This window comes from Homarus americanus, unplaced genomic scaffold, assembly GCF_018991925.1.
Source record: "Homarus americanus isolate GMGI-L3 unplaced genomic scaffold, GMGI_Hamer_2.0 scaffold32335, whole genome shotgun sequence".
Lineage (NCBI taxonomy): Eukaryota > Metazoa > Arthropoda > Malacostraca > Decapoda > Nephropidae > Homarus > Homarus americanus.
In genome coordinates this window covers 139,695-283,873 of record NW_024734028.1, presented here as the reverse complement: position 1 = coordinate 283,873, position 144,179 = coordinate 139,695, and the positions used below count along the sequence as shown (strand labels likewise).

Sequence of the window (144,179 nt, the reverse complement as noted above, 5' to 3'; positions counted from 1 at the left end):
GTGTGTAGTCTTAGGTGTGTGGTCTCAGGTATGTAGTCTCAGGTGTGTAGTCTTAGGTGTGTGGTCTCAGGTATGTAGTCTCAGGTATGTAGTCTTAGGTGTGTAGTCTGAGGTGTGTAGTTTTAGGTGTGTAGTCTGAGGTGTGTAGTTTTAGGTGTGTAGTCTGAGGTGTGTAGTTTTAGGTGTGTAGTCTGAGGTGTGTAGTTTTAGGTGTGTAGTTTTCATGGATGTAATCTCAGGTGTGTCGTCTCAAGTGTTTAATCTCAGGTGTATAGTCTCAGGTGCATAGCCTCAGGTATAGCTTAGGTGTGTAGCTTCAGGTGTGTAGCTTCAGGTGTAGAATACGACCAGTGAGCCTGTACCGTCCTACACCTAATAGTCAACACGATTTAGTCCTCCCAACAAGAATTAATTAAGCTTTACCTTGACTCACAGGTACTGACTCCTACATACCGAGGTTGTGTTCAGTCTTCACAACATCCGCCTCTCCTTACCTGTCTGCTGGACGAGCTTTGCACTTGAGGGGTTTACGGGTATATTCCTCAGGCCTTTGGTATTCATTTCTTGGTTGTTTGGTTTAATACCTGTGTTGGTGGCCACTCAGAGGACCTTAGATTAGTCACTGTCTCTTGGAGGGATATTGTGAGGGGTGAGGGGATGGGAGAGGTGAGGGGATGGTAGCTGTGAGGGGAGAGGGGAGGGAAGGGAAAGATACTGTTAGAGGAGAGGGGAGGGAAGGGGAGGGAAAGGTAACTGTGAGGGGAATAATACATACATACATACATACATACATACATACATACATACACACATACATACATACATACATACATTGTAAACGCCTTAGTTAAGGACGTTCAGGTGACGGGCAAGTCGAAGGGAATGATTGAAACCCGCCTTTTGACGCATTCAATATTTATTGATGTGGTCAAAACCTGCAGACAACAAGGCGTTCATTAGTAGTACATGGTGATCTATCTGATACATAATTAGTTAGTCTCACACAATTTATCTTAATTATAATTGATTATTGAGCATAATGACATGATACAAAGTTCATAACTCTATTAATCTTAGCTACACTTCATTCCGCGTTGTCTTATTGCTCCAGATAAGGCAGGAACGAATGGGCATAATTAGTCCACAATATTTCAGTACTGAGGGGTATGTCATCACTTTGGCTGTACTTACAAGTGCGGGTCAATGCGAACCAGTATGGTGCTCCAAGGGAAGGTAGTTCTGTGTAAATTGTTCCAGTACAAAACTCAGCCAGGATTGGGAGTTGTTGTTCACCACTGCTAGCAGAGTGTTGATCCTCACAGCATCACTTGAGGGGGCAGTGTCCTAGAGTCCAGGTGGCCACGCCGCCTTTTAAACCATACATTAGCAGAGTCATGATCTCTTCTCCGTAAACACCGCCCACCCCTTAATCTTTGTTCGGATAAGGCAGCAAAAACGTCAGCACTGACACTAGTGTTGACGCCAGCGGTGATAACACTCCCGGCGATGCCAGTACTTACGCCAGTGGCGATGACACTCCCGGTGACAAACACCGCCCCCCCCCCCAAGCTGCCATCTGTCGCGGTAACAGGTCGCGTGGTGGGGGGGCATCACCGAGAGGGCGATCTGTGTCATGAGATCCATGACACCTCTCAGCGCTCACGTACACTAAACATCGCCACATCTGGTGTGGTAACAAGCCGCGTGTGGGGTGGGGGAGGCTCGTGGTTGCTAACACCAATGATAAAAGCCAGAGGCGATAACATACATACATACATACATACATACATACATACATACATACATACATACATACATTAACATACAACATATAAAAAGCGTCCATGCAGTAAATATACAAAATTAAGCGTTATTAACATTGAATATTTACATTACAGAAGCCAAACTGTCAGTGTGATCATTATGCCTGAGTCAGTGAGTTATTTTAACACTCGGTCACACTAGCACTTGGCCAGGATAATTGACTTGGCCACCTCGTTGCTTGACTTGGCCACCTCGTTCGTCTGACTTGGCCACCTCGTTCGTCTGACTTGGCCACCTCGTTTGCTTGCCTTGGCCACCTCGTTCGTCTGACTTGGCCACCTCGTTCGTGTGACTTGGCCACCTCGTTTGCTTGCCTTGGCCACCTCGTTCGTCTGACTTGGCCACCTCATTCGTCTGATTTGGCCACCTTGTTCACTTTTTCATGAGGCAATAAATCCATTATCGTTTTAAACACATCAGTGACCCACATCTATTAACTTTACGTACATACATACACATATACATACATACACCTTTATTCTTTATGTTTACTGGTGAAAACCAAAGCCAAGGCCAAAGCCACAGTACGAACAAGCTCTGCGACTATAGCTGGATTATAATAATGGTGTATCGTCGTGTCTCAATCCCTTCGCTCGAGTCTTTCTGTAGACGGCGTTGGAGGCGGAGTTTGTTTACATCTTAAAGAGCGTTCGTGTAAGCGGATTCTCAAACCGAGCGGACAATCTATAATCACTTTAAGAACATAGACATTGGAGAGTCAGTCTAAAGGTGAATTAAAATTTTACAGAATCTATCTATCTATCTGTCTAGATGTTTTGGAATCTTCGCAGAAATGACCTGAAAAATAATTAAAAATAAGAATATCGGGGAGGAGAATTAAAAGAAAGAGGAGGAGAAAGCGGAAGAAGAGGAGAAGGAGGAAGAAGAAGAGGAGGAGGAGGAGGAGGAAGAAGAAGAAGAGGATGAGGAGGATGAGGAAGAAGAGGTATAGAGGGGGCTATAGGATAATGGGTAAAGGTGGAGGAGGATGGAATAGAGGATGAAAACGGGGTGTGTGTGTGTAATAATAATAATAATAATAATAATAATTAACGGTTTATTGAAAAAGTTCTGCAGCCCGAAGGCTGAAAATATACATTGGACATAAATGACTTAATACATACATTGGTGGTTTAACAAAAGCCTTCATTAGAGAAAGGTAAAGGAACATACAGTGAACATATAGATTATTGTAGGTGTTGAACAGTAAACTCGTAGTGTAGTAACTCCCTCACAGATGGTGTTAGGAGGCCTCACGTGGTGTAGTAATTTCACAGATGGTATGAGGGCCTCACGTGGTGTAGTAATTCCCTCACAGATGGTGTTATGAGGGGCCTCACGTGGTGTAGTAATTCCCTCACAGATGATGGTGTTATGAGGGGCCTCACGTGGTGTAGTAATTCCCTCACAGATGGTGTTATGAGGGGCCTCACGTGGTGTAGTAATTCCCTCACAGATGGTGTTATGAGGGGCCTCACGTGGTGTAGTAATTCCCTCACAGATGGTGTTATGAGGGGCCTCACGTGGTGTAGTAACTCCTTCACATATGGTGTTATGAGGGGCCTCACGTGGTGTAGTAATTCCCTCACAGATGGTGTTATATGAGTGAGGTGTGGTTCCAGGCCTTCCTATCGTAGACGGATTAACACATCGCTGGTTGTTGGGTCTCACGGGCCGTTATCACTGGGTACCTGGGACCTCACTGTGTGAAGGTTAACTTGGGTACAACTGTTACTGTTGAGTTGTTCTCACTGACTTAAGCACTGTTCACCACTGTTCACCTCTGTTTAACACTGGTTCCATTCCTTTCCTAAATGAAATAGTAACTTCTGGCGAGAACTTGTTGATATTCCGGTGGGGAGGAGGGTTCAGGGGAGGAGGTTGGTATGGGCCAACTTAACAGTTGACCTGGCTGCTCCGAGAGGAGCGCCAGGTACGTCTTGACCCTTCGGTGGTCAAGGATGTAGTGTGTGTGTGTGTGTGTGTGTGTGTGTGTGTAATAATAGCAGTAAATGTATGTAATAGTGATAATTGCTGGGGTGGTCAAGGGTAATTACTAAGAACGATTGTTAAGGTGATAATTAGAACTGGCAATTAAGATGACTACTATACCAACACCCACAAGAGAGGTCGAGAGGTCGAGAGGTCTGTGTCACATGACCTAACGAGGCCAAGCGTAAACTCAGCACTGCTTCTGTGCTTCGTCTGCCACAGGATATGAGGAGGCGTTCGAGGGTAAATATTCCATAGTGGCCAGTCATGAACCTTCATACTGATTATTATAGAGGGAGATAGAACCCAAAGGAAATCAGAATAACTCACAGAAGAAGAAGAAGAAGAAGAAGAAGTGGTGGTGGTTATGAGGGCAGATGAGAGAGAAGGATAGATACCATATAGAATGTCGTCACCAGGCCAATGGGTAGGGGGGGAGGGAGGTGGAAAGACACGTGGACTAAGCCTGGCCAGGTAGCATGGGCAAGGTCAAGTAATTAGCATAGAGATAAGGTTTGACTGATTCACTGTCAGGAGTTGAGGAGGTTCTGTACATAACTCCTGCCAGCGTAGCAACTAACACACACACACACACACACGCACACACACACACACACACATATCTATTGGTGGCTATTTCTACTAGTTTTAATAATAATAATAATAATAATAATTATTATTATTATAATTATTATTATTATTATTATTATTATTATTATTGAGTGGTCTTCTTCTTCTTCTTCTTCTTCTTCTTCTTCTTCTTCTTCTTCTTCTTCTTCTTCTTCTTCTTCTTCTCCTTCTCCTTCTCCTTCTCCTTCCTCCTCCTCCTCCTCCTCCTCCTCCTCCTCCTCCTCCTCTTCTTCTTCTTCTTCTTCTTTCTTCTTCTTCTTCTTCTTCTTCTTCTTCTTCTTCTTCTTCTTCTCTTCTTCTTCTTCTTCTTCTTCTTCTTCTTCTTCTTCTTCTTCTTCTTCTTCTTCTTCTTCTTCTTCTTCTTCTTCTTCTTCTTCTTCTTCTTCTTCTTCTTATTATTATTATTATTATTATTATTATTATTATTATTATTATTATTATTATTATTACGTATACGACCTTATAACAGCGAGATAATTATTTAGACGCGTCACACCAGCTGCTTCTGTCATCTGTACATACTAGAGAGTGTTTGTGGGTCACTCAGGAAGCAGTGATGATGATGATGACACTACAGTATTATTATTATTATTATTATTATTATTATTATTATTATTATTATTATTATTATTATTATTATTATTATTATTATTATTATTATTATTATTATTATTATTACTAATCCTTGCACTGGTTTCCTGGTGGAGAGGAGGCGGTGAGGGGAAGAATCTTAGGGGAAGGCGGAGGAGAGGGGGAGGAGGAGGTAAGGGGAAGGAGGAGGTAAGGGGAAGGAGGAGGTGAGGGGAAGTAGGAGGTAAGGGTAAGGAGGAGGCGAGGGAAAGAAGGATCTGAGGGGAAGGAGGAGGTGAGGGGAAGGAGGAGGCGAGGGAAAGAAGGATCTGAGGGGAAGGAGGAGGTGAGGAAAGGGTCTATGTGTTGTGTTGACTCCCAGGCAGCTGCAGCAGTACACGGCGCCAGGGACACGTCTTTACTCCATGGTGGCAGACGGTGTGTGTGTGTGTGTGTGTGTGTGTGTGTGTAGATGAGCAGTTGAGTGTGTGTGCATGAGTATGTATCTGTATATAAGTGTGTGTGTGTGTGTGTGTGTGTGTGTGTGTGTGTGTGTGTGTGTGTGTGTGTGTGTGTGTGTGTGCCTATTAAAGCCAAACTTAGGTGATGCACCACCTTTGGGCAGCTTCCAGGATGGCGAGCTACCAGAGAGAGGTCTTCCTCGTACTTAACTTCCCCCCCTCCCCCCCCTCCCCCCTCAATTTGTTTCTTCTTACGTAAACAAGAGGGAGGGGGGAGGGAGGGGGTTGGCGTGGATCCCAGTAGGTCAAGAAATGGGCAGAAGAGTGAAGTGGAAGAGGGGAGGGGTGGGATAAGTGGGTCCTGTTTCTGAGAAGTGGTCACTGAGATCTACTTAGTGGTGGTGGTGGTGGTGGTGGTACAGTAATAGCGATGGTGATAGCAGTAATGATGATGATGATGATGATGATGATGATGAATAGGGTAGTGGTAGTGGTAATAAGCCTCTCGGTAGTTGGTAGTTCGTTCAAGGTCAATACCGTAAATGGACTATTTAACATGATTCAAAACCCAATAGCGCTCTCTCTCTCTCTCTCTCTCTCTCTCTCTCGGCTGTACCTTTTCACACAGCCACACAACCATTCACAGATACAGACACGACAAAGACAGATACAGACACGACATACAGACAGAGGCACCAGCAGAAGAGATCACCGCTGCCTGATTTAACCAGCTGGCCACCCCGACTTTGGAGACACCCGCTGGCCACCCCGACCTTGGAGACACCCGCTGGCCACCCCGACCTTGGAGACACCCGCTGGCCACCCCGACCTTGGAGACACCTGCTGACCTTGGAGACACACCCTGACCTTTGAGACACACCCTGACCTTGGAGACACCCACACCCCTGACTTTGGGAGACACCAGCACCCTGACTTGGAGACACCCGCTGGCCACTGACTTTGGAGACACCTGGCCACCCCGACTGACTTTGGAGACACCCGCTGGCCACCCCTGACCTTGGAGACACTACTGGCCACCCCTGACTTTGGAGACACCAGCTGGCCACCCCTGACCTTGAGACACCTGCTGGCCACCCCGACCTTGGAGACACCCGCTGGCCACCCCGACCTTGGAGACACCCGCTGGCCACCCTGACCTTGGAGACACCAGCTGGCCACCCCGACCTTGGAGACCGGTCATCAGGGTCTCCATGGATCACACCAGCCTAAAGGGACAGTCACCTGAAGATTAGACCCCTCAAGCTTATTAATTTCACCTTAAGATTAACCCTAAAACGTTTACTTCTCCTAACCTAACTTAACCTACCTTAATATGATGTAAACTAACCTAACCTAACCTAACTTAACCTAACCTAACCTTACCCCTCCAGATCACATTAGGGTGGTTAATCTTCAGGTGAAATAAGCTTGGAGGGGCTAATCTTCAGGTGATCCATTTTAAGTTGTCACTAAAATGTCACTCGTCCATGGGAGAGTATAAACATGGCGTCGGAATCATACATTGACTCTACTGTACGAACATGATCTCTCTCTCTCTCTCTCTCTCTTGCCCCTCCATCTCTCCATCCTTCTCTCTACTTCTCACCCTCCTTACTCTCTCTCACCCCTCCTCTCTCTCTCTCTCTCTCTCTCTCTCTCGCCATCCTTCTCTCTACTTTCCCCCCAAGTTCTCCTCCCTGCTACTCACTCGAGCTCTGGGACACAACGCAAATCGATAATTCTGCGCCTCTCTCTCTCTCTCTCTCTCTCTCTCTCTCTTTCTCGTTAGGTCTTAAGTTAAATTCACCCCTTAACTCGAGATGTGAAGGTGTATTTAACTGGGTTTTTTCCCCTTAACATACGATACAATGATGCATTCTGAGACTTTTTATTTTTTATTTTTGTTTTAGGGGGATTAGACCCACCCGGGCACAGGTCACTGACCCACATCAGCGCCTGGGGGGCGAAAATATTATAATAATAATAATAATAATAATAATAATAATAATAATAATAATAATAATAATAATAATAATAATAATAATAATAATAATAATAATAATAATAATAATAATAATAATAATAATAATAATAATAACTATTATTATTATTAAAATAATTCATAAAAATTAATAACAAAATACTGTACTAAAAATAATAATAATAACCATAAATAAATACAAAACGAAAAAATCAATCAAGAATGAGAAACGATATACTGTACATTATGTATGTTGTGTTGTCGAAGTAAGAGAAACAAGTGAGACCCTGTAGTTGTGTGTAAATGAGGCAGAAAGTCAGAACAGCAACCTGGGACTTGGTCACAATTTTTGTGATGCCATATAGCAGCAGGGTCTACCATTAGGCAACACATTATGTTTCCAATATCTTCCCAGGCGGTAGTACCTCCCTGTTTAGTAGCTGTCTACTACCTACTACCTATTCTGAGACTTAAGGGAGAATTTAACTCCCTCCCTTAACATACATACGGAGAAGTGTTTTCCAAGAACTCCTAAGATAATTGTAACCCCTTTAACTGGAGGCATAATGATGCATGTAACCTTCTCACTAATCTGGGATAAAGATGGCGTCAATAATGCACTGTGACTGTAATGGAGTAAGATGGATCCTTTGATGTAGTTAGGTTAGGTTAGGTTAGGTTAGGTTAGATTAGATTAGATTAGGTAAAGTTAGGTTTGGTTTGGTTAGGTTAGGTGAAATGATGACTAGTCTATAGGAAATATATCGTAAGAGAACATTTATCTTCTAACCTATCATGTTAATTTTATTTAATATAGGTTTAACAGGTGTAAAACTTGTATCATTCCTGTGTTTGATGATGATATAACTTAGTGACTCAATTAATGGACTCACATTCAACTGACTCAACAGACTGACTCACATTCATCTGACCCATTAAACTGACTCACATTCAGCTGACCCAACAAACTGACTCACATTCTACTGACTCAACGAACAGACTCACAATTTTCTGTCACAATAAGCTGACTCACATTCTACTGACTCACTACTACTACTTTGTTGTCACTCGGAATCGAGTATGACGATCATCCAGCTATGATATAATGATACGAGTTATGAGGGATGTCACCTTCGTTGGTGGGTTTTGAGGTGACTAAAGAGGCCGATACGGGACCGGCAGAGTTGTTTACAGATGTTGCACATGTGGAGGGCTACATCGAGTGCGGGAGGGGGTGGTGCCAGCGTCTTTTCGGCGTTGGCGCTTGTCTGCCTCGGTTTGCAGTCGGGCTAACTCGAAAGTATTGACACCTCGTGTGGTGCTCTTCCAAGCGTTACAGTGTGGAGTAATCAGCTCCCAGGTGAGGGGGTCGATTTGGCACTTTTTCAGGTGTCTTAAGACTATCCTTATACCTTTTCAGTTACCCGCCGGCGTTACGTTTACTATTCGTTATGTGACTGTAAAGTAGCTGCTTTGGCAGTCTACCTTAGTCCATGAGGGAAACATGGTCAGTCCAGCATAGTTGTTCATGGATAATGGTAGCCTAGGTGCTCCTACAGTTGGTATCAGCAAGGATGCTGCATTTGTTTTCTTGTCCTTCCAGGGAACTCGGAGGATGGAACATAGACTAAGTTGGTGAAAGTTTTCAAGTGCCTTGAGGTGCCTCCTGTATGTAACCCATGTTTTGCTGCCATATAGCAGGGTGGCAAGGGCAACTGCTCGATTTACGTGTAACTTTGTAGATAATTTCAGCTCCCTACAGCTGAAAACACGGTTTCGGAGTCTGCCAAAGGCTTGAGATGCACGTGTGATCCGATGCTGAATCTCTTCATCGATGTCCGCAGTGGTGGACAGGTGGGAGCCAAGATACCGCAAGTGGGTAACATTAGAGAGGGTAGTGCCGTTAAGATGGATGGATGGTGGAGGTGTGTCTGAACCAGGGGCAGGTTGAAAGAGAATCTTAGTCTTACGTACATTCACCTCAAGGCTGAAGTGTGCATACGCTTCTGCGTAGGTGTTCAGGATTTCCTGTAGGTTGCGTTCAGTGTGAGCAACAAGAGTGAGGTCGTCTGCATACTGAAGTTCAGTAATGGAAGCTGCCAACACCTTTGTTCTTGCCTGGAGTCGTCTTATGTTGAAAAGTCCCCCCATCGATGCTCACCCCGCCGGCTAAATTGACACTGACACGAGTAAGGAAGGCAACCAAGAAAATGGAAAAGAGAGTTGGTGCCAGTACACACCCTTGTTTAACCCCCGTTTGGATGGGGAAGAACTCTGACTGGGTGTTATTGTGCAGGACACTGCCGTTCATGCCATCGTGGAGTTGCCTCACAATGGCGATGAATTTTGGTGGGCAGCCAAAACGGCTGAGGGTCCACCAGAGGGCTTCCCTGTTGACCGAGTCGAAGGCCTTGGTTAGGTCTATGAAAGCCATGTACAGGTCACGACGCTGTTCTCTGAACTTTTCCTGTATCTTGCAGGCAGCAAAGATCATGTGTGTGGTCTAAAGCCACATTGAGATACTGACTCAACAAACTGACACACATACAGCTGACTCAACAGACTGACTAATACTCATAACATCGCCTGGAATTCATAACACGTCAGCATAAACACTTACAAGCCATAAAAGTCAATCCCAACACGACCAGCTGTGACCTCCACCTTACAAGCTCTGGTATGTCTTCATCTGTGAGGAAAGATCTGTGAGGGGTGACGTCATCTTCACACCTGTACCCCCTTTACGTAACATAGAAATAGTTGCCACCAAACCAATTCCTATCAGTGTATATTTTGCTTCCATTACTATAGCAAGATAAATTTATATTAGTTGGGGGTTAATAATGGTTAAATAGACAGGTAGAAGGTATTATTAAGGACGACGATGATAATTTCTTTACAACTCCACCTGGAGATTTAGTCACAGGTGAGGTAGTGATAATTACAAGTGTAGTGGGATGAAATGCGCAGGGCTTCCATTTACAACAAAGTCTGCATAGTAGGCAACTTTAACCTTGGCCAAATAGATTGGACTGACCTTACCGGTAACTCAGTATCAGAGGATTTCCTCGAAACGATCCAGGACTGTTTCCTAAGTCAACATATAACCGAACCCACCCGGGGTAATAATATACTCGATTTAGTTCTGTCGAACAGAGAAAACCTCATTAGCAATGTCGAGGTAGGGAACGAACTTGCAAACAGCGATCACAAAGAAATTAGATTCCAGCTAGATTTTCAGGGCAGACGTAAGGAAAATTCCATAAAAGTCCCAGATTTCCGAAGGGCAAACTTTGACAGTTTAAAGAGGTAGCTGAGGGAGGGGGTGTCGCGCTTGGGGGTGAGCTACATGACCTCACATGAGGTGACCTCACTCAATGTACCCACAGAGGGCACCTCACCATACCAGGAGACCTGACGGTTGAGACTGACCTGATAACGAGATCTGAGATTGCCCAGTTCCACCACAATTTAAATAATGAGTTACTTAATGCACAAAGGCAGAACATACCAAACAAAAAACTGAGATCAGACAACAATGACCCTAAATGGATTAATAATTATTTAAAGAACATTATTGGCCAAAGGAAGGCTATAGGTAGAAGGATAAATCGTGGCGAAATTTATCTCCGGGATTATTATAAGGTATTGGCGAGTAGGGTTAAAACCGAGGTAAGGAAAGCCAAGAGGAATAATGAGGTAAGGATAGCAAGGGAGGCGAAAACAAACCCCAAAGGATTCTACCAAATGTATCAAACTAAAACACGAGAAAAGATTGGACCAATACGGTCAGATACCGGCGAGCTCACTGATAACGACGGAGAAATGAGCAATAATCTGAATAAATATTTTTCAACAGTTTTCACCACCGAAAATTTAAACATGATACCCGAGGCACCGACTCTATTCAGAGATAGTGAAGAAAACAAATTAAGCGAGATAGTAGTGACTAGTAACAATCTTAGTAAGCAAATAGACAAACTAAAGCCTAATAAGTCACCTGGTCCCGATGAGAAATTTGCCAGAGTATTAAAGGAATGTAAGGAAGAGCTTAGTATGCCATTAGCAAAGTTGTTTAACATGTCATTAAAAACAGGTGTAGTACCAGAATCCTGGAGGATAGCGAATGTAATACAGATTTTCAAGAAGGGGGATAGATTACTATCCTCTAACTACCGTCCAATCAGTCTAACATCAATAGTAGGCAAATTACTGGAAGCAATAATTTCAAACTCTATTCGAAATCCCGTGGAGAAGCACCAATTGATCAATGATTCCCAGCATGGTTTCACAAGCGGGCGTTCATGTCTAACTAATCTATTAACATTCTTTCCATCAGTTTTCGAAACGGTGGACAAGGGGCACAATTATGATGTGGTATATCTCGACTTTAGCAAAACCTTCGACAGAGTCACCCACGAAAGACTAATTAGAAAGGTAGAAGCACATGGCATCAAAGGTAATATCCTTAAATGGATTAGGGCGTGGTTACAGGACAGGAAACAGCGAGTGAGCATTAACGGCACTAAATCCCAAGGCTCAGTACTCGGACCATTATTATTTATGATATACATAAACGAGATAGACATCGGCATTGACAGCAACATAAGTAAATTTGCTGATGACACTAAAATATTACGTGTTATTAAATCTGAAGAGGACTCGGCAAAACTACAGGAAGATCTAAACAAATTTTTCGAATGGTCTGAAAAATGGCAGATGAAATTCAACGTGGTCATATGTAAAGTACTCAGTATAGGAGATGTAAACAGGGAAACCAGTTACCAGATGAACAACGATGCCATTGTGGAAATCCGACTGTGAGAGAGATTTAGGAGTAATGATAAGTAGGAACCTTAAGCCAAGTAAACAATGTGTTTTTGCTCGTAACAAGGCTAATAAAGTACTTGGGTTCATACAAAGGAGTGTTAGTTACAAGACTAGCGAGGTCATCCTAAAACTGTATCTTGCGCTTGTGAGACCTCACCTGGGATTACGCAATTCAGTTCTGGTCACAGTATTACAGAATGGATATAGAATCCTTGGAAAGAATTCAGAGGAGAATGACAAGACTAATCCCGGGCATTAGGAACCTTGAGTACAGAGACAGGTTAAAGCATCTTAATTTGCACTCCCTCGAGAGACGTAGAGCAAAGGGCGACTTGATAGAGGTGTATAAATGGAAGTCAGGGCTAAACAAAGGGGACATTACAAAGGTACTCAAACTATCCAACCAGGAGCGAACTCGTAACAATGGTTTTAAATTTGAAAAAAATTAGATTTGGGGGCGAAATAGGTAAACATTGGTTTGGAAACAGAGTAGTGGATGAATGGAACAAGTTACCAAACATCATCATTAACTCGAATACGCTGGATAGCTTCAAACATAGGTTGGATGCTTATATGAGCAATAGGGGTTGGGTGTAAACGGGACTGCCCAGTATGGGCCAATAGGCCCGCTGCAGTTTCCTCCATTCCTGTGTTCTTGTGTAGAAAATGAGGGAGTACAATAGGTACAGAGCCACATTTTCCACGTTTGTTTTTGTTAAGGGACTCTGTAAACACAAACATCAAGGGGCCCAGGATAAGACTGTTTACCTATTAGTCTGTCTCCCTCTGTGACCAAAAGGTACTCTCTCTCTCTCTCTCTCACCAGTTATGTGACATTTATCCTTGACCTTTGACCTCAGAAGACCTCATTACCATGGACTCTCACACCACACCTGGTTCCCGTGTTGACAATTGATGCTATAGATATATTGTCTGATGTGTTCTTGTTTATATACATTATACATTATTATCATTATCGGTGGTGGTGGTGGTGGAGATGGTGAAATAAAGATGATGATGATGATGATGATGATACACTATCCTGTTCTACTCCTTCCTCCCTTCCCACATTTCCTCTTCTATCCTCACTTCATCCTCCTCTCCCTCCCCCCTTTGGCACTCTTTCACTCTTCCTCCTATCTTCTTTCCCCTTTTACCCAACCCTCTCTTCCCCCCTCCCTCCCGCTGTACCCCCCTTTCCCCTCCCCCTTTTCCCTCTCCCCCTCCTTTCTCCATATTCAAAAAGGGAGACAGAGCATCAGCGTCAAATTGCAGGCCGATCAGTTTGACGTCAGTAGTGGGGAAATTTCTTGAATCAATTATAGCAGATAGCGTCCGATCGCACTTAGAGAAAAGCAAATTAATCTACGACTCTCAACATGGGTTTACAAAGGGAAAACCTTGTCTAACAAATCTGCTGACGTTTTTTAGGAAAGTCTTCGAGGTAGTAGATAATGACGAAAATTACGATGTTATTTACTTAGGCTTTAGCAAAGCATTTGACAGAGTACCGCATCAGAGGCTTCTGAGAAAAGTTAAGGCTCATGGTATCGAGGGGAAAGTTTTAAATTGGATAAAATCATGGCTCACCGATAGAACGCAGAGGGTCAGGGTAGATGGTGTTAAATCTGAGTGGGGGCGTGTAACCAGTGGGGTTCCCCAGGGGTCAGTACTAGGCTCACTCTTGTTCATAATCTACATAAACGATCTAGATACGGGGATCAGCAGTGCCATAGGCAAGTTTGCGGATGACACCAAAATAGGGCGGCAGATTAATTCAGGGCAGGATGCAAATGCACTACAAGAGGATTTAAATAAACTGCAGGGGTGGTCAGAAACATGGCAAATGAAATTCAACACTAGCAAGTGCAGCGTACTTAATATTGGAAGAACAAATACTGTCAATGGATACAGCCTTAACAACATCAACCAAGAGAAGTCGACTTGTGAAAGAGACTTAGGGGTACGTGTAAGCCCGGACCTACGGCCTAGAAAACACTGCGTTAATGTTCGAAATAAGGCAAACAGAGTATTAGGTTTTATATCTAGAAGTGTAAGTAATAAGAGTGCAGAGGTCTTACTGCAAATATATCTTGCGCTAGTCATGCCGCACCTCGATTATGCAGTTCAGTTCTGGTGCCCTTATTATAGAATGGATATCAATTCACTGGAGTCGGTGCAGCGAAGAATGACGAAAATGATTCCGGGACTTAGAAACCTACCATACCAAGATAGGTTAAAGAAACTAAACTTGCATTCCCTAGAAAGACGAAGAGTGCGGGGAGATATGATAGAAGTATTTAAGTGGGAGAAAGGAATCAATAAAGGGAATGTAGATAAAGTTCTTATAATATCCGAGCAGGATAGGACTCGTAGCAACGGATTTAAGTTGGATAAGTTTAGGTTTAGGAGGGAGATAGGAAGGAATTGGTTCACAAATAGGGTGGTGGACGAGTGGAACAAGCTTAGCAACTTTGTAGTAAGTACTGGAACGCTGGAAAGTTTTAAAAGGAGGCTGGATAGATTCATGGATGACAGGAGCTGCCATGCACAGGCCAACCGGCCTATTGCAGACTCTTATTTTCTTATGTTCTTATGTTCCCGTGGCGCCACAACACTGACACAATCACCCCAACAACAAACCCCCAGCCCCCCCTGGACCACGTGTCATTGTTTACCAACACAACAGAGACCTAAGACTATTCGTTACTTCCTAAACTACAACACAACACAACACAACACAACACAACACAGGGACATGTTCTGATAGTTTGAAGTCGTTATATTTATGCTCTTTAATAATCAGGTGTTATTACTTACTGTACCTGGATCACCTTAGCTTAATTCACCTGATAGTTAAATACCCTAACCTAACCAGAACCTGACTCCTTAAATTTTGAAACGCGCGCGTGTGTGTATGTGTGTATCGATGTTATTTCAAATAGTAGTACTAGTAATGGTGGTAGTAGTGGCGATCCTGCTTTGACATAAGGATTTTCGATCCCATGGCCGCATGTCACCGTAACCTATAGCTCTCGACGCTGCACACAGGAGGCACGAGAATGACAAGATCAGGGTATATGGGGAGAGAATTCTGAATGTTGATCAGGGCAGCTTCACTCCTCTGGTGTTCACAACTTCTGGTGGGATGGGACCAAGTGCAAGATGCTTCAATACCAGATTCGCGGAGGTGTTATCTGAACGGAAGCAGCAGCGCAGAAGTTACGTTACAGCCTGGTTGAGATGTCGACTGTCCTTCTCTCTGCTTAGGTCTGCATTGCTCTGCCTCAGGGGAACGAGAGCATCGGCTCCAAAGCCGACAACAGTCGAAGATATTGACTATAAGGCAACAGTCACTGAATGCCGCATAGATCTGCGGCTCAACTATCTCAACACAGCCAGGGTAGCTACTTATGTATTAGGACAGTTAATTTTAAGGTAATAAAATGGCGGCGAAGGTGTGGCTATTGGGGGAGGCTGGAGGCCACGTTGAAAAAAAAGAGATAAATAAAGTAGTAGTAGTTGTAGTAGTAGTAGTTGCGATAATTACCACCTGAATTAATACATCACCCATTAGTATATTAAATCACCTCATAAAGCTTCGTACACCTGCATGAGCTCACCTGTTAATCACTCTTTATTAATTACTCCCTGGTTGTTTCACATATTGTCGTAGAAGTTATTTGATAGAGGTGAGTCACATAGAGGATGATTGATTAGGTCTTACGGATGTCTGGGATCTTAACTACAGTGTCAAATGGATTTAGAAGTTAGTGGTTCAATTTGGCGAGAACTGGTGTGTGTGTGTGTGTGTGTGTGTGTGTGTGTGTTGGTCATGATTAGTAAGAGACTTCATGGTGCTTCTTAATTTACCTCCTGCTGTGCCTCCTGCTGTGCCTCCTGCTGTGTCTCCTGCTGTACTTCGTCATCCCTCACCACCTAGATATTCTTGGCGCCAAGGTCAAGCTTAGAGAGATATATATACAGTGGATAAAACTGTCTTGTGCATACTGATATTATCCTCTCTCTCTCTCTCTCTCTCTCGTGTGTGTGTGTGTGTGTACGTGTGTATTTATACAGTATGTGCGGGCGTGTGTGTACCAAGATATTTCCCTCCCCCAAGGACACCCAAGAACCAGATGGAGGGTCAACAGTGCCAAGAGTGCCAAAATGACCCTTACCCCCTTTAAGACTGTGACGACCAACCCCTCCTCCCCCCTCCCTGGCGCCAAGGACCCCCCAATATCCCTCTTCCTGGCACACAACATGAAACCTATGACCACATCCCTTTTCCTTCCTCCTCCTCCTTCCTCCATCCTCCACACTCTTCCCCAACCCCTTTCTACCCTCCTTCCCCCACAACATACCCTCAACCCCCCTCTCCCTCATCCATCTTCTATATCTCTAAGTCAAAGTTTTAATGTAAATATTTAGATTAACTTTTCATTGAAATATTCTAAGTTATGTTATCTGGTTAAGCACAGGTTAAGGTATGTAGTACAGGCTCTCTCTCTCTCTCTCAAGTAAGATTGCTCATTATGACAACCACATTTGCACAGACGTAACAACCCACAGTACACACTAATAGCTGACTCATTTAACTGTCTCTGTGCCAAGGTCAAGGGGGAGGGAGAAGAGGGGAGGGTGAGGGGGAAGAGGGGAGGGTGAGGGGAAGGGGAGGGTGAGGGGGAAGGGGAGGTGAGGGTAAGAGGGCGGTGAGGGGAAAGGGGAGGGTGAGGGGGAAGGGGGGAGGGTGAGGGGGAAGGGGAGGGTGGGGAAGGGGGAGGTGAGGGGAAGAGGGAGGGTGAGGGGAAGGGGAGGGTGAGGGGGAAGGGGGAGGGTGAGGGGGAAGAGGGGAGGATGAGGGAGCGTGTGAAGTGAGGTGAGGGAGAATGGGGGAAGGGAGGGATAAGGGAGGAGGGAGGGAGGGAGCAGGAGGGAAGGGAGGGAGGGTAGGGAGGGTAGGGAGGGAGGGAGGGAGCAGGAAGCGGAAGAGGAGGTAAGGAGAGTAGGAGGAAGAGAAGGGAGAGAGAGCAGTGAGGGAAAGGAGAGTGAGTGGTGAGGTGAAGAAGTGAGGGGAAGGAAGAGAGGAAAGGGGTGAGGAGAGAGGAGTAGAGGCAGAGAGAGAGAGAAAGTGTGTGTGTGTGTGTGTGTGTGTATACTCTGAATATACTGTGAATACACACCTGTTGTTTATCTACACTGATAACACGTATATAACACTGATGGATATATTAACAATGCCTCCCACCCTACCCCCTACCACACGTCTCACCTTGATAAACAACATTGACAGGTGTGTTTATATAATCCTATCTTAATGATGTGTCACACCTGGCTCTAATAAGACACAGGTGAGAATAAAGTAATAGGTTCTCCTGTTCATTGTTCATTAAGGAATATATTACAGGTAGACCATGATGTGTTGTGACCGTCTGTGTGTGCTCAGGTGTTGGTGCCTCACGTGATGTATTATACAGGTGGTTAATTGATTGGTTTAAGGTGCATGAAAGTGTTCAAGCCTACCTGTGTGCCCGGAAGACATTCGTGCTGAGGCGTAGTAAGGTCTTGGATGTTTTTTATGGCATCGTCAGTGACAAGGTTCGTGACTCATAAGATTACACACACACACACACACACACACAGGTGGAAGCACGTGGATGACTGCACTGTGGGGGTTTCAGTGGACAACACCGCACCAGACTACTCATTGATCCAAGGCACCCTGGACAGGCTACAGGCATGGACTACGGAGAACAAGGTCACCATCAACCACACCAAAACCGTAGTCATGCACATCAATACCGCCACCACTCCAGTGCAAGCCCCAGCAGTCACAGCGGGTGCCCATCCCCTCCAGCTGGTGCAGTCTGCCAAACTCCTGGGTGTACCTATAGACAACAAACTTGACTGGAAGGCCCATGTAAATAACAAAGTCAAGGCAGCCTCGTACCGTCTCTACATGCTACGAAGACTTAGGTCACTTGGGACACCCACGCCAGAGCTGAGGACCATCAACAACGCCTTTATTCTCCCCAAACTAACGTATGCGTCACCAGCCTGGTCGTCTTCTCTCAACTCCACCCAACAACGTCAGCTAGAGAAGGTACAGAAAAGGCCCTGCAGAATCATGCTCGGCGCAGAATACTCCGGCTACACCAACGCTCTCTCCAACCTGGAAATGCCATCCCTCAGTGACCTCCACCACCAAGCACTGGAAAGGTTTGGCAGTGGACTACTGCACCACCCTCGTAATCGCCACCTCCTGCCACCTGCAGCCCCCCACCCAACTCCCGCAGTCCGCCACTACAACAAAATTCAGCCCATAAGAGCCCGCACCGATAGATATAAGAACAGCACAATCCCATCTATAGTTAAAATAATAAACAACTCCTGATTTATGTACTGTACAGCCCTGTAAATGTATTCAATGCATATTATATCATTATGTCTAAATCAAATGTAAGTCTGTATATTTTCAGCCACCGGCTGCAACTCTATTAATAAACCGTTTATTATTATTATTATTATTATTATTACACACACACACACACACACATACACAGGTCTCACAGGTTCCTCACTTTCAGGTCAACAGCTTTCTATTACCTTATCATCGTCAGTCAGACAATTCGTCCTCAGTAACCTTGTCAGCCTCCCCCTACCTTCGTCAGTCTTCCCCTCCCCTTCGTCCCCCTCTACCTCCCCTTCGTCAGCCTCCACCTCCCCTTCGTCAACCTCTACCTCCCTTTCGTCAGCTGTCTCTGAAGTGACCGAGACTGACAGTTGGCGACTTGAATTGACCGTATGTGAGTGTGTGTGTGTGTAATAATAATAATAATAATAATTAACGGTTTATTGAAAGAGCATGGCAGCCGGAAGGCTGAAACTATACAGTTACATAATTGGGGAATGGGTTTCTTGATTTACAAATAATATACAAGTAACATAAGTGATACAAATATGATATATAATAACTAGATGGGGAGAAGCTCAAACTACAGGGCATTTCAACATAGTGACAGTGCAAAAAGTAAAATAATAATAATAATAATAATAATAATAATAATAATAATAATAATAATAATAATAATAATAATAATAAATAAAATAATAATATAATAATAATAATAATAATAATAATAATAATAATAATAATAATCATAATAATAATAATAATAATAATACGTAATAATAAATATAATAATAATATAATAATAATAATAATATAATGTATTAATAAAAATAATAATAATAATAATAATAATAATAATAATAATAATAATAATAATAATAATAATAATAATAATAATAATAATAATAATAATAATAATAATAATAATAATAATAATAATAATAATAATAATAATAGTAATAATAATGATGATAATTCACTACAGGTATCCACAAAATAGAAGAATTCAACGTAAAAACCGTAATTAATGTGGCTTCTTAATACCCAGGTAAGAACAGGTAATTAACACCTATTCTTGGCACACGGGTTAATGGTTGTGTTGTAGCAGGTGTGTGAAAGAGGAGTTATGTAAGGGTGAGTCAGTGTTTGTGTTATTATTATTATTATTCACTTACCTCTTATAGTGAGCCATATTACTTCAGATTTTATTATAAGAGCCTAAGAAAATAAGGAGTCTACAATAGGCTGGTTGGCCTGTGCATGGCAGCTCCTGTCGAGAGTTACAACCACTCTCTATCGCCCATTAATCTATTTAGCCTCCTTTTAAAACTTTCTAGTGTCCCAGAATTTACTACAAGGTTGCTAAGCTTGTTCCACTCGTCTACCACCCTATCTGTGAACCAGTTTCTTCCTATCTCCCTCCTAAACCTAAACTTATCCAACTTAAATCCGTTGCAACGAGTCCTATCCTGCTCGGATATTATAAGAACTTTATCTATATCGCCTTTCTTGATTCCTTTCACCCACTTAAATACTTCTATCATATCTCCCCGCACTCTTCGTCTTTCTAGGGAATGCAAGTTTAGTTTCTTTAATCTATCTTGATACGGAAGGTTTCTAAGTCCCGGAATCATTTTCGTCATTCTTTAGGGTAAACCTGATTTCTCTGTGATCACTGTTTCCTAGTTCTTCCCCTATTGTAATATCTCTGATAATATTTTCTTTATTTGTTAATACTAGGTTTAATATATTGTCATCTCTAGTAGGTTCTGTAATTAGTTGTCTTAAAAAAAATTCCTGTACTGCATCTAGGAAGTCTTCAGATTCATAGTCACCTACAATGTTGTCCCAGTCAATATTTCTGAAGTTGAAATCCCTAATAATGCACAGGTTGTTGTATCTTGCTGCCTGTTCTTTCTTTCTCTCTTTCTTTCTTTCTTTATTTCTTTCTTTCTTTCTTTCTTCATTTCTTTCTTTCCAAGCATTACAGACTTGCGACACCCCTCGGCTTATCTTATCGTTCAGAACCTTGACGTGCATTATACAATTACCATCAAAATTCTCTGTCCAACTTGGCAATATCTGGCAACAACTTGAGGACCATGCACGTGATTGGCGACTGAACGATGCTTTTCATTATAAATTATTTCCCCATAACGACATAAAAAATACCCCAAAAAATAAGAAACAATTCAGAGTAAATATAATGTTGAAATTCCTAATCCTCTCTACAATCATAATCCTTAAGTAGATATTACCAGATATTACCCAAATTGTTTAGGAAATTTGCCAAATGTCTAGGGATGTTTATCCTCCATTATACCGTAATATAATTATCATTACATTCACTTAAGGTTGTTGTTTTATTATTATTTTGATGTGTAAATTTAGTGGGTTAAAGTTCACACACACACACACACACACACACACACACACACACACACACACACACAGCCCTGTAAATGTATTGAACGTATATTATTATGTCTAAATCACATGTAAGTTTGTATATTTTCAGCCACCGGCTGCAACTCAATTAATAAACCGTTTATTATAGTTACTATTATTACAAATAAGAAAATTTTTCAAACCATCCATCAACACCGTGAGAGGTACAGGTTGAGAGGTACAGGTGAGAGGTACAGGTTGAGAGGTACAGGTGAGAGGTCAGGTTGAGAGGTACAGGTGAGAGGTATTGGTGTAAGTGGGAGGTGCGACACACGCTCACCTGTATTGGCAGGTAGAAAGCCCTAATTACAATATAATGCTTCATAAGTGTTAATATGAGCACACCTATCTGTCACTGTGAGAGAGAGGGAGGGAGAGAAAGGTGAGGTACTTGAGTGGTAAGGTACATGAGTGGTGAGGTACATGAGTAGTGAGGTACATGAGTGGTGAGGTACATGAGTGGTGAGGTACATGAGTGGTGAGGTACATGAGTGGTGAGGTGTTTGAGTGGTGAGGTACCGTACTTGAGTGGTGAGGTCCTTAAGTGGTGAGGTGTTTCAGTGGTGAGTTACATGAGTGGTGACCGACTGGTGAGGTACTTGAATGCTGAAGTACTTGAGTGGTGAGGTACATGGGTGGTGAAATACATGAGTGGTGAGGTGCTTCAGTGGTGAGGTACTGTACTTGAGTGGTGAGGTACCGTACTTGAGTGGTGAAGTGCTTGATGGTGAAGTGCTTGAGTGGTGATGCCCACGACGTGACAGCGAATTGCCATTTATTATTAACCTGATATTCTACGTTGGATAAAATTCTCTGTCGCATCCTTCACTCTTATATTTTCTGATCTAACCTAACCTAACCTAACCTAACCTAACCTAACCTAACCTAACCTAACCAACCTAACCTAACCTAACCTAACCTAACCTAACCTAACCTAACCTAATGACACCACTTTCTCACCCCACACCACCTCACCCACACAGTCGTCCAAAACTACCAACCCCATACCCCTCCCCCCCATCTCCAGGACCTCCCAACCCCCCATCCTAAGCCCAAGGATCCCCCCCCCCTCCGAAAAAAATATGGAGTACAAGGACCTCACAAGACCTAGTAAAAACAATATCCTGCAGGAAGACAAGGACTTTTTCCATGCAGCCTTGTTTATATCCTTTCTTCAGATCTGGGTCAATATTATCATCACTCAGGCTCCTGCGGGCGATTACAGATAACACAATGACGAGGACAACGGCGTAGGATCCCTGAAGAAGGATCATCTGAGGGAGGGAGGGAGGGAGGGAGAGACACGTCCGTCGAGGATGATGGTCGTCCCTTTTACCAAATCCTAACAATCCAGCCACTTAAATTCATCCTTTGGTTCTTTGTGTCACTTTAACCACCAGATGACGCGAGTACGGTTCTCTCATCACCTTCCATTGTGGAGTCTTCCCGAATTTGGCAACGTGAGATCACCAGCTCATCACGAGGGGCTTTCAGAGCTGGTCGAGGGGGAAGGGAGGAGGGAGGAGGGGCGATTTAGGTCAGTTTGGCCTCACGTGTACAGAGAGTAATGTTATTTATTTTGTTGGGACTTTAGTTGGTGTTAGGAGTTACATGCATAGACGCATATCTGGGCCATGGTGGAACGTGTGTGTGTGTGTGTGTGTGTGCCTTCGGGCTGCAAACTTTTTCAATACACCGTTTATTATTATTATTATTATTATTATTATTATTACACACACACATGCGCGCGATACTGCCTACCGGGAGGGAGAACTGTGCCCTTAATCACGCCCTCATCCCTTATACAACGTTGAGAGCGACAGGAGCACCTCCCACTCCATCTAGGAATCATCCTCAACAGTCATCCTAATTCTGTTGGTTGTAGCACTTGTGAGTACGTTACCCCCCCTACTATTATAATGTTCTTAGATCTTCCTTTTTCACACCTCAGTGACCCTGAGTTTTTACTGTTCCTTAATCAGTATCAATGTCCCCACAATAATGATGCTAGTGTCATTCCCTTAGATGTGCTAGATCGTATGTGTTACACCCCCTTTACCCATGGTGTCGACACAATACTCCCTCATATCGATCCTGATGCCTTTCTACAAAACTCACTGGGTTACACCAACCCCAACTGTAACTATTACTTTCCTGACTCCCCCGAGTTTAGTTCTAGTCTTCTACTACCTCATTCCTTCTCCTTGATTAGTCATAACATCAGCAGTATTCCTCTTCATCTAGATACCTTTTTAGATCAGTGTTTATCTTCTATTGCCCACAAATTTGATGTACTTGGATTCTGTGAGACCAAACTCACTAACGATATTGACCATTTGTATAACATTCCTAATTCTAATAGACACTGCGTCAACACGTCACGACACAGTGGTGGTGTCGCCCTATATGTTGATATCAAGTATAAGACTTCTGTAAGAGATGATTTAAAGGTTCAGGAGGAGTTAATGGAGAGTGTTTTCATTGAATTACGTAACGACACACGAAATATCCTAGTAGGGATAATCTACAGAAGACCCCACACTAATGTAAGGAATTTTCTTGATAAATTTTCGGAGCTTATCTCTATCATAAGTTCAGAGAGGAAAGACTGCTACATCACAGGAGATTTCAACCTTGATCTATTAAAATCAGAAACCGACACCTCAATATTAGACCTTCTTGCTACCTGTCATTCTAAACTCTTCTTCAACACTATAACCAAACCCACTAGAGTAACTGCGACCTCTGCCACTGTGATAGATCATATCTGGACTAGCAACACTCCTAACAACCTAGCAAGTGGAATTATTTATAACAATATCTCAGATCACTTCCCAGTTTTTGCTATGCATAAAACAGCCACAAGACCTGAAAGGTCTAGTAGAGTCTCAGTACAATACAGAGACTACTGCGCCGACAACTTGCTCCTTTTTTAAAACAACCTAATGAATGCTAACTGGGATCTTGTCTATGCCTCCAACAACCCTAACGTGAACAATTGTAGCTTCTCTAGCTAAATATAATGTTTCAATCAATCAATGTTTCAATCAAGGTGTGGATAAGCCCTGAAGATGGTCTCAGAGGCCTCGAGTTCAATTCGTGGACTCAAAATGTCTGGTTGTGGCACTAGTGAATAGGTCAACCCAGCTTTAACCTCAACCACCCGAGACCTGTGCCATGGCCCCCATCCCCCTCTTACCACCTCTACAACCCCCCGTCCCCCCCGCCTCCAAAACCACCCCTCCCCCATCCACCCACTCCCACCACCACTCCCACACCACCCACTCCCCACCACCCTCCCCACCTCCCCCACACACCCACTGTCCCACCACCCACTCCCCAACACCCTACTCCCCTAACACACCCCTCCCCACCCTACTCCCCCACCTCCCCTCCCCACCCTCTCCCCTCCACACCCCTCCCCACCCTCCCCACCACCACCCACCCCCCCACCACCCCTCCCCCACACACCCCTCCCCACACCACCTACTCCCCACCTCCCTCCCCTACCCTACTCCCCAGCACCCTCCCCACACCACCTACTCGCCACACCTCCCACTCCCCTACCTACTCCCCCCAACACCCACTCCCCACACCACCTACTCCCCACACCTCCCACTCCCCCACCACCTACTCAAGGAGTTAGAATTAACAACTGGGCATCCACTCTACAAACTGAATTAGTTGCCATACTCACAGCTATTAAATTCATTGAAACCACTGTTACTGACAGTCTCATCATCACTGACTCTCTATCCTCACTACTTGCCCTTGGCACCCTCGACTCAGGGTGTCATGCTCTTGTCTCTGAAGCCAGACACAAATATGCGTGCCTTGTTGACCGGGGTGTCAAGGTCAAACTGTTGTGGATCCCCTCTCACATAGGCCTCATAAAACATGACAGAGTTGATGCCCTCGCCAAACTTGCGTCTAACAAAGACACCGTTGAATACAATTTGGGTCTGTCAAAAAGAACCCTTAAAACTGTAATTAGGAAAGAACTTATTGATGAGTTTGACGCAAGTAGACAAGTGCAAACAGGCACTAGTCGATCCATAGGTTACCATGATGAGATGTATCAAGTGAAACATGTATATGGAGCAAGTAACAAGATCACTAGATTACAAGATGTTGTAACCGCTAGATTAAGGTTAGGATATAAGTACCTTTGGCAGTATGTTCCTCAAGCAGATGTAAACAAAACTAAATGTAAAGTGTGTGGCCACACACTTGAACACTACGTCCTCGACTGTGTGAAGATAGAACCTTTTAGGGACAGGTCCAAGCACACTGTGTGTGAAATGGCACAACACTTCATCTCTAATGGCAAGATAGCCGACATATTAAGATTGTATCCACTTTTTTGCACTTAGTAACTATATCAATTCTCATGTACAGAACCAAATACGCAATGTGCTTGAATACCTCCCACGTAAATGTGAATAACAAAGTGTGAGGCCAGACATACTGCCTCACACGCCTGTTCTCACGCATTTGTGAATAAGTTACCCTTTATGTATAGAACTAAACAAATAATGTAAATGAAATAAAGTGTAACATTCAGTGCCATAATATCCTGACAACGGGGTTAATTATTATGACCCTTTGTAAACCCTACTCTGTAATCCTTTGGCGCTACCGCTCACAGGATGAGTGTGGGGTGCACAATAAAGTAGCCGCTGCAAGCGGCAAAATAAAAAATCAATCCCCCAACACACCCACTCCCCACACCACCCACTCCCCAACCACCCATTCCCCACCATCTTCCCATGCTGTTAATTTCTATATTTTGCCTAAATTGAAGATTCGTGTCACTCTATTACCGACAACAATGACACCATGAGGGCATCCCACAGTCAACTTCCTCCCTCCCTCTACCCCTCCCTCCCTCTCTCCCTCCTTCCCTCACGGTCATACCTACCACTCCTTACCCATCATACTTCACCGATCTCCCTATCTTTCCCTATATCCTTCACCAGTACACCCCTTTGCGAAGTTCTCCCTTTTTCTTCTCTTCATTTCTTCTCCCTTGTTCCCTCCCTGCCTATGACACCTTTTACACCAACAAAGGCAACCTCTCCCTCCCTCCCTTCCCTCCACCTTCTCCTTCTTCCTCTCCTCACATCCTTCCCTCCTTCCCCTCTATACCCTCCGTCACTCTGTCAGGATTCAAACCCTTTTTTGACTCTCACTATTGCTGCCTAGGTTCAGATCCCCGAGACACACGTGAGGAGGGTGTTATCCAGTGACCTTAACCAAACATCTTATATTTTTGCGGGTTAATTGTGTTTCCTCCTGTACTAACACTGGACAATGAAGGTCATAACAAAGTAACAGATAATTAGACCAACCGCCTGAACAACTATAGTAAGCTGATAAGTGGTGGAAATGATACATTATTACAAAAAACAATTTAATTATCAACGCCATGACTGTACAATATATGTCCCAATCCTTCATACCCGATGCTCTTTTGTTCGTCTACTGGTGTGACTCGATTTTTTTTTTTTTTTTATTGGGCACTCCCCTACATCCTTGTGTAAGGTGAAGCGCAGAAGCGTTTACAGGGCCCAACAGGGAAGCATGCTAAGTTCATGCTTGCCTTTATGTCTCATGAGTTAAGGGCGTAGAAGCCTGAAGAGTCAAGGGCGTAGAAACCTGAAGAGTCAATGGTTAATGTCATCAAGTTATTGGAAGCTCCAACAACTTGTCCCTGAAAACGAATTCGCAACTTTCGATTTACACCAGGTACCTACTTCACTGCTAGGTAAACAGGGACTAATGGGGGCTAGGAATTATGTCCAAACAACTTCCACCGGCCCGGGAATCGAACCCGTGACATCTCGCTTGCGAAGGCAAGAGCGGTACCACTCTACCACCAGCACCCCCTGTGACTCGATTAATTAAAAGTGATTGTTAGTCTCTGCTTCTCTATAACCGATGCTCTTTTGTTTGTTTGCCATAATTTGGTGAGAGTGAAGTGGTTATTGATGGTCATTGCTGAATTTTGGTGTAACTGTTATTGTTGTTGTTATTCTTAAAATTTATTGTAGTAGTAGCAGTAGTAATAGTACCTGACACTAGACGTCACTGGTCACCGATAAGGGATGTCATCTCACAGAGTCGACTTTAGAAGTGAAGTCTGTGTGCTCTCTCTCTCTCTCTCTCTCTCTCTCTCTCTCTCTCTCTCTCTCTCTCTCTCTCTCTCTCGTCTCTCCCTTACAATATATAAATTCTTACACACACACACACACAATACTATTTTGTTGTCACTCGGAATCGATTACGACGATCATCCATCTATGATACAATGATATGAGTTATTAGAGATGTCACCTTCATTGGTGAGTTTTGAGGTGACTAAAGAGGCCGATACGGAACCGGCAGAGTTGTTCAAAGATGTTGCACATGTGGAGGGCCACATCTTTCCTGCGTTGGTGCTTGGCTGCCTCGGTTTGCAGTCGAGTTAACTTGAAAGTATTGACTCGTTCTCGTTTGGTGCCCCTCCAAGAGTTACGATGTAGAGTAATCGACTCCCAGGTGAGGGGGTCGATTTGGCACTTTTCCAGGTTTGTCTTAAGACTATCCTTATACCTTTTCAGTTGCCCGCCGGCGTTACGCTTACCATTCGTTATGTGACTGTAAAGTCGCTGCTTCGGCAGTCTACTGTCGTCCATGCGGGTAACGTGGCCAGTCCAGCGTAGTTGTTCATATATAATGGTAGCCTCAATGCTCCTACAGTTGGTGTCAGCGTACTCGGAGGATGGAATGCAGATTACGTTGGTGAAAGTTTTCAAGCGCCTTGAAGTGCCTCCTGTATGTAACTCATGTCTCGCTGCTATATAGCAGGGTGGGGAGGGCCACTGCTCGATATATGTGTAACTTTTTCGATAATTTCAGCTCCCTACAGCTGAAGACACGGTTTCGGAGTCTTCCTGTAGTTTTGCTGAGTCCTCGTTAGATTTAATAACACGCCCTATTTTAGTGTCATCAGCAAATTTGCTTATGTTGTTGTCTATGCCGATATCTATGTCGTTTATGTATATAATAAATAATAATGGTCCAAGTACTGAGCCTTGGGGAACTCCACTTGCGACGTTGCTCCAATGGGACTTAGTGCTGTTAATGCTCACTCGCTGTTTCCTGTCCTGTAACCACGCCCTAATCCATTTAAGGATGTTACCTTTGATGCCATGAGCTTCTACCTTTCTAATTAGTCTTTCGTGGGGGACTCTGTCGAAGGCTTTGCTAAAGTCGAGATATACCACATCATAATTGTGCCCCTCGTCCACCTATTCGAAAACTGATGAAAAGAATGTTAATAGATTAGTTAGACATGAACGTCCGCTTGTGAAGCCATGCTGAGAATCATTGATCAATCGGTGCTTCTCCAGGTGATTTCGAATAGAGTTTGAAATGATTGCTTCCAGTAATTTGCCTACTATTGATGTTAGACTGATTGGGCGATAGTTAGAGGATAGTGATCTATCCCCCTTCTTGAAAATCGGTATTACATTCGCTATCCTCCAGGATTCTGGTACTACACCTGTTTTTAAGGATATGTTAAACAACTTTGCTAAGGGCATACTAAGCTCTTCCTTACATTCCTTTAATACTCTGGCAAATATCTCATCGGGACCAGGTGATTTATTAGGCTTTAGTTTGTCTATTTGCTTACTAACATCGTTACTAGTCACTACTATCTCGCTTAATTTGTTTTCTTCGCCTCCTTTTAAAACTTTCCAGCGTCCCAGAACTTACTACAAAGTTGCTAAACTTGTTTCACTCGTCTGCCACCCTATTTGTGAACCAGTTTCTTCCTATCTCCCTCCTAAACCTAAACTTATCCAACATAAATCCGTTGCTACGAATCCTATCCTGCTCGGATATTATAAGAACTTTATCTACTGTATATCTCTTTTAGTGATTCCTTTCACCCACTTAAATACTTCTATCATATCTCCCCGCACTCTTCGTCTTTCTAGGGAATGCAAGTTTAGTTTCTTTAACCTATCTTGATATGGAAGGTTTCTAAGTATCAGAATCATTTTCGTCATTCTTCGCTGCACCGACTCTAGTGAATTGATATCCATTCTATAATAAGGGCAGCAGACAGCGTAATCGAGGTGCGGCCTGACTAGCGCAAGATATAGTTGTAAATAAGTATATTGTAGTGTATATTATGTATTTTAATTATTTCAGGTGTTTGATGGAGTGTATTTGGTGACTGTAAACTGTGTAAGTGATGTATATTGTTTGGTGTATGTTGGAGTGTATATACCGGAGTGTATATGATATGGTATTTTAATAGATGATGGAATGTGTATGACGGAATAGTATTATACATATTGGTAGTTTACATACTTTAGGAGTGTGTATATAATGTATATGTTTGGTGTTTTTGTGTCTAGAGGCCAAGTGTCGTGTATATTTCAGTGTATACAGAAAAAAATGTAGAAAGTGCATAGCGGTGTGTATAATCAAATGAATGTTAGAATGTGTATAGTAATGTGTTAAAATGTATATAGTAGCTTATATTGAGCAAATTTATACTTTCTTGTGTGTGTCTGTGTGTGTGTGTGTGTGTGTGTGTGTGTGTGTGTGTGTGTGTGTGTGTGTGTGTGTGTGTGTGTATGCCTGGACTGGTGTATAAGACATATTAGGTAATGTGTGTACTCTATGTTTGGGGAACTTTGTCACTGTCATACGATATTGTGAAGTCAATAAGTCGGTATTAGGCGACGTGTACAGTACAGTAACACCTCTATTTAGCGGACTATATGGAGAGGAAAGTCCATTATTGTATCGTGGGTCCGTTATATGTGAAAACCTCCATCTAGTGGATTATATGGAAAGAAAAGTTCGTTATATGGAGGTTTTTCTGTACGTTGATGAATATTAATGAGGGTTATTAACGTAAGGTAAGTTATTGTGTCTACCTGTATATCAACCCCTCCCTTCCTCCCTCTCAGATTATTTCACCTGAAGATTAAGCACTTGAATGTTACCTTGAGGGGTTAGGTAAGGTTAGGTTAGGTTAGGTGTAATGTGCGCGCGCGTGTGTGTGTGTGTGTGTGCGTATAACGAGTATTTTTTTCATATGAAGTCTTGATACATACTCCCTTAGCATCTGTGATTGGCAGTAACTCTGACAATTGGCCAATCAAAATAAACAAACTATTAAGCTCCGGATCAATTAAAAAAATACATTTACATAATTTGTTCAAAACCTATAATAAGTTGTTCCATTGTACCGCATAAAAAGAGCATGTTATTGTGTTTATTCTGGGCACAGTCACTCCCTCAGGTCCACTCCCTCAGGTCCTCTCCCTCAGGTCCTCTCCCTCAGGTCCTCTCCCTCAGGTCCTCTCTCTCAGGTCCTCTCTCTCAGGTCCTCTCTCTCAGGTCCTCTCTCTCAGGTCCTCTCCCTCAGGTCCACTCCCCCAGGTCCTCTCTCCCCTCAGGTCATCTCTCTCGGGTCTCTCAGGTCCTCTCCCTCAGGTCCTCTCCCTCAGGTCCACTCCCTCAGCTCCTCTCCACCAGGTCCTCTCCCTCAGGTCCTCTCCACCTTGCACGTGCTTCCCAGAATCCTTGACGCCCTTAAGGCATTCCACGCAACATGTATATATATACTATATATATATATATATATATATATATATATATATATATATATATATATATATATATATGTATATATATATATATATATATATATATATATATATATATATATATATATATATATATATATATATATATATATATATATATATATATATATATATATATATATATATATATATATATGGGTATATATGTATGGGTATGTGAATATGTATGTATAAATAAATAAAAAAATAAAAATAATAAAATAAATAAATATTGAAGTGATAACCGTGGTAACATTATGAGATGTACTTATTACTACCATGCTATTGTACTATTCCAGATGATACTAAATGTTACGTAATACTTCCTTGAGATAAATGTATAGTATATATCTGTATTTTTCTGGCTAAATAAACTGTTACAATTCAAATTCAATTCAATTCAACCAGTGAATTCACACGAGAAGTTTGCCGCCATGTTTTGGGAGGTGGAAACAGTGGGCGGGAAGTTGCCAGCGCGAGAATTACTATCTGCTACTAGCCGCTCATTGACTCTAGTTAGACATGACCGGGGGTTGTTTAGACACGTTTCTGCACCTATCCTTAATGACAGCCTAGAGGTAAATTGAGGTAGTTTAATTTCATGATGAATAAACCTCTAAATAATCACGCCTGGGCCATCGGGGGAAGGGGGGTGGGGCGTGGTGAGGGGAGACAGGACAAGGAGGGACAGGGGTCAGGGAGGGAGGGGGCTCAGGGAGGTTGTAGTGTTGTGGTGTTACGGGTGATGCTGTCAGTGTGGGTTGTGGGGCAAATGATCGATAATATGGTGATAGGTAGAGTCGCTGCGAGGCAGATAAGGTATAAGGTACGACAAGGCCGGTTGGCGCCAACTTGCCGGCCGCTCCACGTGGGTGATGGCGGCGCTGCTGGTGTTGCAGCCGTGCTGGCTGTGTAATCACCGCGCATGCGTCACCGTCGCCGCGCCGAGGAGCTGCCCCTGTCTGCCATAAACCCCACCCAATTGCTCTCTAGTTCCCTTCCCTCTGCCTCTATCTCAATTTACCGGAAATTAAATAGTGTTTTGGAGGTTTTTGAAGGCCGCTGGGGTGGTGTGAGCGCTGGGGGTGGAGGGAAACTTTTGCGAGGAGAGAGGCGGCGCTGGGCAACCTCTCTCCCGGGCGGCGGGCTGATGGAACTTTCCACATGACGTCAGTGGTAGTGGTGGATGCGCACTCCTACCTCACCTGACTGTGTGGTGGAGGAGGGGAGGAAGAGGAGGAGGAGAAGGAGGAGGTTGAGGAGGGGAGGGGGAGGTAGAAGAGACAGGGAAGGGTGAGGGAGGAAGAGGAGGGGTTGGTGTTGGAGGAGGAGGAGGCGGCTGGGTGGAGAGATTCTACACTCCCTCTCCCTCTTTCTCTCCCTCTCTCCCTTACTCCTCCACACTGTATCTCTCTCTCGTATCCTGTATCTCTTCTTCTCATTCTTCTCCCTATTTATCTCGTTTCTTAACATTATTTACCCTATCTTCCTTTTGACTCTTTATTTTTCTCATTCTTAATTCTTCTTTCTCTTCTGCTTCTCATTTCTTTCATTTCCCGTCTATCTCTATGATTTCTTTCTAAATTTATTTATTCTTATTTCACATATCTTCTCCTCCATCACCATCATCTCCTCCATCACCATCATCACCTCTATCACCACCATCACCGCCATCACCACCATCACCGCCATCACCATCATCTCCTCCATCACCATCTCCTCCATCACCATCTTCTCCTTCATCACCATCTTCTCCTCCATCACCATCTTCTCCTTCATCACCATCTTCTCCTCCATCACCATCTTCTCCTCCATCACCATCTTCTCCTCCATCACCATCATCACCTCTATCACCACCATCACCGCCATCACCATCATCTCCTCCATCACCATCTCCTCCATCACCATCTTCTCCTCCATCACCATCTTCTCCTCCATCACCATCTTCTCCTTCATCACCATCTTCTCCTTCATCACCATCTTCTCCTCCATCACCATCTTCTCCTCCATCACCATCTTCTCCTTCATCACCATCTTCTCCTCCATCACCATCTTCTCCTCCATCACCATCTTCTCCTTCATCACCATCTTCTCCTCCATCACCATCTTCTCCTCCATCACCATCTTCTCCTCCATCACCATCTTCTCCTCCATCACCATCTTCTCCTTCATCACCATCTTCTCCTCCATCACCATCTTCTCCTTCATCACCATCTTCTCCTCCATCACCATCTTCTCTATCTTATCATCAACAGATAACAGTAAGTGTATCTGGTGACCTGACCATCAACACTGCACCAGGAAATCACCAGGTCTAAGCATGATCTGACTGGGATGACCTGAACCTAAAATGACCTGAACTGACCCTCAGATGACTTGCTCTGGCCCTAAGATGACCTGAACTGGCCCTCTGATGACCTAAACTGGCCCTCTGATGACCTGAACTGGCTCTGAGATGACTTGTTTTGGCCCTGAGATGATATGATTTGACTGATTTCACCCTAAGATTACCTGATGTTACTCTGAGATGACATGAACTGAGCTTGAGATGACCTAGTGACCTTAATTGACCTGATCTACCCTCTGGATGACCTGGTTTGACCCCAGGTGACTTACGTTGACCCCATGTGACCTAAGTTGGCATCAGTTAAAATAAATTGACTCCAGGTGACCTATGTTGACTCCAGGTGACCTAAGCTGACCCCAGATGATCTCATTTAACCCCAGATGACCTAAATTGACCCAGGTGACCTACAATGTTCTGACCTCACTAGAGGAAAGGTCACTGCTGCTTAGCTCTGCTCCAGGGGATAATTATCAGATATGGCTAGTGCTACTGGTGAACGGGTTATGCCCTTCAGTGGGCCGAATTACAGAATACCAAGGAAAAAAACCTGAAATTAGAGTTAGAAAACTTGAAATTAAGAGAAGAGATAGCAAGGATGAAGGAAGAAACGAGACAAGGAAAGCCAGTGAATGAGGATAACTCTGGGGAATGGAAGGTTGTGAGGAGAGGGACGACCAAACTGGTGGTGAAGAAACACACCAAGGATACGACAACAACGACAACAACAGCTAAGTGTACCAACTAGTTTAGTCCCTTGATAGACGAATTGGACGTTAGTACAGTCAAGGACAGGGCTGACAAGGAAGGTATAAAAACGTTAATTGTTGGTGACTCACAGGTAAGGTACCTGGACAGAGCCTTTTGTGGTAAAAATAAAAACAGGATGAGGGTATGTTTGCCAGGAGCTGGGGTGGGGGATATAGTTGACAGGATGGACAATATCTTGTCTGGTAATGGGAACAAACCCATTATCTGCCTCAGTGCAGGAGGCAATGATATTGGCCGGTGTAGGAGTGAAGAGCTTCTTGATAAGTTCAAGACAGCTATAGATCGTATTAGGACTAAGGGAGGGATCCCTATCATATGCTGTGTCCTGCCTAGAAGGAGAGTTGGCAGTGAATGGTTGTCAAGGGCAGTTGGTGTCAACGGCCGTCTTGACGGATATTGCAAGTCAATATCAGTCCCATTCATTGACAACTGGGACAACTTCTACGGCAGAAGGGACCTTTATGCTGTCTCTGAAGGGGGTGGCAACCCTGGCTGGGTCTCTAGAGGGGGCAGTTCAAAAGATATCAAAGTCTTTAAACTGCTAGGGAGCATATAAGCACAGGGGTGGGGGAGACTGCAGTTGGAGAGGGTAAACAAAGTGAAAGATTACAGGGAAATAGTGCTAGGAATGATGACAAAACTAAATTAGACAGGGAGTTGAAACCTAAATGCGGTAAAGGGAGGACTCAAAACATGACTAACTTAAATGTCTACTACGTGAACAGTAGAAGTATGAGAAACAAAATGGATTATATTAGGGCCTTGGTATGTACCGAAAAAATCGATATAATAGCATTCACTGAAACATGGATCAACCTAGACTCACGTGAGTTACCGGTTGAATACCAAATTGCTGATTACAAATTGTTCCATACTGATAGGCAGTCCAGGAAAGGAGGCTGAGTAGCCATCTATGTCAGGGATAATCTGAAGTGCGAAATAAATAAGGAAATAAAAACTGAGCGGAATACAGAAACAATTTGGATAGAATTAATCGACGGTAGAGAAAAATTAATCATAGGAGTAATATATAGATCTCCCAATCTTGATAGAGTTAATGAGCGACTTATCTGGGATGAAATGCGCAGGGCTTCCATACACAACAAAGTCTGTATAGTAGGCGATTTTAACCTTGGCCAAATAGATTGGACTGACCTTACCGGTAACTCAGTATCAGAGGATTTCCTCGAAACGATCCAGGACTGTTTCCTAAGTCAACATATAACCGAACCCACCCGGGGTAATAATATACTCGATTTAGTTCTGTCGAACTGAGAAAACCTCATTAGCAATGTCGAGGTCGGGAACGAACTTGCAAACAGCGATCACAAAGAAATTAGATTCCAGTTAGATTTTCAGGGCAGACGTAAAGGGAATTCCATTAGAATCCCAGATTTCAGAAGGGCAAACTTTGATAGTTTAAAGAGGCAGCTGGGAGAGGGGGTGTCACGCTTGGATGTAAACCTGACAGATGGCACCGACCTGATAACGAGATCTGAGATTGCCGAGTTTCACGACAATTTAAATAACGAGTTACTTAATGCACAAAGGCAAAACATACCATACAAAAAACTCAGATCAGACAACAATGACCCTAAATGGATAAATAATTATTTAAAGAACATTATTGGCCAAGGAAAGGCTATAGGTAGAAGGATAAATCGTGGCGAATTTTACCTCCGGGAGTATTATAAGGTATTGGCCGGTAGGGTTAAGACCGAGATCAAAAAAGCCAAGAGGAACTATGAAATGAAGGTAGCAGGGGAGGCGAAAACAAACCCCAAAGGATTCTACCAAATGTATCAAGCTAAAACACGAAATAAGATTGGACCAATACGTACAGATACCGGCGACGGAGAAATGAGCAATAATCTGAATAAATATTTTTCAACAGTTTTTACCACCGAAAATTTAAACATGATACCCGAGGCACCGACTCTATTCAGAGATAGTGAAGAAAACAAATTAAGCGAGATAGTAGTGACTAGTAACGATGTTAATAAGCAAATAGAAAACTGAAGCCAAATAAGTTACCTGGTCCCAATGAGATATTTGCCAGAGTATTAAAGGAATGTAACGATGAGCTTAGTATGCCCTTAGCAAAGTTGTTTAACATGTCATTAAAAACAGGTGTCGTAGCAGAATCCTGGAGGATAGCTAATGTAATACCGATTTTCAAGAAGGGGGATAGATCACTATCCTCAAACTACCGCCCAATCAGTCTAACATCAATAGTAGGTAAATTACTAGAATCAATTATTTCAAGCTCTATTCGAAACCACCTGGAGAAGCACAAGTTGATCAATGATTCCCAACATGGCTTCAGAAGCGGGCATTCATGTCTTACTAATCTATTAACATTCTTTCATCAGTTTTCGAATCGGTGGACGAGGGGCACAATTAAGATGTGGTATATCTCGACTTTAGCAAAGCCTTCGACAGAGTCCCCCACAAAAGACTAATTAGAAAGGTAGAAGCGCATGGCATCAAAGGTAATATCGTTAAATGGATTAGGGCGTGGTTACGGGACAGGAAACAGCGAGTGAGCATCTAAATCGCATTGGAGCAACGTCACTAGTGGAGTTCCCCAAGGCTCGGTACTTGGACCAGTATTATTCATTATATTCATAAACGACATAGATATCGGCATAGACAGCAACATAAGTAAATTTGCTGATGACACTAAAATAGGATGTGTAATTAAATCTGACAAGGACTCTGCAAAACTACAGGAAGAGCTAAACAAATTTTTCGAATGGTCGGAAAAATGACAGATGAAATTCAATGTGGACAAATGTAAAGTACTCAGTATAGGAGATGTAAACAGAGAAACCAGTTACCAAATGAACATCGATGCCATTGTGGAATCCGACTGCGAGAGAGATTTAAGAGTAATGATAAGTAGGAATCTTAAGCCAAGTAAACAATGTGTTTTTGCTCGTAACAAGGCTAATAAAGTAATTGGGTTCATACAAAGGAGTGTTAGTTACAAGACTAGCGAGGTCATCTTAAAATTATATCTAGCGCTTGTGACACCTCACTTGGATTACAGAGTTCAATTCTGGTCACCGTATTACAGAATGGATATAGAATCCTTGGAAAGAATTCAGTGGAAAATGACGAGACTAATCCCGGGCATTAGGAACCTTCAGTACAGAGACAGGTTAAAGCATCTTAATTTGCACTCCCTCGAGAGACGTAGGGCGAGGGGCGACATGATAGAGGTGTATAAATGGAAGTCAGGGCTAAACAAAGGGGACATTACAAAGATACTCAAACTATCCAACCAGGAGCGAACTCGTAACAATGGTTTTAAATTAGACAAATTTAGATTTAGGCGCGAAATAGTTAAGCATTGGTTTGGAAACAGAGTAGTGGACGAGTAGAACAAGTTACCAAATATCATCATTAACTCGAATACGCTGGATAGCTTCAAACATAGGTTGGATGCTTATATGAGCAATAGGGGTTGGGTGTAAATGGGACTGCCCAGTATGGGCCAATAGGCCCGCTGCAGTTTCCTCCATTCTTAAGGTATCGAGGGAATCACACTGTTATAAACCAACGATTATTAAGAAGACCAGGTGAGTCGTCGCGTGCGGACGGCTCCTGACGTCACGCGGCAGATGAAGGGACAGTCACACCATGGACATGAGAGGGAGCGTGACCAGCGGAGACATTACTGGAACGTGACTGGAATGATTGGAGTGACCCCCTGAGAACGTGACTGGATGATTGGAACGACCCCTGAGAACGTGACTAGGAGGAGCAAAGGGGGAGGAAAGTGGGAGAGGAGGAAGAAGGGGGAGAATAGGGGGAAAGAGGGAGAGGAAAAGGGAAAAGGGAAGGAGGATAAAGGAGATGGGGAAGAAATGGAAGGAAGATGATAGGGAGAGAGGGGGTATAGGATAGGGGAAGGAGGATAGGGGGAAGAGGATAAGGAAGAGGTAGACGGAAGGGGAGGAGAATAGAGAGACGGGAGGAGGAGGGGAAAGGGAGAAGGAAAGGGGGAGAGGGGGAGGAGTAAAGGGGAGGGAAGGAGGAGGAGGAGGATAGAGAGAAAGGGAAGGAGGAAAGGGGGAGACGGAAGATATTGGAAACATAATGTGTTGTCTAATGTTAGACCCTGCTGACATATGGCAATGGCATCACGAAAATTGTGACCAAGTCCCAGGTTGCTGTTCTGACTTTCTGCCTCATTTACACACAATTGCAGGGTCTCAATTGTTTATCTTACTTGAGCAACACAACATACAGTACATAATGTATATCGTTTCTCACTCTTGCATTTTATTTTTATTTTTATTAATTTGCTATTAATTTTATTAATTGTTGTAATAATAATAATAATAATAGACATTATTATTATTGTTATTATTATTATTATTATTATTATTATTATTATTATTATTATTATTATTATTATTATTATTATTATTATTATTATTATTATTATTATTTATTATATTTTAGCCCCCCAGGCCCTGATGTGGGTTAGTGACCTGTGCCCGGGTGGGCAAATCCCCGTAAAAAAAAAAAGAATTGTGTTCTGACCTCACTAGAGGAAAGTTCACGGCAGGCTTAACTCCAGGGGATTAATTGTCAGTAATGGGTAGTGCTACTTGTGAACAGGGCTGTGCCCTTCAGAAGGCCAAGTTAGAGAGGGCCAAGGAAGAAATCTTGAAATTAAAGGAAGTGATAGCGAGGATGGAGGAAGAAACGAGACAAGGAAAGTCAGTGACTGACGAAAACTCAGGCGAATGGAAGGTTGTGAGGAGAGGGGCGACCAAACTGGTGGTGAAAAAACACACCAAGGATACGACAACAACCGCTAAGTGCACCAACTCTTTCAGTCCTTTGATAGACGAATTGGACGTTAGCATAGTCAGGGACAAGGCTGACAAGGAAGATACGAAAACCTTAATTGTTGGCGATTCCCAAATACTGTACCTGGACAGATCTTTTTGTGGTAAAAATAAAAAATAGGATGAGGGTGTGTTTGCCAGGAGCTGGGGTGGGGAATATAGTCGACAGGATGGGACAATATCTTGTCTGGTAATGGGAACAAACCCATTATCTGCCTCAGTGCAGGAGGCAATGATATTGGCCGGTGTAGGAGTGAGGACCTTCTTGGTAAGTTCAAGACAGCTATAGAACGTATTAAGTCGAAGGGAGGGATCCCTATCATATGGTGTCCTGCCTAGAAGGAGAGTTGGCAATAAATGGTTGTCAAGGGGCATTTGGTGTCAACTTCCATTTTGACAGATATTGCAAGTCTATATCAGTCCCATTCATTGACAACTGGGACAATTTCTACGCAGAAGGGACCTTTATGTTAGGGATGGGGTGCACCTGTCTCGGGGGGGCAACCCTGGCTGGAGTCTCTAGAGGGGCAGTTCAAAAGATATCGAAGTCTTTAAACTGCTAGGGGAGCATATGGGCACGGGGGTGGGGGAGACTGCAGTGGGAGCAGGTAAACAAAGTGAAAGGTTACAGGGAAATAGTGCTAGGAATGATGACAAAACTAAATTAGGCATGGAGTTAAAACCTAAACGCGACAAAGAGAGGACTTAGAACACGGCTAACATTAAATGTCTACTACGCAAACAGTAGAAGTATGAGAAACAAAATGAATGAAATCAGGGCGTTGGTATGTACCGAAAAAATCGATATAATAGCATTCCCTGAAACATGGATAAATCTAGACTCAAGTGAGTTACCTGTCGAATACCAAATTGCAGGTTACAAATTATTCCATACCGATAGGCAGATTAGGAAAGGAGGCGGACTAGCATTCTATGTCAGGGATAATCTGATGTGTGAAATAAATAAAGAAATAAAAACTGAGCGGAACACAGAAACAATTTGGATAGAATAAATGGTTGGTAGGGAAAAATCAATCACAGGAGTAATATATAGACCACCTAATCTTGATAAAGTTAATGAGTGACTTATTTGGGATGAAATGCGCAGGGCTTTCATACATAGCAAAGTTTGTATAGTAGGCGACTTTAACTTTGTCCAAATAGATTGGATTGACCTTACGGGTAACTCAGTATCAGAGGATTTTCTTGAAACAATCCAGGACTATTTCCTAAACCAACATATAACCAAACCCACCCGGGGTAATAATATGCTCGATTTCGTTCTGTCAAACAGAGAAAACCTCATTAGTAATGTCGAGGTAGGGAACCAACTTGCTAACAGCGATCGCAAAGAAATAAGATTTCATTTTGAATTTCAGGGCAGCTGCAAGGAAAATTCCACTAAGGTCCCAGATTTCAGAAGGGCAAACTTTGATAGTTTGAAGAGGCAGCTGAGAGAAGGGGTATCACGCTTGGGGGTGAATTACATGACCTCACACAATGTACCCACAGAGGGCGACCTCACCTTACTTGGAGACCTGACGGTTGAGGTTAACATGATCACGAGGTCCGAGGTTGAAGAGTTCCACAACAATTTAAATATGAGTTACTTAATGCACAAAGGCTGAACATACCATACAGAAAACTCAGATCAAAAAAGAATGACCCTAAATGGATAAATAATTATTTAAAGAATATTATTGAACAAAGGAATGCTATAGGTAAGAGAATACATCGTGGTGAAGTTTATCTCCGAGATTATTTTAAGGTATTGGCCGGTAGGGTTAAGACCGATATATGAAAAGCTAAGAGGAATAATAACTGAAGGTAGCAAGGGAGGCGAAGTCAAACCCCAAGGGATTCTATCCAATGTATCAAACTAAAACACGAGAAAAGATTGGACCAATGCAGTCAGATACCGGCGAGCTAACTGATAACGACGGAGAAATGAGCAATAATCTGAATAAATATTTTTCAACAGTTTTCATCACCGAAAATTTAAACATGATAACCAAGGCACCGACTCTATACAGAGATAGTGAAGAAAATAAATTAAGCGAGATAGTAGTGACTAGTAACGATGTTAGTAAGCAAATAGAGAAACTAAAGCCTTATAAGTCACCAGGTCCCGATGAGATATTTGCCAGAGTATTAAAGGAATATAAGGAAGAGCTTAGTATGACCTTAGCAAAGTTATTTAACATGTCCTTAAAAACGGGTGTAGTACCAGAATCCTGGAGGATAGCAAATGTAATGCCGATTTTCAAGAAGGGAGATGGATCACTATCCTCTAACTACTGTCCAATCAGTCTAACATCAATTGTAGGCAAATTATTGGAAGCAATCATTTCAAACTCTATTCGAAATCACCTGGAGAAGCACAAGTTGATCAATGATTCCCAAGAAAGCTTCACAAGCCGGCGTTCATGTCTAACTAATCTATTAATATTCTTTTCATCTGTTTTCGAATCAGTGGACGAGGGGCACAATTATGATGTAGTATATCTCGACTTTAGCAAAGCCTTCGACAGAGTCACCTACGAAAGAATAATAAGAAAAGTGGAGGCTCATGGCATTAAAGGAGATATTCTAAAATGGATTAGGGCGTGGTTACAGGACAGGAAACAGCGAGTGAGCATTAACTGCAATAAATCCGATTGGAGCAATGTCACTAGTCGAGTTCCCCAAGGCTCAGTACTTGGACCATTATTATTTATTATATACATAAACGACATAGATATCGGCGTAGATAGCAACATAAGTAAATTTGCTGATGACGTGAAAATAGGGCGTGTAATTAAATCTGACGAGGACTCGGCAAAACTACAGGAGGATCTAAACAAAGTTTCTGAATGGTCTGAAAAATGGCAGATGAAATTCAATGAGGACAAATGTAAAGTACTCAGTAAAGGAGATGTAAACAGGGAAACTAGATACCAGATGAACAACGATGTTATTGAGAAATCCAAATGTGAGAAAGATTTAGGAGTAATTATAAGTAGGAATCTTAAGCCAAGTAAACAATGTGTATTTTCTCGAAACAAGGCTAATAAAGTACTTGGCTTCATACAAAGGAGTGTTAGTTACAAGACTAGCGAGGTCATCATAAAACTATATCTTGCGCTTGTGACACCTCACTTGGATTACGGAGTTCAATTCTGGTCACCGTATTACAGAATGGATATAGAATGCTTGGGAAGAATTCATAGGTAAATGACAAGACTAATCCCGGGCATTAGGAACCTTGAGTACAGAGACAGGTTAAAGCATCTTAATTTGGACTCCCTCGAGAGAAGTAAAGTGAGGGGCGATATGATAGAGGTGTCTAAATGGAAGTCAGGGCTAAACAAAGGGGACATTACAAAGGTACTCAAACTATCCAACCATGAGCGAACTCGTAACAATGATGTTAAATTAGACAAATTTAGATTTAGGCGCAAAATAGGTAACATTGGTTTGGAAATAGAGTAGTGGATGAGTGGAACAAGTTACCAAACATCATCATTAACTCGAACACGCTGGATAGCTTCAAACATAGGTTGGATGGATATATGAGCACTAGGGATTGGGTGTAAATGGGACTGCCAGTATGGGCCAATAGGCCCGCTGTAGTTTCCTCCATTCTTATGTTCTTACGTTCTTATGTATAAGGAAATCTTACGGCAATAAGAATAATGATAGTGGTGGTGATAATAGTACTAATACTACTATAAAACTATTACTGTACTACTATTACTTACTATCAGCAATAACAATAATAATAATAATAATAATAATAATAATAATAATAATAATAATAATAATAATAATAATAATATAAGCAACAACAATAACAATGATTTCTAGGCAGGTAAAGTGTACCAACTCACACAGGATAACCCAATTGACCTTTCACATCTCTTGACCTTATAACAATAGAGGGCCAGCATAATGTGTCCTTACCAACCTAACCTAACATAACCTAACCTAACCTAACATGGCCTCAAGGACAGTGAGAGCCTTGTATTAGTGGAGGTATATAACATTAAGTGTGATGTGTGTGTATATGTCTGTGTGTGCGTACAGGGTGTTGTGATGCCTCTAGTGTGGCAGCATTATGTTAGTGTAAAGGTGCAAGCACTGCTTGCTTCCTCTCACTTTCAGCTACCACTGCTGGCTAGCCCTCGTGGAGAACAGGGAAACAATTTGCATAAGTCTTCCCTGCCAGTACACAGCCTCTTCACCATTAAGACTCCTGTTGTACCTCTTCGTGGCAACACACGGTAACTGGGTGCCTCGTGCGCCAAGGCTAGAGATCTAGAGTAGCAGTGGGCCCCAGAGGGATAGTGCATAGGCTCACTGGCATATGGACACGTACTGGCACCTATCAACCACTGCCCCGCTGCCTTGCGGATTAACCTTGGTAGGTATAGGGCTACGGGAGTAAACCCTGAACAAAAAATCTGTGGTGGAGCAGACATGTTTATAGAGCTCCAACAGGACCCCAACGACGGTATAGGAGGTATAGTCTGAGTTCTTCTCCATCCAAACGGGGGTTAAACAAGGATGTGTACTGGTGCCAACTCTCTTTTCCATTTTCTTGGCTGCTTTCCTTACTCGTACTAGTGCCAATTTAGTCGGCGGGATGGACATAGAGTACCTTATGAAGGGTCTTTTCAAAATAAGACGACTCCAGGCAGGAACAAAGGTGTCGGCAGCTTCCAGTACTGAGATTCAGTATGCAGACGACCTCACCCTTGTTGCTCTCACTGAACGCGACCTTTTGGAGATCCTGAACACCTATGCAAATGTTTATGCACACTTCGGCCTTGAGATGAATGTGCATAAGACTCAGATTCTCTTTCAGCCTGCCCCTGGTTCAACCACATCTCCACCATCCATCCAGCTTAATGGTACTACCCTCTCTAATATTACCCAGTTTCAGTACCTGTCCACGGCAGACTCCGTACCCGTGTCTTCAGCTGTAGGGAGCTGAAATTATCTACAAAGTTGCACGTATATCGAGCAGTGGTCCTCTCCACCCTGCTATATGGCAGTGAGACATGGGTTAGTTGAGTCACATACAGAAGGCACCTCAAGGCACTTAAAACCTTTTACCAAAGTAGTTTACGTTCCATCCTCCGAGTTCACTGGGAAGACAAGAGAACAAATGCCAGTATTCTTGCTGACACCAACTGCAGGAGCATCGAGGCTACCATTATCTATGAACAACTACGTTGGACTGGCCATGTTACCCGCATGGACGACAGTAGACTGCCAAAGCAGCTACTTTACAGTCACCTAAGGAATAGTAAACGTAATGCTGGCGTGCAACTGAAAAGATATAAGGATAGTTGTAAGACAAACCAGAAAAAGTGCCAAATCGACCCTCTCACCTGGGAGACGATCACTCCACACCGCAACTCTTGGAGGATCACCACAAGAGAAGGTGTCAATACTTTCGAATTAGCCCAACTGCAAACCGAGGCAGACAAGCGCCAGCGCCGGAAATACGTTGCCGCCACCCCTCCCGCACTAGATGAAGCCATCCACATGTGAACGACTCTGCCTGTCCCGTATCGGCCTCTTTAGTCACCTTAAAATTCACCAACCTAGTTGAGAGCCTTAATAACTCATACCATTGTATCATAGCTGGATGATCGTCATACTCGATTCCGAGTGACAACAAAGTAGTAGTTGTAGTAGTAGTGTGTGTGTGTAAATAATAATAATAATAATAATAATAATAATAATAATAATAATAATAATAATAATAATAATAATAATAATTAATGGTTTATTGGAGGAGCATTGCAGCAGGAAGGCTTAAAATATACAGTTACATAATTGGGGAATGGGTCTCTTGATTTACAAATAATATACAAGTAACGTAAGTGATACAAATATGATATATAATAACTAGGTGGGAAGAAGCTCAAACTACAGGGCATTTCAACATAGTGACAGTGCAAAAAATAAGATTGACTGGGAGTGAATACACTGGTTGATTACAAGTTATTGATAATTTTTACAATGGTTGGAACTGGGCTGTTCTTATAGCGATCAGTTCGTGCTCGTGTGTGTGTGTGTGTGTGTGTGTGTGTGTGTGTGTGTGTGTGTGTGTGTGTGTGTGTGTGTGTGTGTGTTCCTTTTGGGTAATATTTTGTATGTCTGGAAACTGTTGAGAAAATTGTGGTAGAGAGTGTGGTGGATGTGGTAGAGAGTGTGGCAGAGAGAGATTGTGGTAGGTGTGGTAGAGGGTGTGATAGAGGTGGTTGAAGATGTGGTAGGTGAGTGTAGGTAGGGGTGATATAGAGGATAGGTCACACACACACATACACACACACACAGGGTTCAATATTCAGTCAGCTGTGAGACGTGATCAGCTGTTTCCTGCCAGCTGGGGATACAGACTCGTGTTGAAACTGTAAACAAACGTTTCGGCCACAGAACGCTTATTCTTCACCTCACCTAACGTGTCCAAACCTAACCTAACCTAACTTAACCTAACCTAACCTAACGTATGCAAACCTAACCTATCCTGACCTAGCCTAACGAATCCAAACCTAACCTAACCAAACTTAATGTATCAAAACCTAACTTAACCAAACTTAATGTATCAAAACCTAACTTAACCAAACTTAATGTATCAAAACCTAACTTAACCAAACTTAATGTATCAAAACCTAACTTAACCAAACTTAATGTATCAAAACCTAACTTAACCAAACTTAATGTATCAAAACCTAACCTAACCAAAATTAATGTATCCAAACCTAACCTAACTTAACCTAACCTTACCTAACCAAACTTAACCTAACCAAAATTAAGTTCACTTAACCTAACCTAACCTATCACTTAATCCTTTGGCTCCGGAACTTTACAACGGATCAAGACCTCGACCCACTGATCAAGATTAAGAAGACACACTGATTAAGGTTAAGACTCAGTGATCAAGACCTCGACCCACTGATCATGGTTAAGAAGACACACTGATTAAGGTTAAGACTCAATGATCAAGACCTCGACCCACTGATCAAGGTTAAGAAGACACACTGATTAAGGTTAAGACTCAGTGATCAAGACCTTGACCTACTGATCAAGACCTCGACCCACTGATCAAGGTTAAGAAGACACACTGATTAAGGTTAAGACTCAATGATCAAGACCTCGACCCACTGATCAAGGTTAAGAAGACACACTGATTAAGGTTAAGACTCAATGATCAAGACCTCGACCCACTGATCAAGGTTAAGGCTCAGTGATCAAGGTTAAGGCCCAATGATCATGACCTCGACCCACTGATCAAGGTTAAGACTCAATGATCAAGACCTCGAGTCACTGATCAAGATCTCGACCCACTCATCTATGTTAAGGCTCAATGATCAAGGTTAATACTCACTCGTATCAGCCAATACTATCAGATTGTCAGTTATAAGTGACTCGAGGTTACATAATCACCTTGCCCTGTGTTCCCGGTGACTCAGGTGTGAGGATTTCATTAGTACCAGGTGACTCGACAGGTAAGCTAGAGAGCACGATAAGTTCTGTTAGGTAATGAACTTTCACTATCATTATCGTCATAATCATCATTATCATCATCATCATCATCATCATAAACCTTTCAATATGCAAATGTAAAGGTCTATAAAACTAATTAACGACAGGTGTGTGTGTGTGAGCATATGTTAAACATTTAATACAGTGCCTTAGTGTCTCGCTGAGTGTGTGTGTATGTGTGTGCGAGAGAGAGAGAGAGAGAGAGAGAGAGAGAGAGAGAGAGAGAGAGAGAGACTTCTTCCAATCACCCTTATCTCCTATTCTTTATCTTGGACCAGGAGACCGCCGGGAGTAAAGATACAATCTGAGTGTAATTTAGACCTAACCTAACCATATTACCTCGTTGCTCGAGTGAGTCAGTTTCGTGCGTCTTAACATTTCTTCCTAGGAATAACATTTGGCTCAAGAGTGTGTGAGAATCCCACCTTTATGGTATAAATTATCCTAAGTCATTTATTGGAAAGATTTTACTTACATACTTGTGTGAATTCATATTTGTGTCGTATCCTGAATAAGATGTAAATGCGTTTTCACATCATAAATTGAAGGGAAACATTTCTTTTAGGAGCCATTAAGAATATGATGTGTTATAAAGAAAGTGTTGGATATAAAGACGAGTCTCCATCCCCAACTTATTTCACGTGATGATTAAACACCCAACGTTACTTTCATGGTCGAATGTTTTCAATGTCGGTGGTGAAAGAGTTACTCATCTTTTTTTAAATATTTGGTCCATCATGCAGACAGTCACATGACCGTCTCACTACCATCATGCAGACAGTCACATGACCGTCTCTCTACCATCATGCAGACAGTCACATGACCGTCTCTCTACGGTCCAGTACTGTTTTTGTTGTACATAAACGACATAGTCCACGCCAGCCCACTCATAAAATACAACTTATTTGCAGACGATAGTAATCTCTATGCCAGCAACTCAGACCTCCATTCCTTGATGAGAACTATGAACACTGAATTAACTAAAGTCGGGACCTGGGTAATACGTAATAAACTGACTCTAAATCTTGAGAAAACCCACTACACGATCTTTCACAGAAGAAAAAACTTACCTCCAGACTTGAACCCCCTGTACCTTGGTAATATAGTCCTTAAACGCGAACAAAATACTAAATTCCTCGGGGTTATTGTTGATGACAAACATAACTGGAGAAACCACATACAAGCCATTCACAGTAAAATCAATAAACAGTGAAGTATCATGTATCACACTCGACAGTCACTCACTCTCACAGCAATGAAAGAAATCTATCATGATCTTGTTTACCAACGCCTGATACACTGTCACACACTATGGGGGGCCTCTGGCTCTTCAAAAACACAATCTCTGGTTACTGCATAAAAGAGAGTTGTACGGACAATGACCTACTTGAAAAAAACAGATCACTCAAACGAAAAATTTGCTATATTGAAATTTTTAAAATTCGAAGATATTAACACCTACTGCTGTGCCCTCTTTGTTTACAAATCTATCAATCACTTGCTTGACAATAATTACTTTCAGTTCCGGAATAATCAGAGATACAACTTAAGGCACCCAGAGCTACTAAGACCAACCCCATGCGCTCCTCTCAGTCCCAGACCTCCATAAAATATCATGGTGTGAAGGTATGGAACAACTTACCCCCACCCAACCGAGCAAAGACTACGCTCCCTTCCTTTAAATCATCTCTAAAAAAATATCTATTGTCGAAGTATTAATATTTCTTGTAACACTTACTATATTTACAGTACCTGCTTTTATTGTACCACCAAATCCGTTTTATCGGAAATTATCATGTAAATAAATAAGTAATTACCATTGCAACAAACATAATTGCCAACTAGACATAATCCTGAAAGCTCTGTCCTCGTGTTCAACCTTATTTCTGCACAACCCAGGTTGTACTGCTCCCCCATTATACTTATGTTTTTAAATTCCACTCTAATTTATATGTGTATGTGTATGTATGTGAGTGTATATGTATATGTATATTTATATATATATATATATATATATATATATATATATATATATATATATATATATGTGTGTGTGTGTGTGTGTGTATATGTATAGGTATGTGTATTATGTATAAATAAATAAATAAATAAATAAATAAATAAAAATAATAAATATAAAATATATATTGAAGTGATAACCGTGGTAACATTATGAGATGTACTTATTACTACTATGCTATTGTACTATTCCAGATGATACTAAATGTTACAAAATACTTCCTTGAGATAAATGTATAGTACTGTATATATCAGGTGCCTCAAAGAGAGTTCAGGGTCTCAACTGGCTCAGCTCATGTTATTATTATTGTTATATCCACTCTGTATCTGTATTTTTCTGGCTAAATAAACTGTTACAATTCAATTCAATTCAAGCTACTTACCTTCTCCTCCCTCCTCCCAGTGTTCAAACCATGAAATCGCCAACAAACTACTGAAATTAAAATCCAAACGCTCCACGACCCCTATTGACCTCCCAATCAAAATATACAAGGAGTTTGCAGGTCAACTTGCCACCCTCTGTTCTATTATTAATGCATCCCTCAGACGTAAATGCCCTAATGAAACGCATTTGTCACCCCACCCCTCAAGGTCACCACCCCACAGTCCCCTAACGACCTCAGGCCAGTTGCCATACCCCCATAACCCAGTCTACTTTGGAGGACTTTGTTTTAGAGTGGGCATTTGCCAGTATCTATCAGTCAATTGATCCACAGCAATTTGGCAATATGAGGACTTTCTACATCACACTGTTGGTGAGCTTTCTGGATTTTCTGCACAAAAACTTGCAGAAACGTAAGACATCACTGGTTGCTGCCTTTGTGGACTTGAAGGCCTTTGACTTCGTTGATCACTGCACTGCTATCAACAAGGCTATTGCACTAGGGTTGCCCACCACCTGGTCTCATGGCTCACTGATTTCATGAGTGGACGTCGCCAGGCAGTAGGTATCAGGCTTGCCTACATTCCAACACCTCACCTGCGTGTTCCCCGGGACTAAAGATGGGACCACTGTGCTTCCTCATCCTGATCAACGACGCTCTATCGGACACTCTGGTGGAAGTACGATGACTGCACTGTTGGGGTTTCAGTGGACAACACCGCACCAGACTACTCATCGCACAAGGCACTCTACAGGCTACTGGCATGGACTACGGAGAACAAGGTCATTAACCACACCAAAGCCATAGTCATGCACATCAATACCGCCACCACTCCAGTGCAAGCCCCAGCAGTCCAGTGGGTGCCCATCCCTCCAGCTGGTGCAGTCTGCCAAACTCCTGGGTGTAACTATAGACAACAAACTTGACTGGAAGGCCCATGAAAAAACACAGTCAAGGCAGCCTCGTACCGTCTCTACATGCTACGACAACTTAGGTCACTTGGGACACCCACGCCAGAGCTGAGGACCAGCTACAACGCCTTTATTCTCCCCAAACTAACGTATGCGTCACCAGCCTGGTCGTCTCAACTCCACCCAACAACGTCAGCGAGAAGGTACAGAAAGGGCCTGCAGAATCATGCTCGGGCAGAATACCCGCTACACCAACGCTTTCCAACCTGGAAATGCCATCCTCAGTGACCTCCCCACCACCAAGCACTGGAAAGGTTTGGCAGTGGACTACTGCACCACCTCTGTAATCGCCACCTCCTGCCACCTGCAGCCCCCAACCCAACTCTGCGCAGTCCGCCACTACAAAATCCAGCCCATAAGAGCCCGCACCGAGATATAAGAACAGCACCATCTCATCTATTGTTAAAATAATAAACAACTCCTGATTTATGTACTGTACAGCCCTGTAAATGTATTCAATGCATATTATATCATTATGTCTAAATCAAATGTAAGTCTGTATTTTTGAGCCACCGGCTGCCTCTATTAATAAAACCGTTTATTATTATTATTATTATAATACACACACACACACACACATAGGTCTCACAGGTTCCTCACTTTCAGGTCAACAGCTTCTATTACCTTATCATCATCAGCCAGACAATCCTCAGTACTTGTCATGCCTCCCTACCTTCTGCCAGTCTTCCTCGCCTTCGTCACTTCTACCTCCCTTCGTCAGCTTCCACCTCCCTTCGTCAACCTCTACCTCCCTTTCGTCAGCTGTCTCTGTTTGACCGAGACTGACAGTTGGCGACTTGATTTGACCGTATGTGAGTGTGTGTGTGTGAAAAATAATAATAATAATTAATAATTAACGGTTTATTGAGAGAGCATGGCAGCCGGAAGGCTGAAATTATACAGTTACATAATTGGGGAATTGGTCTTTGATAATAATATACAAGTAAATAAGTGATACAGATATGATATATAATAACTGATGGAAGCTCAAACTACAGGGCATTTCAACATAGTGACAGCAAAAAGTAAAATTTACTGGGAGTGAATACACTGGTTAATTACAGTTATTGATAATTTTACAATGGTTGGGACTGGGCTGTTCTTATAGCGACAGTTCGTGCTCATATGGGCTGGATGCGGTTGTGGTGTCGAAACAGCAATTTCGGACGAGGGACTTGGGTGGTAGTAGAGCCGTGTCATATGATGCAGAAGCTTCTCACCAAATTTGCAGATGAGGTCGTGGTGATGGTCAAAGAGAGCCGAGAGGTCAGTGTGTTGTTTTCATATGTGGAGTAAGAAGGAGAGAATAATCTTGGCATGCCCCTCTTTTGCACTTTTTCTAGGTGTTTACGTTGTGTGGTATTTAGGAGAAGACCAGGTAGGAGAGAAGGAAGAACTTTGGGAAGTATGAATGTTGAGTAAACACCGAGGAGGCTTGGCGAACGAACTCTAGGGACTTGAGTCGGAGGAGGAGGTGGAGACGGAAACTGAGGATTTGGTTACTACTGGACGTGTGATTTCCAATTTAGTTTGTTGCCTACAGTATGGTGACGCCGAGGAGCTTTGTGAAATCTCTACAACCTGGAGTGTGTTAAAATCGCAAAGTAAGGAGGGGGGTGGGACAACGTCCGAGGAGAGGTTGATATGCATAACCGTTGTCTTGGTATGGTTGTGTGACGTGGTTGTTGGTGGCCTAGTTTTGGTGACTGTCTAATGTAAATCCTGAAGTGTGTGTGTGTGTGTGTGTGGTTTGTGTGTGTGTGTGTGTGTGTGTGTGTGTGTGTGTAGCAGGCTTTACCCGTAGCCTGTGAATGATGCTTGAAGTGTTGAGGCTATTGTACCATGTTCCTCTTGATGTGTGGCGTAAGAGGGAGAGGAGAGAGAACATCTTCCATGCCTTCTTCTGCACTCTTCCTCCATAAGTCGCTGTTTGCCTCTGAAGACCAGCCAGGGAGTTGCGTGGAGGTCATTTATTACACAACCTGGAGCATTGGGCACAATACACACACACACATTAAATACCTGAGACCGTGGATATACTATATGGGATAGCACACACCTGCCTCATGCTCATGTTTCTGGGACCACCTGACTTACCTTGCCGCCTTCAGGAAACAGCAGGGGCGAGCTGGGGGGGGCCGTCTTGATGGGAAGATGTAAATTGGTATTTGAGAGTTCAGATGATTTACAGTATAAACAGACAGAGGACAGAGTAGAATGATAAAGCACAGAGAGAGAGGGTAAAACATGCGGAACTTACTGGTGCAGCGCGATTTGCCCTGTTGTTTTATTACTTATTTTTTTCTCACCCTCACACCACGGGGTGAAGAATCCCGTGGTAAGTAGTGCCCTCGTTCAGTGGGTATGCATTCTCTAAATCAATTCCCCCTGACATGACCATTTTTCCCCAGATCTTATACCCTGGCTTATTACATTTGCTAATTAAACCTCAATACTAACTTAACCGTAATCAACCTAAGGTTAATTAAAGTGGAAATGTTGATGAATTTGAAATTGTATAAAAATACCAAAACTTTACTTGATTGTTGTTTAGTACATAGGGGTACAGTATAGTCTTGCCTGTTATATACACTGTAAATTACCGATTCTTTTTACGTTGGGTTAGGTTAGGTTAAGTTGGGGGTTTGTCGTTTGATTAAGTTAGTAAGGTTAAGTTTGATTGGAGTTAAGCTAATAGGTGAGGTTTATTTCACTTAATGTAGTATGATTGCTTAGTGTGGGTACGCCTCGCGAAGCGTGCCGATTGTCTATAACTGAAGCGTTCATTGTCGCTTTGCACGTTGCCAGGTGTACTCACGAACTTTTACTAAAACAAAACACCATGGGTTATGCAGCAGCTGTTATTGGGTTTAAACTAGTAGTTGCCATTGTTATCCCTCCAGTCTGATTCAAACTAGAGTAAAGTAGGTAATGTGATTGTTTGGGTTGGTAGCTTCCCGTGTAGAGCTTTCTGCTGGAAAGTTATGGGCGCGCTTACTGAAGTATTTGCGCGAATTTTAAACTCATGATAAACTACAAAACCCGGGCTTTGTCTTTATAATTCATTAACAGGAAGACAAATCAAAGTAAGATAATTTTGACAACGACATACAAAATACTTTACTTGTAAAGAACACCAAAGGATTCAAATAATTAAGTTATTTATCATATTCAACTATTGAGAGAACCAGCAACACTGAACAATGGTAAACCGTTCCTCCAAGAGTTTATTGCTCTTGTTTGTTGACGTAAAGTACTGACGGTGGTTACATCACCATACGGACGCCCTTCCTGCCGTTAGATAGCCTCCCTCCCTGACTCCTACAAGGACTCCCCGTGACGCACCAGAAAGGACTTCGCGGCAGGTTGAAGAAGCCTCAGAGGTGTCAGACCATGGGCCATCAGCCTGTGGACACTTTCAACGAGTCACGCAACACGGCCGTGATTTTGACCAACCTTTCCTTATCTCGAGGTGGGGTGACCGTGGGAACCTGATAACAGATGATGATAACGGCCTGCGGGACCGAAAAGAAGTTTAATTCAGGAGATACCGCCAGAGAGTTGCGGTGCATTTGTTTTGACTCTCTAAAACCAATCACTGTGCCTGGAACAAACACTCTGAAGGAATATTAACCAATCACAAGTTACCCACGCCAGCTGATGAAGCGTAAACAGTCACACGTGAGCGCAACCAACAGGATGCTTCAAAGAAAGGGGATGAATTTCTTCGCTGAGGAGATTTTCGCTAATAATAATAATAATAATGATAATAATAATAATAATAATAATAATAATAATAATAATAATAATAATAATAATAATAATAATAATAATAATAATAACGGCTACTGGGACCAGATTTCAGCATTGATAACCTATTTGTGGCTTCCCGTTCCGTCTGTCTAACCTATTGGAAGGGTGGTAGGGGTGAGGGAGCAACAGGATCAAAGTAGCCATATGAGCGTCTTCGGCTCTCTCTTTCTCTCTCAAAGAAATGAAGATTCACTGTTCACAAGAAATGGTTACAACATCCCGCTTGGACAATTACTAAATATACACAATTCAAGAATATAAACTTACGTAATTTAGAATTCAGGGTTATACCACACATGAAATTATCCAATTAACTTCAATCCATTTTGCAAGGAACGGTCAAGTAGATACAGCGCTCGCCTCCTGTTCAGGGGGTTAGTGGTTCGAATCCCCGGGCACTTCCAGTTCACCCAGCTGTGCATATTGGTACCTTAAGTTTGCCAACTGGGGAAGTGAATGTGGTCGAGAGCAGTACTGACCATGTTGCCTCCTTGTGTACCGATGGGCTGTTGTAGCCACGCTGTCCCTAACGAGCAGGTCATGGCTATGGGACCCACTTTTCACATTTTCATTTGCAACCTACGATACGCCAAAGTAAGCAGCATTCGTTAAATAGTATACAGTCTGTTAATATTCTAATCTATCTACTGCCAGGGTGAGTTATGACTTACTGAAAACTAGTTTATGATCAACGTGCCAATTATTATTTGTATTTCGTAGTTTTGTAATTTTACATTATGTTATACGTCATCAATACAAGTTTCCTTAGCAGAACCGTGACTACAAGAATTCTCCAATCATAATGTAAAACTGTATATTGTACTGTAAAACATTCAAATTAAAAAACAATTTTATACCGTTAATGACGCATATATTTTCATTTGTTATACAGTATACTGCATAAATGTAATGGAATTTATATCATAACACGACATCCGTTCTATCATTAATACATATTCAGCAGCAGGGTGTGTTTGGTCCTAGTGGTAGTAGTAGTAGTAGTAGTCTCTTCGAGCCACTAGTTGACAAGGGTTCGGTTACATGGATCAAATACGCTGCACTTTATTAATTTTGGGCTGATTTCAAATATGGCAATAAAAAATGTCAGTCACGTAACATTTTTATGATATATGTGTACAGTATATGTAGTGTAGGAATATAAGATACGTACATGTGTTGGTAGGGATATATTAAATGCAAGGTTAACACTACTGAACAGTAAGTGGGAGGAAATGCTGTCCCTAACCTCACTCTACAGTAGGCAGGATTCCCTCTGTGTGTGTACTGATGTAGATGGACTGATGTCAGAGATGGGAGAAAAACATGACCCAAAGGAAATGGCGGCTTTTGATAGATTCCTCCAAGTTTAGTTTGAAAACAGTATTGTTGCATAATGGGAACCAGAAGCCCTCAGTTCCAGAAGCGCATTCTGTAGGTTTGGTGGAAACGTACGATAGTATGGAGAAAATACTGACTACTATTAAATACAAGGAGTATAGATGGCAGATCTGCGGCGATTTGAAGGTTATAGCCCCTCTATCCGACCTTCAAGGAGGGTTCACGAAATATTGCTGTTTTCTATATTTATGGGACAGCAGAGCAACAGAAAAACACTACAGCACAAAGGACTGGCCAAAGAGAGAAGAGTTTGTTCCAGGAAAAAGCAACGTTAAATATACTCCCTTGGTTGACCCAAACGATGTACTTCTACTTCCTTTACACATCAAGCTGGGACTAATGAAGAATTTTGTGCAGGCTATGGACAAACAAGGTGATAGGTTCGCGTACTTGAGGGGAAAAGTCCCACAGCTCAGTGATGCTAAAGTCAAAGAGGGCATCTTTGTTGGCCCACAGATAAGAAAGTTACTTCGTGATGACGACTTTGAAAACAAACTAAATGAAAATGAGCTAACTGCATGGAAATCCTTCACATCTGTAGTCAAGGGGTTTCTTGTAAACAAGAAGGAAGAAAACTATTGCCAACTTGTAGAGGAACTCTTAAAAAAATTAAAAAACTTAGGAGGCAGGATGTCCCTGAGAGTCCACCTCCTACACTCACACTTTGACTTTTTTCCTGAGAATCTGGGGGCGGTTAGTGATGAACAGGGAGAGCGATTTCACCAGGACATTAGACGTGTGGAGGAAAGGTACCAGGGTAGATGGGATCCTGTCATGATGGGGGACTATTGCTGGTTTTTACAATCGGAGGACAATACTATACATAAAAGGATGAAATAAAATAACAAAAGCCCATACAGTGGCTAATTTAATGCTTTGTGTCTTATAATTTTTTTCATTCTTTATTGAATTCCAGTGTGATGACGTGGAAAAAAATAACAGGAAAAATAGTATTTTTCAGTTTTTGTATTTGTAAGATTTTTTTTTGTATAACAAATAAACTGTACGTACTAGATAATTTTCATTGCCAGATTTGAAATCAGCACCCCAAATTTACCAAAAGGAAGCTGCTCTGAACCATGTTACGGATTTTTGTTTTAATTTGTTGCCTAGTGTATCAATCATTTCCCTGGGTCTGTGTTATCAAACATGTCGGCAACACGAAGCTCTCTCTGGGCTTGTCAAAACCAAGATACATTTCAAATGAATTTATGTGAGTTAATTGAGTTCAAACAAGTAACCTAAAGAAGGACAGTGAGAAAACACAACAAAATGATTCATTAAAATCAGATTTCTATTTCAACTTATCATAATGAACAACAATAATTCATCTTGACGTATTAACACTAAGGATTTTACTGATAGAGATGATGATATTATCTTTTTATGTTCAGCATGTGTGTGGCTCTGTTGCTGAGGTGAGTGACGGAAGCCACACTAGAGTCAGCCAACCCTGATGTGGCCCAGCGACCATTCAGATGCGGGAAACGTGAGATGATTGCACGAGGCAGCCTTATAAGATGAACGGAACCCACGCAATGGAAAGCGGTGAGTATATAGGGAGCGTCAAAACTGGTACCTGGCAGAAGAGTACGAGTTATGAGGACGGTGTGATGAGTCCCACCATCAACAGTGTACAGCAGAGGAGGTGAGTTATGAGGAGGTAACCAAGGGGTTGAGACAATGTACGGTACGTGCCTATACTATGAGCCGTGACCAAGGACAGAGCATCACGTGTCACATGTTAAGGTATTCAAGACACTTCAACACACCCGAGTGACGCAAAATTAAAACAAAAACACACAACATAGAACTGCGCAGTGGGCGACGGACACCACTTACCTGAGCAGCAGGTCACGTGTCCACCTGCAAGAAAAGAAACAATTAAATGTACAGCTAAAATTTAGGAAATATTATTAACAAATATTAAACATATATATATATATATATATATATATATATATATATATATATATATATATATATATATATATATATATATATATATATATATAAGTAAAGTTCTAAGCACGAAGTTCCCAAGCGCTTTCGTGTAATTCACATCTTCAGGGGTGAGTACAGACTAAAGAGAAGTACAAAACAAGGTGTATATATACAGAGGAGGGTGAGACCAGGTCCACAATGGTCAGGTATTAGGTAATGACCCTACTAATCTTTAAATAGCACGGCAACGGTCGGTAGTCAGGTCAGAGGGTAAGGTGACCCAACCTTCTCACCTGGTTACAAATCTTCTTAATTACAAAATTGTCCAGTTTGTACATGCCATTACTCAAATTCATGTTGAATGCTTCGGTATGTTTAATGAGACCAGATTCTATGATGTTCCTACTATCAATTGAATTACAAGGTAATATTGAGGAGGTATACTGTAACTTAATGTCTGACAGGGCAAATGCTTCTAGTGTGGCATCGGTGGCAGGTTTATAGAGAACTTCACTGGCTTTTTCAGAGAAATTAACCCCTTCAAGACATTTCAAAACATCTGCAACTTTTATTGGATCAATGCTGCTTCTAAAAGACAGTCCTTGTTTCTCTAATTTTAGTATCGACGTTGAAATGACGAGGTGGTTCTCCCGCGACAGCGAGTCCTCCTCCAACACATCTTAGGGACTCCGAGTGGTCAAACGTGTCAACACTACAGTCTTAGTCATTCCAAATCTTTCAACATCTAGTCACTATACTGGTGATGGAGGAAGTGGCACATTACCAAACGTTTGTTGGAACTTGTTTCTGTCACTCGGCCTTTTTTTTTCTCGGGGAATACCCTACCCAGACACAGGTGAGGGCCGGTGGGGGAGGCGCAAAAATAAGAGTAAAAAGAATTTAAAAATAGAAGAGTAAAAGACTATATTAATTTACACCACGAAGATGCCGGAAAATCAGCTTTTTGAAGTAAGACAGATTGTATGAGTATGGAAACGCAGAAGAAGGCTGAACATTCCACAGTTTGGCTGTGTGAGGAAATAAGGATGTACTATAACGGGTTATTCTAGTGTGACCGACATCCATAGAGACCCGGTGGGCACCGCGTGCAAGACGAGTGTTACGAGCCCACGGCCTTGCCGGCGGTACACATGATGCCAAATCAACTGAACATTGCCCGTTAAAGTACCTGTAAAAGAGAGTGAAGCAACATTACGGCGAAGAGAAAAGGAAGAGAGATTATCAACTAGAGGAGAGTTAAAGCGAAATGCCTTCGATTCCACCCTATCTAACAGTTGGATTAAGTGAGATTAAGTAATATTTTCAGTTTTTTCTTTACATACGACTGTTTTATATTCTTCTTCTTCACAAACACTACAGAGGCCAACAGTTTATTAGAAAAGAAAGTCGTGTGTCCATCTGTGAACGAAATAATGTTAACCCCATGAGTATGATAACTTATCTAACCCGAGTATGATGACTTGATTCCTGGCAATGACGACGTAAACCTTGACTATGATGACTTAAAACCCCTTGATTACGATGACTTAACCCTTTGACTACGATGACTTCGCCCCTTGACAACGATGACTTAACCCCTTGAACACGATAACATTAGGTAACAATTCAGAACAAGAGCCCGGGTTAACCAGCTACCTAACACAAATTATCTATAGAAGAAAACTTACTTCTTACCTTAACAATAAACCAAATCTAGTGAAGGAATTACACTTTTCATATTTTTTTCTCTGTGCAACCATACTACGCCATGTTTGTGATCGAACTATTGACAAATGTTTTCCAGGAACCTTTCCATACTAACTGATATATTAACACTCTAAACTCGCCTAACCTAACCTACACTACCTAACCCCTGTGTACTCAGCCATGAATCATGATAATGAGAATCAAAAGTAGAGCATGTACAGGAGAATGTAAACTTCACAGAAAAGATATGTGGTGGTGAGAGGAAACAGTTACAGCTGATATACTTATTATTATTTGTATAAAACGTTATTAATATAGTTTATATTTAATTAATAATGATGCAACATATATTAGTTACATAATTATTTGACATAATAGTTCAGTAAGCATCTGATGCGCCCTCTTGCTGACGCTGAGACATACTACATACTGTATGAGTAGATGGCGTGTGACGCGTTGGCCAACTCCTTCTACTCTATGACCTCTGTGCTTATAGTTAGAACGCATGAGAATAGGTTATGGCAAAGAACATGATCTTTTTGGGAAATAAAATTGATCTACTACAGTACTAAATAAGACCAACCTTTATTGTTGAGAAAACTCCTTTCAGCTTCAGCATCACAAATCCTTGAACCGCTGGAAACTTGTTTCAGATTCTGGTAATGTTTTGCCTGATCATAACCCAATAATTTATATTTTACATTACAAACTTTCTATTCACTACTAAAATGTTGTTCATATATCACTGCATTCTTTACATTAATTAAGTCTACGGGGACGTTACATCCATATACAATGTATCCTTAATTTTTGCTACTTTGGAAATTGATGAAATTGAATAGCATCTCTCAGTAGTACACCCAAACACAGCACACTCTTACTCGTCACTAGATAATATTTATTTTCTTGATTTTATTCCAAGTTCTGCCTTCAGTTAGTCACCACATTATAACAATTATCTAAATTTGCACCAAAATACACTTTTTTTTTCACTGCCTTAAACCTGAATATTTGTTCACCGCCATCATTGGTTACACACGTTAAGTCCTACGTCACGCGGCCATGCATCTAATTGTTGAGATTATTTTCTTTGTTACAACCTAACCTCTCCTCACACTTTCCTACTTTTGTTTTTCTCACATTTTCTTCAAGTACGGTACGTGGACTTATGTAGCGCACCATCGTTTGACCATTATTGGACAAACGATTAAAAAGTTTTCTTAAGACAATAATGCACCAACAAATAACAAGGTTTAACGGTAATTTCACATTAACATTGCTGTACGTTTGCCAGCGACCGCCCACCCATGTTATATCGTAAATAAGATAAACCAACCAACCAAACCTTATCTAACCTAACCAAGGACGGAAATGCATTATTTTAGATTAGATTAGGTTGGGTAGATTGGTTAGGATGTTACTTTGTTATTAATCGAGAACGGATGCATAAATTGATACTTTTGTGATATTTAATTTAATTTCGAATGTTACGTTTATTACGAATCCTCTTTTGTTTACATTCAGGAGGCGTCTCTCATGGTACTTCTGGTCTCGTGTGTGAACTGTACTGTTATACGTGCTTGACTTCCTTGCTGGTTAAAGAAGCACAGAAATAATAGTTCACATAGAAGAGATTCCAGGCGTCACATACCTCGACTCCCAAGCGTTCGTCTGTTTTAAGTACTGCACACATGATTATTATGCCCGATTCTTAAGCCACACCAACTTCTTTTTCTTGTGAGCACATTCAAACATTTTAATTTGTAGAGAGTGAATGTTGTGCAGGAATTTGTTTTTCTGGGAAAGTTTGACAGTTCGTTTAAGTAGGTCATTGTCATAAATATCGTGTGCGTGTGTTTTCAGGGTTGCAGTGCGGTAGTGTACCCAGACGGGACTGTAGAGATGAGATAAACAGCCTCTTATCTACAGTAGGCCAGAGAAATAATTGAAGCCTGGCCTGTTGCGTCTTCGTCAGTTTTAAGGTAAGAACCATGTACTGTGTTTGTCTATTAAATGAGTTTTATATCGCGGTCAGCAGCGAACTGTTGTCACTTCTCGATCAGTTGTTGCAGATGCCATCACGGTAACACGGATGGTTTGCAATAACAGGTGGTTACTGAGCACCTGACGAAGTTCATTTAAAAAAAATCTTCATTACCCGTGTAAACAAAGTACAGGTGTTGCTAGGTAATAACGCCATGACAGATTCACTTACAATATAGAGGTTTATTGTATCTAGTAAAACATGTGCGGAAGTGGATCTGGTAGGTTCAGTCAGTCAGTGTGTGGGTCAATCAGTGACACAGCGGCGTAAAAAAGTTAACCCGCAACGTAAAAAATAAATTGGAGTGAAGTGACAGCACTAGGATCCCGCTTCCTCTATCAAGGAATAAACAATTGAAATTGAATTGAAATTGGAGTTAAGTTGACGTTTTAATGTATAAAATTAAGTGAACATTGTCCAATCATTCACTAGAGACAACAGGCTATCTCACTACTTGTTAAGGACGGTAATAACAGCAGTACTACGACTTTCATTTGTGGTGTATATCAAGGGCAGGACCTTACACTCTTTCTATCATATCAAGTGTTTAATATAGCGCGTCTATTATAGCGTGTCTATCAAGTGTCTAATATATCAAGTGTATTATGTATCAAGTTTTTAATATATCTTACCTTCCTGAGAGCTACTAATTAGGTTTGTCTGGAAGATAGACAGGTAGATTATGGGAGTGAGTAGATGTATGGACAATCATGGGGGAGGCGAAGAAGGAAGAGAAGAAGGAGTAGGTAAGGTTCGGGTAAAATAGAATTAGGGGGTTTATAAATAGTAGGAAGGTAAGTGAGAGAACAGGTAAGATGGATAAAGCTCATTCATTAAGTAAATAGATAGATAGATATACAGGTATAGAATGTTAAGTAGACAGAGAGAATAGACAGACACGCTGTTCAACACGGGGCAGAGAAATACACAAACAATCTATTTACAAACAAACAGGATACAGTAAACAAGCGTTAATTTTGTTCATTAGTTTTGTGGTGAGACGAAAATATTATAACAAACCAGAAAAATGTAATACAGTAAAATACATACATACATACATACATACATAGTTAGATAAGGTATATAAACAGATAGATATATTGATAATTATTCAGGTATACATATAGACGGATCACCTGAAGATTAGACTTTACAACTTAGACAGTGCAGGTATACCAACAATGATGTACACCGAGTCTATTTGACAAGACATAACCCATTAAAGCTCTAAAATGACTGCGCTGATTGGCTGCTTCGCTTATCACCCTGAGATAATTGATTAAAACATTTGATTGAAACATTATATTTAGCCAGAAAAACACAGATACAGAGTGGATAATAATAACAATATTAACATGGCTGAGCCAGTTGAGAACCTGAGCTCTCTTTGAGGCACCTGATATATACTATACATTTATCTCAAGGAAGTATTGTGTAACATTTAGTATCATCTGGAATAGTACAATAGCATGGTAGTAATAAGTACATCTCATAATGTTGCTGATCTGACTTTCTGCTTCATTTATACACAATTGCAGGGTTTCAATTGTTTCTCTTACTTTGACAACACAACATACATAATGTTTATCATTTCTCATTCTTGATTTATTTTTTCGATTTTGTATTTATTTATGATTATGATTGTTTAATATTTTTTTTTTGTGTTTTGTTATTAATATTTATTAATTATTATTATAATAATAATAGTTATTATTATTATTATTATTATTATTATTATTATTATTATTATTATTATTATTATTATATTTTCGCCCCCCCCCAGGCCCTGATGTGGGTCAGTATAACCTGTGCCTGGGTGGGCTTATCCCCGTAAAAACAAAAAAAAACAAAAAAAAAACAAATTATTTATTTTATTATTTATTATTTTTATTATTTATTTATTTATTTATTTATACATACATATACACCTACACACACACACACACACACACACACACATATATATATATATATATATATATATATATATATATATATATATATATATATATATATATATATATATATATATATACATACACATATACATATAAATTAGAGTGGACTTTAAAAACGTAAGTATAATGTGGGAGCAGTACAACTTGGGTTGTACAGTAATAAGGTTGAACAAGAGGACAGAGCTGTCAGGATTATGTCTAGTTGGCAATTATGTTTATTGCAATGGTAATTACTTATTTATTTACATGATAATTTCCGATAAATCGGATTTGATGGTACAATAAAAGCAGGTACTGTAAATATAAGAACATAAGAATGGAGGAAACTGCAGCGGGCCTATTGGCCCATACTGGGCAGTCCCGTTTACACCCAACCCCTATTGCTCATATAAGCATCCAACCTATGTTTGAAGCTATTCAGCGTATTCGAGTTAATGATGATATTTGGTAACTTGTTCCATTCATCCACTACTCTGTTTCCAAACCAGTGTTTACCTATTTCACGCAGAAATCTAAATTTGTCCAATTTAAAACCATTGTTACGAGTTCGGTCCTGGTTGGATAGTTTGAGTACCTTTGTATATAGTAAGTGTTACAAGAAATATTAATACTTCGACAATAGATATTTTTTTAGAGATGTTGTAATAGTGAAAAATCCTAATGTGTTGGGATCACCTGAAGTTTCGACACCCCAGCTTATTTCATAAGAACATAAGAATGGAGGAAACTGCAGCCGGCCTATTGGCCCATACTGGGCAGTCCCGTTTACACCCAACCCCTATTGCTCATTTAAGCATCCAACCTATGTTTGAAGCTATTCAGCGTATTCGAGTTAATGATGATATTTGGTAACTTGTTCCATTCATCCACAACTCTGTTTCCAAACCAGTGTTTACCTATTTCACGCCTAAATCTAAATTTGTCTAATTTAAAACCATTGTTGCGAGTTCGCTCCTGGTTGGATAGTTGGAGTACCTTTATAATGTCCCCTTTGTTTAGCCCTGACTTCCACTTATACACCTCTATCAGGTCGCCCCTCGCTCTACGTCTCTCGCTCTACGTCTCTCGAGGGAGTGCAAATTAAGGTGCTTTAACCTGTCTCTATACTCAAGGTTCCTAATGCCCGGGATTAGTCTTGTCATTCTCCTCTGAATTCTTTCCAATGATTCTATATCCATTCTGTAATACGGTGACCAGAACTGAACTGTGTAATCCAGGTGTGGTCTCACAAGAGCAAGATACAGTTTTAGGATGACCTGGCTAACTTGTAACTAACATTCCTTTGTATGAACCCATTGTTTACTTGGCTTAAGGTTCCTACTTATCATTACTCCTAAATCTCTCTCGCAGTCGTTGTTCATCTGGTATCTGGTTTCCCTGTTTACATCTCCTATACTGAGAACTTTACATTTGTCCACGTTGAATTTCATCTGCCATTTTTCAGGCCATTCGAAAAATTTGTTTAGATCTTCCTGTAGTTTTGCTGAGTCCTCGTCATATTTAATAACACGCCCTATTTAAGTGTCATCAGCAAATTTACTTATGTTGCTGTCTATGCCGATATCTATGTCGTTTATGTACATAATAAATAATAATGGTCCAAGTACTGAGCCTTGGGGAACTCCACTTGTGACGTTGCTCCAATGGGACTTAGTGCCGTTAATGCTAGCTCCCTGTTTCCTGTCCTGTAACCACGCCCTAATCCATTTAAGGATGTTACCTTTGATGCCATGAGCTTCTACCTTTCTAATTAGTCTTTCTTGGGGGACTCTGTCGAAGGCTTTGCTAAAGTTGAGATATACCACATTATAATTGTGCCCCTCGTCCAACTATTCGAAAACTGATGAAAAGAATGTTAATAGATTAGTTAGACAAGAACGTCCGCTTGTGAAGCCATGCTGGGAATTATTGATCAATCTGTGCTTCTCCAGGTGATTTCGAATAGAGTTTGAAATGATTGCTTCCAGTAATTTGCCTACTATTGATGTTAGACTGATTGGGCGATAGTTAGAGGATAGTGATCTATCCCCCTTCTTGAAAATCGGTATTACATTCGCTATCCTCCAGGATTCTGGTACTACACCTGTTTTTAAGGACATGTTAAACAACTTTGCTAAGGGCATACTAAGCTCTTCCTTACATTCCTTTAATACTCTGGCAAATATCTCATCTGGACCAGGTGACTTATTAGGCTTTAGTTTGTCTATTTGCTTAGTATCATCGTTACTAGTCACTACTATCTCGCTTAATTTGTTTTCTTCACTATCTCTGAATAGAGTCGGTGCCTCGGGTATCATGTTTAAATTTTCGGTGGTGAAAACTGTTGAAAAATATTTATTCAAATTATTGCTCATTTCTCCGTCGTTATCAGTGAGCTCGCCGGTATCTGACCGTATTGGTCCAATCTTTTCTCGTGTTTTAGTTTGATACATTTGGTAGAATCCCTTGGGGTTTGTCTTCGCCTCCCTTGCTATCCTTACACGTGATGATTAAGTACCCTGGCACTACCTGAGGGGGTTAGGTTAGGTTATGTTAGGTAATATTAGGTTAAATTAGGTTTGGTTAGCATAGGCTAGGTTAGATTTAGTAAGGTTAGGTTAGGTTAGTGTGTTTAATCTTAAGGTGAAGTTAAATAGGGTTATTATTCATGTGATCCATTTGCTTTTTTTATTCTGCCTTAAATAATTATTTTTCTTTCTCGTGCAATATGTTAAGACGGCGATTCGTCTCATTGTTAGAGAATTAGCCAATCAAACACAGTAGATATCTCAGTTGTCTGCACATGACAGTTAGGCACCAGTGATAATGAGGTCACCCCACCCCCTTTTATCATATTTTTATACTGATATAATAATAAAAACTACTTGTTAGGCAAGTGTCCGTTGATCTTTGAATATTAATGATTATACAAATGTTTATGCTCTGGTATGGTCAGGGGAAAAGCAATAAACAATAGTTCACTAATGTTCTAAATGTGCGTTCTGGTCTTAGTACATGTATGTAATTTTTAGAACGTCAATTGGTGTTGAGCTGCAGTAAAATAGTTATTATAATAATAATAATAATAATAATAATAATAATAATAATAATAATAATAATATTATTATTATTATTATTATTATTATTAGTAGTAGTAGTAGTATTAGTAGTAGTAGTAGTAGTAGTAGTAGTATTAATATTATTGTCAGTAGTTGGTAGTATGTAATAAGATGTAACTAAACAGATCTTGGGTAACAAGTATAGTTTTGAGCCCGGGTTATGGGAGCGCTGGGCCAAACCCTCCGTGGAAAGTTCCCCCGCACTCCCCAGCCAGTCGGGGGAGAATAGAGAAAACCCACGAGGTTCACAGGGGCGATGCACATTCTGCATGAGTTGAGGTTTCAGCCCTTGAAGCAAAGCCAAGCTGCTCCTTCCCCGCGCTGATGTCCTTCAAGCTTGCTACAAACACCCGATCGAAGGACTTGTAGGGCTTCAGGTGTGTGTGTGTGTGAGGCAGTGCGACGAATTTGGGGGATTGTGGAAGTCTGACGAGACGTTTTATGTTCATATGTAACACGAGTTTTCGAGCTACGCTGACTGATGTGTCACAAGGCAGCATTATCAGCGGCTGCAAGCTGACGTCATTGGAAATTCCCGCGCTAAAAGTACTCATGTATTTCTCTCATCATCATCAACAGGATCATTAATTCATTGTTGATAATTACATAGGAGCATCTAAATCTAAGAGTGGAATTTGGCAGAGACATGTAAGAGACTTTGTGAGGTTCACGGTGTGGAAAGTTCCACGGCGCGCCAGACGTCCCCGGCGCAGTGAACTAGCGCGCACCTCTCCTGCTGTATTGCTAGCCTAACCGACCACCTCCGCTCACCAAAACATTCCTGACACGACATATTTGTAGGAAATGTTGAATAAACATCTCTGTGATGCGGTATTTAACCGTTGTGATCATATGTTTGGTATTTTTATGTTTTAGTCATGTTGAGTGAAGCTCGCTGCCTTGAAAGAATATGACAACGTTATCACCAGGTCTGCTATGCATATCATAGCGAAAACATTGATGGTATTTACACATAATTATCATCAGCAGTTTTAGTGCCTATTAACAAAACATTATTACCACATCTACTACGAGTTAGTTTTACTTTACCAGGACTGTGGCCTGAAATCAGGGACACTGGGAGGAGGGGAGGGGGGGGTCTATCTGGGTGAGGATGTAGAAAGTGACGGTGTCGGGACACGCCTGAGGCCACGTGCCTGCCTCTGTTATCACTCCTTCAGTAGAGGTGACGGAGCGTGGACCAGAGTATACAGCTCACGGATACCTGAAACAATTACAACTTAACCCATTACATAGCCAGATACATCAATATTCCTACACGCATCACCAGAAGATAAGACACCACACCTGGGTGTTAGGTTAATGCTCGGGTATTTAATTCTAGGGTGAGATAAGCTGAGGCTAATCTACAAATGATCCCACTATTGAGTATAACGTCTATAATAACTCAGTGCCGGATTTAGACCTGTGGAGGCCTATGGGCAGCCTCTTTGTGGAGGCCCCCCTCAACATCATTGGCCAAAGGAAGGCTATAGGTAGAAGGATAAAGCGTGGCGAAATTTACCTCCAGGATTATTATAAGATATTGGCGAGTAGGGTTAAAACCGAGATAAGGAAAGCCAAGAGGAATAATGAGGTATGGATAGCAAGGGAGGCGAAGACAAACCCCAAAGGCTTCTACCAAATGTATCAAACTAAAACACGAGAAAAGATTGGACCAATACGGTCAGATACCGGCGAGCTCACTGATAACGACGGAGAAATGAGCAATAATTTGAATAAATATTTTTCAACAGTTTTCACCACCGAAAATTTGAACATGATACCCGAGGCACCGACTCTATTCAGAGATAGTGAAGAAAACAAATTAAGCGAGATAGTAGTGACTAGTAACGATGTTAGTAAGCAAATAGACAAACTAAAGCCTAATAAGTCACCTGGTCCCAATGAGATATTTGCCAGAGTATTAAAGGAATGTAAGGAAGAGCTTAGTATGCCCTTAGCAAAGTTGTTTAACATGTCCTTAAAAACAGGTGTAGTACCAGAATCCTGGCGGATAGCGAATGTAATACCGATTTTCAAGAAGGGGGATAGATCACTATCCTCTAACTACCGCCCAATCAGTCTAACATCAATAGTAGGCAAATTACTGGAAGCAATCATTTCAAACTCTATTCGAAATCACCTGGAGAAGCACTGATTGATCAATGATTCCCAGAATGGCTTTACAAGAGGACGTTCTTGTCTAACTAATCTATTAACATTCTTTTCATCAGTTTTCGAATCTGTGGACGAGGGGCACAATTATGATGTGGTATATCTCGACTTTAGCAAAGCCTTTGACAGAGTCCTCCACGAAAGACTAATTAGAAAGGTAGAAGCACATGGCATCAAAGGTAACATCCTTAAATAGATTAGGGCGTGGTTACAGGACAGGAAACAGCTAGTGAGCATTAACGGCACTAAGTCCCATTGGAGCAACGTCACAAGTGGAGTTCCCCAAGGGTCAGTACTTGGACCATTATTATTTATTATATACATAAACGACATAGATATCGGCATAGACAGCAACATAAGTAAATTTGCTGATGACACTAAAATAGGAAGTGTTATTAAATCTGACGAGGACTCCGCAAAACTACAGGAAGATCTAAACAAATTTTTCGAATGGTCTGAAAAATGGCAGATGAAATTCAACGTGGAGAAATGAAAAGTACTCAGTATAGGAGATGTAAACAGGGAAACCAGATACCAGATGAACAAAGATGCCATAGAGAAATCCGACTGCGAGAGAGATTTAGGAGTAATGATAAGTAGGAACCTAAAGCCAAGTAAACAATGTGTTTTTGCTCGTAACAAGGCTAATAAAGTACTTGGGTTCATACAAAGGAGTGTTAGTTACAAGACTAGGGAGGTCATCCTAAAACTGTATCTTGTGCTTGTGAGACCACACCTGGATTATGCAGTTCAGTTCTGGTCACCTTATTACAGAATGGATATAGAATCCTTGGAAAGAATTCAGAGGAGAATGACAAGACTAATCCCGGGCATTAGGAACCTTGAGTATAAAGACAGGTTAAAGCATCATAATTTGCACTCCCTCGAGAGACGTAGAGCGAGGGGCGACCTGATAGAGGAGTATAAGTGGAAGTCAGAGCTAAACAATGGGGACATTACAAAGGTACTCAAACTATCCAACCAGGAGCGAACTCGTAAGAATGGTTTTAAATTAGACAAATTTAGATTTAGGAGTGAAATAGGTAAACACTTGTTTGGAAACAGAGTAGTGGATGAATGGAACAAGTTACCAAATATCATTAACCAGAATACGCTGAATAGCTTCAAACATAGGTTGGATGCTTATATGAGCAATAGGGGTTGGGTGTAAACAGGACTGCCCAGTATGGGCCAATAGGCCCGCTGCAGTTTCCTCCATTCTTATGTTCTTATGTTCTTATTATAACTACCCAAGAGGGTGGGGTGGCGAGTGAAGCAAGCCTAAACATCTGGGAGTTCCGGAATTCTAAATATATTATTAGCAACACAAACAATAGCATTCATTAAAAATATACCGTTCATAGGAAAACCAGGTATTCATGATTTTCAAGGAGTAGTTAGCCTAATTTCTATCACTCTTCTTGCTGAACATAGTTTTACGTGATGGAATAGATAAACTTGAATTTTATAGATTGAAAATAAAAATAATCCAAATGAATAAACAAATAAATAAAATATTGTAATATGTGGAGGCCCCCAGATTGTGGAGGCCCCTGGGCAGCTGCCCACTTTGCCCACTCCTGAATCCGGCCCTGATAAGTCTGATCCCGACCGCTAGAGTCCTCGTGTGACGTCACAGTGACCATCTAATGAAAATACTAACAAAGATCCAGATTTTTATTAAAGCGTTGTTCTAATTGGTGTATTAGAGTATAAAAGGACATCCCTAATGACATCATAATTTAACTTTGACTAAAATTAATATGGCACTTTAATTTTATACAGTTAGAACGATACAGAGAGACACGTTGTGGGAGTCTCAGTGTCAATTTCGATATCATTTGGAATTTCTTGTTTGTGCTGCGTGATGAGGCAATTGTCTTTATTTTAATTTAACACAAGATATCACCTGAAGATTAACCACCCTAATGCTATCTAGGGAGTATACAGTAGGTTAGGTTATGTTAGGTTAGATTAGGTTAGGTAAAGTCGGGTTAGATATGCGTTAGAATAGGTAAAGTTGCAGTAGGTTAGGTTACGTTAGGTTAGCGTTAGGATATACTGTAAGCTGGGTTAGGTTAGGTTAGGTTAATGTTCTCATAGGTCACGATGAATTAGGTTTGATCAACATCCTGAAATTTAAGACGAAATCTAGGTTCACTCCGGAAATCTCCACGAACGAGTGAGACGGAATCTGACACAACATCGTACTACTTAATGAGAATCCGGATTCCAGAAGGTAATTAAATTCCCATAAGATCAGATAAGAGGCGACCAATGTGGCAGCTCTATTGGGTACCACACGACGGATCACCTGAAAATTAGTCACCCTATCTTATTACACCCCAAAATTAAGCACACTAACGCTACCTGGGGGTTAGGTTAGGTTATGTTAAGTTAGGGTAGGTTAGTTTAGGCTAACGTTAGATTAGGATAGCTTTCGGTTAGCGTTACGTTAAAGTTAGTTTAGGTTAGTTTTAGCTGAGCGTTAGGTTGGGTAAGTGTTAGGTGAAGTAAATTGAGATGGCTAATCTTCAGGTGTTCAACATAATCTAGGGTTATATAATGGTTTTGTGTGAGGGATGGTACCTGGTGATAGTTGTAGTTGTGGTAACTAGTAGTAGTAGCTGAGTTGTTGGTGTTGTTGGTGCTGTTGTTGGTGTTGTTGGTGCTGTTGTTGGTGTTGTTGTTGGTGTAGTTGTTGGTGTGGTTGTTGGTGTTGTTGTTGCTGTTTGGTTGTTGTTTTGTTGGTATTATTGTTGCTATTTTTTATCGTTGTTGTTATTGTTGGTGTTTTTGTTGTATTATAATAATAATAATAATAATAATAGTAATAATAATAATAATAATGAAAATAAGAGAATAATAATTATTATTATTATTATTAGTAGTAGTAGTAGTAGTAGTAGTAGTAGCCTCAGGGGAACGAGAGCTTCTGGCCCAACTCTGACAACTGCTGCAGATATTGACTATGATGCTACTGTCACTGAATGCCGCATAGATCTGCGGCTCAACTAATTTAACACAGATAGGATAGCTACTGATGTATTAGGATATTTAATATTAAGGTAATTAAATGGTGGCGAAGGTGTGGCTATTGGGGGAGGCTGGAGGCCACGTTTAAAAAGAAAAAAAAAAGTAGTAGTAGTTGTTGTTGTGGAAATAGTAGTAGTAGCGGTAATAGTTGTAGTAGTAGCGGTAATAGTTGTAGTAGTAGCGGTAATAGTTGTAGTAGTAGCGGTAATAGTTGTAGTAGTAGCGGTAATAGTTGTGGTAGTAGCGGTAATAGTTGTAGTAGTAGCGGTAATAGTTGTGGTAGTAGCGGTAATAGTTGTAGTAGTAGCGGTAATAGTTGTGGTAGTAGCGGTAATAGTTGTAGTAGTAGCGAACTTGTAATTAGTGTGTCTCGCTCTCTCTCTCTCTCTCTACGGATTACGACACTGCTGTACATACACACACGCACCGGATTACTTATTTGAATACTTTGTTGCTTTTCAATTACACAAGTATTTGATTATATATTTTCTCATTAATTCGTACTTATGTATTTATATAGTTACTTACTATTATATTATCTTCTTATTTAGTTACTTATTTACGTATATATCTGTTTTAGCTACTTATTTTATATACTTAATTTGCACTCCCTTGAGAGACGTAGAGTGAGGGGCTATATATGGAAATCAGGGCTAAACAAAGGTGATATAACAAAGGTACTCAAACTATCCAACCAGGACCGAACTCGTAACAATGGTTTTAAGTTAGACAAATTTAGATTTAGGCGCGAAATAGGTAAACATTGGTTTGGAAATTGAGTAGTGGATGAGTGGAACAAGTTACCAAACATCATCATTAACTCGAATACGCTGGATAGCTTCAAACATAGGTTGGATAGATATATGAGCGATAAGGGTTGGGTGTAAATGGGACTGCCCAGTATGGGCCAATAGGCCCGCTGCAGTTTCCTCCATTCTTATGATCTTATGTTCTCTACTGTACAACACTTGTATTACTTCACAACAACACCTGTATAACGTTACAACACCTGTATAACTTCACAACAACACTTGTATTACTTCACAACCACCTGTATTACTTCACAACAACACCTGTATTACTTCACAACAACACTTGTATTACTTCACAACAACACTTGTATTACTTCACAACAACACTTGTATTACTTCACAACAACACTTGTATTACTTCACAACCACCTGTATTACTTCACAACAACACCTGTATTACTTCACAACAACACCTTTATTACTTCACAACAACACTTGTATTACTTCACAACCACCTGCATTACTTCACAACAACACCTGAATAACTTCACAACAACACCTGCATTACTTCACAACAACACCTGTATTACTTCACAACAACACCTGTATTACTTCACAACAACACCTGTATTACTTCACAACAACACCTGTATTACTTCACAACAACACCTGTATTACTTCACAACAACACCTGTATTACTTCACAACAACACCTGTATAACTTCACAACAACACCTGTATTACTTCACAACAACACCTGTATTACTTCACAACAACACCTGTATTACTTCACAACAACACCTGTATTACTTCACAACAACACCTGTATCACAACACAAAAGACAAATACCCCAACGATTGTCTTGTCAGTTACAATCTGGTTATAAAGTCGTTATCAAACAACTAATCAAACGTCGGCATTATTTTAGGCTTGTAAACTAATCCAGCACTATTATACCACCCCTCCCCACCACCAGGTAATAACGCTTATCTGTAAAAGAGATCATCTGAAGATTAGATACCCTCAGCTTATTTCACAGGACGATTGAATTTCCTAACCTAACCTAACCTAACCTAACTTAACCTAACCTAACCTAACCTAACCCCTTAAAAGTTTAAATACTAGAACGTGTCTATCAACGGCACAGCCTCCATGTACACTCGACTCAACCCAGGCACCAACCCACCATCTTGGATTCGTAATTTGAAGTAGGTCACGTAGATTGCATTCTCACATCTCCTAGTGTGTGTGTGTGTGTGTGTGTGTGTGTGTGTGTGTGTGTGTTTAGAAATGATAATCTTCTTGGGAACTTTGACAGAAACTACGGGCTTAAAGGTTACATTTTGTGTGTAAATGAGGCATGGTTTAGGCTTTACCTGGGAAGGGAAGAGGATTCTACGCGTGAGGAGGAGGAGGAGGAGGTGGATACTTGCCCATAGTGACAGGTAAGAGCCCCTTGTGATCCTATGACACGCTCCATGCATCTCCCTCACCCCCACCCCACACCTCCCCCCACCTCTCCCCCTCACCTCCCTACCCCCACTCACTCCCTACCCCACCCTCCCCTGCCTGTTTTTTACTGCTTCTCTCGGTTTCCACACGAAGTCTTTTAGAATCGTGTTTTTTTTTGTTTTTTTTTAGCTGCTGTGGGTGAGGTTTTTTCCATGTTTTAATTTTATTTTTTTATGTGTTCTTGTTCTAATTACTTTTTTATATTTTCTTATTATTATTGTTCTTGTTCTTGTTGTTCTTGTTGTTCTTGTTGTTCTTCTTGTTGTTCTTCTTCGTGATGATAGTAGTGATGGTGGATTTAGAGGTGATAATGAGTGATAGTAGTAGTAGTAGTATTGGTAGTGATGATGATTATGGTGATGATGGTGATAATGGTGATGATAGTTGTGGTGATGGTGAGTAAGAGATGTTAATGGTGGGTAATACTGTTTATGGTGATAGTATAGTGATGGTGGGTGAGAGGTGATAATGGTGATGGTGGGTAATGGTGGTGATGGTGGGTGGTAGTGGTGGTGATGGTGGGTGATAGTGGTGATGGTGGGTGATAGTGGTGATGGTGGGTGATAGTCGTGATGGTGGGTGTGTGTGATGGTGGGTAATTAGTGGTGATGGAGAGGGTAGTGGTGATAGTGGGTAATAGTGGTGATGGTGGGTGTAGTGGTGATGGTGGCATAGTGGTGATGGAGGTGGTAGTGGTGATGGTGGGGTAATAGTGGTGATGGTGGGGTGGTAGTGGTGATGGTGGGTGATAGTGGTGATGGTGGGTGAGTGGTGATGGTGGTGATAGTGGTGATGGTGGGTGATAGGTGGTGATGGTGGGTGGTAGGTGATGGTGGGTGATAGTGGTATGGTGGTGTAGTGGTGATGGTGGGTGTAGTGGTGATGGTGGGTGATAGTGGTGATGGTGGGTGATAGTGGTGATGGTGGGTGGTAGTGGTGATGGTGGGTGATAGTGGTGATGGTGGGTGATAGTGGTGATGGTGGGTGATAGTGGTGATGGTGGGTGGTAGTGGTGATGGTGGGTGATAGTGGTGATGGTGGGTGGTAGTGGTGATGGTGGGTGATAGTGGTGATGGTGGGTGGTAGTGGTGATGGTGGGTGATAGTGGTGATGGTGGGTAGTAGTGGTGATGGTGGGTAATACTGTTTGTGGTGAAATTATCGTGATGGTGGGTGATAGTGGTGAAGGTGGGTGAGAGGTGACAATCGGTGGGTCTGACAGTCAATAGAATGATTGTCTCGACAAACAACACAGCAGGCAGAGAAGCTGAATTACTACATCCTGTAGCCGCCTCTTGTTGTTGTGGTGGTTGTTGTGGTTGTTCTTGTTGTGGTTGTTGTTGGTGTTGTTGGTGTTGTTGGTGTTGTTGTTGGTGTTGTTGGTGTTGTTGTTGGTGTGGTTATTGTGATTGTTGTTGGTGTGGTTGTTGTGGTTATTGGTGTTGTTGGTGTGGTTGTTGTGGTTGTTGGTGTTGTTGTTGGTGTGGTTATTGGATTGCTGTTGGTGTGGTTGTGTGGTTGCTGGTGTTGTTGGTGGTTGTTGTGGTTGTTGGTGTTGTTGGTGTTGTTGTTGGTGTTGGGTGTTGTTGGTGTTGTTGGTGTAGCTGGTGCTTGTTGGTGTTGTTGCTGGTGCTGGTGTTGTTGGTGTAGTTGGTGCTGTTGGTGTTGTTGTTGGTGCTGGTTGTTGTGTTGGTGCTGTTGCTGGTGCTGTTGTTGGGTTGTTGGTGTTGTTGAGTGGTTATTGTGAATGTGTTGTTGGTGTTGTTGGTGCTGTTGCTGGTGTGGCTATTGTGAATGTTGTTGGTGTTGTTTTGTTGTGGTTATTGGTGTTGTTTGGGCGGTTGTTGGTGTTGTTGGTGTTGTTGGTGTTGTTGTTGGTGTTGTTGGTGTTGTTGTTGGTGTGGTTGTTGTGTTTGTTGGTGTTGTTGTTGGTGTGGTTGTTGTGTTTGTTGGTGTTGTTGGTGTTGTTGGTGTTGTTGTTGGTGTTGTTGTTGGTGTGGTTATTGTAATTATTGTTGGTGTGGTTATTGTAATTATTGTTGGTGTGGTTGTTCGTTAGGGGGCAGTGAAATTTTGCTCAAAGCTGCACTCTTCAGGCATTGTTCCTTATACATATCTAAGACTCCATGCCAAATTTGAAGCTGATATGTCGAGGTTTAGTCTGCCGCATTTTCTACTGAAATTTTTAAATTTACCTACAGTACTAGCCAAACAGCCGCTGTGGCGGTGCAATGTCCTGTTCAGTGTTTATCAACTTTTTTTTCATCGCTGGAGATATTCCTTATGTTGAGGATGATTCACATGATTCAAGAGATATTCCTCTCGTCAATACTGATGCTGATTTTGTCCCTGATCCAAGGGCTCTGACAGACACCAGTTCACAGAACCGGACAAGACTCCCTACACTGGCTGCCGCTTGTGACCGATACTTGATTAGTGATTATGCTGGAGCTGTCATTGCTACTGCCACCTTAACTGACTATGGCATTATCACAAAGGATGACAAGAGTCAGGTTATTGGACCACATAAGCTGCGGGATGCGAGACAAAAATACCGATTTAAGAGGCAAGAAATTGAGATGGCTAGTTTAGATAATTTGACGTCACTCTATTTTGATGGTAAGAAGACCGCCACTCGTGTGATGATAAAGAATGAGAAGACCGAGAAATGGAGTTCGAGGATGATGGTGAAAGATCATTATGTCATCATGGTTGAGCCTGGCAATGAATATCTCACACATGTGACTCCCAAGACTGGACACGGAAAGCAGATTGCCAAAGCTATTCACGAGTTTCTGGTGGAGAAAAATCTAACCCAGCAGCCCATTGTGTGTGTTGGTTGTGATGGAACCAATGTAAATGTAGGATCAGAAAATGGAGTCATTCATCATCTTGAAATGTTACTTGGTCACCCGCTCCATTATTTCATATGTCAGCTTCACGGAAATGAGCTGCCTTTCCGCGCAGTTTTTTATCACTATGATGGTAAACCAAGTGGTCCTGAGCATTGGCGTGGTCCCATTGGAAAGCAGATCAAGGAGTCTTTGTCTGAGCTTCCAGTTGTCGCCTTCCAGCCAGTCAGTTTCCCTGATTTCCCTGTGTTTAATGATGAAGTGGAGAAAGATCTGTCCTGGGATCAGAAATACCTGTATAGGATTTGTAAAGGAGTTATCACAGGTGTTGTTGAAGATGACTTGGCTGCTATTGAGCCAGGTCCTCCCTGTGTGTCAAGGTGGAACACCTTATGGAGTAGAATCCTCAGGCTGTATGTAGCAACATCAAGACCCAGCCATGAGTTGAAAAGAATTGTCATTACAATAATAAAGTTCAGTGCTCCAATGTGGTTTTACATCAAGATACACCCTTACGTAACACACGGCTCAAGGAACGTATTCCAGTCCCTGCTATATATGAAACACCTGAATAGTGAGGAGGAGACGATAGTGAAGAAGGCTGTCCAGAGAAATGCATACTTCGCCCACACAGATCAACTTCTTCTTGGTATGTGTGCAGATGAGGACATGACTGTTAGAGAAAAAGCTGTCTCAATGATAAGAAAAATTAGAGAGGAGAATCAGCAAAAGGAAGAATGCACTGGCAGATCTGAAGAGGAGGAGGAAGATTCTGATGCTGCTGTTGACGAGAATTTGTTAAACTATACTGATGAGGAGGGTAAAGATGGAGATGGGAATGAGGATGTGCCTCCTGTAGTCAACATGAGAAAGGTGGTGACTCCGAAACTAAAGTGGCAAGCAAAAAACTATCATTCCATGATTAACTGGAGGAATGAACTCAAGACTGAGCCTCCTTACATTGCTTCTCTGTCAAATCTACAGGTTAATGACATTCTTGAGACACCATTAGTGGTGCCCAAGTGGCCAAACAGCACTCAGGCGGTCGAGAGAGGCATAAAAGTGATGACTGAAGCTTGCACTGAAGTGACGGGATACGAATCGAGAGATGGATATATTAGGCAAAGATTATTGTCTAGGAAAATGATGCCAAGGTTCCGCACAAAAAAGAATTTCAATATGAACTTGTAATGATTTTCTATACGGTGTACCTGTAAAATAACATGTGAATTAAATCGATGTCACCCATGTAAAATTTATCATTATCCTGGAAAACATTAAATGACACCTAATTTTTGGTATACACTAAAAGTTGACAAAAAGTCGTTCGCGATGCGGCAGGGTAAGTATGCATGAAATGGCATGAAATTTTGCACAGGTGTTTGTTACAGCCATACAAACGATGCCTGAAAAGTGCAGCCTGCAACTCAAATAAAAGTGTTTTTTCCCTGCCCCCTATTGTTCGTGTTTTTGTTGTTGTTGTTGGTGTTGTTGGTGTTGGTGTTGGTGTTGTTGTTGGTGTTGTTGGTGCGAGGTGCGGCCTGACTAGCGCAAGATATAGTTGCAATAAGACCTCTGCACTCTTATTACTTACACTTCTAGATATAATACCCAATACTCTGTTTGCCTTATTTCGAACATTAACGCACTGTTTTCTAGGCCGTAGGTCCGGGCTTACAAGTACCCCTAGGTCTCTTTCACAAGTCGACTTCTCTAGGTTGATGTTGTTAAGGCTGTATACATTGACAGTATTTGTTCTTCCAATATTAAGTATGCTGCACTTGCTGGTGTTGAATTTCATTTGCCATTTTTCAGACCATCCCTGCAGTTTATTTAGATCCTCCTGTAATGCATTTGCATCCTGCCCTGAATTAATCTGCCGCCCTATTTTGGTGTCATCCGCAAACTTGCTTATGTCACTGCTGATCCCAGTATCTAGATCGTTTATGTAGATCATGAACAAGAGTTGGCCTAGTACTGACCCCTGGGGAACCCCACTGGTTACACGGCCCCACTCAGATTTAACACCATCTACGCTGACCCTTTGCGTTCTGTCGGTGAGCCATGATTTTATCCAATTTAAAACTTAACCCTCTATACCATGAGCCTTAATTTTTCTCAGAAGCCTCTGATGCGGTACTCTGTTAAATGCTTTGCTAAAGTCTAAGTAAATAACATCGTAATTTTCGTCATTATCTACTACATCGAAGACTTTCCTAAAAAAAACGTCAGCAGATTTGTAAGACAAGATTTTCCCTTTGTAAACCCATGTTGAGAGTCGTAGATTAATTTGCTTTTCTCTAAATGCGATCCGATGCTATCTGCTATAATTGATTCAGGAAATTTCCCCACTACTGAAGTCAATCTGATCGGCCTGTAATTTGACGCTGATGCTCTGTCTCCCTTTTTGAATATGGGTACTACAATTGCCTGTTTCCACAAGTCTGGCACAACTCCCGTGTCTAATGATTTTGTAAATAAATTTACGAGGGGTCCGCTAATCTGTTCCCTACACTCTTTCAAGACTCGAGGGAAAATTTCATCCTGCCCTGGGGATTTTGTCTTCTTTAGTTTATTTATCCTCTTAAGAATATCCTCTTTTCTGATAGTGATATTCTTTAGTTTCTCTTTTTCCTTTCCCCTAAATATCAGTTCCACCTCTGGTATTTCCTCGAGAATTTCTTCTGTGAAAACTGATAAGAAGTAGCTGTTCAATGCTTTGCTTATTTCTTCACTGTCATTGATCACTTCCCCCCTCCCTGACTTTAAAGGCCCAACTTTCTCCTTGACCTTTGTTCTATATACCTGGAAAAATCCCTTGGGATTCGCCTTGGATGCTCTTGCTATTTTGATTTCATAGTCTCTCTTTGCTTTCCTTACATTTGTCTTAACATTCCTAGATAGTTCATTATACCTATTTCTGAGCTGCTCCTCCCCTCCCTTTAATTTCTTATATATTCCTTTCTTTATTCCTATGTCATGTTTAAGTTTTCTGGTCATCCACCTTGGCTCACTCTTATTTGAACCACTTGGTGTATATATTTGCTATTGAGTGACTCACATGATCTTTGTTTACTACTGACGGGGACTACGTGATCTTTGTTTACTACTGACGGGGACTACGTGATCTTTGTTTACTACTGACGGGGACTACGTGATCTTTGTTTACTACTGACGGGGACTACGTGATCTTTGTTTACTACTGATGGGGACTACGTGATCTTTGTTTACTACTGACGGTGACTACGTGATCATTGTTTACTACTGACGGGGACCACGTGATGTTTGTTTACTACTGACGGGGACTACGTGATCATTGTTTACTACTGACGTGGACCACGTGATGTTTGTTTACTACTGACGGGGACTACGTGATCATTGTTTACTACTGACGTGGACCACGTGATGTTTGTTTACTACTGACGGCGACTATGTGATCATTGTTTACTACTGACGTGGACCACGTGATGTTTGTTTACTACTGACGGCGACTACGTGATCATTGTTTACTACTGACGGGGACCACGTGATGTTTGTTTACTACTGACGGGGACTACGTGATCATTGTCTACTACTTACGGTGACTACGTGATCATTGTTTACTACTGACGGCGACTACGTGATCATTGCCTACTACTTACGGTGACTACGTGATCATTGTTTACTACTGACGTGGACCACGTGATGTTTGTTTACTACTGACGGCGACTATGTGATCATTGTTTCCTACCGAAGGGGATTACGTGATCATTGTTTACTAGTGACGGGGACTACGTGATCTTTGTTTACCAGGCGGCAGGTGTCACTCTCGACCCTCACTCACTAACAGTATTATCCTGTGCGGCGTCTGTTGAAGCCCCGACACAAGGAGAGAATAAGTGAGAGGCTGTTTCTCTCTTAATGACACCATCCTGTATACTGTCCACGGCTCTACACCCACCCATGGCAAGTGTACTGGTGTCTACACCCACCCAAGGCAAATGTACTGGTCTACACCCACCCATGGCAAGTGTACTGGTCTACACCCACCCATGGCAAGTGTACTGGTGTCTACACCCACCCAAGGCAAATGTACTGGTCTCCACCCACCCATGGCAAGTGTACTGGTCTACACCCACCCATGGCAAGTGTACTGGTCTACACCCACCCATGGCAAGTGTGTATGTCTCTACACCCACCCATGGCAAGTGTACAGGTCTCTACACCCACCAGCTGACGTCATAGCTGAGTGACGTCAACTTCAGCATATAATAATTTAATGAGGTCGGACTTATATTTTATTAATACCATGTGACGTTTTAATTGAGTGGTCAATTATTCACTTGCGTGACGGTATAACTTAAGATTTGACACAATTAGCTGGATTACGACTCTAATATTAGCTGATAAAATACCTTAGTTAATAACTCAATCACCTGGTCAATAGTATTGCTAGCTGACAAGACAACTGCTGACACTGTGTCGTGATAGTTTATGCATAGAGGCTGTCATAAACCTACCTTACGACACCTAGTTATGACACCATGAGGCTACCTTACAACACCTAGTTATGACACCGTGAGGCTACCTTACGACACCTAGTTATGAAACCATGAGGCTGCTTTACGACATGTAGTTATGACACCATAAGGCTGCCTTATGACACCTAGTTATGACACCATGAGGTAGTTACGACACCTTCAGTTGGTCATGTGTCCGTTGAAGACGATTGAGATAGCCATGACAAGGAGGTGTGATGCCCCAGTGATAGTGGGGAGAGAATGGGTACCTCCCACCCCATTGTTTATCCTCCCCATAAGTCGTTTACTTCCCTACTACCCCTTCCCTCCCTATCTCCTACCCACCTCTCTCCACCACCTTCCCTCCCTCCTCCTCCTCCTCCTCCTCCTCTCCTCCTCCTCCTCCTCCCTCCCTCCCTCCTCCCTCCCACCCTCCTTTGTCCACCACCCCCCCACCTCCCTTCCTGCAGTCCTATATTACACATGTGTGGTTGGCGTGGTTGTGTAAATATCATATTGCACAAGTGTGGTTGGCGTGTGTGTGTGTGTGTGTGTGTGTGTGTGTGTGTGTGTGTGTGTGTGTGTGTGTGTGTGTGTGTGTGTGTGCATTATGTTAGTGTTAAGGTGCAGGCATTGCATGCTCCCTCTCACTTTCAGCTACCGCCGCTGTCTAGCCATCGTACAGGGAAGCAACTTGCATATGTCTTCCCCTGCCAGTACACAGCCTCTTCACCATCAAGACTCCTGCTGTGCCTCCTCGTGGCAACACACGGTAACTAGGTGCCTCGTGGGCCCAGGCTAGGCCATCAGGGGATCTAGGAGTAGCATAGGCCCACTGGCATCTGGACACGTCCTGGCGCCTACTAACCATTGCCCTGCTGCCTTGCGGATTAGCCTTGATAGGTATAAGGCTACAGGAGTAAACCCCGAAAGAAAAATCTGCGGTGGAGCCCTGCATCAGGCAAACATGCTTACAGAGCTCCAACAAGACCCCAACGGTGGTGTAGGTGGAAGAGGGGACCACCATGGGAACCCAACGACTACACCGGCAGACGAAGGCAATGCCTGATGGACAGGCTACTAAGGCGAAACCCAACAAACTGGGCTATCGGCAGTCCATTGCAACTCTCCCTCTCCCCAGTTGTTGCAACACTTGCACCACTGGATCAGGAAAAGGGAGAGCCAAAATGTGTGGTTGCAATCTGTTCTCCTGCCCCACCACATAAATTAACTCATGCGCAGCCATCATCCAGTTCATCATACCTCTCATCATCATCAAAACCCCTATACCCCCAAAAGTCCTATGGCGACGGACGAGTGGTGATGGGGACAGACAGAGATGACTGCCGGCAATCTCTAGTCACAACTCTGCACATGGGTGGCACAGATAAGATGGTCGTTTATGCACTGGGATCTAGGCAGCAGTGCAATCTGGTCCTGTCTGTGCGACTGAGCAGCCTTTTCGAGGAGTCACTCTGCTCACCCCACATGGGGAGGTGGCTAGAAAGGTGCCCTAAACATAGCCTGCCTAGAAAAACAACCTGACTGGGCAACCACACCTAGTAAGGTCATCCTTATGTGGTCGAAAACACAATCATAATCACAGATCCAAGCAAAAACAAACTATACAACCTCTTATGGTCGCTGCATGGAATGTCAAGAACCTTCTGGATACTGGCACAAATGTGCATCCTGAAAGAAGAGCCACCCTTGTGGCAAAAGAGCTGGCTGGGTATAACATCGACATAGCAGCTATTAGTGAGTCCCGGCTCCCAGACGAGGGTCAACTCACAGAGTAGGGGACTGGCTATACCTTCTTCTCGAAGGGTTATCCTGCTGCTGAGAGAAACGGCATTTATGGAGTTGGCTTTGCCATCCGCTGTCGCATCCTACACAGGCTAACTGAAATGCCTATTGGAATCAACGAGCGCCTTATGATGCGCCGAATCCCACTGAATCACTCACGTCATGCCTTTTTCATCAGTGCATACGCCCCAATACTGGATGCAGAGGATTACACCAAGGAAGCCTTTTACGCCGACCTCGACAGAGTGCTAACCTCTATCCCCAGAGAAGGTAAGGTTGTGCTCCTTGATGACTTCAATGCCAGAGTTGGTAGAGATACTGACATTTGGCAGGGAACCATAGGAAGAATGGACTAGGCAAATGTAATTCCAACTGGCTACTCCTCCTCAGCAAGTATGCTGCACACAACCTCGCTATCACCATTACCTTGTTTAGGCAGGCCGAAAAGTTCAAGGGTTCGTGGCAACACCCATTGTCCAAATATTGGCATCTCATTGACAATATCATTGTCAGAGAAAGAGATCGCCGAGATGTCCTCATCACCCATGCCATGTGTGGCTCGGACCACTGCAACACCGATCATCAGCTCCTCAGAGCCAAGCTTTCACTTCACGTCGCCCCAAAACAGCGAAGGCAGCAAGCCTTCAGAAGAGGATTTAACACTAAGTGTCTGGAGGATCCAGTGGTAGCACATGCTTTCAGAGAGTAGCTCGAACATGGGCTGATAAACAACCCGACAACAAACAACCCAAATCCCAGTGCAGAGTGGGACATTCTTGACACTGTCATGTCAAAAACTTGCAGAGACCCTCGGACAGATCAAAAGAATACACCAGGACTGGTTTGATGAAAATGACCCGGCGGTCAATGTACTAGTCGAAGATAAAAGTGCTGCTTTAACTGACTGGCAGAACAACTCTCAACTTAGGACCAAAGCTGATACCTTCCACAAGAAGGAAGCGGCAGTCCAGTGGGAACTTCGCAATCTAAAGAATGACTGGCTTAAAAATAAAGCATGTGAAACACAAAAATTTGCAGATCAGCACAAGATGCACGAAGTTTTTAATTCCACTAAAACATTTCATGGACCAATCACTAATGGCGCAGCCCCCCTCTGCTCATCCGACGGTAACTCCGTAATTAAAGAAGATGAAGGCCTCCTTCAGCCTTGGAAAGAGCACTACCATTCAGTGCTCAACCGAAACACCGATGTGGATGTTCTGCCTACCCAACAGGTCCCGTAGCATCCAGAGCTGACCCACCTCAGCTATCCTCCATCCCTGGATGAGGTAGCTACTTCCATCAAACAAATGAAAATTAACAAAGCCTCAGGGCCTGAAGGAATCCCTGCCGAGGTGTATAAAGTAGGAGGACCTCTTCTGACCAGCCATCTTCACTCTCTCCTGGAGAATATATGGGAAAAGGAGGGAATCCCTCAAGCTCTTAAAGATGCCTCCATTGCAAGATTATCGCCCGAGTCCTCCTAAACAGACTTCTTCCTGAGGCGGAAATCTTCCTCCCAGAATCTCAATGTGGCTTTAGACCATCAGTTGGCACCACTGACATGATCTTTGCTACTCGTCAGATACAGGAAAAGTACAGAGAACACCGTCGTGACCTGTACATGGCTTTCATCGACCTACCAAGGCCTTCGACTCGGTCAACAGGGAAGCCCTCTGGTGGACCCTCAGCCGTTTTGGCTGCCCACCAAAATTCATCGCCACTGTGAGGCATCTCCACGATGGCATGAACGGCAATATCATGCACAATGGCAGCCAGTCTGAGTTCTTCCCCATCCAAACAGGGGTTAAACAAGGGTGTGTACTGGCACCAACTCTCTTTTCCATTTTCTTGGCTGCCTTCCTTACTCGTGCCAGCGCCATCTTAGCCGGTGAGGTGGACATCGAGTACAGGATGAAGGGTCTTTTCAACCTAAGATGACTCCAGGCATTAACAAAGGTGTCAGTAGCTTCCATTACTGAACTTCAGTATGCAGACGACCTCACTTTTGTCGCTCACACTGAACACGACCTATAGGAGATCCTGAACACCTATGCACATGCGTATGCACACTTCGGCCTTGGGGTGAATGTATGTAAGGCCCAAATTCTCTTTCTGCCTGCCCCTGGCTCAGCCACACCTCCACCATCCATCCATCTTAACGGTACTACCCTCTCTAATGTTACCCACTTTCGGTATCTCGGCTCGCACCTGAACACCACCGTGGACATCGATGAAGAGATTGAGCATCGGATCAGATGTGCATCTCAAGCCTTTGGCAGACTCCGAAACCGTGTCTTCAGCTGTAGGGAGCTGAAATTATCTACAAAGCTACATGTACTGTATATCGAGCAGTGGTCCTCCCCACCTCTTGCTATGTGGCAGCGAGACATGGGTCACATGTAGCAGGCACATGAAGGCACTTGAAAACTTTCACCAACGTAGTCTACATTCCATCCTCCGAGTTCGCTGGGAAGACAAGAGAGCAAATGCCAGTATTCTTGCTGAGACCAACTGTAGGAGCATCGAGGTTACAACTACGCTGGACTGGCCATCTTACCCACGTGGACGACAGTATACTGCTAAAGCAGCTACTTTACAATCACCTAACGAATAGTAAACGTAACGCCGGCGGGCAATTGAAAAGATATAAGGATAGTCTTAAGATAAACCTGAAAAAGTGCCAAATCGACCCCCTCACCTGGGAGACGAATACTCCACATCATAACGCTTGGAGGAGGCAGACAAGCGCGAACGCCGGAAAGACGCTGCCACCGTCCCGGCTCCCGCACTAGATGCAGCCCTCAACATGTGCAACAAATGTGGATGACGCTGCGGGTCCCGTATTGGCCTCTTTAGTCACCTCAAAATTCACCAACCTAGGTGAGATCTCTAATAACTCATGACATATCATTGTATCATAGCCGGATGATCGTCATACTCGATTCCGAGTGGCAGCAAAGTAGTAGTGTGTGTGTGTTTATAAGTTATAAGCGTGGAAACGTTTGTATTGTTGTTGCAGGTTGCATATGCACACACACACACACACACACACACACACACACACACACACACACACATATAAACAAACGTAAGACTTAAGTTTTACTCTCTCTTCTCTCTTCTCTCCTTTCTCTTCACCCTTTCTCCTCTTCCCTCTCTCGTCTCTCCTTCCTTTTATCCTCTCCCCCTCCTTTCCTCTATTCATTCTTCTGTTTCCCTCCCATTGCTTTTCCCACCTCTTCCTTTCCCTCCCACCCGTCTTCCTTTCCTTTCTTTCTTTCTTTTCCCTTTCATCTCCCCCTTCCTGTCCCTGGCACTCTCTTCCCTTCATCATCCTCTCTCACTCTCTCCCCATCTCCCCTTCCTTAATCTTTCCCTGTCTATTCCCTCTCCTAACCCTTTTTTCCACATTCCTCCCTTTCCTAACCCCTTTTCCCTATTGCTCTCCCTTTCCTAACCCTTTCTCCCCATTCCTCTCCCTTTCCTAACCCTTTCTCCCCATTCCTCTCCCTTTCCTAACCCTTTCTCCCTATTCCTCTCCCTTTCCTAACCCTTTCTCCCCATTCCTCTCCCTTTCCTAACCCTTTCTCCCCATTCCTCTCCCTTTCCTAACCCTTTTCTCCCTTTCCCTCCATTCTCCTTTCACTTATCTCCCCTCTCGCCCCCTGTGACCCCTGCATTGCACTAGTCAGGGCGAAGGTCACCTCTGCATGACTCAATCAGCCAGGCTGCCGTCATGGAAACTCCCCACACCGAGATGTCCGGGTCGTGTATGAGACGGGGGTCATGTAGGAGACGGGGGTCGACGGGGTCATTAGGGTCGTGTAGGAAACAGGGGTCGTAGTGAGACAGGGGGTCTCGGGGTCATCAGGGGTCACGGAGGTCGTGTAGGAGACAGGGGTCGTATTCGGGGGTCATGCAGGAGACGGGGTCGTGTACAGACAGTGGTCGTGTTCGGGGCAGGGGTCTTGTTCGGGGTCATGTAGGAGACAGGGGTCGTGTAGAGACAGAGGTCGTGTAGAGACAGGGGTCGTGTTCGGGGTCATGTAGGAGACGGGGGTCGTGTAGGAAACGGAGGTCGTGTAGGAGACGGAGGTCGTGTAGGAGACGGGGGGTCGTGTAGGAGACGGGGTCGTATTCGGAGACCTGCAATACAAACATCAACACCTGTAATACAAACATCAACACCTGGAATGCACACCTCAACACCTGTAATACAAACATCAACACCCGTAATATACACCTCAACACCTGTAATACAAACATCAACACCTGTAATGCACACCTCAACACCTGTAATACAAACATCAACGCCTGCAATACAAACATCAACACCCGTAATATACACCTCAACACCTGTAATACAAACATCTACGCCTGTAATACACACCTCAACACCTGTAATATACACCACAACACCTGTAAATCAAACATCAACACCTGGAATGCACACCTCAACGCCTGTAATATACACCTCAACACCTGTAATGCAAACATCAACACCTGGAATGCACACCTCAACACCTGTAATACAAACATCAACACCTGTAATGCACACCACAACGCCTGTAATCAACACCCGTAAATACACTCAACACCTGTAATACAAACATCAACACCTGTAATGCCTGTAATACAAACATCAACACCTGTAATACAAACATCAACACCCGTAATATACACCTCAACACCTGTAATACAAACATCAACACCTGTAATGCACACCACAACGCCTGTAATACAAACATCAACACCTGTAATACAAACATCAACACCCGTAATATACACCTCAACACCTGTAATACAAACATCAACACCTGTAATGCACACCACAACGCCTGTAATACAAACATCAACACCTGTAATACAAACATCAACACCCGTAATATACACCTCAACACCTGTAATACAAACATCAACACCTGTAATGCACACCACAACGCCTGTAATACAAACATCAACACCTGTAATACAAACATCAACACCCGTAATATACTCCTCAACACCTGCAATACAAACATCAACACCTGTAATACAAACATCAACACCTGTAATACATACCTCAACACCTGTAATACAAAAATCAACACCTGTAATGCACACCTCAACGCCTGTAATACAAACATCAACACCTGTAATGCACACCTCAACGCCTGTAATACAAACATCAACACCCGTAATATACACCTCAACACCTGTAATACAAACATCAACACCTGTAATGCACACCTCAACGCCTGTAATACAAACAACAACACCTGTAATGCACACCTCAACGCCTGTAATACAAATAGCAACACCTGTAATACACACCTCAACACCGGTAATACAAACATCAACACCTGTAATATACACCTCAACGCCTGTAATACAAACATCAACACCTGTAATGCACACCTCAACGCCTGTAATACAAATAGCAACACCTGTAATACACACCTCAACATCTGTAATACAAACATCAACACCTGTAATACAAACCTCAACGCCTGTAATACAAACATCAACACCCGTAATATACACCTCAACACCTGTAATACAAACAGCAACACCTGTAATGCACACCTCAACGCCTGTAATACACACCTCAACACCTGTAATACAAACATCAACACCCGTAATATACACCTCAACACCTGTAATACAAACAGCAACACCTGTAATGCACACCTCAACGCCTGTAATACACACCTCAACACCTGTAATACAAACATCAACACCCGTAATGCACACCTCAACACCTGTAATACAAACAGCAACACCTGTAATGCACACCTCAACACCTGTAATACAAACATCAACACCCGTAATATACACCTCAACGCCTGTAATACAAACAGCAACACCTGTAATACACACCTCAACACCTGTAATACAATAATTGATCTTGAGCTGCCAGGAATGCCATGTTTGTCTCGTCACCTTTGCCCACCTGCTGTCCACATCTGATCTAATTGTCTGTTATCCAGTTCCACGGGGAAAGTTTCCATATAATCGTATCATTATTATTTTGTCCTCAAAGATTTTCAATTTGTGTTAAGATTATGGTGGGTATATAGTATGGTTTGTGTGTGTGTGTGTGTGTCTGTATTCTTATCTGTATGCTTGCATGTGTGTGTGTGTGTGTGTGTGTGTGTGTGTGTATTCTAGTCTGTATGCTTGCATGTGTGTGCACGTGTGTGTATGTGTGTGTGTGTATTCGTCTCTGTATTCTTGCATGTGTCTGTGTGTCCCTGCTCCCTCCTTACACCCCCCACACACACGCACACAGCTGAGGGGAAAGTTCCCATTTTCCAGCCGTGTGTCGGGCCACAAGGGAGTAACACTGGTAACAATCTCAAGGATTATCGACTCTACGTCCACCAGGGTTTATCACTCATAACTACCGACCAGCGCCACACACCCACCACGCCCTGCCGTCCCTCTGCACCACTAAGAAACTTCCCCGTAAGCCATTAAGACCATTATCCACAGAGGAGCTCATACATGGACGCCTTTATGTGCTGTTGGTTAAGTCGCACCTGGGGATGTCATCGTGCGAGGCTTTGTTTACAGAACCAGCCTGACTTACACGTGCATGCACTGTTAGAAAATTCAATATTTTTTACATATTTCTTTTGTATTTCCGATCAGGAAAACGTAGTAATTTGAAATACTTTTTTGTTCTGTAAAATATTTCAGACACTCTCTTTCTCTGTTTCAATTTGTTTAATTATCAATATAAACTGACATTTTATCATACTATAGACACTTCATAGTGCAAAGAACATTTAAAATTGCATGTTAATGCTGTTATTTCTATATGTAATTACTGAATATGCGGTTGGCGGGTGTTTGTGCTTCACGTTCCTCGTATGTCCGTGTTTGTTTACATTATTTCAAAGAGAGCCACATTATCGCATTGGGGGAGGGGGCTCTGGTGGAGTGGTACAGCTCTTGCCTCGCAAGCAAGATGTCACGGGCTCGATTCCCGGGCCGGCGGAAGTTGTTTGGACACTCTTCCTAGCCCTCATTGGTCCCTGTTCACCTAGCAGTAATGTAGGTACCTGCTGTAAATCTAAAGTTGCGAATTCTTATTCAGGGACAAGTTGTGGAGCTTCCAATAACTTCCAACAATCTGTTAATTCAACAGATATTTTATGTAAAAATATATACAGAATTTCTGTAAATTATACAGAAAATGTTTGGCAACAATATAACCAGTGACTTTTCTGTAAATTTTACAAGATTTTTTTAAGTGTGCCTATGTTGCCTCTAGACCTCATCTTTCCAGGGTCAGCTCAGGTTATTGTCGTCTACTTTGTATCCCGAGCAGTCGTGGCGTGACCACATCAAGGGACAGACGTGCCCATAGGTGCTCTTGAATTCCCGATCGTCCCACAAAGGTCCCCTCAGCCGGCAAGTTTTCGCCAGTATGGGAGGTCGACATAAACGCCCCAGAAGAGGCTCTCTCATGGACGCAGACATCTCTGATACGGATGCCATCGCCAATTCGTCTGGTCATACTGAATCCAACACCCTTCAAGAGTCAGACCACAGTGATTATGACAGTGACGGTAATGTTTCTATGGGAAACACTAGCCAGAGTGGAAACACCAATGCTACAGACCCTATCACCCTGCCCTCTGCCAACCAGCCAAGTAAGCTGACTCTGCACTTCCCCAAAGACTCGCTTAAAACCGTAGAGGAACGCTTTAATTGGATGATGAAGTACTGCAGACAACATGGTCTCAACATTCAATTCCGACAAGGAACTTTATCAAGTGTCAGACTCCTGAGGTCTATGAAACACTTAATACTGTTGGCTTTGACTGGGTTGTCCTGGTGCCCCCAGTAGACACTGATGAATGTTGCCACATCCTAGTGAAACGATTCCCCCTATACGCTGATATAGATGATGCGTGTGACTATAATTCTAGTATACTCAGTATATGTCGACATTACCTGGGGAACACCCCACGAGCTGCTGTCATTGTCAAGTGGAAGGGAAGGGAATGCCCAACCACTGTGGAGGTCCACCCAATCCTCCCTCCACTTTATGCAGAACCCTATTGTTCTGGGCCTGCATTTTGTGTTATCTGTTCTCATTGGGGTCACATCTTCACTGCCTGCTGCCGACGTGATCATCCCAGATTTCGCTTCTGTTCACGTAACCATAACTCTGCCGCCTGTGCCCAGAAAATCAAAGACCACCTTAATGGGGGTGGTGTGGGCTATGTGGCTGATCCCAGGTGTTGTAACTGCGGCGGCCAGCACAATGCTGACTCACGGCAATGCCCCAATCGCCCATCTGTCCCAGGGGAAAAGCCTCCCGAAGGCCGTGTCTACCACAACGCACCTCCCCCCCCAGTCTACCGGGCCGCCTCCCTCTGCGTCCCCTCTGTCTCCAGCAATGCCTCCTTCTTCAACAACACCTGCCTCTGCCTGGCCTCACCTGGCTGCAACACAGCAGTCCCGGCCGTCTCCAAACTCAACTACTTCTGGGCTTCCTCCCCGCCTCTACTCTGAAGCTGTTAGGCCTTGCACTCCCACTGGTGCCCACCCACAACCCCCCCTCCAGTGACATGACACAGATCATATCCCTCTTCCAAGAATTTACCAACCGTATTGAAAACCTCTTTGCTACACTCTGTATCACCAACTCCGACCTACTCTTGCCCTTTGTTGCCACCCAGTCATTCCTCTCTTCTGGTTTGACACAAGCTGGTAGTCCCCCTGTGAGCCTCCCCTGCTCAAGGCCTACTCCACCACTGGCGTCCTTCACTACTGGTGCAGCGCCTACCGGGCCTGCCCTGGTGTGTCCTGCTGCCCCTGAGCGAAGTCCTGCCTCATCTTCACGACACGCGGTGCCTAAACCTGTCCACCCACCGCAAGCCGCGCCCGCTCCTGTGTCTGTGCTGTCTCCACCAGGGCTACCTATTGGACCTGAGGACACCACCCCCGGCTACCCGTACTCCACCGGCATGCCGACGCACACGCCATCACAATCACACTAAGAGGTATGTTCCTCAATGTTGTCAATGCCTATGTGCCTCACTACACCGCTACTGTACCTGTCCCACCACACCATATCACCTCCACCCCCACTGTACTTCGCACGCCGAGTACATTGTCAACCTGAGCCTGGCTGCACTGTTTGTAAATTTTGTGGTCAACCCGACTCTCACACCCTCTCTCACTGCATCCTCACTTACCCTATGACCTCCTCCACCACGTCCCCAGCCGTTACCAACACCTCTTCCCTCCCTGACCAGATATCCCTCCTCCTAGTGACAGGCTTGACATTATTAGGGACCTGCCACACTTTGCCATAAACAGATAAATTTTATCGGAAATTTTTCCCCCACACACTCGTCATTCTGTCACTTTATGTAACTTGTTGACAAATCCCATGACCCTTCAGGCTTTTACGCCCTTAATGCATGAGTCATAAAGGCAAACATGAACTACGCATGCTTCCCAGATGGGCGCTGTAAATGCTTCTGCACTTCACCTTGCACAGGATGTAGGGGGGTGCCCAATAAATTAGCCCCGGGGGCAATCTAAAAAAATCAAATCAATCTTGTATCCCAAGGACGAGTGTGTGGGGTTAGTTTAGGTTAGGTTAGGTTAGGTTAGGTTAGGTTAGGTTAGGTTATGACGCAACCGATATATTTTTCTTTAAGACCCATGGAGGCAGGAGAGGCTGTGTTAGGGTGACAGCGACCAATGGTTTTGAAGGTGACAGACTACACCTGGAGCAAGTTGTGAGGGTATCACCCTTATCGATTATCTCTCTTTCTCTCTCTCGCTCTTTCTCTCTCTCTCTCCCTCTCCTAGAAAGAGTGTGAACAATGCCTGCAGTTCCTACATCGATCCAATATTCCAAGGAAAATCTCAGCATTTCTGGAGAATTAGGTTAGGTTAGGATAGGTTAGGTTAGGATAGATGTTTTTAAATGTATAGTATTAGGTCCTTATGACAGAATATCGATTCCCTTTAAAGCGATTGTTGTGTGTGTGTCAGTCTCATGTAACATGTAACGTATGTAGTTTTCTAAAAATAAATTCTAATCTTTTTTTTGGGGGATTAAACTGAATATCGTGAAGGAAATCTTGTATATTGTCTATTGATCTCAGAGCACCATGTCAGCTGCACACACGAGAGGTATAGGGAGCTGTCTGATGTAGGTTATGCAAATTATTGTAACATTTCGTATGGAAGTCTTGCAGTCTATTTGGAAAAGTATTTCTTTAATCATAATTTATTTATGGAAAATTATTTGTAATGTTTATGTATATGAAAATGCCTCCATTATATAACATTAAATTGTACAGTACCAGATAATAGTAAGTGTTGTTTAAGTACGAGAACAGTAATGTGTTTATCAAGTTTATCACAGCATCAACAGGACAAACTTCAGGTCGTAAGAAGCGCTCCGGCCACACAGTTTGCCAACTTATTTAGGACGTGTCGTAAACTTTCAGGAAATAACGTAATTAGGCATCAAGATAAGTCAGTGTGTAACTGGAAGGTTTTTATGTTCAACTGAGCTTTTAAACACGCCGCCAGAATCATATTGGATAAAGGATCAGGTTAGGTTAGGTTAGGTTAGGTTATTCAGCGTTGCACCGACAGACACATGGAGACGCTTTTCACTCGTTCACCCCAACAACAGTGTTTAATACACTGCATGGTGGAATACCTGCCTTGTTATGTTGCTAATGAGAGGTGTGTGTGTGAGGGCTCTACATAAAAAGGAATTCCAGTGATTAAACATGTCACAGAATGGTGTAACACACACACACACACACACACACACACACACACACCATCACAGGTGTAACAGGTATTGGTATGCACGTATGAACTATGTACAGTATGTGTATTAGAATAACTTCGTCTTTTTCACGCTGTAAACACCTGAATACTCGCAGGCATGCATCGTGGCACCCTCGAGGCACATGTGACAGTCCGATAATTATGATCCATCGTCCACAACAGCTATCACACATCCGGTTACTGTATCTGTATTTTATATATTTTTAAAGATATAATATACACTGAGACTACTACTACTGTATATGTTTACAATAATAACTATTGCCTTATGAGTTCCCGATACGTGTGAGGCGTGTTTGTAATGGAAATCCAATTGATTTATAGATAATCAGAAACAACATTCGGGGAATTTTATAATTTTTGATAGTTATCGTTTCACAAGGTTTAGTGTGATAATCAACGCTAAGTAACTCCACTTAACTCAGCTCGTCAGGTAAATGAGTAGGATATCTTGTAACTAATAACTGAAGGTAGCTGATACTAACTAAATATTGTTGTGAGACGGTCGAGCACGCTGTTGTTTTGACCTTCAGCCATCCTGTAAACAATGGGTGACGTCACGTGTGTTTGTGTGATGTAGTTTAGGTTGTAGTATAAGTGTACCTGGTGGCCTCTTGTATACCTGGTGGCCTCTCTTGTATACCTGGTGGCCTCTCTTGTATACCTGGTGACCTCTGTACCTCGTGACCTCTCCTGTAAAAAGGAGTAAAGATAAAGATGACTGAACGTTGACCATTATCATACCATAAGTATTTAATCACACTGATACAGACACACTCGAGTCCTCTCTTTAACTATGATATTGAGATATAGGGGGAGGGAGGTGGGGAGGGTGTAGGGAGGGGAGGGGAAGGAGGGTTGGTGGTAAAGTATGAAGTACCCCCGTGGATCCCCCCCCCCTCCCCGTGTGCACCCCGTTTCCTCGTGGCCCCCCCCTATGTGCACCCCTTGTCCCCGTCCTCTTGTGCACTGCCTTCGCCTGACGTACCCTCCTCCCTGTGCACCTCCTCCCCGTGTGCACCCCTTCTCCTCACGTGCACAACCCCCCCCCCGCCCCCAGGAAACACTCTGAAACACGTATAGCTCACGTTCTCATTGGAGTTTGTTGTTGTTTTTCCCTAACATTTATGCGTTAATACAAGCATTTGAAGACGTTTTATACGATACATATTTACCCTTGATATGATAAACCTCTAACAAAATATACACTTAAAACAGACCATACAATAGATCTCACTATGGTCGCTTGAGACATACAGTAGTCCAGCCGATGCCGCCACAGTCTAATCTCTCTGTCTGTATGACTGTCAAACTAGGTAAATAGTGGATGGAGATTTTTTTCGATATGATTCCCAACCACAAAAACACACATAGTCACAGAGGCAGAGGTGGTACAGTTACTCCAGCAGGTTATAGGTTAGGTTAGGTTGGGATTGGTTGGGTTGGAAAATGAATGTTTAATTTGGTAGGCAGTAGGAAGGTCTTGGACGTGGTAGTTTTTTGCGTTAGTTCAAAGCTGATGGTGGAGATTAGTTCATTAAGGTTATCAAAGGAGTGTGTGTGTGTGTGTGTGTGTGTGTGTGTGTGTGTGTGTGTGTGTGTGTGTGTGTGTGTGTGTGTGTGTGTGTGTGTGTGTGTGTGTGTGTGTGTGGATCAGTCCTGCCATGACACTTCCCGACTCTTATATATTTTTTAAAGTCCATAAACACCAGATTGAGCAAGATATTAGAGCTAAACTATATTGCTGTAATGTTTAACCTTTGGACCAGAAATTTAAGTAGAAACATAGACAGAAGAATGTGAGAAAAACTTTGGGTTAAGGAACGGTCTTGGACTAATCATGCTTAAGAAACACAAATATTAGGATCTGAGATAAAGGAATACCTAACTATCCACTATTTTATTAAGAGAAAGATCAGGAGTTTAGTCAAAACGTCACATTATTCACTTTAATGAGTTAAACTTAAATAGCAAAGAAAACAGAGGAGGCACCAGCACACCAGAGAAAGTGAGAGGCTCTTGGGGGAGAACATTACCCACGAAGGTCATGTTGCTCGGTGCTGTGATGTATACTGCCTCGTCCCTCAGGAAGTCATTTACCACACATACCAGAGTTTTGCGTAGGTAGTTAAGTCTACAGGGTCGAGGGGAGGTTGTTACAAGGTCGTTTGTAAGGGCAGGCTGCAGCAATAGGTGGTGGTGTGTAAGGGGAGGGGTGGTGTTGTGTAAGGGTAGGGCTGCAGCCAAAGGTGGTGGTGTGTAAGGGCGGGGCTGCGGCTATAGGTGGTGGTGTGTAAGGGAAGGGCTGCAACTATAGGTGGTGGTGTGTAAGGGCAGGGCTGCAGCAATAGGTGGTGGAGTGTAAGGGCAGGACTGCAGCTATAGGTGGTGGGGTGTAAGGGCAGGGCTGCAGCTATAGGAGGTGGTGTGTAAGGGCAGGGCCGCAGCTATAGGTGGTGGTGTGTAAGGGAGGGGCTGCAGCTATAGGTGTTGGTGTGTAAGGGCAGGGCCAGCTATAGGTGGTGGTGTGGCAGGGCTGCAGCTATAGGTGGTGGTGTGTAAGGGCAGGACTGCAGCTATAGGTGGTGGTGTGTAAGAGCAGGACTGCAGCTATAGGTGGTGGTGTGTAAGGGCAGGGGATGCAGCTATAGGTGGTGGTATGTAAGGGCAGGGCTGCAGCTATACACTAGGTGGTGGTGTGAAAGGGAGGGCTGCAGGTATAGGTGGTGGTGTATAAGGGCAGGGCTGCAGCTATAGGTGGTGGTGTGTAGAGGAGGGCTGCAGCTATAGCTGGTGGTGTGTAAGGAAAGAGCTGCAGCTATCGGTGGTGATGTATAAGAGGAGGGCTGCAGCTATAGGTGGTGGTGTGTAAAGGAGAGAGCTGCAGCTATCGGTGGTGATGTGTAAGGGCAGGGCTGCAGCTATAGGTGGTGGTGTGTAAGGAGAGGCTGCAGCATAGGTGGTGGTGTGGGCACGGCTGCAGCTATAGGTGGTGTGTAAGAGGAGGGCTGCAGCTATAGGTGGTGGTGTGAAGGAGAGCTGCAGCTATAGGTGGTGATGTGTGGGCAGGGCTGCAGCTATAGGTGGTGTGTGCTGCAGCTATAGGTGTGGTGTGTAAGGGCAGGGCTGCAGCTATAGGTGGTGGTGTGTAGCTATAGGTGGTGGTGTGTAAAGGAGAGAGCTGCAGCTATAGGTGGTGATGTGGGGCAGGGCTGCAGCTATAGGTGGTGGTGTGTAGGAGGGCTGCAGCTATAGGTGGTGCTGTGTGAGAGCTTCATCTACAGGTGGTGGTGTGTAAGGGCAGGGCCGCAGCTATAGGTGGTGGTGTGTAAGAGGAGGGCTGCAGCTATAGGTGGAGGTGTGTAAAGGAGAGAGCGGCAGCTATAGATGGTGATGTGTAAGAGGAGGGCTGCAGCTATAGGTGGTGCTGTGTAAGGGAGAGAGCTGCAGCTATAGGTGGTGGTGTGTAAGAGCAGGGCTGCAGCTATAGGTGGTGGTGTGTAAGAGGAGGGCTGCAGCTATAGGTGGTGGTTGTGTGTGAGGATAATGTGGGGTCGTGTGTTTTGTCAAATGTAGGTCATATACAGTATAGGACAGTCAACCTAGATCCTTCCGACAACTTTGTTCCTTGACCACGATTATCTTATCAGATGCATTTTTACACCTGTCAAAATATATATGTGAGAATCCATCCTTGTGACGTATAGCTTAATTTTAGTTGATTATAAATATTTTTACATCACTAATTAGGGTTAAATTAATATATGACCTTTTGAGAAACCTAATTATTATTGATCTTAATAGCGTTCGTGTTAAGGTATCCCACTTCAAGAGATATGGCGTTCAGACACTTCACTAAGCAGTTGAGTATTTCCTAACTTTAGATTATCGGTAGATTATAAAAAGAAACTAACGAACGTCATAGAAACTAAATTGTTTTATCTTTCCAAATAATAAATCATAGAAAAAACTAAAGAAATGGATAGGCAGGTAAAATATATCTAAGTGAATATATTCCGTTCGTGTAAAGGCTCATGACTTCAAGGCTGGCGGGGCGTAAGGGACAGACTCACCATGGTGGAGCGTTGTCAGAGGGTTCGAATGATCTGTTACACATTCCTGGACGAGAGGCGCCAACGGGTTGACTACTTTCTGGGAACACTTTTGCTAAGGTTACCCGGAGTAATAGGAGAGGGGAGGGGGGGGCTTTGGTGAGTACTGTAAATAATAAAATAATAAATAATAAACAGTTTATTAATAGAGTAGCAGCCGGTGGCTGAAAATATACAAACTTACATGTGATTTAGACATAATAATATACGTTTAATACATTTACAGGGCTGTACAGTACATAAATCAGGAGCTGTTTATTATTTTAACAATAGATGGGATGGTGCTATTCTTATATCTATCAGTGCGGGCTCTTATGGGCTGAATTTTGTTGTAGTGGCTGACTGCTCGAGGTGGGCGGGGGACTGCTGGTGGCAGCAAGTGGCGATGATGAGGATGGTGCAGTAGTCCACTACCAAACCCTGCTAGTGCGTGGTGGTGGAGGTCACTGAGATATGGCATTTCTAGGGTGGAGAGAGTGTTGTTGTAGCCTGAGTAGTCTGCACCGACCATGATTCTGCAGGCCCTCTTCTGTACCTTCTCTAGCTGACGTTGTTAGGTAGAGTTGAGAGAAGACGACCAGGCTGGTGATGCATATGTTAATTTGGGGAGTATAAATGCGTTGTAGATAGTCCTCAGCTCTGGCGTGGGTGCCCCAAGAGATCTGAGCTGTCGTAGCATGTAGAGTCGGTAACTGGAGAGGATGTGCACCCACTGTAACTGCTGGAGCTTGCACTGGAGTGGTGGCGGTATTGAAGTGCATGACTACGGTTTTGGTGTGATTGATGGTGACCTTGTTCTCTGTAGTCTATGCCTGTAGCCTGTCCAGGGTGGCTTGTGGCGATGAGTAGTCCGGTGAGGTGTTGACCACTGTAACCCCCACAGTGCAGTCATCCATGTACTTCCACCTGTGAGGAGTGTACGATAGAGCATCGTTGATCGGGATTAGGAAGCACAGTGGTCCCATCTTGGTCCCCTGGGGAACACCGCAGGTGAGGTGTTGGAATGTGGAGACAGAACCCTGGTACCTCACTGCCTGACGATGCTCACTCAAGAAATCAGTGAGCCATGAGACCAGGTTGGTGGGCAGCCCTAGTGCAATGGCCTTGTTGATAACAGTGCAGTGATCAACAAGGTCAAAAGCCTTTTTGAAGTCAACAAGGGCAACGGCCAGTGATGTCTTATTTCTCCGGGTTTTTGTGCAGAAAGTCCAGGAAACTGATTAAGTAGTGTGATGTAGAGGAGGTCCTCATATTGCCAAATTGCTGTGGATCAACTGGCTGATGAATACTAGCAAATGCCCTTTCAAGAACAAAGTCTTCACAGAGTAGACTGGGTATGGGGTAATGGCAGCTGGCCTGAGGTCATTAAGGGACTGTTGGGTGGGGATCTTGGAGATAGGGGTGACAAATGCGGTTTTCCATTCATTAGGGCATTTGCTTTGTCTGAGGGATGCATTAATAATGGAACAGAGGGGGATGGCAAGCTCGAATGCAAACTCCTTGTAAATTTTGATTGGGAGGTCAATTGGGGTTGTAGAGCGTTTGGATTTAAATTTCAGGAGTTTGTTGGCAATTTCAAATGGTTGAACGCTGGGAGGGGAGGAGGGGGAAGGTAAATAGGCCGGGAGGAGAGTGAGGTCAAGACTAGGGAGGGTATGACATATGGTAGGAAAGTGGTTATTAATTGTCTCAGCTGCCTCCTCATTAGGTAAATAAGAGATAAAAGGAAATGTGGGAGACTGACGGTTAAGACCACAGAGATCTTTTACCTAAGAGTACCACTGACCGATGCCGACTTCCTTGAGGCCGTGCACTTTCCTGGGATAATAAGACTTCTTGGCTGACTTGATTTCCCTGATGACCTGATTACGTAGACTTTTGTACAGGCGGTTGTTGGTGTAGTATGCCTTGTTGCGCTTCTCAATTAGTCTTTTGATACGGGGTGTAATCCACGTGACATCATCTGGGTGAATCCTCAGTGTCTTGGCTGGAAAGAAGTGGTGGGAGGCTTTGGTGATAGTGTCCAGGTAATTATCCCACTTGTTCTGCACATCGTCTACCGTGATCACTTCAGTCCAGGGATACCGGGTCACCCATTGTCCGAAACTCCGCATGGCAGTCAGGGGTAGGTCGGTAAGTCCTGGTGACAACTGGCGGTCGTGAGATGGTAGGTGAAGGTGACCACAGTAGAGACAGGTGGGTGCTCCGCCCCATGGGAGGCAGCGGCTGGGGGGAAGATAGTGGTTGCCGAGATCAGTCATGCTGAGGTGTGTGTGTGTGTGTGTTTTATTTCCTTATATATTCACAGTACATGAGAAGAACATTTATTATATACAACAAATAAACTGAATAATCTTTAAGAAGCTATAAGCGTGTCACCTACCTCTCTCTCTCTCTCTCTCTCTCTCTCTCTCATTCTTTTTGTAGTTATTTTGTAAGTTACTTCACCTCACCTAAACACTTTATCTGCCGTTGGTGGACCATAAACCACACGTTTTACTTCTCCTTATCACACTTCAGAACTATCACGGGATACTCTTACTTAAAGGAACCACAACACATCCCAGAACTGACGGTGTTACGGGGAAGCCAAGTTGTGTGGGAGAGGGGGGCGAGGGGAGGGAGGGAGGGAGGGGGACTCAATAAACCCTATAAAAAGTTGTGGGATGTTGCCGAAAAACTATTATTTCTACCAGGAAGATGACGTGAGACAGTGGTTGTGAAAGTGTTGTATTTGCTCTCTCTCTCTCTCTCTCTCTCTCTCTCTCTCTCTCTCTCTCCGTCTTGGGTGTTGGGATGTTATCTTCCTCAGGCCAAGAGAGACATATGACTACTGTATATATTTACCTCTCCGTGCGTCCGTGAATTGTAAATACAACTCAAACAAATGACAGTCGATTCTGACCAAAGTTGGTATGTAAACAAAACACGATCTGTGTGTGTGTGTGTGTGTGTGTGTGTGTGTGTGTGTGTGTTCCAAATTACAAATTGAGTACAATACGTCCAGATTCTCCTATTAACACACACGCACAAGGACACACACACACACACACACACACAAACGACTCATTAAGAATCTCTCCAGTACTTTTAAGACAACTTTCCCATATCTACCATTTAAACTTTATAAATCTCTGCACTCACCACCACCACCACTACCACACTCTTCCTCACCACCACCACACTCTCCTCACCACTACCACACTCTCCCTTACCACCACCACACTCATCTCACCACCACCACACTCTCCTCACCACCACCACCACAGTTTCCCTCACCACCACCACAGTTTCCCTCACCACCACACTCTCCCAAACCACAACCACACTCTCCCTCACCACCACCACAGTTCCCTCACCACCATCACAGTTTCCTCACCACCACCACAGTTTCCCTCACCACCACCACACTCTCCTCACCACCCACCACACCACCACCACAGTTTCCCTCACCACCACCACAGTTTCCCTCACCACCACCAGTTTCCCTCACCACCACCACAGTTTCCCTCACCACCACCAGTTTCCCTCACCACCACCACAGTTTCCCTCACCACCACCACACTCTCCCAAACCACAACCACACACTGCCCTCCGTTTGGTTAATCTTAGGATGAAATAAGCAGGGGAGAGGGAGCTTATCTTGAGCTAATCCGATAATTACTATGTTAATCTGAAGAGTGAAGGAACGTACAGTGTATAGTGATGATGACAGTCTGGTGGTAATGTTCCCAAGGTAACAACGCCTGGTAGGAGATATTGAGTGCCACCTTGCCACACCAGTGCCAACCTCACCGCATTAATGAGGCTCTCTCTCTCTCACTTAATGTAGGCACGTCTTCCCTCCTCTAACTTCCAACTTCCCCCTTACTCCCTCTCTTCCACCTGCTTCCCTTCCTCCTCCTCCTGCCTTAGCAACGTGTGCAAGGGATCAAAACTCCACATTGTAATGGTTAAATATTCCTCATTATTGAAGTTGTTTGGGATCACAGTCACCAGTAGTCGTGATCATAATACAGCTGAACGCTTCACTGAATATCATTAACTCTGTCTCCAAGGTGCCGAATGCATGTCAGTCTTACACAACACTTAGTTGTTACGTATAACCAAGGTCTAGGTAGTCTGTAGACCCTTGCCTGTAACAGCCTGAATTATGGTGCTCGCTGCTCACGTCCGTTTTCACAATATCGATTACATGAACTTGATATACTGGAGTTGAAGTGATTATTTTTCCTGAATTTTTAATTTTGATTTTACGTGTTTAATATTTTATCCTACATAATTGTCTCTGTTTTCCTGTTTAAGATATAAGATTCTGTTTATTTAATATGCAGTTCGTTAATTAATTACAAGTGGGTACAGTTGTTGTCTGCCTCTAGTCTTCCCGCGCGCGACCATGACGGTGCCCAGCGTCCCAGGACCCAGATTCACCGGCACTACTGAGACACTTCCTCCACTCCTCTCCACTTCTGACGATCTGTTTCATTACGTTATCCTTTCTTTCGTTATTTCACAATTTGTCAACGAAATCCAGTCTATTACTCACTTCTCTTCAATCTTGGTCACAGCACACGTCATTCCTTACCATGCCAATTCCACTCTATTCAAGTTCATGTGTTAAATCTGAGTCTATTCAAGTTGCCTTAGGTGGACTTCGTCATCATCAAACTCACTTGTGATAGATTTACATCCTCGACCATTATATCTGGTGGTCCACGAGTCTCCATGGTTGGTGTGGTATTTTTGTTGTACAGGGTGTTCAAAATTTGCCTGTGCACCTATTCAGTAATTAACAATATTATCACCATTCCCAATAGTTTTGGTAATTATAACAAGGAAATTAACTATAGGTATGTTGTTAATAATGCAGGCATATGGGGACTTCTCGATCACTGTACTCCAGTACGAGACAGCCCTTCAGATCCCCGTTTTCTATCGCTCATGGTTAATAAACCCTTAACTCATGAGACATAAAGGCTATCATGAACTTAGCATGCTTCCCTGTTGGGCGCTGTAAACGCTTTTGCGCTTAACCTTACACAAGGATGTAGGGGGGTGCCCAATAAAAAAAAATACATAAAAAAATAAGACGCTGGATTATGTGTAATAAGTTTACCCTAAACTTTGATAAAACTCATTACAGTACATTAAGTTCTCTTGAGAGACTTGGTTCTGCTGTGCTTTGGGTATAAAAATCTTAATCGAAAAGAAAATACGAAGTTCCTTGGCTTTCTGACAATATTATAATCACGTAAATTTTAATAAATACAGCTAGGAGCAGGAACCGCGTTTATATACTTTCTCCTCTTCGCCACTGATACGCCTTTTAGCCGCTTGGGCAGTGGGTCTCAATCTCTGTTAGGCACTGTTGGCAAGTACTGGACACGTACTTGCTCCAACACTTGCAGGTACAGATATTTTGGCTGCTAGCCAGTGACAGGTCATATAATTGTACCAAATTAAGAACTCGTTATATTTCACAAAGGGGATTCGTGGTTCAAGAGTGTGGGGAACGGGTTGTTTTGTTCACACTCAGGATGGGATGGAGAAAGGAAACTCACAATGCGCTCTCTGTATACATATTGTATTGGATGTACAGTGCAGCTTGGTGCTGGGAAGTGGCAGCGTGGTTACAAGCGTGATGTAGAGAGAGCTGGTTGGTGAGGGTGCTCAGAGGAGGACAGCTTGTGGATCGCCATGGTCGCCGGCGGGAGCGAGGACCGCCAGGCAGCGGCGGAGGAGGAGGTGTTGCTTGCTGGTTGGTGTAGGTAGAAAAGAGAGGTAGGTCACCACGAGGTCAGGTCTTATATAGCGGAGGTAGGCGTGGCTTAATAGTTGACCTCCGTCATGTAAGGCGGCGCTGGTTGACCTAGACCACGAGGGGTGGGCTACTCAACGACAAGCAGCGGTTGTAGGGGAGGAACCCACTACAAGAGCTCGGGTTTGAGGGGCAGGTGCAGGATTCATGGTTGTCGGGTTCAGGTACTATGAACCAACTGCAGTTGTTGTTATTGTTATAATGTTATCACTGCACTTCAACAATGAAGGTCTTTAAGCGCATAAAAATGTTAGTAATACTCTAGTCCAACAAAATTAAAAGTTATAAAAGCCGCGTCCAGTGAGGTGTTACAGCATAGATGGCGCCACTTGTTTGTTTACCAAGTTTCGCGGGAAAAAGCTGAGTGACTTAGCTGTGAGGATGGTGCAGAAGACCATACTGTAAGTGTATCTCAGTGTTAGTGCCTTAGCTGTGAGGATGGTGCAGAAGACCATACTGTAAGTGTATCTCAGTGTTAGTGACTTAGCTGTGAGGATGGTGCAGAAGACCATACTGTAAGTGTATCTCAGTGTTAGTGACTTAGCTGTGAGGATGGTGCAGAAGACCATACTGTAAGTGTATCTCAGTGTTAGTGACTTAGCTGTGAGGATGGTGCAGAAGACCATACTGTAAGTGTATCTCAGTGTTAGTGACTTAGCTGTGAGGATGGTGCAGAAGACCATACTGTAAGTGTATCTCAGTGTTAGTGACTTAGCTGTGAGGATGGTGCAGAAGACCATACTGTAAGTGTATCTCAGTGTTAGTGACTTAGCTGTGAGGATGGTGCAGAAGACCATACTGTAAGTGTATCTCAGTGTTAGTGACTTAGCTGTGAGGATGGTGCAGAAGACCATACTGTAAGTGTATCTCAGTGTTAGTGACTTAGCTGTGAGGATGGTGCAGAAGACCATACTGTAAGTGTATCTCAGTGTTAGTGACTTAGCTGTGAGGATGGTGCAGAAGACCATACTGTAAGTGTATCTCAGTGTTAGTGACTTAGCTGTGAGGATGGTGCAGAAGACCATACTGTAAGTGTATCTCAGTGTTAGTGACTTAGCTGTGAGGATGGTGCAGAAGACCATACTGTAAGTGTATCTCAGTGTTAGTGACTTAGCTGTGAGGATGGTGCAGAAGACCATACTGTAAGTGTATCTCAGTGTTAGTGACTTAGCTGTGAGGATGGTGCAGAAGACCATACTGTAAGTGTATCTCAGTGTTAGTGACTTAGCTGTGAGGATGGTGCAGAAGACCATACTGTAAGTGTATCTCAGTGTTAGTGACTTAGCTGTGAGGATGGTGCAGAAGACAATACTGTAAGTGTATCTCAGTGTTAGTGACTTAGTGTATCTCAGTGTTAGTGACTTAGCTGTGAGGATGGTGCAGAAGACCATACTGTAAGTGTATCTCAGTGTTAGTGACTTAGCTGTGAGGATGGTGCAGAAGACCATACTGTAAGTGTATCTCAGTGTTAGTGACTTAGCTGTGAGGATGGTGCAGAAGACCATACTGTAAGTGTATCTCAGTGTTAGTGACTTAGCTGTGAGGATGGTGCAGAAGACCATACTGTAAGTGTATGGTGCAGAAGACCATACTGTAAGTGTATCTCAGTGTTAGTGACTTAGCTGTGAGGATGGTGCAGAAGACCATAGTGTATCTCAGTGTTAGTGACTTAGCTGTGAGGATGGTGCAGAAGACCATACTGTAAGTGTATCTCAGTGTTAGTGACTTAGCTGTGAGGATGGTGCAGAAGACCATACTGTAAGTGTATCTCAGTGTTAGTGACTTAGCTGTGAGGATGGTGCAGAAGACAATACTGTAAGTGTATCTCAGTGTTAGTGACTTAGCTGTGAGGATGGTGCAGAAGACAATACTGTAAGTGTATCTCAGTGTTAGTGACTTAGCTGTGAGGATGGTGCAGAAGACCATACTGTAAGTGTATCTCAGTGTTAGCATCTTGTATTCCAGAACTGATAATAAGAACGCCGTCAAGTGTAGTTAGTCAACAGTTATATCTGAAAAAGAAAAGCTCAAGTTCTTGGGTGATAGGGAATGTTCTTGGGTTCAAATCTAGGTATGGGCTTAATGTAAGTTACAACTTTGACAAACTAGCAAGTATCTGTATATAGAAAAGCATAAACCGGTGAATTGCTGATTAAATGATGGGTTCGTCGAGTTAAGTTATATGCTGGGGTTAATGTTAATGGTGGAGGAGACGGTTAACACCAGGAGTTTATAGATTGGAGCGAAAATTCCAGAGATGTTATTTGCATGGTTCTAACTAACTAAATGCACAAGATTAATACTGGCAACCATTTGCGAATACATGTGTATTGGTACAGCAGCCTTATGCGGTCCGACTAATTACCCACATGTACCCAAATATAGCCGGAATGAAGTCAAATAATGGTCCTAGATGAATAAATCGGACTGCCAATCACTTCTCGACTAGTATTTGGTGTCAGAAAGTCACAAAAAATTGGTAAACTTAATTTAATCTGAGTTGGGTTAGGTTAGGTTAGGTACATGCACTTGATCTATTAACTCAGATTAAATTAAGTTTCCCAATTTTTTGTGACTTCGTGACACCAAATACTAGTCGAGGTTAGGTTAGGTTAGGTACATGCACTCGATCTATTAACTCAGATTAAATTAAGTTTACCAATTTTTTGTGACTTTGTGACACCAAATACTAGTCGAGAAGTGATTCACAGTCCGATTTATTCATCTAGGACCATTATTTGACTTCATTGCGACTACATTTGGGTAATTCCTCGCTCCGTCGGTACATGCACGCGATCTATTAACTCAGATTAAAGTAAGTTTTCCAATTTTTTGTGACTTTCTGACACCATATACTCGTCGAGAAGTGATTGGCAGTCCGATTTATTCATCTAGGACCATTATTTGACTTCATTCCGGCTATATTTGGGTACATTTGGGTAATTAGTCGGACCCGCCTTATGGGTTAATATTCCTTTTTATCTCAATGGATATTTCCGATTTTTTACCATTATCACTAACATAGGATTCTTTTTTAGATTAAGTTAAGTCAATTAAAGAACACCAAAATGAAAATTTACCCCCAAAAAATGTCTTAATAGACATACTTTATTGTCTATTGGTACAGCAGCCTAATGCTAACCTAACCTAACCTAACCGTACCGCATTTTGCTCATGTGTGATTCTCTCATACCATTAACCACACAGTCCGTCAATATGGCTGCTGCACCTGCATCCAGTATGATAAGAAAATCAATACGAAAATGCACAGAACCTAACGTAACCTGACCTAATGGTAAATTTGTATAAATTGCCTCCAACCGAATCTCAAGAATTTTATCTTTGCAATCAATAGTTCAGCAACTGGAGATGTGAAATTGCCATAATTTATTTCCTCTCCTACAAAGCACTTAGATGTTAAATTTCTGCCATAAGACGTTTATCACTTTAAAGGAAAAAGTTGTGTATCGTTTATATTATGAACTATCATCCAAACAACATCTTTGGAAAAAATGAACCATTTGTTTAAATTCCTTCTGGTGTTAACAATCTCCTCCACTATTACGGGTTGATAATTGAACATTGTTCAGAGGTTGGTGATACTGTATTTAAGAAGAGCACAGAATCAAGAATTGTACAAAGGTGCTTCAGATTTTGTCACAATAACCCTCTGGTACTCTTGGCCAGGGTCAGAAATATCTCCCTCTCTCACATTCTTTTGACGCAGGTTGCGTTGAGAACAGGAACGGTTTTTCCATTTTATTAAACATTGGGTAGAACGATCCAGACCAAATTGCACCCCAAGAGATGCATCTGCCAGCCCACAAGGCTAGTGGGAGGAACTTGGTGGTTGATGGGGCCAATCCACTGTTCCTGCATTTCAGCTTATGGGGGGGGCTCTCAGTGTGAGTTATGGCTGGCTGAGCAGGAGAAGATTCACCAGCATAGCAGTGCTTAGCGATGCAATTTGCATCAAAAGACCATATGAGGGTTAATACCAGTAGATGATCTTTTGTGGGCTCAATTGTCATCATTATACTTTTGTTATTGTCAAACTAAATTAATGTCTTTTCTTTCCTACAGGTCATTTTTCTCGGCCCCTAAGGTGAAAAAGCCAGATGAAGGAGCATCTGGAGGAAGCTCACAAGGAGAAAATAAAAATACAAAGTTAGTTTTAAACTTTTATTTCTACATTGTATTGTATTATGAGCTCCTGTACTTTTGATTTTAAAGAGTTATGGAAGATAATAACTTAGACAATACTTTACTTGGCTTGAGTGTACAATAAAGACTTCAGTATGATATGTACTGTACTGAATAAAGAGCTTCTGTACACAATATATGTGGTATATAATTGAAATGGAGGAAATATTTACTGGAAATTGTGCATGTCATTTTATGCTCTGAATTTTAGTTTTTAAATTATCAGTCAGTCACAATTTATGTAATTTGAGTACTGTATATAAATGCTGTAGGTGTTTGTTTGTAATCTCACCATTTGACCGTCTTGTTGAGAGGCATTAGAGATAAGAGGGAACCAGACTTCATGGTTCCTCTTATTGTTATGTTGTTGATTGGCAATACATTCAATAATGTCATGAAAAAGTAAGGAATAAAATTTAGGTAAACCAGCTACCTGGAATCCATGTGATTGCATATTCCGGCAGTTACTTTTTTCTTCATAATATGTGTTGATAAACGGTTGTCATAATAAAAAAATTTTTGCTGTAAAATTCAAGTGATCATGAACTATTCTCTCATACCTCTATTGTGAGTGATTGAGCAGAAGTTTATAATGTTTTCCTGTTAGTATCATCTAATGTTCCATCCTTACAGGAACGACTATACAGAGGAAGACGATTCTCCTGTGAAAAAAACGCCTCGTCATAAAGCCCGGGTAATTGAGAGCGATAGCGAGGAGGAGGGGGAACAAGTTCCCTCTACAAGGTATGTACTGTAAAGCATATTTCATTGTGACATAAAAAATGTTTAGTGGCAATGTGTGCTGTAAGGAATAGTGAAAAAGATGGACCATTATGTGAGTGAGATGGTCGTATTACTTAACTTTGCCCTCTTTAACACCGATTAGCTTACTAGCTGTTTAGGGGGTCAGTCACGAGTGCGAGATTCATCAGCCAATCATAGGCAGCCCATGCACTCACATGACAGTTAGTAGCCATTTGTAGCTCATGAGCACTCTGAGCTTACCCACCCATGCAAATTCGTTCCCATGCCCGGAATAGAGACATTTTTCTCATAATTTTTCGGAATACTAAAATATAAAATAAATTCGGGTAATGGGGAGTTCCAGGATTAAAGAATCTGGCTAACAGAGAGATTACTGTAATTTTTTTTTATTTTTTTTTATTTTTTTATTGGGCACTCCCCTACATCCTTGTGTAAGGTGAAGCACAGAAGCGTTTACAGTGCCCAACAGGGAAGCATGCTAAGTTCATGCTTGCCTTTATGTCTCATGAGTTAAGGGCGTAGAAGCCTGAAGAGTCAAGGGCATAGAATCCTGAAGAGTCAATGGTTTTTATGTCATCAAGTTATTGGAAGCTCCAACAACTTGTCCCTGAATACGAATTCGCAACTTTCGATTTACACCAGGTACCTACTTTACTGCTAGGTGAACAGGGACTAATGGGGGCTAGGAAGTATGTCCAAACAACTTCCACCGGCCCGGGAATCGAACCCGTGACATCTCGCTTGCGAAGGCAAGAGCGGTACCACTCTACCACCAGCACCCCCATTACTGTAATGTAATTTATGTTTTATGGCATTAGCTTCTACCTTTCTGGCATATACTGATCATTCTATGGGTTTTAATGCTTCTACCTCTCCCTCTACACATCCATTAAAGTTTATCCTTCTTCATAAAATAATAATATTTTTAATGCCCATCTTTCTGTATTAATTTAGTGAAAATTGCATGTCACTGAATGCCAAAAATAAATAAGAAAATAAGATGATCTAGATTATTTACTGTACTTTATGTACTGTATATTGATATACCTGGTAGTTATACTGTACTGTACTCTGTGATTTAGTTAGTGATTCAGTGATATCCTGTTCAGTTTACACATCCCCCCCCCCCTTCCCATTATTTTTAACCTCTGTGTTTTGTTCCAGTTCTTCACCTCATAAATCTGATGAAGAAAAAGAAAATATGACCAAGACCAGCCAAGAGACAAGCACAAACAAGGAGGAGGAGAATGTGAAGGATCAGAGTACAAAACAATCCAACGGTAGTCCTTCTACAAAGAAAGATGTTAATACTAAGAAAAAAAAGACTGCCATGAAGAAAAGTCTTACAACAAAGAAGGGAGTAAATGCAAACAAAGAAAAGAAGAAACAAACAAAACGAAAGAAGATCCCAGTCCCAAGACCCAGCCAAAAGAAGAACAAGGTTGAAGATGAGAACAAGAACTTGGAGGAGACGGAGTTAAAAGAATCAGATGACGAGGCCCGGGACACAGATACAAAAGATGATAAGAGTACAGGGTCAGAAAAGAACTCGGCAGCAGAAGACGAAGAAGAGATGGAGACGGAAGGTAGTGATGAAGATACAAAGACAGACAATAAAATGCAGGAAGACCAAGAAGATGAGATAAAGGAAGATGCTAGTACAGAAAAGAAAGAAAATGAAATGAAGGAAAGTAAGAATGAACCAACTCCTGGTTCATCAAAGTTCAGTACTGTTACCACCCCAGAGAAATCATCCACTTCATCGTTGAAGAGGTCTCCGGGATTCACACCAGAAACTGTTCCACCCATCAGAAAAACAGGTAAGTTTGACTCTGCATGAAATTTGCTTGAGGATTAATTCAGTTCTTTAAGCTTTCGAATGATAAATGTTCTGTTAAAGTTGTTTTGGTGTATAAGCTTGAGTATCAACCTACACATTCAGGATGGTATTTTCTTGAAGTTTTGTGTAGATATTATTGGAATATGTAGTTGCTCCATAGTGATGAAAGGTCTCTTGAAATTATTTAAAATAAATCCTTTCTTAATATTTCAGCTCGTAAACAGATGAAACGTAAGAGTGACAGTCTGGAGAGTAAACAAACAGAGATGGTAAAGAGGCTGAAAGGAGACAATGAGACATCCAGTACATCAAACAAGGAAGGCACTGGAGATGAGGACTCGGAATTGGAGAAAGATGAGGAGGAGAACTTAGAGAACAAAAAACAAAAGGATGTAAAAGAATCAATGGAGGTTGACAATTGTGATGATGCTGTTGAAAATAAAGAGAGTCCAGTCAAAACTAAAGAGAAGGCCGCACAGGGCAGGCTTAAACCCAAAGCTATCCACAGTTTTTTTGGTAAGTATCATTTTCTGACTGCCAAAAAAGGACACTTCAATGCTCTCTTCACTGTGCCTTCTCCAGAGTCCTCAAGTTTCAATGCATAACCACACTGTTTATTCATGCTCTTGTTCTTATCCTGAATTGGTAACAAAACGTATGGACTAAGCTGCCCGTCTCGTTCCTGCCCAGCACTTTCAGCTTATCAGTAAATAATGAACTTCTGTATTTTTCTCTTGGTTTGATGATGAGAAGAGAATGAGGAAGATGAAAATGTAGATTTTCATTATGTAAAGCACCAGTAAGTGAGGTTGGAGTGTCTGTGTGGGTAACATACAGGAAGTCAGCAGTGATAGAATGGATGCATGTTACCTTAAGTCACTTTGAATGGTGATGTGGCAACCATCTTGTACTGTAATTGGCATTATTTACAAGTGAAATAACTTTAAATTTTAAATATCCTGTTGTATTATTTTAACAGCTCCCAGACCAGCAAAACAAAATGATACATCCCTGACCACTAAGAGTTGTGTGGAGGAGGACGAGGCATCAGAAGAAGAAAATGACTCGTCTCCACGGAAGAAAGATAAGTCTCAAAAGAATGAGTCGTCACCTGGCAAAGATTCCTCAAAAGCTTCAAGTATGGCAAAGAAACCGGTGATAAATCCCTTTGCTCCCAAGCCTGCTGGTGCTGATGATATGGGTGCCAGCTATAACCCGGCCAAGAGTAAATATCATCCAATCACAGATGCCTTCTGGAAACGCAATGAAAAGTAAGAGTCACTGTTTTTTGTAATTTTTGTAGTTTATTGTAATTTAATGTACAAAACCTCTACAAAGAGAATATCTCATGGTTCTTGGTACTGTACATTATTTGAGTGGAGTGGTTGGGGGTGAATAAAGAAGAGAATACTGACAATCCCCAATTTTCAAAGATCCAGTTTACAAAAGTTTAAAGTTATGAGAAAATCCCAAGTTTTGATTTATGTAAATAAAAAAATTTCAGAATTATAATCCCCCTCCCCCATAATTTTTCACAGCTTTGGAAGATGTTGAGGTGCTGACACAGGCAACTCAGGGTTTCCCATACTGGACGTGGTCAGTTTATAAAGATACAGTACTGTACAGTACGGTAGTTAAATTATTAGCCTATACAGTATTGTAATTATCACCCAAAAATATTAATTAAAAACATGTTTTTGGGGGTGCATTTTCCTTATAGCCATCTATGTATCTTCGAGTTTATAATGGGAGACCTTGGTAAAATGTTTTTATATTTCCAGAAAATCAGTTTACTAAAGGTTTTCCTGGAATGGACCCCTTTATTAGATCAGAGACTGCCTGTTGGTCATGTCTCTAAAGATAGGTCAAGTGTTATGCCTGTTATGTTGTTGACACTTAAATCCATTTACTGAACCTTTCACTATTTGACAGAGTGCCTTATCTTGCCTTGGCCAAAACAATGGAACTGATTGAGAAGACAAGCGGCCGACTCAAGACAATTGAAATTCTGGCTAATTTATTCCGCTCAGTAATAGTGTTATCACCTGATGACCTCCTGCATTGTGTGTACCTGTGTCTCAACAAAGTGGCTCCTGCTTTTGAAGGTACAGTATTGTTTTTTTGTTTTTTTTCATTCTTTATAAGTTCATTGGAGGAAACCCTATCAGTAAACTGTGTAATAATAGATAGTTAGGATCACCTGAAGAATCCCCACCCCAGCTTCTTTCACCTGAAAAATAAGCATCCTAACACAAACCTAACCTAATACCATCGTCCCAGATAGCATTAGGGTGCTTAGTCTTTGTGATATAATCTGGGGTCGATATTCTTCATGTGTTCTGATAGTTATTTAATTGACTGTATTTCTAGCTTTCAAGAAAACAACTTTGTTTAACAGATTTTTTGTAATTTACCTTTTATTAGGCGTTGAGTTGGGCATCGGAGAGACAATCTTGATGAGCGCCATAGCTCAGGCGTCAGGACGGAGTATGGAGAAGATAAAGCTGGACGCAGAGCAAAAAGGAGATCTTGGAATTGTGGCAGAACAATCACGGTCCAACCAGAGGATAATGTTCCAGCCGGCCAAGTTGACTGTCCGAGCGGTGTTTGACAAGCTGAAAGACATTGCTCTCATGACCGGCAATGCAGTATGTAACTTTTTTGTTGTATTTAAGTTGATGATGTTTTATGTGTGTTTACTTGTATGTTTTAACTTGTAAGGGAGAATGTTTGAGCCTTAAATTAGCTTTACTGGACCTATTTAGCAATATTCTTTACTGATGAGAGAGGAGTACAGTACAGTACTATCAGACTCGGCATAAGAGGTGACTTATTCTTTCATTTTGCTTGCAGTAGAACTTGGAAAATTCATTTTACCACTTTTTTGAGGTACATTACGGGTATACCAATTTTTTATTTACTAACTGTAGTCATAGGTACAATATGTCATGCTGTCAGGTAGCAGCTTACAGACTGCACGAAAAGACTGATTTTAGAAAGCTTTTAATCATTTTATCAATTTGTCTGTCATTGATGGAATTACCAGATCGTTGATACTATTTTTCATCCTTAAATTTGTCAGAGTTTCTAACATATTGCTCTTATTTCAGTCACGAAGCAAGAAAGTAGACAAAGTTAAAGGTATGTTTGTAGCCTGTCGTTTCTCTGAGGCAAGATATCTCATTCGCTCCCTTGGTGGAAAGTTGCGCATTGGCCTGGCCGAGCAGTCTGTACTGCAGGTAAGCAAAACTCAAGTCATTTTGTAATACGCTCAAACCCCTCTAATTTAACAGCCTTGGGGCTCTACCCATGTCAAATTATTGTACCCAGAGTTTCCAAATTATCCTTGTAGGAAGCTTTTTAGATGTCAACAACTGTGATGTGATTTGGACATCGTATATGCTTAAAAGTTCATAAACTCTTCGGGTGGTGATTCACTAAAGACTTACGAGGTCCACAGCTCGATTTAAAATGGCTGACTTTCCTTTGTAAATTATGGTGACTTTTGAGACCTCATAAGCTATTGTAAGGCGGAAATAAGGCTGTTTTCTCTACTATACAACCCATACCAAAACACACACAGCTGCTAGACATACATCACATGTCATTACAGATAGAATAATGATTTGAGTTTTAAGACAATGGTTAACCTGAAGCCAAAACAATCCTCTCTCTCTCGAGAGAGAGATTGTAGAACAGTGTCATCACATTTTTTCTTACAAAATATACTTTTTCTTTGGTTCTTGATTTAATACAATCTGTACTTTTTTTTTTTGCCGCAAAATTATTGAAATGTACCTTACCCTAACATAACCTAACGTAACCTAACATTACCTAACCTAACCTTAACATGTCTTGCCTAACTTAACCTAAACTTACCTTACCGTACTTAACCTAAATTTCCATTTTTATATAGTGCATTCGCAGAGATAGTCAAAGGTTAAAATGCATAATAGTGGTATCCTGTGCTACGTTTATATAGTTTATCATCAACAGATTTATAGATACAGTCGACCCTTATTAATTCGGACTAATAAGGGGGGAAGGGTGTCCGTTTTAGCCGATTGTCCGAATTAACCGATTTAGGGGTTAATATTGCATTATATTTCAAAGTCATTGTTTTCGTCACGATTTTATCCCACTTTCCACTGTAATACGTACGTCATTTCAGCAAAAATATTACATTTCCGTGAATGTATTATATCAAGCACAGTATGAATAGAATATCATTGTAATATAACAGGATTTTAACCGAAAACTAGTTAAAAAAACGAATAACATCTCAAGAACATCGGAAGCTTAGGTAAAGTCTTTTGTTTTCGTCATGTATTTTATCCTATTTTACATTGAAATACATCATGTTTCAGCAAAACTACTACGTATTTATTTCCAAGAATATATTCATTCAGGCGCAGTTTAGGTAAAATATACGTGTGATGTAACAGTTTTTTAACTGGAAACGATTCGAAAAACACGTACCCTCTAGCCCTGTTCAAGGAGAGAACTGGGAGAAGCTGTTTGGTGCTGCAGATGATGACAAGGAAAATGATTTGGATGGATTTTAATGAAAATATTCAGAAATATGGTATCGTAGTATTTATTCAAGTCAATTAGGATAGAATATTATTGTAATACAACAGTTTTTTAACTGAAAACCAATCGAAAAGTGATTATGGTAACATCTTTTGAACGAAAGAAAGCGAAAGTCATTGTTTTCGTCACGATTTTATCCCTTTTTCCACTGTAATACGTACGTCATTTCAGCAAAAATATTACATTTCCATGAATGCATTATATCAAGCACAGTATGAATAGAATACCATTGTAATATAACAGTATTTTAACCAAAAACTATTTAAAAAAACGAGTAACTTCTCTTGAACATCGGAAGGTTAGGTAAAATCTTTTGTTTTCGTCATGTATTTTATCCTATTTTACATTAAAATACATCACGTTTCAGCAAAACTACTTCTATATTTCCGAGAATATATTCATTCAGGCACAGTTAAGGTAAAATATACATGTGATGTAACCGTCTTTTAACTGAAAACGATTCGAAAAACACGTGTGCCGTCTAGCTGATACTCAACAGCTGGTGGTGCGTCATGTGTCGTTGTATACAATAGGAGGTTGAAGTAGATTACCGGGTATTATATTAAGTGTGAAATATCAAAAACGTTTTTATTACCGGTATTTTTTGTAGATCAATGAGAACTGTTATACCGTATATGATATGTTAAGTTAGCCTGTGCTGAGAACTTCAACATAAACTACTGAAAACACGTTGTAAGGTAATTTAGCCTATTGTAAGTTGGTGAGCTTCATTTGCTGAAGGAACTGCACAACTTTTCATTACTAATTGGTACATATTTTACGTTTCCATTGTTTACTGGCAGTAAATGGTAAATATTTTTCATGTCTGAAGCTAAACGTTGCATCTCCCCCTCCCCCCCCCCACTCTAGTGGTGGAGATGTTAAATTTAACCAAAAAGACGCTGGTATTTTATCCCAGCAGTGGGTGGACCAGCATTTTAGCTTAAGGTCCAAGTCGGTAATATTCCTACAAATCTAAAAAAAAAAAAAAAAGTTCGTTCAGATTTTGTCCGAATTATCCGAAATCCGGATTAATGGGGTCCGAATTAACAAGGGTCGACTGTATATTGGAGAAATGATGATAAAAAAAAATTATCTGCAAACGTATTTTTTAAAGTAATTTCAATTTTTCTAAAGAACTTAATTGTTTGCCATGTGCGTTCTGACTTTCTTGGGTTAGGTAGGCAAAGTAAGGTTAGGTTAGGATAAGTAAGGTTAGGTTATGTTATGGGTAAGATACATTTCATTAATTTTGCAGCGAAAAAACATCACTACTGAATGTATCAGATAAAAAACCTATGAACATAATTCTTTTCTAAGAAAAAGTGCTATACCACATAATTTTTACCCCCTTTTCTAATGGTTTGATGAACTTAGATTGAGTTAAGTAATATTTAACTATGAACATTTTGGCTGTAAATCACTTATCCATTACCAAAGAACCTTTGTAGATTACTGTTGGCACACAGGTAGGAGTCATGGGTACTTCTTGGATACTTGGCCAATGGCCTTCTTTCAGATTTTTACTTTGAAACTTGCAGTTTTCAGAAGAAGATGTATATAAGATACCTTTGAAACATTTCACATAAAAACTACTAAGAAGTAAAGGGACAATGAACTAAAATGAAGTTTACCACTTTTATTGTTTTAATAAGTTGGTACACAGGAAAATTTTGTGATAAAAATAAATATTATTTTTTCTTTCCTCCGACTGTACTGAATCACAAGATAAAAAAAAATACGCACTTTACAATAGCCGATAATAATTGATAAAGAAAATACTGTAGCTACCCTAAGATTCTCATTACTGTACATGATTAAAATAACAGTTGCAAGGTAATGGCAAAAGAAAATATAAAAACCTCAAAATAGACAATAATTTATGCATCCAGTAAATCCTCGCTTAATGTCGGGGTTACATTCCTGAAAGCGCGACGTTATATGAAACAACGTTAAGCGGATAAATTTTCCCCTTAAGAGATAGATAAATTACTGGAGTTACGTTCCTGAGCCTTCCCTTTGCCCCATGAAATACTGTACATTGCATGTACAGAAAATCATTGCCATTTCTATAGAAAACAGTGCATGCATATCCAACTATTAAGTTGGTATTGGTACTCACCAATGGGCGGAGGTGGTAGAGCGAGTGTGTGTTGGGTACTGAAGTGCTGGAGGTGGATGGCAGGAGGGTGGTGATTCACTGAGACCCGGCGGGTAGCTCCTCCTCTCTCTCAAAACTGTTTAAAACCTCCATTTTCGTAGCAAGGCTAATGGTCTTACATTGCTTCTTCACAACACTAGCATCAGTAGCACTTGATGGGTGCTTGGAAGACATTTTGAATGGTTACAGTACAGTATTAAGAGCAAAAACACTTAAACACTCACGAACACTATGGAAGCCTAACAAAAACTGGCGTCGCTTGGGGATGCTGTGACGTTCCACGGCCAGATGAGATAGGGTGATGCGCCGTAAAAGGTAGTCCATGACAACGCAAAACGACGTTGGACTGCGTCACTGGGACGTTAAATGAATTTTTGGTCTCTAAAGTTTAGCGACGTAGTACCGAAACAACTTTAATCGGGCCGACGTTAAGCGAGGACTTAGTGTATTTGAATTGTATGTAATAAAAGGAGGTAAAACAAACCTTGCTGAGGCCATCTACTCAAGTTCTTGTAAGGCATTTGTTGCTACCTCTGCACAGAATCTAATTTAACCTAACCTAAATTAACAGTAAATTTATATGGTAATTCTTCCTGATGCAGTTTTACCAATGTGTCAATTTCATCATGCTCGCAACTGGCTAACCTGACCTTCCACCTCCGAGGCTACAATTGGAAAATAAATTACTGTACTCTTCTTCTAAAACAAACATCCCTGAATGGTAACATCACTAATTTAACCAATCATTGCCTCTTCTGGTGCAGTCAGGGGTGGTACACCACTTGGTCCTCCTAAAAAATAAAAACAGATTTTAATATATTACTTGGTAAAGCATACCAATAGTAAACAATTGCTTATCTGAGTGCTTGTATATGCATTATCACAGAGTGCTATTACCTATAAATACATGATTAAAATTACAAAGTGGATCAAGACTGTCATGAAAGTCATTGTAAACTAGGAAGATTGAAAGCCAAGGTTAGGTAAGGCTGCCAAGGTTCTTACCACAGATATGAGAGCAACCTTTATGTGATATCTAATCAGGAGTAGGAAACTATTTAACAACCTAGGTTCCAGCTCATCTAAGGCGTTTATGGTATAATACAGTTGGTTACGTTTGGTGACCATGAGATTTACTGAGAAATTTCGCTTTCAGTAATGACATTGGAAAATGATAAGAAACAAGTGTTTTAACCCATCCAGCAGTGTGTAAAATGTACCATATATCTAGAAATGCAATACAACATAAGGGATATTTGATCAATGTTTTAGCAGTGTACAGCAGTACATAATGTTTTGTTACTTCCAATTACCTATAATATTGGTTGCTCAAAGTGGGCAGGGCTTGAAGAAGAGGGAAAATATGTGGTAAAATACTATAAAGAACACCAAAGAAACCTTTATAAACTTTACCCAATTTCTAAAAATCCTAAAACTGTGAATAACTTAACTTATTCTTCATGTTTTTGGTGCTTACTGTGTTGATATAGTTTTCGTTGTTCAGATAAAGGTGGATGTTGAGGTTATCATAAGTATTCACGAGTTCAACAAGTGCACCCTGCGGGATCTAATTTTGTTATTACATGATTGGTTTACGTCTTCTACCGAGTTATGTATCAGTCGCAGTGATTGGCCAAGAGGAGACACACCACCGCCACCTGTCAGCATTTTAAGAACTATTTATAGAGTTCGTACGATCACCACAGCTCAGTTATGAACCTTTAGTGAATCGAGTTTGCGATATTTCGTATGGACTTCAGAACTCCCGGAACTTACTAACTTCATATCTCGGCAGCGTTAGTGAATCTGGGCCCTGGGTCTTAGTGTCATCACCAAAACTAATTAATTAAAGTGAAGTCCAATTTAGTTTAGAGTGAATTAGATGGGTGTTAGCATACTTGTGTGTATGTTTAAACCCTTTGTTATGATCTTCAAGAATCAGGTGTACAGTGTATGTTTCATAAGACTGAAGAAGTTTTCTGAATATTTGTTTGTTCCAAGCACAATCTTCTTGACATATACAGCTGGGCAGCTTGAATATTGTTCTGATTAAGTAGACTAAATATTAGGAAGGTAGGACTGCAGAATATATTTTTTTACCACCATGTTTTGAAAAAGAATTGTTGACCATAATCCAGGTTGTCGGAAATTTCTTTAATCTATTCTTGTATACAAATAATGTTCTTTTAGATTGTTAAGTATTCATCTCTGTAATGCCGTTGTTGTCAGGCTATAGCTCAGGCATGCTTCTTAACTCCACCTGGCCAAGAGTATCCACCAGAAGTTGCTGATGCAGGGAAGGGTATTCATCCTGATAATTTGAAGACAAAATTAGACAATTATGGATTCATTTTGAAGACAACATATTGGTGAGTATTGAGATATATTGTTTTGTTTGTGGATTCTTGCTGTTTAATGTGATTTTGTGTTGGTCAGTCATCCCTTTGGTAATTACTGTATATGGATGGATCATTTTGAGTGTTGTTTTGCACATGCATTAGTAACATGAAAACTTGAATCAACATGACAACTTTTGATATGCATGCTGAATTAGTAAGAGATCTTGTGAATTGAGTAATAACTAAGGACTCACTTGTATACTGTATATGTAAGTTGAAAATATTAACAACTTTGTGTATTTCTGTTCGATATGTAAGCCCTTGGTTGATGCTTTCTGCACATTTATAGCACTGCTCTCCGTTGTCATTTCGTTTCTTAGACGCTGTTGTACCTTTTGATCTGCTCGACACGAGTCATTCTGGTATTCCTCAGGCACCAATTGAGCACAACTCACCTCCATAGAAGCAGTATCTTGTCTTAATGTATCCTCATGATATTCTTCATAACAGCACATCTCTCCTTATCAGCCTTAATAATGCTTTATAAATTTTGCAGTGAATTCCCATCCTATGATGAGATCATCCCAATTCTCTTGAATGAAGGACTTGAGGAACTCCCAAATAGATGTCAGTTGACACCAGGCATTCCACTGAAGCCCATGTTGGCACACCCGACCCCTGGGGTGTCAGAAGTTCTGAAACGTTTTGAAAATGCCAAGTTCACCTGTGAATATAAATATGATGGAGAAAGGGCGCAAGTAAGATTTTCTGTTCAATTTATAGCTTTTAGGCTCAACACTATATGAGACTATCAGTTGGTCATTGGATTTGAGTAATATTTTGTGATCACACTTGGGTTTCATTCTAGGTTTAGTATGAAATTACTTGTAAAGAAGTTTGCAGCCTTAGTCATTGATGCCAAGCTCTGTGACTAAGCCAGCTGAGACCTACAAGTTTATATCAAACACAGAGTGAAATTTTATTATGAAATTAGCTACCATAAATAGTACATCTTAATTCTTCTTGAACAGACATGGGAAATTTCACATAAAAAGGACATCTCTCTCTTTCACTTAGAAAAACTACATAGGTATTAATTAAACCTTAAAACATTGGATGAAAAATATTGGGCAAATTTTTTAGTCATTACTCAATCGGATAAACTTGTCTCTTCCATTTCAAGCAGTGATAGGAACCTCAATGGCAATAAGCAAAATACTATTGAAGAATTCTCTATAATTTTTGCCAAACACATTAAGCATTTGTTTATCTGTAATATTAAAGAATCAGATTTCAACAAGTGGGCTTCATCACTGCAGAAATTTTACATATTGATCTTTATTTCACTGTATTAAGAACATAAGAATGGAGGAAACTGCAGCGGGCCTATTGGCCCATACTGGGCAGTCCCATTTATACCCAACCCCTATTGCTCATATAAGCATCCAACCTATGTTTGAAGCTATTCAGCGTATTCGAGTTAATGATGATATTTGGTAACTTGTTCCATTCATCCACTACTCTGTTTCCAAACCAGTGTTTACCTACTTCACGCCTAAATCTAAATTTGTCTATTTTAAAACCATTGTTACGAGTTCGCTCCTGATTGGATAGTTTGAGTACCTTTGTAATATCCCCTTTGTTTAGCCCTGACTTCCACTTATACAGTGGTCCCTCGGTTAACGAGCGCCTGGTTTAACAAGATTTCGGTTAATGAGTTACCTTCCATAAGATTAATGAGTTTCTTACGAGCCGACCTCCACATGTTTTAGCTTGCATTTGGCGGTCCACCAGCTGTAGTATTAGTCCGCCAATACAGTAATCGGTTCTAGGGCTTAAATTCCTTACCCTTTTAGTAAATATCAAGAAGTTTATACTCTTCCATAATTTTAAAAGTTTAATATTAAATTGTTTAGTCATTTTAACAATTATTGAACATAATTGAAGGTAGGGTCACTAGTTTGTGGCACGCCATCCAGCCTGCCAACACAGCATACAGGCGTCAGTCTTTTTGTCTTTTCAGTGGAGGTAACATCCTGCTTGAGACTCTTCAACTAAACGCTTTTTTTCTGTGTTTACAAGCAAATTATTGGTCATTTTGAAGTTTATTTTACATATTGACAATATATAATGCAATGCAGTGTTGATTTAAAGAAAATAATCGTGAATTACACCAAGAGAACTAAAATTTTATGGGTGAAATGACACCATGGGGTGACTTCTCTTCCACCTCAATGCCTTTTCTTCTCCCTTCTCCACCCCCATTCTAATCCCCATCATCATCCAGGAGCCTTCTACATACACACATCAAAGTAAGTGTACCTTTCTACCTTTTTTGTTGAATTTAGGCAATTTTCGGTGAGCTGGAACCAATTACCCAAAAACCCATTGAAACAATGGTTTCGGTTAACGAGTTTTTCGGTTAACGAGCAACCTTCTAGAATGGATTGTGCTCGTTAACCGAGGGACCATTGTACACCTCTATCAGGTCGCCCCTCGCTCTACGTCTCTCGAGGGAGTGCAAATTAAGATGCTTTAACCTGTCTCTCTACTCAAGGTTCCTAATGCCCGGGATTAGTCTTGTCATTCTCCTCTGAATTCTTTCCAAGAATTCTATATCCATTCTGTAATACAGTGACCAGAACTGAACTGCGTAATCCAGGTGTGGTCTCACAAGCGCAAGATACAGTTTTAGGATGACCTCACTAGTCTTGTAACTAACACTCCTTTGTATGAACCCAAGTACTTTATTAGCCTTATTACTGAGAATCCATCTTTGTAGCTATTGTGATCATTACAGATCCATCTTAAAGAGGACGGTACAGTAAATATTTACAGCAGGAACCAGGAGGACAACACCTCCAAGTATCCTGACATCATTGCACGACTCAAAGGTGCACTCGGGGAGGAAGTGAAATCTTGTGTTATTGATTCAGAAGCTGTAGCGTGGGATCGTGAGAAAAAACAGATCCTTCCCTTCCAAATACTTAGCACACGGAGAAGAAAAGTAAGTATGGTACAGTACTTATATTTATTGTCATAGAATTAAATAATTTTTATATTCCTCTTATTAGTGGATAACCTCATATATTAGGCATAGTTTTACTATTATTTTTTTAGTTAGCTCTTATATCCTAATCTATCTCCTGTTGCTTCAAGTGTTTTTTGGGTTTTTTCTGAGGTCTGGATACTCAGCGTTGAGTTATTAGATGTTGATTACAACCAATAATTTATCGCTGAACATTGTCCGCTAAGAATTTCAATTGGCTGTTGAGAAAGGTATGCTGGGACATACGTTAGGTGAGGGATTAACTTCAGTTTTATGTTTTTCAGAATGCCAGTGAAAGTGAGATTAAAGTACAAGTGTGTGTGTTTCCATTTGACTTGCTCTACTTGAATGGTAAGCCTCTAGTGCGCGAACCTTTTGAGCAGCGTAGAGCTCTTTTAAGAGAGCATTTCAAAGAGGTCGAAGGAGAGTTTGTCTTTGCCAAAAGCATGGACTCCACAAACACTGAAGATATTGAAGAGTTCCTGGAGGAATCTATTAAAGGTGAGCATTGTAGTTTGTGAGAAAAAATTTACTCATGAGAACATATGAATGATCTGTACTCCTGACCATGCATGAGGTGGTCAGATGCACTTTGAAGAGAAAAATTCTTCCAAAGTTTTGTTACCCTCCCTCAGGAAACTGCGAAGGCCTCATGGTCAAGACCCTTGATGTTGATGCCACGTATGAGATATCCAAGCGTTCACGTAATTGGCTGAAACTGAAGAAGGACTACCTTGATGGGGTTTGTTGTGCTCAGTCTCTATCTCTGATAAAATTATTTGAAATTTGTATTACATTTTATGGCATTCATTTTATCAGCTTGAAACCAGCATTACTAATTTTATCTTTGGAATTGCCATTTTCCAGGTGGGAGATACAATAGATGTTGTGGTACTGGGAGGCTACATGGGAAAGGGCAAACGTGCAGGCCACTACGGAGGTTTCCTCTTGGCATGTTATGATCCAGATAATGAAGAATATCAGACACTTTGCAGGGTAAGCTACGTAGGATAGCCAAAGAGGCATCTCCTTTTTTTTATGTTAGTGTAGAAGGAGTTGCCAGGTAAGATATCTCATTTTGTATGGCGACATAGATGTTCTCATACTGGGCTGGCAGTCCATTGGTCTTGGGCTTTACTCTCAATTAAATAGATCATTGTATATATGTATGTATGTATCATAGTTGCAGATGATTAGACTTATTTTTTTACAGATTGGGACTGGCTTCACTGATGAAGAACTACAGACACACTCGGCATTCTTCAAGGATCATATTATAGAAAAACCAAAATCTTACTATCGGTGAGTCATCATACACATTTAAATCTGTTTATACAGATATATTTGTCAATTTTAGTTGATAATGTATTTATTTATTTATTCATCACGATTAGGAAGCTTCGAACTAAGGTTGTTAAGTTCAAAACTTTTCATTCCATCCTAATTTTCTTGGATTAAGGACATCATACTAGTATAGCCCTGCCTAGTGCCCAGTAGTTCATATTAGGCCTCCAGAATATACCTAGTTAAATACCAGTGGCTCATCCCATCTTCCAAAACAGACCAGTGACGCCACGAGTCTATTGTTTAACATCATAGTTTGTTATTTTTTTTAAAGCATATTTACTCACTTATTCCATGTCTATGTCCAGCATCATCATCATATCTGTGTCATAACTCAAGAAAATATTGATGGATGTTAACCAAACTTTAGTACAAAATGTAGATTCCACACAACGAGGCCTCACACAAGTTTTAATGATCCTTATTTTTGCCATTATTTAGAATTATTGCCCCTTGGTCTCTACTGTGCTGTCATCTCTACACCTACACTTGCATAATTTCACCTCGCTGTATAGTGTTACCTTAGGTTGTTCTTGCCTCAGCTAGATATTGTTATTGATGAAGTGCAGTATAAGTCAATCATAAAAGAGTTAAATAATTTACTTAGATTGTGGTATAGAGACTTATGGAATTTGTGTTTATATATTTAGGGAAATGAGTTTAGGAAATATTTTATTGATAATGAAATTCAACTGTTCAGCATGACATTAGTTTTAAACTGTGATTTTACAGGTATGAGAACAGTGTAGCTCCTGATCAGTGGTTTGACGCTGTACAAGTGTGGGAGATCAAGTGTGCTGATCTCTCTATATCACCGGTTCATAAGGCTGCTGCAGGAATCGTAAGTTGCCAATATAGTACAGTACTAAATTTTGGGAGATCACCTAGAGATTAATCACCCTAGTGTTAATCTAACCAAATCAAACCCAATCTAACCTAACTCCTCCCAGGTGGCATTAAAGTTTTCAATAAGGTGAAATAAGCTAGGGTGTCTACTGTTGCGGTGATCACTATTATTTTTAACTCGACGATAAGAATGTAACTTTTTCTCAAGATATTCTACACATGTCTCCTCCACTTAACCATCCATCTTGCTGTCAGAACTCTTGCAAGCTGTATGGATTTAATTCATGTATCCTTTGAGTAGTGTTTTACCTAGTGTGTCGCTTTCAGGTTGATCGCGAGAAAGGTATATCTTTGAGGTTCCCAAGATTCTTGCGTATCAGGGAGGATAAGGTGCCAGAGGACGCCACCAGTGCATCACAAGTAAGTTTAAAAGTGGATACACAGTAGACTATCTTTTATTTATTTATTTATTTATTTGTAATGCAGTTCTTCAGGTAGTAAAGATCTGGATTTTCTGAGATGTAAGTTCAGGTCTTTGTCCAGGAAGGGTTAAAGTGTGTCAGTGTATGTGGTGCTGTTGAGTTTGTTGTTGTCATGCCCAATCCCCTCCAGAAGAATCTTTGAGACTCTTACTTATCAGCAATATTATAAGACATATACAGTACAATGTTTGCTCTACTTGATGTTTATAATGATAAACAGCAGGTGGAGAAAATGTGAAAATTTCTACAAAGATCTTTCTTTTAGAAAAAGGTACAGGTAAGATTTTTTGTACCTTATAATTACTCGCATTACTGTATTACTTTTTATATGTGGTGCAACTTTGAAGTTCCAGAAATCGTATATTCAAGAGTGTCTGAAATTTTTTACCCATGAAAAGTTGTATAAAAAGAGATTCCGGTTATAAAAAAAAATGTACTTGTTGACAGCAAACAACACAGTCCTAAAGGTCATGCCGCTTGTTCTCTTTGAAATGTGTTATTGAATATCTACTTTGCAGATTCATACAGTTTATTGTATTTTTCTATAAAGATACGTTTTAGTTAAAGATTGCAGTGGTGTACTGTATGTCAATCTTTGTAAGCCAGCCATGTCATTTGCTTGTTATTTTTTTTTATCTAACGTCACAAGTAAGAATGAAAATGAAATGAATGTAAAGTTCTGTTATTGAAAAATTATGTTGTTGGTACAGTAAAAGAAGTTGACCTAATGGTAACTTGTGGATGTGTGACCAAGGCACCAAAGACGTCTCAGTGAGTGAGTGAAGCATTAGCCTAGCATTGGAATTTCCTACTTTCAGTTAATGATACACAAAGAACATTCACTTTACAAGAATAATGTAAGAAGAAAGTTAGTTTTTACTTGTAAAGTGAAGTAGGTTTACAGTATGCTGAGGTCCTGAAAGCAAGGTAAGCTTACACCATTTTATGATGACGTATGACACCAGCCCAACCAGTTCTTGTCTAATTTAACAAAAGTAGTGTACAATTTCTAGGACAGATTAGGTTTGGTTGGTTCATTTTGTGTTGTAATAACTGGTTTATGCCTGCCTTGTTTACAGGACTGTGGCCATTTTAGTAAGCATCCCACACTATGGAAGAGATACAGTCTTGAAAAATTCTCTGCAACGTGAAATTCCATAATGCAAAACCAAATTTTCCATTGAAACCCAGTATTCTTTTGTTTATCTGTACAGGTATTAGGATTTCAACTGAAGGATTACTGTATTTTTTATAGCATACTAATCTGAAGTTACTTGTGCAGTGTCTCTGAAATTTAACTTAATCATTATTTTTTTTTTTAATTGTCTCAAATATTTGTGGGCTTTGTGAAAGTAAACAAAAATTTTTACTTTTCAGATTGCTGATCTCTACAATAGTCAAGATCAAATAAAGAATAAAAAGTCATCAGGAAAAACTGTAGAGGAAGATTTTTATTAAGAAGATCAATGCAAGGAGAGATTAGGTATTAATTTAAAACTGTTTCAGTCCAGTTTGGAGAAGAAAAAAACCTGTGACTTTTAAGCTGAAATTTTGAGATATTATAGATATTAAGGTTCTGACGCAATGTTCATCATTGCCCACACTTGTAAACATGGTTACCTGATGGTGTGAGTCTCAGCTGTGTCATATAGAATAAGTAATATCCATGGAGCAATGCAAACATATATAAGAATTGTTTTATTGCTTATTTAAATTACAATAATTACAGGAATTTAGTTAATTCTTATGCAGTAAACCCTCCCAACACCGGACTAATTTGCGCAAGCTCTGTCCGTTATTGGGAGGATTCTGTTAATGGGAGGGGTTTCTTTTTTACTCCATTCCAACTGTCAAGCACATATCTTTTATGTCAATAAATATTGAACAGAACTGTATATAGAAATTCATCTTATATTGAAATACAACCTGTACTTATTTTATAGAATAACTTGGAACCAAGCACATTCTCTTAAGTTTATTTTTTTCTCAAGAATCGGTATGAGTAAAAGAATAATTTATTTTTTCTTTTATTTGGATACTGTACAGGTATTATCTTTTGGTAAGTAATGTGGGTGTTATTTCTGCAGAAACAATATGTATGCCTGAAAATGAACTTAGAGCACTATAATTGCACGGTTATTTAAAATATTTTGGTTGAATTGCTCCTTACCTAGAAGCCATGTAGGCATGCAGGGAGTACTGTACAAAGGTTTTCATAATGTGCCTTGGCAGGACACATACTTAGCACTAATATATTTAGACAGCATTACTCCCTCATACAAGACCTTGTCCTTCCTGGTGTTTGTTTGTTTATTTATATGGTACAGTCTGTGTGTCAGATCGGTCAGTCTGTATAATACCTGTGAGAATGTTCCATTTCATGTTGCTTATAGGTTAGGTTAGGTTAGGTTATTCAACTGAGAACTGCAAACATTTCATTAAACTTTGCACTGAACTTAACCTGATCTAATGTAACCTCATCTACTGTATACAGGTACTTCTCTATTCACAAGTGTTTAGTTTATGCCATTTTTAGAATAAAATGAGGTCATTTACTCTTTTTTTTAATTTATGTGGGTTAATGTTTGGAATAACATGACCATTGACAAACATCATCATTGGGCTGGCAGCACAGTGGTGTCGCATTGTCAAACACTCATAATTTACAAGTGCATGCTGGCTACTGCAGTGTTTATGTACAAAAAAAAAAGGAAATATAATTTCATTGCTCTAATGTGTTAGATTATTTGAGTACAGTATTACCCCGCCTAACGCGGTTTCACTTAACGCGTTTTATCATATACGCGGTGCCTCGCCAGAGCTGAACTTTCACTTAACACGGATTTTTTCCACATATACGCGGTGAGTGTCCGGCTCCAGACGCTATTTTTAGATTTGCCCCACCCGCCACCCTGCCTGACTGCCTGTTTTAGCTCATAAAATTCATACAAATTACCCGGCCAGAATATAATTTACATTGCTGGAATTCTTATAATTTGGTGATCATTTTGAATATAAACATCATATATTTTGCATTAAACATACAATTTTTAGATAAAAATTTTTCTCTAGGTAACTATGTTATCTTTTGTGCAAAATATATGACATTTATATTCAAAATATTCCTGGTCTTACAAGGAATCCAGCAATGTCAATTATATTATCCTAACTTTAGTTTGAGGTATTATTTATTAAAATTTAGTGGTTATCCCACACATCTCCTTGGGACGGTTGGTGGGGGGTGGGGGGGAGGGAGGGACCGACCGACCATCTGTTACCCCGTGAAGAATTATTTTTTTTTTTATTAACTGAAGATATTTGTTTTAGCTCATAAAATTCATACAAATTACCCGGTCAGAATATAATTTACATTGCTGGAATTCTTATAATTTGGTGATCATTTTGAATATAAACATCATATATTTTGCATTAAACATACAATTTTTAGATAAAAATTTTTCTCTAGGTAACTATGTTATCTTTTGTGCAAAATATATGACATTTATATTCAAAATATTCCTGGTCTTACAAGGAATCCAGCAATGTCAATTATATTATCCTAACTTTAATCTGAGGTATTATTTAATACTAAATGTTAAAAACTCTGGAAGGGAGGATTGGTGGGGGGTGGGGGGAGGGTTGGGACTGACCGCGCGGTTGGAAGAGGGGGGGAGGCAAGGTGGGGTACTTTGATTGACAGATAGTGTCGTGAAGATTATTTTTTTTTTTATTAACTGAAGATATTTGTTTTAGCTCATAAAATTCATACAAATTACCCGGTCAGAATATAATTTACATTGCTGGAATTCTTATAATTTGGTGATCATTTTGAATATAAACATCATATATTTTGCATTAAACATACAATTTTTAGATAAAAATTTTTCTCTAGGTAACTATGTTATCTTTTGTGCAAAATATATGACATTTATATTCAAAATATTCCTGGTCTTACAAGGAATCCAGCAATGTCAATTGTATTATCCTAACTTTAGTTTGAGGTATTATTTATTAAAATTTAGTGGTTTTCCCCCAAAAATTTCTCTGAGAGGGAAGAGCCAGTGAGTGTAGTGTGAGAAGAGGGGGAGGGAGTTGAGTCCATTATTTGAATGGACATTAACTTGGCGACTGTATTTCTCTATTTCTCTTAAGTATTAATTGTGTGCATGTACCATCATAAAATTAAGATGTTATTTTTACTACAACATAGGTATGTGCCTTCAAAAAGTGGAGTTTGGGGGTCGGGCCGGTTTCTATTGGAATTAATCCCATATGTTCTGTTGTTCACTTAACGCGGATTTCACTTAACACGGGACCCTCTGGGTTTAATTGACCGCGTAAAGTGGGGTACAACTGTATACTTTATTTTATCCTCTTTGCCACTGATCAGCTCATTACCTGCTTGGGCGGTCGGTCACATCTCTGTTATGTACTGGCTCCAGAGTGTATCTGTACCTATGCCAGTGCTGGTCAAGTCTGGTCTTGAAAGAGCTCACACTCAGTGCTGTCACAATACTCTGGCAGAATGTTCCAAGAGTTTATAATTCTCACTTCCAAAAAGTTTACCCTCACAATTTTCTGGACATGTGGCTTCTTCAACCTTGAGCTGTGACCTCTCGTGATGCGGGCATCCGCCAGCTCCAAATATGAACACTCAACTGAGTAGTGCCCTCTGAGATGTTTATAAACTTCAATTAGGTTACCCCTTGCCCGTTTATAGTATAAGCTAAGCAGTTGCAGGTGTTCTAATCTCTCTGGGTAACTGAGATCCTGTAGTGCAGACACCAATCTGGTGGCCTTCCTTTGGATATTTTCAATCAACTGACAATCTCTAGCTTATCTCAGTGACCAGGTGGAGAAGCACCTCACTTTTGAAGTGTTACAAGGGATGGACCATTTAGTTCTGAACAACCTTTTTATAAAACCTATTAGCTTAATTGCTTAATTCACCTTTTTCTCACAATGGCCCGAGAACTTTAGTTTGTTGTCAACATACACACCCAGGTCCTTTTCACATTCGGTCTCTATTAATGCCGTTTCTTTGTCCCACTGGGACATGTGGTATGCCTAATTCCTGTTGGTATGACCTCCAAATGTGTGTCCTTTTACATTTCGTGACATTGAATTTAAACAGCCATTTCTTCGACCACAAAATGGTAAATGAATTATAGCTATGCTTTACAATATGAATATATTTTTAAGACTTAAGCAAATGAAAAGCAATGTTAGTTTTAGATAACTATGTATCATAAACCAATAAATGTGTATTTATATTGCGTACATCATTTACAGAATACTCCCCCCCCCCCCTTTTTTTTTATCCCAAATTAATGAGCTCACCTTAAGAGAAGTTTGTTTGTCTGTTCTGCCACTAAGAAGGGTTGCTGGTATAGGTTAATGATCTGATCTTCATTTATGAGGAAATGCATTAACAATGAGAACTAAGTTTTTGTTTTTAACTCTTGTAAGTTAAGAAGTATTAGGAATTTAGGTATCTTGTACATGCTTATAAATAGTAATATGAATCAGTCATAAACATTAATGTTCAGTGTTGGCCATAACAGCTGTTGAAAGTACTGGAGTTGTGGCCAGGTCATAGACAAGAAGGGTATAAGATGTGACATGAATTTCATGAAGGCATTGGTTAAGGTCCCTCATTCGTGTTTTCTTCATAAGCTTATCAGTTATGAAGAAGCTGTCCACCACTGAGACTCCATAATGGCAGTATGCAGTACACTGCCAGGATTTTAAGTTGTTCAGATGTCCACAAACCAAGCTGAGACAAATAATTTCTTACTGCACATGGAGGACATACTGTACATAATAGCTTACCTGAAAGGGTAGTCACATTTCCAAGTGTGTTCACCTTAAAAAAAAAAAAAAAATTGTTTAGGTATTGGGCAAGTGAAGATGTTATGTTTTGCTACTGAGTCCTCAATACACTACATCTTATAAAGCCACTGGTGCGCCTGCTGTAGCACCGTGTAGTGTCGGTATCAAATAGTCGGATAAAGAGCTAGATATGCTGGTGTGAAGCTCTCGTCCAGGATAAACCTATGTCACCAGAGTACATTATTGTTCCTTAGAATGCCAGTTTAAGGTTTAATTTTATTTTTTAGTAAGACTGAATATTAATGCATGTAAGCAGTGTGAGATTGGGGGAAGGAGCAGCCATGGGGAAGGTGGTGGCGTGGTTTATGTAGGTCCACCTGCATTCACCAGTGCGTGTAAAGTACTGTTAACCTAAGCAGCCAGGGTACTGTTATAGTGACAGAGATGTAGAGAAAAGGTGTACAGTATGTGGTCTTGATTGACCACATATGAAAGCCCAGATACCCTACCGGTTCTAAATTTGTATTTTTGTTGTTGCCATTCCTCATGACTTGCTAAAGGAGGTTGTTGTTTTACTGTTGTTTGCATTTGTTTCAACAACTGTTATAAATAAGGGAACAGTAATATAGGAATAAACTTCTCCCTACAGTAACGTTGTTGGTCGTTGGACGAGTTATTTACCAGATCAACCTGACCGCACCAGTATAGTACAGTATAGGTAGAGACTGACAACGTACACTCACCTGACAACTGCATCTATAGAGGCTGTTGAGTCTTTATAATGTGATGTCTTGTGTCTGCTGACATTGAAGGTGAGTGTTGCTTCAACAAAAAATTTCCACCATCAGTACAGTAAGCAGTTGCTAACTATAGTTATTACTTGACTTATGACTGAGATTTACCCTAGAGCACCACTGTATGATAGGAATGTTTTATATAAAGGACACTGTACTGTACAAGGGTTTATAAAGAGAAAGAGAGAATATCGTTTTGAGAGAACAAGACAAGGATATTATTAATGATCAAATCAGTACTGTACTCGCCTTACTTGACTAAATAATTGAAAATGTTTTTTTCCTTGCCTGAAGTGTTCTTAATTTAGATATTGTACACTGACTGACATATGACCAGCTTTTGCATTAACGTTTATTATATGGTCAGCTCTTACCAAGAAAATTGTAGCTCATGCCAAAAGGAAGCAAGTTCATTTATTTTGTATTTTTTGCTTGACTTTACCTCAGATGGTTTGTAATTGACACTTACACATATACCTGTACTGTAGATTGAAATAATGTTGAATACAATTAAGGTATCACATGAAAATCAGGAATCCCAGCTTTTTTTTTTTACCTCCATTAATGCTACCTGGGGATTAAGGTAGGTTATGTTATCAGATATTTATTCAAGTGAAATAAGCTAGGGTGCCTGATCTTCATGTAATCCTAAACAATGGTACTTATCCATTATACCATGTAAAAGAAAGACAATAGATTAATTTTTTGACTAACCTAACATAACCCAACACTAGATTATATTAAATTTTGTTTTGTTAGGTTAGTTGAAAAATAAAAAGAACAAACTAGCTTAAAAAATGCCAAGGTTACGGAAAAGTACTGAAACAAGTAATATATATTTAAACTTAAAAGGGAAATAAAAAAAATATATCATTATGTTGGTCTCTGTTGGTGTTGTGGATGATTGATGTTTTTTTTGGAGGGAATTTAGCCAATGTTAAAGATAAATGAAGTCAGCCAATTGCCGCAAAGTAAAGAGGAACAGCTAGCCAATCAGTATGCATCAAGTGTGACAATTAATTAAGTGTTTATTTCTGACTTCCTGGCAGCCAATCACCTCACTATCTTCCAGGCTCCTAATGTGACCTGGCTTGTCAACCATCCATACCACCACAACCATCCACACCACCCCAATAACCATCCACCACCCCAATAACCATCCATGCCACCACAATAACCAGCCACACCACCCCAATAACCATCCACATCACCACAATAACCATCCAGACCACCCAAATAACCATCCACACCACCCTAATAACCATCCATGTCACCGTAATAACCATACACACGACAACAGCCATCCACATCACAACCATCCTTATCACCTCAATAACCATCCACACCATAACAACTATCCACCACAACCGTCCACCACCATGCACATCACAACCATCCACACCACATCACCATTCACACAACAACCATCCACACAGCAACCATCCACACCATACAACTATCCACACCACCACAACCATCCACACCACACAACCATCCTCACCACACAACCATCCTCACCACACAACCATCCACACCACATAACCACTACACCACCACAACCATCCACACCAACCACAACCATCCACCACCACAACCATCCACATCACCACAACCATCCACATACCACAACCATCCACACCACCACAATAACCATCCACACCACCACAATTACCATTCACATCACCACAACAACAATCCACATCACAATAACTATCCACACCACCACGTTAAGCATCCACACTACAACTTCCATCCACACCACAACAACCATCCACACCACAACAACCATCCACACCACAACCATCCACACCACAACAACAATCCACACCACAACAACCATCCACACCACAACAACCATCCACACCACATAACCATCCACACCATCCCAATAACCATCCACCGCCGTGTACCATCATCAAAGAGCTTTATATATTTGAGGTAAGTTTTGCGGTGGGTGAGTTAGGAGGAAGTTAACAGGTGAGGGTGTGAGGTGCTGATGAGTAGCGGCGGAACTGCTGCCAGCGGTCGCCTAATGAGCCTAATTGTCCCACGATCCAGCCAAGGGCAACCCGCGACCTTCTCCTAACTTTGTTAATGTTGCCATCCAGTCCAGAGGTTGTGTCGTTGGTGATGGGTCCGTGTTGGCTGTGGCTAGTTGGCTGGCTGGCTGTGGCTAGTTGGCTGGCTGGCTGTGGCTGGCTGGCTCTGTGGCTGGCTGGCTCGAAAGAAAATGATTAATTTTAGTCCGAATGTAAATGTGTATGTGTGGGATAAAATAATGTGTTTTTGGTTTAAGAGCCACTTGCTGGAAATATATAATATTTTCCAGTTCAAAAGAGTCAGTGTCTGGCTTTAAGAGTCCAGGATCACCAACTGGGACAGAATAATATCTTCCAGTTCAATTGTACCCCTGGATGACAAGTCCAGGACCTTACTTTGGGAAAAAAATCTAATGGCATCCAGTCTAAAGGTATGTCTGGCAGCAAGAGTTCAGAGTCACGAACTGGATATACCAATTGTTAGCCCGTTCAGTGATGTGTATGGTGACAGGGTCCGGGGTGGCTTGCTGGAACGAAATTTTTCTCCATTGTATAGATGGTTTAAGAGGAAGACGTCACATAACTCATTGGAAAGAGGTCTTGTTGATGGTGGGGGAGTGACTCATCATCCCACTCAATTGTATATAATAATTTCTGAGATTATTTTAGTGTGTTGATATTACCAAAGAGTCCTCACATCTCGGCGTCCCACTTCTAGTTCCTTGATCTATACACTTTTCTTCTCCCCTTCCATTCCTCTCTTCCCCTCCTACATCTCATTTACCTTCCATATTCTTTCGTCCCATCTTTTTGTATTACTTTCGTTCACCAATTTTTACTTTCCTTCCCTACTTTCTCCCCCTCCCTTTTCTCTCTCCCCCTCCCTTTTCTTTCTTCCCCTCCCTTTCCTCTTTTCTTATCCCATTTGTCTCCTCTTCTCCCCTTCTATACCTACCACCTTCTCATATACACGCACTCCCTTCTCTTTATAAACATACCCCCTTCCCTCCCTCTTCTCTCTCCCCCTCCCTCTTTTCCATACCCCTCCTCCTCCCCTTCCTACTCTGAATCATAATCACTGTGCTGTATGGTCCCATTATGGTCCACAGTGGCGGCCAATATCACCAGCTGACCATGAGGGCCATCATAACCCGGGCCACAGTTTTAAAGGCTGCCGGATCTATATCAGTGGTGGACGAGCGGTGGCTATTGTATCGTGGTTTTGTGGGTACGTGTATCTGCTAAAAGAATGGTTTGTGGTTTATCCGTGGCTGAGCTGTTAATCTCGGGGTGGTGGTGGTGAAGTGAGGGTAATGCTTGGTGAGTGGTAGTCCGTGTCATCCATCTGTGTGTGTGTGTAAAGTGACTATAATTCACAAGGTTATTTTCTTTCTTAATTTTCATGAAACGTGCTCTCTCTCTCTCTCTCTCTCTCTCTCTCTCTCTCTCTCTCTCTCTCTCTCTCTCTCTCTCTCTCTCTCTCTCTCTCTCTCTCTCTCTCTCTCTCTTACCAACCCCTCCCATGTCTCTCACCTCTCTCCCTATACCTCCTCCTTTCCTTGTTCTTCCCCCTCTTCTCTCTACCCCCAGACACGGACTATCACCCCCACAACATGAATTTTAAAGGTGTCTCAGGTGATGCAGAATGAGGGTGTGGGGAGACCTGACACCTAATGGATGCGTAGGTGGCCAGGTCATCCTCCCCTCACCCCTCACCCACCAACCCTCTCTCCCCACTGGCCTCACCACCCACCCTCTCTCCCATCTCTCTCACAACCAACCTTCTCTATTCACCCTCAAGCCCCCCTATCTCCCTCACTCTCTCTCTCCCCCTCCCCCTACCACACCCTCACCTTTCCTCCACCTTAACTGCTCCAACACTCTCCAGTCTCTTACCCTCCACTTCATTAATCTCCCCGACCCTCCAACACCCTACCTCCACCCCTCCTAGTAGCCGACCTTTACCTGTAGTCTCGCCTCATTTATAACACCTTCACCCACTGTCCAAACATCTTCCCTTAATCCCACTCACCCTCTCCACGGCCCTACCCCAGTCCCCTCTCTTCCCCACAGTCCCCTCTCCCTCTCCCTTCTACCTCCCTTCTCCTCCTTCTCCACCCCCTCTCCACCTTCCCCGGTTGTAGTCCATCACTTGAAGTGGACTCTTTTACCCTCCGTATCACCAACTGAGGGGAGAAGGAGGAAGCTCCGGCCAGGAACAGATTATACGAGTTTACCCTTCGATTATTTTCTAATGTTTTCTTTTATTAATCAACCAGCCGGGAAGTTAGACGTAATTTATTTATTTATTTATTTATTATTATTATTACTTTACTTGTTCTATGGATTTTTTTAAAGTTTAAGTGTAAAGTATTTAATGTCGTTATTATTGTGTCCATCATTTAATTAATCACACCATTTTTTCTCGTTTGTATAAGTTTATAATCATAATGTTCAGACTTTTGGATTAAATTCTCTCTGGATCTCACCCGGTCAGGGTCGGTGTAAGGTCAAGGTCACACGGTCGGAGATATAGATAAATGTCAGTGAGGTTGTTGTTGTTGTTTTAGGAAGAGTTATATGACAATTAATATTTTTTAAAGTTACTGTTGAAACTTTATAGAAAATGGAAACATGCGTCGATTATTATTATTATTTTATTATTATTAGAAGTAGTAGTAGTAACAGTATGTTGTTATTATTATTATTAGGCGAATTAGATCACCTGAAATTTAGTGAACCCAGTTCAATTCACACGAAGAAGCCGCCATAATACTAACCTTACCGACTCTAACCTAACCCTTCTAATTAGCGGTAGGGTGATTAATCTTCAGGTCATCTACCAGTTATTATTATAATCTTTAACAACTGCAGTTTTAAATTATCGACTATGGATTGTTTTAAAGTGTGTGGTGGTGACGTTCTCTCTCCATCCTTCCTTTCCTCTTTCCATCCCTTCCTCCCTCTCTCCATCTTCCTCTGCCTCACCGTCTCTCTCTCGTCCATCCTTCTCTCCCTCTTTTCCCTCTCTTCTCTCCCTCTCTCCACCCTTCCCTCCCTCTTTCCTGCCATCAGTAATCTCGTCACTCCCCCACGTTAAGAAACTTTTTTTTTTCAATTAGATTCTGAAAACTTGTGACCTCAAGTTGTACCTTCCACCAGTTACTCCCTCAAGTTGTACCTCCGCCTCCACCTTGTGTAGATCATAGAAGAGTATTGTGATGTAATCTATTATGATAAAAGGTCAAAGGGTCAAGGGTCATTTAGGCTTAGATACAGCTCTCGCCTCCTTGTCTCAACAGTCACTGGATTGAGTACCTAACGTTTTAGTTGAGGATGTGAAGGCGGTCGAGTGTAACGCTGTGTACACTTCGTCTGTCTGTCTTTACCTGTAGTGTGTTGTATCCTCACTGTCCCTAACCTACCTACCCCCTCCATCCCCTCCCGACGTTAGGTTTATGGGAATCACTATTTTATGAACTTTCTTGACAACATGTTCAAACTCCCAGATAAGGTTCCGAAGTTATTCAATTTTCAATTTCAATTGTTTATTCCTTGATAGAGGAAGCGGGATCCTAGTGCTGTCACTAGGTACCCCTGTACAATGACACCAGAAGCATCTGGCAAGTCTGACAAGTATATACAGTATAAATATTATAAAGGGGCTTACTAAAGCCTAAGGAAGGAAGGATATCCCGAAGTTATTATTTTTTGTCCGGTTGAACGTTCATCAATCTTCAAGACGCTCACGACCATCAACTTGAAACTTTAAGATGGTGGATGGTCCAGAGTTCTTGATAATTTGTTCAAACTCTTACGTATTATGTTCTTTATAATATGTTGTTTACAGACGGCGAGCGGTTTACCTTCGATACGTTTTACACCATTTGATTCTTCCCTCGAGTGGTAGGCGGCGGTTAGTCTTATTGGACATCCAGCTAGAAAAAAATATTGCTGATCTGACTTCGAAACGCACAGAGCTATCAACTTGAAACTTCTTTGCGAGACACTCGCTTAGTCCTCAAGGGGGTAGGTGGTGGGTGAGGGAGGGGCGGAAGGGGGAGTGGTTGAGGCAGGGTGACATCATTAATCTTAGGCCACGCTTACCGACGCCTGATCCAGAATTCATGACACTCACCATAGTATTACAATATTATAAATTCGCTTCTGCATGAATTTATGCATCTATAAATATGTAATGTTATTTTCTCATGTTTAATTTGTGTTCTGGTTTATGTAAATCAATTAAATAATATTTATCTTACGTATTTATGAGAACTTGGACATTGGATACTACAAAAGTTCCTCAGTTGAATTTGTATCGTAACTGCCTCGTGTTTACTGACGCTGAGTTGTGATCTTGACCTTTTTGGCTTCTTAACCTTAAAACTACAACACCACTGAGGTTTGTTATGTTCCTGAGTTGTGTTGATGACATGTTGATATAATTAGATTTAAAGTGAAACGATAAAGCGACCCTTTATGACGCTATGAGAGAAGTCGCTGAAAGAAAAAAATGTTAAGACAAATGAATTATAACAAGCATTAATAACTATAACAACAGCCAGACGCCAATAACAATCAATAAAGACATTAATTAAAAACAAGACAGCAACGGGAAACGATAATAACAAAAAGGATGAAAGAAAACAAACTTTACTCCAGCACTGCCCACCATGCAAACTTGACGTGAGTTGCCAGCGACTAAAATAAAGTATATTTACTCCACGCCTCGACCCAAACTTTATGAAAAACATTAATGACTATCTTTTTTTACCATCGGTCGATTATTGACAGTGTGGTGGGTGATTAGTGAGTCAAGCGGCTGGGCGACGAGGAAGGTGGATGACCAGGTGGGTGATGAGATAGGATGTTGGATGGAATGGCTGAAAGTTGAAGTGGTTGACTGTTAAGTTGTATGGATGCTGGATTAGATGTGTGGATGTTTGGATAGATGGTAGAAAGTTGAGAGGAGAAAATGTGAAGATAATGGGGTGGTAAATGCTATCAGAAAACGTGGTCATGGAGAGAGAGAGACTTCCTTCCTTGTTGGTCATATCTCAATCAATGGTGAGAGATACACAGACAAGAGATACTTATTCCAACGGCGCTGTTACAACCATTTTATGATACGATAATAATACAATTTCCTTCTCATTTTCTCTTCAGCCAAATCCTCTTTCTTCCTCATCTTCTTCTTCTTCTCTCCATCGTTCAGGATAGAAAGTTGGTAAGGAGTTTTAGAGAGAAAGTAGGGAGAGAAAGCTGAAAATAGGTTACACTGGAGGGCTTCGTCTTTATGACAGGAATTTCACATGCATGGGGCACCTCTATTTACATAATGTTGTATAGTGGTGTGTGTGTGTGTGTGTGTGTGTGTGTGTGTGTGTGTGTGTGTGTGTGTGTGCCCGTAACGTTTTGGATGAAAGTTTTTCTTACTTTTTTCTGGTCATTTTTCCACCTATGGTTAAGTCATCTTTAAATTCTTGACACACACACACACATACACACACACACACACACCTATACATGTGCAGTATTTATATATATGATATGGACACAGCCACTCCCGGATATATACTGTATACCAATCGGTGCTAGTGGAGCAGGTGTAGTATTAGTGCTAGTGGGTGTGTGTGGTGCTGAGTGGGTGTGTCAGTGCTAGTGCTAGTGGGTGTGTCAGTGTTAGTGCTAGTGGGTGTGTCAGTGTTAGTGCTAGTGGGTGTGTCAGTGCTAGTGCTAGTGGGTGTGTCAGTGCTAGTGCTAGTGTGTGTGTCAGTGCTAGTGCTAGTGGGTTTGTCATTGTTAGTGCTAGTGGGTGTGTCAGTGCTAGTGCTAGTGGGTGTGTCAGTGCTAGTGCTAGTGGGTGTGAAAGAAACCTTGGCATCACTGTTTTAATGTCTTAGGTTGAGATTCTTAACAGGCGTAATAAAATGTTAACAATTTACAGTATGGAAGGAAAATGTGTATTTCTGTTTTTCTGTAATTATGTGTAAACCGAAAGTTCCCGGACTGGCTTCATAAAATCTTTATTTCTCAAGGTATTACAGTGAAACTTTAGTCACCCTTAAAATATTCTTCAGGGGCCTCAATGCAGTGCTGAATCCCCTCCCCCCACTTCTGTAGGCAGATCTGGAAGTCCTTGTTGGTGAGGCTGAAGAGCACCCTTTGTGATGTGTCCTGGATCTCCATTCTGTCCATGAACTTCTTCTTGAGGTTCAACTTGAACTTCGGAAACAGCCAGAAGTCACAGGGGACCAGATCTGGAGAGTATGGAGGGCTGGGGGCCACCGGGATGCCATGCTGTTTCTGCAGTTCAAGTTGAACAGGGGGAAGTTCATGGACAGAGTGGAGATCCAGGACGCATCACAGAAGGTGCTCTTCAGCCTCGCCATATAAATTCATATTAAAACAGCATCTGCTAATATTTTACTTTCAGATTACGTGGCTTTAAACTCTTTAGCCTAGAGCCACATCGGAACAATATCTCAATTGTTTCATTAACTTAACAACTTCCTCAACCAAACATTTCTTGCCCCTCGTCAGTCGTCCTCCACACAATGACATTTACTGGAGTGTTTCCACAAGTTTCTCATACAACACGTCCTCTGGCTGTGTGTTGTTCAGTCTTAAGAGTACAGTACTTTAGTGTAAAGAACATCCACCATTATTGTTGTCTCTAGTGGCGGCGGGAGTCAGAGGGTGTTGTTATTATTATTATTATTATTATTATTATTATTATTATTATTATTATTTTATTATTATTATTATTATTATTATTATTATTATTATTATTATTATTATTGTTATTATTATTATTATTGTTATTATTATTATTATTATATTATTATTATTATTATTATTATTATATTATAATTATTATATTATTATTATTATCATTATTATTATTATATTATTATTATTATTATTATATTATTAATATTATTATTATTATTATTATTATTATATTATTACTATATTATTTTTATTATTATTATTATTATTATTATTATTATTATTATTATGATTATTATTATTATTATATTATTACTATATTATTTTTATTATTATTATTATTATTATTATTATTATATTATTAATATTATTATTATTATTATTATTATTATTATTATATTATTACTATATTATTTTTATTATTATTATTATTATTATTATTATTATTATTATTATTATTATTATTATTATTATTATTATTATTATTATGATTATTATTATTATTATTATTATATTATTACTATATTATTTTTATTATTATTATTATTAGTAGTAGTAGTAGTAGTATAGTATGTTATTATTATTATTATGTTATTACATTATCATTATCATTATTAATATTATTATTATTATTTATTAGAAAGAATAGACTGAATTAAAATCGAACAAAATCTATATAAGAGCGTCTAGAAATTCACCGTGTTTTTTTTTTTTTTTTTATTATTTATTGGGCACTCCCTTACATCCTTGTGTAAGGTGAAGCGCAGAAGCGTTTACAGTGCCCAACAGGGAAGCATGCTAAGTTAATGCTTGCCTTTATGTCTCACGAGTTAAGGGCGTAGAAGCCTGAAGAGTCAAGGGCGTAGAAGCCTGAAGAGTCAGTGGTTTTGTGTCATCAAGTTATTGGAAGCTCCAACAACTCCCTGAATACGAATTCGCAATTTTCGATTTACAACAGGTACCTACTTTACTGCTAGGTGAACAGGGACTAATGGGGGCTAGGAAGTAAGTCCAAACAACTTCCACCGGCCCGGGAATCGAACCCGTGACATGTCGCTTGCGAGGCAAGAACGGTACTGTATCTACCACCCGTGTGTGTGTGTGTGTGTGTGCTAGTGCAAAAGATTAAGAGGATGGTCGGGTGCTCTACCTGCCCCTCCTCCACCTGGGCGACGCTGGCTAACTCACCTGGTTCAGTAATGACAGGTATAATAACCACCTGATTACCTTTGTTGGCTATATTTGGTCGAATTGCCTTACTGTTTGCTGTTATTTGTACTGTGTTACGGTGAGATACACTGGTTAGGTTAGGATAGGATCGGTGAGCTTAACGTTAGGTTAGCGTTAGGTTAAGGTATAGGTTAGGGTATAGGTTAGGTTAGGTTAGGTTAGGTTAGGGTGGGTAATATTCAGGTGACTCGAAATATCGTTCACTCCCCCCACCCTCAGGTCTCCAGAAGGGGGTACACTGTGGGGGGTGTCGCCTTATAAGTTATTCAGGGTGGTCGGCAGCTGTCCACCAGAGCCTCTCCCGGCGGTGAAGTATCTCTCTTTTTCACCTAAACGTCATCGTCACGTCACCCATTTCAGGACATTTGATTGGTTCTCACAATATGACGTCACTTATGTAAACAATATTGTGTGCTTCTTGGAAATACTTCAGTTTATTAAGGTTAGGTTAGAAAATGTTAGTAGTAGTAATAGTTGTGTGCGTCGTATCATCTAATTGGCAGCGCTGTTGGCATGACTACGTGACGTCAAGCAGGGAACCAATCAGATGCTCTCGAACAGATCCAATTGTTGTCATGTTAGTGAAGAAAAAATCAGTCTTACCCCTCACCCCCCACCTTCCCTCACCCCTCACCTTCCCTCACCCCCCACCTTCCCTCACCCCTCACCTTCCCTCACCCCTCACCTTCCCTCACCCCTCACCCTCACTCAGCCTGCGGGGACGAAATACTGGTTAACAGGTCAGTAGTGAACCAACATTTTTATCTATACAATATCATGGAGTACGGAGGCCGAGTGGATACAGTTCTCAATTCTGTTCCGAGAGTCGCTGGTTCGATCCTGGGCCTTCTCAACGTGGCTAGGTTAAGGATTTCAGTACCTGGTTTTATTGTATTTATATAGCTCACTATTACCGTCACACTGTCACTATTACCGTCACACTGTCACTATTACCGTCACACTGTCACTATTACCGTCACACTGTCACTATTACCGTCGCACTCACTATTACCGTCGCACTGTCACTGTTACCGTCGCACTGTCACTATTACCGTCGCACTGTTACTATTACCGTCACACTGTCACTATTACCGTCGCACTGTCACTGTTACCGTCGCACTGTCACTATTACCGTCACACTGTCACTATTACCGTCGCACTGTCACTGTTACTGTTACCGTCACACTGTCACTATTACCGTGCACTGTCACTATTACCGTCACACTGTCACTATTACCGTCGCACTGTCACTAATACCGTCACACTCACTATTACTGTCACTATTACCGTCCTCACTATTACCGTCACACTGTCCTGTTACCGTCACTGTCACTGTTACCGTCACACTGTATATACCCAAGCGTGCGTAATAGAATATAGGCTGATAATATATCTCTTTTGTTATGGCATTATAAATGAACTCTCTCACACACACACACACACACACACATACATACACACTCACACATACACACACACACATACGTTCATACACACACACACACACACACACACACACACACACACACACACACACACACACACACACACACACACACACACACACACACACACACACACACACACACACACACACACACACACACACACGTTCTCTAGCCCACCTGTACACACGAGATGACGTCACACCGCCAGTCGATTCGCAAAGAAATGAATGAAGTGAATTGTGTGATCTCTGTCGTCACTCTAACTGCCTCATAAACACACCTAAGCCATAAAAGGATAATAATAATAATAATAATAGGTAAGATATTCAGAGAAAGACTGGATGGCAGGTAAGAGCTCATTAAGCCCACCTTTCACATCACAAGAAGGCGACCACTTGGTATTCTGTTTGTGGGGTAAGATTGGCCTGAGAGAGAGAGAGAGAGAGAGAGAAAGAGAGACAGAGAGAGTCGTTTAAAGTAATAAAATAAATGTGTACTTATATATCCAATTAAAGAAGGAAATTTTTATCGTAAGAATATTTAAGAATCCAAGACAAGAATCACTTTTGTTAGTTCGGTGGCAATCTTTCTCTTACCAGACTTGCTGATAGATTTTTTCCCTAGCAATGTTCCTGACGAGTTACCGCCGTTTATTTCCTTCCTGTCTCGTGCGGAGCTGCCAGACGTATGATGTAAATTTTTCCCTAGGGAGCCTCGCTGGGGTGAAAAACGGTGCCTGTACTGTACGATAAGTTTTCCCTTGACTTGTTCGTTTCCTCTCGAAGTAACACAGTTAGCTAGATCAACCTGTCTTTGTTCTAAGGAGATGTTATATATTATTATTTTTTCACTAATAAAAGGCGGGAGAGGGGAAGGGGGTAAAGGGGGTTATCTGGAAATTATTATAAAGGGGGAGGAGGCGTAAATGAGGGGGAGGAAGGGGGAATGGGGCTCAACCTAGCTATATATTTTTTGTTTTTTATTTTTTATTTTTAGTTTTTTATTCCCGACGTCTCTTCACCTGCCAGAAGGATTTGTTTGTAAATAAAGAACGACCCGAACAAAGGGGGTAGAAGGGGTGGTTGTGTGGGAGTAAAGGGGGGGTGGGGGGCGTTTCTCCTCTGTGACCCCCCTCCTCCTCGCCCCTCCCCCTGGCTAAGATATATAGTAGTCCGCAGGTTCGATCCCCGGCCAATCAAGTTCCTTTTCACCATTTACCTCTGTCTACACCAGCAGTAATTGACGACCTGGGGTTATGGTTAGCCAGTGCAGTTAGCGAGTTGTCCGGTCTTCTTGGGTTAGTCATTTAAGGCATTGTATGTTGTGTTGGCGACAGTATCTACACCTTTAATAAATTCTCGTGTGTGTGTGTCAGTTCCTTATTATTTTTTCCACAATTCTGTAGAGTGAAGAGTGATGTAATTTGGGAGGG

General features: G+C 41.5%; 1 protein-coding gene across 6 annotated transcripts; it reads left to right on the top strand.

Annotated features, from left to right (window-relative positions):
- Window positions 1–60,503: 60,503 nt before the first annotated feature.
- LOC121870130 (DNA ligase 1-like) lies at window positions 60,504–127,368 on the top strand. 6 transcript variants are annotated; one of them, XM_042371900.1, is made up of 20 exons: window positions 103,387–103,431; window positions 104,624–104,640; window positions 107,131–107,214; window positions 107,884–107,994; window positions 109,180–109,835; window positions 110,069–110,371; window positions 110,835–111,126; window positions 111,788–111,960; window positions 112,280–112,503; window positions 112,966–113,094; window positions 118,839–118,978; window positions 119,505–119,706; window positions 121,749–121,955; window positions 122,282–122,498; window positions 122,633–122,739; window positions 122,865–122,993; window positions 123,211–123,299; window positions 124,074–124,182; window positions 124,515–124,607; window positions 126,047–127,368. In XM_042371900.1, the coding sequence occupies exons 1-20, from the start codon at window positions 103,429–103,431 to the stop codon at window positions 126,125–126,127; spliced, it is 3,366 nt and encodes a 1,121-aa protein (XP_042227834.1). In that variant the 5' UTR covers window positions 103,387–103,428; the 3' UTR covers window positions 126,128–127,368. The 6 variants fall into 6 exon arrangements, with proteins under 6 accessions (XP_042227838.1, XP_042227839.1, XP_042227837.1 ...); XM_042371904.1 differs by lacking the exons at window positions 103,387–103,431; window positions 104,624–104,640 and adding an exon at window positions 60,504–60,540; XM_042371905.1 differs by lacking the exons at window positions 103,387–103,431; window positions 104,624–104,640 and adding an exon at window positions 102,977–103,010.
- The last annotated feature ends 16,811 nt before the right edge of the window (window positions 127,369–144,179 follow it).

Bases quoted from the DNA above. Each gene is read 5' to 3' on its own strand.
- LOC121870130 (XM_042371901.1), top strand. From the start codon at position 103,429: ATGGTGCAGAAGACCATACT. The intron at 107,995-109,179 runs GTATGTACTGTA...GTTTTGTTCCAG, and splicing joins GAACAAGTTCCCTCTACAAG to TTCTTCACCTCATAAATCTG. The intron at 109,836-110,068 runs GTAAGTTTGACT...TTAATATTTCAG, and splicing joins TCCACCCATCAGAAAAACAG to CTCGTAAACAGATGAAACGT.